This window comes from Lipophrys pholis (assembly GCF_963383615.2).
Source record: "Lipophrys pholis genome assembly, chromosome: 21".
NCBI lineage: Eukaryota > Metazoa > Chordata > Actinopteri > Blenniiformes > Blenniidae > Lipophrys > Lipophrys pholis.
The window spans coordinates 19853083-19997261 of NC_137649.1; the positions used below are offsets into that span (position 1 = coordinate 19853083).

General features: G+C 43.0%; 5 protein-coding genes across 10 annotated transcripts; 3 read left to right on the plus strand and 2 right to left on the minus strand.

The window, feature by feature from the left end:
* Positions 1–861: 861 nt before the first annotated feature.
* LOC308126602 (uncharacterized protein) lies at positions 862–20812 on the minus strand (the record flags this gene model as incomplete). Its single annotated transcript, XM_080491103.1, has 11 exons — positions 20714–20812; positions 18819–19723; positions 18542–18718; positions 16687–17101; positions 14883–14895; positions 12870–13499; positions 4706–4815; positions 3833–3958; positions 3160–3266; positions 2791–2972; positions 862–1026 (listed from the first exon to the last, which is right to left on the minus strand). Exons 2-11 carry the CDS (start codon positions 19696–19698, stop codon positions 862–864), a joined length of 2805 nt encoding a protein of 934 aa, XP_080347229.1. The 5' UTR covers positions 19699–19723; positions 20714–20812.
* A 6810-nt stretch (positions 20813–27622) lies between these two features.
* On the plus strand, positions 27623–36258 carry hmgn3 (high mobility group nucleosomal binding domain 3). Of its 5 annotated transcripts, XM_080491215.1 has the most exons (8): positions 27623–27655; positions 27756–27798; positions 29850–29900; positions 30154–30183; positions 32957–33007; positions 33120–33218; positions 33383–33482; positions 35094–36258. In XM_080491215.1, the coding sequence occupies exons 2-8, from the start codon at positions 27784–27786 to the stop codon at positions 35099–35101; spliced, it is 354 nt and encodes a 117-aa protein (XP_080347341.1). In that variant the 5' UTR covers positions 27623–27655; positions 27756–27783; the 3' UTR covers positions 35102–36258. The 5 variants fall into 5 exon arrangements, with proteins under 5 accessions (XP_080347341.1, XP_080347343.1, XP_080347342.1 ...); XM_080491217.1 differs by lacking the exon at positions 33383–33482 and having other exon boundaries at positions 27625–27655; XM_080491216.1 differs by having other exon boundaries at positions 27650–27798; positions 33123–33218.
* Positions 36259–42305: 6047 nt separating this feature from the next.
* On the plus strand, positions 42306–77054 carry phip (PHIP subunit of CUL4-Ring ligase complex; the record flags this gene model as incomplete). The annotated part of the gene is given in 41 exon segments (XM_080490627.1): positions 42306–42359; positions 42361–42448; positions 42564–42622; positions 42710–42739; positions 42897–42956; positions 45698–45848; positions 46209–46307; positions 46555–46715; positions 50602–50823; positions 52850–52950; positions 53230–53300; positions 53588–53688; positions 54348–54388; positions 54933–55031; positions 55920–56076; positions 56773–56907; positions 60225–60353; positions 60446–60671; positions 61814–61936; positions 63783–63966; positions 64084–64186; positions 64305–64442; positions 64587–64684; positions 64811–65018; positions 65137–65247; positions 65392–65499; positions 67294–67418; positions 68872–68954; positions 69059–69170; positions 70788–70849; positions 70969–71124; positions 71719–71839; positions 71919–72044; positions 73037–73112; positions 73306–73365; positions 73486–73638; positions 73980–74132; positions 74229–74440; positions 74553–74794; positions 74941–75084; positions 75174–77054. Coding segments are annotated over 41 exon segments (5583 nt in total). The 3' UTR covers positions 75875–77054.
* A 3819-nt stretch (positions 77055–80873) lies between these two features.
* LOC308126781 (uncharacterized protein) lies at positions 80874–85164 on the plus strand. Of its 2 annotated transcripts, XR_013936465.1 has the most exons (8): positions 80874–80981; positions 81104–81238; positions 82071–82160; positions 82265–82359; positions 83485–83639; positions 83735–83851; positions 83939–84229; positions 84886–85164. XR_013936465.1 is itself a non-coding variant. In XM_080491401.1 (7 exons), the coding sequence occupies exons 2-7, from the start codon at positions 81114–81116 to the stop codon at positions 84041–84043; spliced, it is 687 nt and encodes a 228-aa protein (XP_080347527.1). In that variant the 5' UTR covers positions 80874–80981; positions 81104–81113; the 3' UTR covers positions 84044–84760. The 2 variants fall into 2 exon arrangements, 1 of the variants encoding a protein (XP_080347527.1); XM_080491401.1 differs by lacking the exon at positions 84886–85164 and having other exon boundaries at positions 83939–84760.
* On the minus strand, positions 84052–86694 carry irak1bp1 (interleukin-1 receptor-associated kinase 1 binding protein 1). Its single transcript, XM_080491400.1, has 4 exons — positions 86412–86694; positions 85473–85554; positions 85248–85378; positions 84052–85150 (listed from the first exon to the last, which is right to left on the minus strand). The coding sequence occupies exons 1-4, from the start codon at positions 86666–86668 to the stop codon at positions 84880–84882; spliced, it is 741 nt and encodes a 246-aa protein (XP_080347526.1). The 5' UTR covers positions 86669–86694; the 3' UTR covers positions 84052–84879.
* Between the last annotated feature and the right edge of the window lie 57485 nt (positions 86695–144179).

Consider the following 144179-nt stretch of genomic DNA (forward strand, 5'->3'; position numbering starts at 1 on the left):
GTGACATTGGCATGGGTTTCTGATACTTCCAAATAAAGGCACATAGCTGAGGATTTTAAATATTTCATACAGTTTAAAACCACATGCAGGATATTGAAAAGAAAATGGTTGTTCTAATGCCTCCAGCTTACGTCCTTTGAATCAGCACATGAACTTATTTTTTAAATTAAATTCTCCTAAAAATCAAACGTGCAGGATTGGGAGAGGCTCTCAGGACACTTAAGGGCTCAAGGAAAAATGACATCCGTGGTAATGAGTGAAGCGAAACTACAGATCGGAACGGTCATATTCGGCAAACAATTAGCGTCAATCATCAATCTCAGATGAATCAAGGTGTCTCTCCGGGAGCCAGGGCTTGATCATAAACACTGGAGTCGGACTAGACTTCTGTGGGCTTGGGAATAAATAAAGTGAACGACCTTGACATCAGCAGCTAGTAAAATGTTTGGCTGTGCGCTGGAGAGCGTATGAAAGGGAGCTTTGTGTTATGATGAATAAATACAGACAGACACAATCGTGTTTGAGCGAAAGAGTTATGTCAGAAGTTTCGGGGCAGCAGAATTTTGAACCCGCTTCAATTTGAACGTGTTTGATTTATCTCTCCGCTCCACCTCTGTTTAGCCGTGTCTGCTCGCGCTGATTGAAATACCATGCACACTCTGGATTTCTCAAATCCATCAAATCTGAGGCGGCGTACGAGTTTAAACTGCCTCACAGGGGCAGACATCTGACCTGTTTTAATATGACGGACCAAAAAAAAAAATCTTGGGTTTCCTAAAAACGCCACAGAGGAGGACTCAGAAGACAGTCACGTGTGTGTTCATGAGTGGTTTGTTCTGTTTGGGCTCTGCACAGGCTCGGCTACTTGGCCAGTCTCCTTGCCACGTCTTTGTAGGCCGTCTCGATCTCCGTGTCGGCGGCGCAGGTGTTGGTGAACTCGTCCCGCGTGTAGGCGTTCTTGAGGTATCGCCACACGCCCGTCATCTCCGTGGCGATGTCGTAGTTGCGGTACTTCTTCGCGACGACCTGGGAAAGACGTCAAAGCTGTCACACCACGAGATCCAACCGTCCCGCCCTTCCTCCGACAAAAACTCTATCTGCTTTGTACTTTACCTTCCAGAAAGGTGCGGTTGGATAAATTGCTCTCCTCTTCCAGTTTTTCTAACCTTCGCTCCCCCGACCTGCCATATTTATAGCTTTTTTTTCAGCTCGTAAATATGAGTATTTGACTCGCCTTGTGACAATGCCCATGGGTGTCTGAGTGTTCACTCAGCAGGTGAGTTATTGCCAGTGGGCTGCTGAAGCATTAAGAGAGTTAGAAGGAGCTCCAGGCCGGCTGGCTGCTGACGCGGTGGGCACACAAACCGGAGTTTGCGTGCCCCCTCGCCCAGTGCAGGTTAAACTTACTGACTCCTTTAAATCCTCCCAGCCGTCTGTCTGCATTGTGCGCAGACTTTAGTGCTAATCCGTGTCCTCACACACGGTAACTTTCTGGAGTTTAATAAAGCACGTACTCATACGCACCAGTGTTGGACATGTCTCTCAATTAGTATTTGGGTGGAAAATTATTTTAGAAATTGCTATCGTTACATGTGGTAAATGTCCAATGTGAGACATAATTAAAACCGTCGCGATTGATATGCTTTGAGAGGACTAGAGACACAGCACAAGCTGGAATCACTGGAATTGCAGTTGTAAGGCTGGATGCAGGTGGCACCAGGGAAACACATCCATCAGGGACCAGTTTGGGCCGTACTGCCCGTGTCAGAGTGACCAACACATCTTTACTGGCCTAATTGTGACAAACGCTTGTTGAATACTGGTGACCACATGGAAATAAGATGAAAGACTATTTTTTTTTTTTTGCTATGATGGTTCATGCTGCCGAGACTCCAAATGAGGACATTTCTAACTTGCCAATATGTCTTGTTTGTTTAGGCTTTAATCCACCCAAACACCAAGCAAGAGTCAACAGCAGAGGAACAGCGTTTTGCAGTGGAAAAGAACATTTAATGGACATGAAATACACACTCTTCTCACACAAATGCACCTTCCTTACTAAAGTGTTATATTCTAAAGATCTAATATGTATTGCCAATAAGCTTTGTCCTATCAAAAGGAAAAACCTACCAAGCATAAATGTCCTCACTGTTTTATGTACAGCTCATGACAACAATTGAATTATCATTTTTAAGTAGAACTGCCAGTAAAGATAAAGGTCACCATACAGACAGGTGGCCTGCCACCGGCCTCACAGAGGATCCTGTTGATCAGACTCACCTATTGTTTACTGCCTTACTTTGTGGTATTCATTAGATGAAGGCTGGCAATCCTAATACGGTCTGGAAAGTTTTGAAATGAAAGTCCCGACATTTGGGATTCATAGACAAGATGGAGTGCATGCTGATGTGTGATAGTATGAAGCTTTAAAATCCGCGAGCCTGTTTTTGTGGCTTTTAATTGGTGCACATTATCTGACTTAACGTTGCAGGGGGCTGGACTGATCCGAGCTTATGGAGTATGAAGGAAAGACACACCTTCCTTCACACCTGCAAGGACATTTAGTCACTAGATAATCTCACATACGTCTTGGTCCAAGCAAGGAAACTAGGGGAACCTATGTGAAATGTCACATGTACAGGGAGAACATGCAAACTCCCCATGCCGAGACTCAATCCTACAATGTTATAATAGAGCATGTATTTTTCTATCAATATAACCTCAAATGCATGTTTGAGGGTTACAAATGACCTAAATGTGACAGTTCCTTTGCAGTTGCTTTCTGATTACCTTGACTATGTGCAGTTTCGGCAGCAGGTTGCAGTCTGCCAGAGTGAGTTCGTTCCCGTCCAGGAAGCAGCGGCTGGAGCCCTTTTCCTCCTCCATACTGTCTGCATCAATCTCCTCCGGCAGGGGGCTGTTCAGGTAGTCATCCAGCTTCTTCAGGGCTCTGGTTAAACCGTTCTCTAGAACTGAGCCCAGGAGCACACCAAAAATCATGATCACAGCAACGATGGGGCCACTAGGTGGCAGCACAGCAACGTGTCCGAGTCAGGCCGTCAGAGAACTGGACTGTGCTGCCACCTAGTGGGCGATTTACAATAACGACTGTCATGCAGTTTCTTTAAAACCTTTAAATGAACAAACTGAGCGGCCCACCGGCGTTGGCTTCTGGCTTGGTGTTCTTGATGTAGGCTGAGAACTTGGCAAAGATGTCATTTCCAGCTGTATTGGACTCTCTCTGCTTGGCAGCCAGCTTGGGATACCTGAGCAGACAGGAGGCAGGAGACACAGTCAGAGAGCAAAACATCTGGAGAGCATTAACACCTGGACTGGGACTGGGCTCACTTTTTTTTTTTTTTTTTTTTTTTTAAACATGTTACACCGAGTTGGCTGCATGCCCCTCTCACTCTCTCACACTAAGGTCCATTTATAATGTAAAAAACTTTACAGGCAATAAACGAAAGATTTAGTTAATCTGAGATTTTTCTCTGCAAATACTCAAACACACACAGACACACACACACCTGCTCTGATGTTTCTTTGGAATGACACTAACCTTTATTTTTTTAAGTTACACACAAGTTGTTTATGATCCTTTTTTTTTTTTTGAAGAATTAAATGACAATATGGGAGCCATAAACAACACACTTTAGCAATGAAATGTCAGTCTTCATCAAACACAGCAGTGTTTTACTGGACTTAAGAGTTTCCTGTTCTTTCAGCTGTGTTGGTGAAGGTAAATAAATCCAGGCAGGGGCAGGATGTGTGCAGTCTGCTGTATAATCTGATACCGTACACTAAAGGCCATAAACCCTTCCAGCTGAATTACTTTGGTGGACAGAGCGCTTCCTCGAGGAACTCTTCGATCTTGTTGATGTCTGTCTTGACCTCGCCGTTGAATGTCAGAAAAGGAGGGTGTGTCCCCGGAGCCAGGTTGTGCAGATCTGCCGGCTTTCTGCACAGAACACACACCGAGCAGGATGTCAGGGCCAAAGAAAGAGCACACATAGGTTTCTCTTTGCCAGGAACTCTCCCACTGTTTTTGTCATAATGCAATATTTCTGCAGCCTCCAGTCTGCATGTCCTCACAGTACAGTTTATATTCTCATGACACGCTGTCTAAGTAGCTTCAAAAAATCAACAACCAAATGTGAGCCGTTCTTTATAGTGTGAAATAATGGTGCATCATGGGAGTACTGGGCCAGGTTAAAAGCAGCACCGGTATTACAGGCCAAAGTAACCAGATTACAGTAAGGAAGAAAATTTTACTTTTTAAAATAACTTTGTTAAACACCATAAATAATACGATTAATCATATATACATATATTTCTAAACAATAGCAAAGTTGTTTTTTTTAATATGACAAAGCTGATGTATTAGGATATTAACCTTAAACGTTGTTATACATTTATCCTGATAGTACATTTTATTCTCTTTTTAGAAAATATCATAAATACGAGTTTTACATTTCTGGGGCGGGGGGAGAAAATGCTTAATAAAGCTCCATTTAACGTTATGCTTCAAATGACTGGTTGAGTCCAGGTCTGCGGCTCGTATTTAAAATGTGTGAACGACTGAGAAAACCTTAAATAAAAGAAAATAATTCCAGTGATTTAGATTACCGGATTGAACCCCTGGGCTGGTTTGATTTCGGCCCACGAGCCGTTAATCTACACATTTGTTCACGCCTGTGAGCCTGACCTCTTGAGGTCGACGGTGGTGACGTTGAACACGACTCCTTTGAGCCAGAGGATCATGAAGAGACGCTGGGAGAAGGGACAGTTTCCGATGCTTTCCCCGTCACTGCCAGCCTGCACACAAACGCAAATGAACAGGAAGTCAGTCGCAGCAATCAATTAGGACACGTCGAGCTGCATGTGGTGGAAACTGCAGGGAAGTGAAGAAAAGTAACACAGCCTCCAGACATTTAAAGTCTCATGCTTGTTTGCGCAAATCAGAAACAGAGTTTTTCAAGATAGAAGGGATTACGTGACCTTTTCGGGGAAGTATGACACGTAGGTTTCTTTTCGGGGATTATCGATAAAAGAGTCTATTTTCCTCTTCTCTGAGTCCTTCTCTCCTCTAATGTTACACCAACTTCTCCATGTTCTTCACTAAAATCCCTGAAGTCTCTTCCTGGACGCTGCAACTCCCTTTAAATCTTCCCTCGGCAAATGTCGAAATCATCTCTTCATCTCTAATCTGCAGCTTCATGGTGGAAACCGTTGCTGTCTCAACTCTTGAGAACATATTGGGATTAAGTGGTTATTTTGTAAGTAAAACAGCTGTGATGTGAGGTTCCTGCATGAATGGAAACATTACAGAACTCCTGATCAGTATATTTCCTCATGTTATTTAAGTAGAGGATCAAATCCAGTCTAGAACATCACATGATTCAAAAATGAAACTTAAGGCAAAATGTAGAATATTATATATAGTATTATATTTAACATATTAAAATGGGAAGAACTGGGTTGTTTTTTTTTAATGTTCTTCTTATAGTCCAACATGTAGGAAATGTAAAAGGAAGTGCCTCACTTTAGTCTTGCTGCAGGTCAAAAAGGTCAAAAGGGACACGAGCAAACTTCAGCATTATCTGACTGCATGATTAGTTCCCCAAATTCTACAGTTACAGTCTTTCATTCATGCAGTTTTTGTATAGTTTGTCGTCACTGATGTGATCATTATAGGCGAAACACTATTGGTTTTATAGGTGTAAGGACTTAAAACATCAAGGAAACAAACAGCCCAGTTTTGTCTGATATTTTGTGTTGAGATTCTGTGGTTTCTGTTGCTGTTTGGATTCTACGTCTTGATGAGGCCTTTAGTCAACGGATGTGTGAGTTTTATCTAACGGTCCCTGTAAGGCCTTCTCACTCTTTGGTCTCAAGATTGTGAGCCTCAGTTGATGTCCCCTGTCCAGATGTCCAACTGGATGGGTGAGTGTGTGAATGGGTGGAAGTGACCAACACTGTAAAGCGCTTAAGGCCCCCGAGTCGTTCAAAGTCTTGATTTCTGGGGTTTTATTCAGTCTCGTTCACTTAAACGTTGTGAGTCTTTCTGACTTGCAGAATCACTTCCTCCTCGCCGCGCGCGCCCTCGCATGCGTGCGCGGTGATATCGCGTGTCGGCATGTGCAGGTGAAACAGCTGAGCAACCACCGGCGTCACCTGACCCACCGGCGCAGCTGAATTATACATGGAGATTCCATCACTTGGTTCAGTGGCCTCTGGGGCGCCGTGCAGGATGACCTCCACTCACACTGGGGCCCACAGACCCAGGCTAATGAAGTGCACTGACCTGCCGGGCGGCGGCGGCGGCAACAGGAATCCACAAGTGGAGTCATTGAACCTCGTGCGTCGCTTTAATGATTTTTAATATCTGTTTTAAGATTAGAGCTGAGAGAGGACTTTTAAAAAGTGAGCGATTCCGCCGATACTGACTGAGTGCAGCACCAGAGAGAGAGAGAGACTGAAAGTAGCTGAGCCAACTGTATGTGCAGCAGCCATTGATGCTTTTCCGCGCTGTCATGCTTCACGCTGTGCTTCTGTCTCTGCATTGTTGCGGCCGGGCTCAGTCGCACGGCCGTAACACAATACACGGCCTGCGGATAATGAGCCAATCGGCATCTAGAACATGGAGGACAAAAGCTGTCACACACAACTGGACGTGTGGGCATGAGGGACGTGAGCATAGGGAGCTGCTGAGCGATGGTGGTGGTGGTGGAGGGGGGAGGGGGGGGGGGGTCTCCTGGAAACACAGACTCCATAAACTGCACCACTACTGAACAAAACAGTTACTAATATTATTTGATCATATTTAAGCTGAACAAAGTGACATTTGCTTTTCAAATGACCGGTATAAATGAGAAAGGTTGACAATTTGTGTTAAATGTTCAAGTTAGTTCGTTCCTTTTTGCCGTGGGGCCTTTAGAGGTGACCGAGGATCAAAGTCCCTGATAAGGGACAAAATCAAATCCAAAATATCGAGACAAGGGCCAGCGGATACTGACCTATATTTATTCTATTTCTGGATTGTTTATCCACCATAATGCAGCCCCCTGAACACGCTTTTTCGAGTGTCATACCCTCCCTTTGGCAATTCCTTGGTAAAATCCACGCAGGTTCCCTTTAATCCCCAGTTTGTCTTTTTAGGCCAAATCTGGTCATTTAAAAGAAAAATGGAATTTGCCGGAATTGTAAATTAGATCAAGCATTCATGACGCCATCTGAACTGGGATTATACCTGAAACAGCTACGAGTAAATTGGATTGATTTGGGAAAGATGAAAAATCACATAGTTTTAACTTAGAAGAAAATAAAAGTGAATCCTTTTGTCTTGTATAAATCCTCCAGGAGGCTCACTGGGAAAAAAAATAAAAGAGGTTCTGACTTGTTGTTCTGAAAATAAACCTCAATTATTGTGACCGAGACAATCAAAGTCTGTCTCATGTAGAATCTTTCTACTCTGTCTGTAGTTCTCCGTCGTCCATAAGGCAACGTGATGAGATTATATCTAATATTTGGAATGTCGCTATAGTAACCACTGTCTCTAAATATAAAGGGGTGAAGTTTTGTGGATTATATTTGGATTTAAAGCATAAAGACTTTTCGATTTGGTTTCCTTGGTCTTGGCTGAAGTCGGCTTCACATCCAACACACAGCACCCGCCTCTCCACCTGCCTCCACCTCACCTGCCTCAGGTAGAGTCAGAGTGTTTCTCAGGGGATCTGAAGTGCATCTTGTAGTAGTGAGCAAAATAACACATCAGATTCCTTCCAAAACAAATCAGCTTTAGATTTTTTTTTTTTTTTTTTTGATGGGTGGTATCTGAGCAAACATAATAGCAGGTATGTTTAGAAATGTAAGAATCAGAGTGAGTGACTTAAATGGGACAAATAAACCTCCACACCGAATTTAATCTAAAAATAGTTTTGTAGTCAGATGGGAGCAGAGTTTGACTGAAGCCTGATGGGAGCTTCCCACCATCAACAAGCAGCTTCAGTATCACTGTCACTACAGTCACTGCCGGTGCCACCGTAACTCGACCTTCGTTCTAAAGTTACACGAGCCTTCCATCGCACACGGCGACGCTCGGCTGAAACGTTCCGCTGATATTATCGTCCCGTCGCCATCATAGTTTGAGCTTACCTTGACAAAAAGTTCAATATCGGGATCTCTGTCTTGACCGTTTGTGGACATGGTGCGTGAGACTCGTGTCCTTCACTGTTTGACCTTCAGTGTCCCTGGAGGTCTACATCCTCCAGAGGAAAAGAAAAAGAAGTCTTCTCTGAGCTTATCCCCTCTGCTTGCTTTCAGCTCTACTCCCTGGTTTGAGGCTGTCGCCTCGTTTGTTGACCGAAGGAAGATTTCTGCCTTGTTTGCGTCTCCCAGGTGAGAGTCGGCCTCGGGGTGTGAGCCAAAGCCCTGTGCTCTGATTTAGACCCAGATGGGGAGCAGAGCGAGCGCTCACTGACACAAGGTGCAGAACAGGTGTCAGACTATAGCAGGGGAGAGGAGGGGGGGTGGGGGTGGGGGTGGGGGGGGGGGGGGGGGGGGGGGTGGAGCTCGTCCGTTCTCATCCCACCGCTGCAACCAAACCCCACTGCAGCTCCGGCCTCATCTGACCCGTCCTCCTCCCCACACCGCTCGCCTCACGGGTCCATCAGTACTTTCCATTGTTGCTTACAGTTTTCTTCATCTCTTACTTTGTGGTGAGAGGGAATTTGCAGAGGCGGTCACCCCCCGGGAGCATTCAATCTGGCAAACCTCTTTCAAAAACTAGGATGATGTGTTCATCTATTTTTTTTTTATTTTGTTGTTGCTTGTATTTCCTGTCGCTGTCACCCACCCCATCAGTTATTTTGAGCTTCGGAGCAGCGGCAGCAGCATTCATATTTAATTCATGTTCACATGTGTTTTTGACTCTGGCAGGTTATATTTGATCACCAGCAGCAGAGCTGCAGAAGATTTCCTCAGTGAATTATTGATGCTCGGATTTGGTTTTAAGGCAGGAATTAGCATTCATTTACAAAAAAAAAAGAAAGAAAGAAAGAAAAAAGAAAAAGCAATGTAGGGCAACCACTAAAAAAAAGAAGCAGAGGTGTTTGGTACATTTCAAGACAGCTGAGTGTTGTGTTTTCCTCACACTTCTCAGAAATATGTCCAAGAAAACAACTCATATGAAAGTGAGACGCTGTGGAGGGATCAGCTTTTTTTTTTTTTTTTTAACTGTTTCTATTTATAGAGCAGCTCCCTCTTCTGGCTGATGTATCAACAAGCAGCACAAACCAATTACTGTGTTGCTGCAGTGAAGGAGAATGTTCATTATCAGCGTCTGTGCTGCAGAGAAAGCGGAGACGTCTGTAAATGAGTTATTGTAAAAAAAAAAAAACAGAAAAAAACCCCGACTTCATTGGCCAATTGACAGACTCCGCATTCCCCTACATGACGAGAGCAATTCAAGATAATGAGCTGAACCTGAAGCCTTGGATCAAGTTCCTTGCTTCCAAATATGGCATCATTAAATACAAAGAGTAACGTGTCTTTACCTTTCAGCATTATTCCATGCAGGGCTCGAACTAATCAGATGCTTCTGTGGTTGTTAATGCAGCAGGTTGTTAATGCCACACAGCAGCATTATATCTCATGAATTCAATCGAGCACCTCTCTTCTTTTAATAAACACATCGACACACCGTCATTAAGAATAACAGCTGTTTTTCATTCATCCACATTCAAAGTCTGCTTTTTTTTTCTCTCTTTTCCACCAATCATGATTCTTCTCGAGCCACAAAACTTGTTTAATCATAAAAGATCGCACAGCTTATAAAGTTGTTTTTTTAAAATGTATTTTTACTAAATGTTTATTCACGATGCTTCATAACCACAATTTAGAAAGCCTATTTAGTCTAATTCAGCTAATTCGGTTGTTTTTTAAGTCTTTTAAGTTGTTTTTGAGTTCTGACTTTTCATTTTAGCTTTTTTACTCATTTGACCTTTTTTTTTCTCCATTCTTGACCGTTTGAAACGTTTCAGCTACTTTCTTTGTTTTTTATCTGGTGTTTTGTTTTTCTTTTAACACTTTTTTTTTCTTCATATTTAAGCAGTTTGACCCTTTTTTCCTAAACAGCTATTTGAGCACCATTTTAGCCAGTAGCACTTATATATACTTTCATACACTCTTGACAGATTAACAACTTAAACTTTGCTGTAATATACATATACATATACTAGTGTTTTTATATTATAATATATTATGTATATGTAAATAGCTCACTCATAAATATGCAATAGTTTTTGTTGTTGATTGTGTGTCTATTATTATTATTATTGGTATTTTTTTCATTACAGCTATTTCTGCTGGATGTGTCTCAACGTGTATGTTATATGATTAAGTGCAAGTGTCCTTGTCTATTCTTGATTTTAGATTATTACTGCCTAAAAGCCCCAAAACAATTCCTTGTATGCTGAACATACCTGGCGATAAAAAATCTCTCAGGCGTCCTCAAAAGTTTGAAAACTATACGGCGTAAATTACCAGACGTTTAATTTCTTCTAACGTGGATTCGGATGGTCAATAAGCTGCTGAAAATGGCTTTTGTCTTTTCACGGTCTTTGACACAAAAGGAAGTTGGGAGCACTGACTTGTTAATCATTCACCATCAACATCAAACAGTTACAGAGGTGTGTGTGTGTGTGTGTGTGTGTGTGTGTGTGTGTGTGTGTGTGTGTGTGTGTGTGTGTGTGTGTGTGTGTGTGTGTGTGTAGTGGGTGAACTCTTCTTGTCTGTTCACACACACACACACGCACAAAACGTGTTGACCGTAAGTTTTGTGAGCATAAACATTTTAAAATTGAAAGGAAAACTCCAATACAAGCGACTGTATTGCTCCATGAAGCTTCCCGAGCTCTTCATACAGCATCCAAGCGAACTTTTGTTAAATCCAGAGGCAGTCGTCCCGGGAAAATGTCTGACCTCGCTTCCTGCTTCGCTTGCAGAGAGGGCTTTAGTTTATGACCATCGTTGAAGATTAAACTGTTGGGAAACCCATTCACAGCAGATAGGAAGGCTGGATAAGGGAAGGCATGCAGGGAAGACACACACTATGGCCCATGTTTATCATCACTATGACATAACGGCATCAAGATAGCATATTTGGCTTATATTTATTATTATCGTTGACAGAGATGGACCTTTATTTGTGTAACATGTGTTGTGATCAACAAGTCCACTCACTAACGTTTTGAGAATTTAGTGATGAGGTTCCTGGCTTGCTCACTTTGCTCATATAATATAAACCATGCCAACTTATATGATTTAAAAGTCATTTATTACTGCATTTCTCTTCATCCTGAACAATATTAATAATCAAGTTCTCAATACAATATCTCTATAACTGAAAATCAAACAAATTTGGTTGTGTTTGTATGGAAGTACTGGTCAAATTACAAATTGTAAAATAAGAATAAGGCTCAGCTCCCCACGCAGCCTTAGGGATTTTCCCTTCCTGATTAGTTATTGAAAAGATGATTCATCCACCTCTCCATCTTTTATGCTCACTTAATCCGGATAAGGTCCTTGAGTACTCGACCATAAACCAGCTAATAATGGGTGAACGGCATAGTGATCCCAGACAGGTTTCACGCATCTTTCTATTTTCCACAAACATGCAGACATTTGAAGCGCTTGATTAATAAATGATGAGTAGCTACAACGAATCACAGGGACAATATATTCTGTGATACACAGTCAAATCTCACAGCAGTGCAATCAGCAAAGTGACCCCTGTATGAGCAGATAGTCCACAGGCCAGCTATCAGAAGAATAAGCAGAAAAGTCACACACATACACACATATACACACACACACACTTGTTCAAGCATGGAGGTCACCTCTTGTTTGTACACAGTTTGGTAAACAAGGTAATTGTTACATCAGAGTACCTGCAGGTTAAAGCCACAAACACATGATGTAAGTGATTAAAAAACTACTTTAAGTTTGTTGTTTTCAGCGAATATAAATTCCTGATTATAATCCTGTGTAATACTACAACTGATCTAACCCCGGCGGTCCATCAGGCCTGGGCAGTGAATCCCGAGGCTGTAAATGTGTTGATAAGACTTTTAATTGTGTGATTACTGAGTGTCATAACTCATCTTATATGATGTCTATAAAGTGATCAAACTACAACGTTTAGGGGTTTCTGGAAATAGAAGAAACTGGCCTGTCTCCTTACTGTACCATACTCATCTGATTTTACTGAGACAGTCATTTTAAGCATAATTTTTCCAGCCTAAAAGTGATAAAAGATCCTCTTTTGCTTCTTTTTTTTTTCAAATACATAAGATTGTTTGGTTTTCAGTTTTCCAAGGTATGTAAGACATGTTGAATAATTTACACAGAATACTACAGTACTACATAAGTTGAATAAACCTTGAATAATATTTATTGAAATGTATTTAATTATTTATTTGCAATATTTGATATTTGCTGAGCCAAATCTCCCTTTTTCCCCTGGTAATCAAAATATAGTCACTTAATATGATTAAGTGAGTGAAACATAAATCCTATTGTTTGGCGGCCTTGAAAGCATCGCACGAGTTTAATGCAGGACTTCCTGTGGTATCCTGAGAAATTTCAATATGAAAAGACACTGTTGTTGACAGAATTTGTCATCCAATTAAGTCCTCGGCTAGAATCAATCCGATTCACAGTTAAGGAGGATCTGAATGCAACAGTTATTGTTGGGTTTTATTAACAGCTCTGTCAAAGAGTGAGCAAACAGAAGAGTATTTAAACAGTGTGGATTTAATGTGTCATCAGCCGGAGGAGTGAAAAGCCAAAAGAAGCATGACACTTGTTACCTTTACAAACAGGGAGATGTCAGGCTGGCTGGGATCCACCGGTGCAGCACTGTTCTCCTCCAGAGTGACGTTCTCCAGGGTTTTCAGGCTGTGCTCGACCGACTCCACCGGCTCCGGGTCAGTATTGGAATGAGTGTACGCCATCAGCATCCCGTCCTCCGCATTGTCTCCTTCCCGGACCGTGGACTGAATCGGCGGGTCGTCACACGGGTCCCCAGGAGAGGCGGAGGATTCAGAGGAGCGCCTGGACCCTTCGTGACCTCCGCCGCTCACCTCCTCTACAGGCTCTGGCTCTTTCGCCACATCAGAGGAGGAGGAGGAGCGCCTGGACCCTTCGTGGCCTCCACCATTAACGTCTGCCGGCTCTGGCTCTTTCGCCACCTCTACACTCACCTCTACCACCTGCACCGCTTCACCCTGCCCCTCATCGTCGCTGGATGACGAGGACGAGCCGCTGTCCTTGTCCGCCGCCCTGATCTCCATGTAGTCGCTCGCTTCCTCCACCGAGGCGTGGACCTGCACCTCGCTGTGCGGCTGCTCCGGCTCCTCACGCCTCGACTCTTTGACTTGGCCGTCTTTCGTCACGAGCTCCTGATCTATCACCTCGGAGATGTCGTCCATGTCTGCTGTCTTTTATTTTCGATGTCCAATGCGGAGAGGTGGAGCGGTGGTGCACGGTCTGCCTGCCTCTGACTGACTGACTAACTGACTGACTGACTGACTGAGCGTCCCAGCAAATTCCAGCGATAACTCATAAAAGACCTTTGATCCTGCGAGTTAACGAGTGAATAATGCCAAAGCCCCGGGGCCCGAGCTTTCAAGGACATTGGAAAGTTGTGCAGCTTACTTCAGCCGCAGTCTGACACTTTGTACGTGCAGATAGCAGATAAACACTCAGCAGCAAGTTGACACATTTTTCACAAGAAAGCTCAACACACTCAGTTTCACATAAGTCCCTTTATTTTCAGAAGACTTTTTAATTGCATCAACATTGCAAAGATTGTTAGTAAATTATATTAAATCACCTCATTTCAATTCCAAGATAGTAATACTAAATCTGATCTAATATTCATTCTTCACTAATATTTTTCAAATAAATATAGGGTGGATATATTTCTACTTTTCTCTCTCTTAAATCAGGGCAAAATTATCAGACAACACTTTTTTCTCTCATAAAATAATACAATTATCAGAAAATTAACAATTTTTGTATAAATGTTCTGAGTTTTTATTAATTTAATTTCTGTAAAAAGTATATATCACAGTGATGTCTGTCGGCTTTTTTTGGGCACAGTTATCAGTAAATCCATCAAAAGCAAGAACAACAAGGAAACTCAATCATCTCTTTTTCAAGAGGCTGAAAAATAATTTGAATAAATTTAGTAACAGGTTTGGATTCTACATCTTCTATTTCTTTCTATGATCATGCTAATTAAAAAGCTTTTTGGCAAGAGGCACCTAAGTATTTTTTTTTTTTTTTTTTTTTTTTACATTTCAAATAGCAACTACAAGCTAGAAGTGCAAATTAAACATGACCTAAAATAATATTAATAAAAAAAAAAAAAAAAAGCATCCACCTACTGCCCCTTTCATTCTGTTTCATTTCGATTCGATTCTTTAGTGCAAATTAGGGGAACAGTTCTCGCAAGTCATGCCGAAATAGTCTTCTTGACCGAACAACAACAAAACCCTTTATATTCCCTAAGACGATAAACTGACCAATAGCAATTGCACTTCACATTTCACCAACAAATGGCTGTGAGGGTATGAAGAGGAGGGCAGAACACAGGCATTTGTACAGATAAGAACGCCCCCACGACACAAATGCTACAGAAAGACGGACTGACGCACAGACGGCTGCACACTTCTCTGTTAAAAGTCAAAAAGGCAAATGGTAACGGACGACTGAAGCGCAGGAGAGTGACGCGAGCGGCTCATGAAGTGACCAAAACGCATGAGCAGTAGCTTGGCACATTGAGTGAGTCTTTAGAAACATTCAAAAGTAACACCGACCACGGCCGCTCGTCTGAAACAGGCCGCGTTTTAAAACACTTCAGATGAATCACAGCATCAATATTTCAAAGGAACATCTAATTCAGTGCCACAAGTAGAACAAGTTGGAAAATAGGAAAGCAATATAGCAAGACTGAAGTCCCTCCTTCACTTTTGGACGTGCAAGTGTCGTTTGCATATATTTGAGAATTTCAAATAAAGCAAATCGACTGCCGGCTTGATCGACTTTCATGGCGTGAAGGTATCAGTATCAGTTTCGCGGTCGCAACCCTCCACACGGCGGCGTTTTAAATTCTCTCCGTGCGTCACTTCCTTTCGTTTCCCCGTGCGAGTACAACACTATGAATGCCATTAAGGTAAGATTGTCTGAAGGTGCCTGCAGTTATCCGCTTTTCCAACCATTATTGCTTCCCGCCAATCCCCGCGATGACAAACACTTTGTCCCGCCTTGAAGTGTGACGACAGGGAGCGACTGGAGACACTGTCAAGTAGCAGGGTTTCCATCAGAAATTTGTGAGGCCCGCAGTATTTTCTGGACATGGTTCAAAAATATCCACAGATAATTTTTTATGGGGGGGGGGGGTTCTTTGTTGTTTATCTTATTCATCCATCCTCCTAACGTGTTGGCTGTGGCCAATCCCAGCTGACCCTTGGACAAGTCACTAGTCCAACCACAGATCAGGAGGTTCCAGTATACGGTCAGATTTAACAGTCCTAAAGGTTCACTACCTGCTACATTGTGCAATGAGGGTTTTATAAAAAAGGTAAATTTGACTGCATCTTGCTCCCCACTGTATCTGTAGTTGCGACGGTAAATATGCGACCCCACACACACACACACACACACACACACACACACACACACACACACACACACACACACACACACACACACACACACACACACACACACACACACACACACACACACACACACACACACACACACACACACACACACACACACACACACACACGCCATACCGGCAAATTCTAAATAAATTAACCTAACAAACCTGTCTTTGGATTGTAGGAGGAAGCCGCAAAAGGGCAGAACCTGAAGGCGAACCTATTTGGTTTTGTTGTGAGGGGATAGTTCTAACCTCGAGCTAAATTAATGAGGGGCAGATACGAACATATGAGTCAGAGAAAGACCCTGAGGCAGAGGAACTGACTTTCAGGGAGTGCAATCGCAAACAGTTACCAACGGTAAAGGGAAAGAGCTGACCACCACATCTATTCATCCAGCATCCTCTGATCAAGTGTACGTGGGTGACCGTTGCAGTCCTGCTGGAATCGTCGCTGGCGAGTTTCTCAGCAGTCAAATCTCCTTCCTACGGACCCTCTCCTAGGTTCAGCTAAAGGCTGTGAGGCTGACGATGCACTGGTGGAAACCCTTCGTGACGAGCTCTTAGAGAGCGTACTGATACCTTCAAACCATCCAGAGTCATACTCTTGGTCACCGAATCACAGTTTGAATTTACACTTCATAAACTTCAGATCTATTAAGTGACAATGGGAATGTTTCAGATGCTTTTCAGTAAAAATTCACAGTCAAAGCAAAGCCACTAAAAAATAAAAACCCATGAAGGTTTACTCTTCTGATTGCGCCTGCAGCACCGCCCTACATCTCCCCTTACATTTGAGCGTGATATACGGCTACATGTGATTAGTTTTCCTTTAATTTCTCACCAATAACTACAACATGAAAATCGCATGTAGCGATGTAAGGGAGGTGTTTGGGGAACGCTTTCCAGACGGAGTGGGAGTACCTCTACTTCTTCTCCTCCATCTCTCGAGCTACAGATGCAGGTCCTCTTGCAGCAGCGGCTGCGACATCTCCCAGCTCCTGTGTTTCAGCGAGGGCCGCTGCTTGAACGTCACTAGTACAATGTAGACCACCAGGAAGCAGAGCACCATCACCACGCCGAGAAACGAGCCCACGACGGGGGCGTAGGAGTACCCGCTGACCTGGGGAGTGGCGGGCGAGTGCAGCGGGGCCGGTACGCTGGAAATCATCTCTGGAGACAGGAGGTCCTGAACATTCAGGAGCGAGCCGTTGTTCGGGAGAGGACGGAGGGACAGGATGTGGCACATGAGCGGGTAGAGGTCGACGGAGCGCATGGAGGTTTTGACGTAGTTGTGGCGAAAGGCCGGCCCCCGGGCCACGAACACGGGCTGCATGCTGCGTAAGGTGTTGTCGTAGCCGTGATTACCCACTGCAAAACAAAGGGAGACACAAAGCTCTGACAGTAGCTGCTCCTGCGTCGTCATTTTTCTGGATCGCCGACCAATCACATTGCTTGTTTATGGAATTTGGCACCGCAGCTCAATCTTGTGATTTACTACAGCAACCGCTGTTTGCCTCAGCTGAGTAGAGCTAAACCCGGCAAACAAATTGAAAATTAAATCAAAAGACATGAGACCAAAGGCCTTACATAGAAGCTTAGACAGGCTAACTGCAGCTCCTAAAATTCATCAGTGCCATTACAATCCCAAAGGACTGCCGTCAGTCTCTCTTTAACTGCGGGGGTAATCAATACAGTTTAACGGCGCTGCCTGTGACAGCAGCATCAGTGGCTGTAGAAAGCACTGACTCAGTGCCGGCGTGGCAGCTTCATTTCTTCAAGACATTGTGATCACCTGAAGTCCCATAGAGGAATTTCCCCTAAACACAAATTTGAAATCTTGTCGACATTGTGATCACGTACAAGCGTGAAAACTGTGTCATTCTACCAGAGTTTTATTGCGACTCTGATCGATAAGAGAGGGAACGAGCAAAGACGGTAAAGCAACTCACTACCAGAGGCGGAGAGAGAGAAAAAAAAAAAAAACCACCGCCGCATGTAGATCTGATAATAAAAAAAAATGTCTCCAAAGCTCTATCTCATAAAGGGGAATATGAAACTACACATCGTGTAAGATGTGAAACAGAAATATGCGTCTGCGTGTAATAAATACACAGTTTGCGTAACACAATTTTGGCTGGATGGGAATTAGAAAAGAGAATCAGTCTACAATACTATTTACATTTCTATCCATTCCCAAGTCGCTCGGTGTGATGCACTGAGAGGTGGAGGATTGCCTCAACAAAAACACGTTAACATGCACAGTGGCAGCATCATACCAAACATATGTAGCTGAGCGGCATCATTGTGACTGAAATCTTGCAGGTTTTTGGTTTTTTTCTTCTTCCAGCTGCAGAAACCATCTGGTCCTTGTACTTATTAGCACCACAGGCAATCAAATTAGCTGGCGGAGAAAAATCGGTGCCCACACGGTCAAAAATGAATTTAAAGAAGAGGTGCTTAAAGCATTTTTAGGGGGGGGGGGGGAACAAAAGATAAATGAATGTACGAAGAGCCAATGCAACAACAACGTCCAAACTCCCTCCCACACGTGTGCCGTGCATGTTCTTGCTGTTCCTGAGGGGAAAGCGAATCAGGCTCTCTTTGTTAATTACAGTTGGTATAACTTGAGCAAGCTTTGGTTCAGTGACTAAAATAAATCTCCTGTGAAGCTATTATTAGAGCAGACGAAAAGCTGCCGTTGAAACCGGCCGACAAAAACACATTTTTGTTAACGTTCGCAGCCATTAAACAGAATACTGTCTAAGCTTTGTCTTTTTAGTTTTTTTTCTTATGTGTCTGTTAACGTACGCATGAACGACCCGGTCCTGTTCTGCACGATGGTCCAGCCTTCTTTCGCCTCCAGCAGGATCGGCATGATCCTGGTGTTGTGCCGATAGTGCAGGTGCTCGGGAATGTTGTCCTTCCTGTACGCCACCATGTTGGGGTTTGCGTCCGCCAAGTCGTTATACACCTCGTCGAGCTTCCCTGCGAACACAGAGAAGCAGACGTTGCACGTTCAAGGCGAACGGGAAATTCAACACCGCAGATTTGGGGTTTTTTGTCGAAAAGGAACAGTCGGTGTTACCTTCTTTTGGCAGGATCCCCACCACTGGACTCTTGTCCACCCACGTGTACAGGTCTCTGCTCACGTACTCGTCGAGTTCTATGAGGTTGTCGGCAGAGAGCTGGGCCATCCCGTGGTCGCTGGTGACTATGAGGTTCACTTTCTCGTACAGACCGGCCTTCTTCAGCTCGTTCATGAGGAAGCCGAGCTTCTCGTCGATCCCGGCGATGACCACATCCATGAGGGGACTCTGAGGACCCAGCTGGTGCCCGCTCTCGTCCGGCTCCTCCCAGTACAGAACCCCGAAATCCACCGCTTCGTCTTTGGGCGCGGAGAACCATTCGATGATTCGTTCCACTCTGCTTTCGAAGGAGACCGAGGCGTTGTACTGCAGGTACCGAGTGGGGTACATGCCGTGGATCTTCACGTCCGACCCCGGCCACATCGCGGCCCCGCTCCGTCCACCGGCTTTCTGGATGGTCACCCAAAGCGGCACGGCCTCGTCCCACCACCGCGACTCGTAAACGCTGTCCGTTTCCATGGAGAAGGTCTGGTTCCAAGCCAGGTCGTACATCTCGTTGGCCACGATGCCGTGCGACTCGGCGTACAGCCCCGTCACCAAGCTGTAGTGGTTGGGGAAGGTTTTGGTGATGTAGGCGTTCTCAACGTACTCCACGTAGACGCCCTCGTCCATGATGCTGTGGAAGTTCGGCGTGGGGACGCGGTCGACGTAGTCCCATCGGAAGCCGTCGAAGGACACGAGCAGCACCTTGGGCCGGTCCAGCGCGTGGCGGTCCCGACGCTCGTGGTGGCTCAAGCGATGGAGGGAGACCAGGGGCAGAAGCAGAACCCACAAGCAGACCAGAGGATGGCAGCATCCTCGACGGAAATACCCCGGCATGGTGCAGTATTGAGGGTAAAACAACCTACAAACACAATTAACTCTTATCAGGAGGAATGAATTACGTAGCCTCCAGCCAGGGGAGCGACTGACTTATTAATAAGACAGTTAGCTTCTGACAAGAGAGATTAATTATTGTGTCTGTATAAAATCAGAAGATAGAAATATGAATTAATAATAAAATACAGTTCGCTTTTTGTTGGTGTTTTTTGCCAACATACATTGAGACATGCAATAGAGCTACAAAACAGACCGATATTGAATTAGTTGTAATTTGCTTTGTTCAATTCATTCACCCCTTTCCTTACTCAACATTTACCGAGTAGAATAAGCCTTCCTTTTTCACTGAAGTCTTTACTCCATAGTCTTTTTTTTCGTCATTGCATTTACATTCTATTCCAACTGAATTTCTTTCTTACACCGAGATCTTCTGAATATCATTTGGTGCTCAGACATTTTTGTCTGCATCTCATATTTTGATCCCCACATTTATCATTTTTAAAAACATGTTAGAAACAAAGCCCCATAGCTCCTGAAAGCCTATATTTACCGCTATTTATTTGGTTTGTTTGTTGGTTATGAACTGTTTGTAGAGCAAAACAAGCAAGTGACAGATGCCTCCGTGGGCTTTTGGGGGAGCTTGGTTAATCATTAATGAGAAAACTAATGAATAGCTGAATAAGTAATGGCGATAGTTGCTCATGTAAATGAGGAAAATGTCTCTGAATGATGATAATGATCAGGTATTAGTTTGTGAGCCCGCGGAGAGTTGCAGAGCAATTCATATGGACGCATGAAGACATTACAGGTCAAACTACAGCAGTGATGTCATTGAGGATTTAGGGGACAAAAAAATAAATAAATAACTGCAGTGCATCTCTAAACACCATTACAGAGGTTTAGGTTACAATCATCACGAGCTGCAGCGTTAACAGCGACAATACGCATTTGCAGCAATAAACACGTAGGAAGAAATGTGCGCACACACATAAAAACAAAAAAACGAGCAGCTTACCTTGTAATCTGACGACTCGACCCAGCGCTGCACACGCACTGATAAACAAGCCGGACCCGGAGGAAGTCCCGCCTATCGCAGCCCGGCAGTGGCGTCTCTCCCCCGGCTGCTGTTGCCGCTGCTGCCGCTGCTGCTGCTGCTGGAAGACAAAAGCAGGTCCGGTGTCTCGTGCAGGAGCATGCTCCGCCTCACGAGGAGCTGCTGCCTCCACTTCTCCTACTGGGGACTCGCTGGAGAGGCTCCGATGACGTAATGCAGGAGGGGAGGAGGGAGCAGGGGGTATTAATAGACACCACGGTGTCAGTCAGGTCAGGGAAAAAAAATAAAATAAATAATTGAATCTGCCTCTTTACTTCATGAGTGACAGAATCTAAAAGGGAGGCAACGTGGTCTGTCATTAAAAATATATAAAAAAATAAAGAGTATAAAAAGTAGTAGTAAATAAAACTATATTCAGATTATTATTATTATTATTATTATTATTATTATTATTATTATTATTATTATTATTATTATTATTATTATTATCATTATCTACGTCTGAATTCCAATGCATGTGTCAAAGCTGTGAACATAAGGCCTGTGGGCCAAAACTGGACCGCAAGAGGCTCCAATCCGGCCTAAATAACCAAGAAATTGTCAAAATGTCAAAGAAAACATTTTTGTTTGGGTTTTTTTTTTTTTACAAATTTCTTAAGGGTACAAGACACAACACAACACTGAGACCTGAGCTGAGGCATTGAGTCTCAACGCCATGCTGTCAGGGTGAGTTTGTAAAAATATGCATAATGCAACCATTATAGGAGACACTTTTTTGTATTTTCCACCAGAAGGTTTCAATAAAATTGGCTTTATGACGAGATGGTAAAACCTTTCCATAGCAGTTGTTTAGTTTTGTCAAGATATTGACATTTTCATCACATATACTCTGCAACACAACTAAGAAAAACTGTAAAATGTCAATTTAAAGGTTATTATTGCACTGCTTTACCGGTTGACACCCCTGGCTGAGATCCGCACCAGGTCCGAAATTGCTATACAAACTGTACTGGCTGTATCAACTGTATCTAAAAATCAAACTGTATCAGCAGGAGTGCACTTTTATTTCACATCTGTGATTTCTTTAAACTTATAGGAAAGTAAAGTGGTGTTTTGCACACTGCCCTCACGGTGAGAACATGCCCAGGTCAAGTCTGATTTTGAGGACCTTTCTGGTGCAGGGTTTACATATTCTCCCTGTGTGCTGGTTTTTCATTCTCTGGTTTCTCCCAACAGTGCAAACATGTCCATTCAATGTTAATTTGGAACTAATTTGCCTCTACAGCTGTAAAATAAAGTGTTACAAAGCCTCATGAAAACTATCCACAAGGTGTCAGTGTCGCCCTGTCCACAAGTATTTGGGTCAGAGTTCGAGTTCCCTCGTTATAATCAAGAAAAATGCATCTTGATGTTTCTGCATCGTGAGAGATTATTTCTGACCGTCTGACAGGTCGCGTCTGGCAGCTGGATCCACGATGCAGATGTTTCCTGCTTTGATTCAATGTCCCAAAACTGTGTCCTTCTAATTTTAATACTCAAAATAGACTGTTTTCATGGGAGGTCTGATATATTTGGCGGGTTAAACTTTTGTGTTGTTTTGATCTGGAGACATGAGCAGCGTCCATCCAATAAACACACAATTATAAACCACTTAAAAATTCTAACAAATTAGAAAAATGTGGTTGTCAATAACTGCAGACTGTGAAAATGTGCAGGATTGTTTGCAATAATGGAGTAATAATAAACCCCAATGTGTAAATAGTTTTTTGACCTGATATAATTGATATAATCTAATTTTTTCCATGGTCATTAACATTTATTTACTCAGTCATCAAGCATATTGGGTGCTACAATACAAATAAAGAAAATAAATGTGTGAAACAAAATCCCAGACCTCAATAACATAAACAATGATTATAAGTACACATTTGATCAATACTTTGTACCTCGAGTTAGATGCTTTATTGATTTAGAGCAGAAACATCCACAGGATTATTATGTAATTGTGTTTAATTCATTACATTAAAAGCCTGGACCTTTATTATCGGAATATATCGAGCCACTCAACCATCCCCTATCTCAGCTATAACACTGGTCAAAAGGAAGGACGCCACGTGAAAAGGATGAATTTAGATTCACAGCTCAGCCTAACAAGCATAGCGTTGAATTATCTGTCAAAAACCAAAGTATGCACAAATAGAACATACAAACTTTAAAAAAAAAGGGGGGGGGGGGGGGGGGGAGTGCAATGCTCAGCAATTAGCACAAGCCAGTGGTAATATTACAGCTCCATAATTCCCCAAAGTGTTATAATCTTTTTATTAAAGACCCAAAGAATACTTGTTACTATGAGTGTGTATTACCAATAAACACATTAAAATTCAATTTTGCTCATTTCTTTTGTTTGCTTTTTTGCAGCCATCAGATACTGATATATTGCTATATCATATTAGTAATATTGTAAAGATGCAAACTCAAACTAAACGCCCCCTTGATTCTGTTTTGCGCTTTCAATTTTCTCAAAGCTGTTAATGGATCATTTGGATGAGTTTCGTTCTGCATGAATGACATTTATAGTCGTGTGACTTATTTAGGTTGGATGTCGCACCATTATATAATTCTTACTTTTTAAAAAGTGTTTACGTGAGCTGTTTTACCTGGATCCACCATACGTTTCACATTTACATCTAAATAAATAAAGTATCTGGTGATGGCTGCTTTCTTTTTCATCAACGTTTCAAGATCTTAGATTAAAGATGTGGTGTGTACAATTTAAATAATGCTGCGTTTGTCCATGTGGTGGCAGCAGCGAGTCAATGTGTTGACTTAGTCTTCAGTTCAGCTCTTTTGAATCTCATATCAGTTTCATTCCAAGTGAGTTTTTACCAGGAGCTCAATTTTTTGGTTGTCGACTATTCAAGCTGCCATTTTCACCTAATTAGACTATATAGGATTTTCAGCACTACACAGGCTGAGACTAACGGGTTAAGCTTGCTCACTCCAGTCAGTAATACACAATGGGAACATACTTCTCTTTTTATGTTATGAATTTGTATATTTTTATTTCGTTTTTTTAAACAATGGCCTGCTGTGTAATGGGTGTCAAGCACATTTTAGTTCAGGGGGGCCACATTACAGCCCAATTTCATTTTGAGTCAGCCGGACTGATGAAGTAGTGCCATAATAACCTTTACATTCAAACTTTAAAGTTGTTTTTCTCTTTAGTTGCATGTGCAAAAACCAAACAGTTACTACTGAAAATGACTACAATCTCAACATAAAGCCAATTTTAATGAAACCTTCTGGTGCAAAATACAGTGGATCGAATTGGAGCCCCTCGCCGGGCCCCAGGCCTTACATTTGACACCTTCCTCTTTAAATGATTCTCATCAACATCATACCGTCATTTTATTTACTTTGAATTACAATCTAGTGGCCGTGAGAGAAATTATTAGAATTCCAAGAGGAGAAATTAGGTACATCTTAAGTTCTTACTATCAGAGATTAGCGGTTTGAATGATAAAAGAGACAAAAACACAACAAAATAATGATTTTGTCAGTGATTATATCAGCTCACAGTACAACCCAGCACTTTCTTATCAAGCTAAATAAACAGTATCCTGATATTTCGAGGCAAAACTGACTTGTCCTCTGTGAAGTCATTTATCACAACAAGTTGCACGATTGTATTTATCCATATTATTACAGTTTTATGTGTGTATACATGTATTTTTTTGATTGTGATTGATGCCTCAATATTGACAAACTGGAAATGATTATGTAATATTCTATTTAAAAAAAACAAATCCCCACAACTGAATCAGTCTGATTCAGTTAGATTTTTATTCATTGTATTGCTATTTCTCCATTTATTGGCCTTTTGTGTTTTTGTACAGATGTGCCTCATTGTTCTTTTCCCTCCATTCAGCTGACGCTGTGGATCTGTGTGGGAACAGTGCAGCAGCCGTCAAGCTACCTGCTCCTGTGTGTTCTGGGTCAGCGTCTAAAAAACAGTTATGTATTCACGTCTCTGTAGAAAAGCAGCGTTTTGTTTGTTTGAGCAGGAAAGCTCTCTCTATTGTGGCAGATGGAGCGCTCTCTCTCTTTCTCTGTCCATCGTGATGTTGCCTAAGAAAATGGAAGCTGCCTCTGTTGATTTGCCTTGATTGTTTTTGTGGCTATTGTCTGCCACAAAAGTACCCGTGTTATATTCAGTGTGTGAAGGGTGCTTGTAATTATTGCTGAACATAGTGAAAGTTTCTGGGGGTCATTTATTTAAAGCTTCAGCATTCGTGGACTTTCTGTACTGTAAGTAAAAAAAAAAAAGAGCAAATCGCAAAGCAGTTGTAATTAATTACATATAAGAATGTATTTTAAACCGTTATACAATCAACAAACACATCACAGGTGTGTGTTATAATTATGCTGTAAAACTTTCAAAGAATTTACTGGATCAGTCAATTAATGGATCAACTAAATAAGTAATTTCTAAACTTCAAGCAAAAACATCTATTAAACGTTCCCTTTGATTTGCTGTCTGTTCTTTGTCATGCAGGAAATTACAGTTGATATAGACGTCTGACCAAAATGTGGACGTCAATCCTTCTGTTCTTTTAAATAGTGCTCAATATTACACAAAAAGTATAGTGTCTTGGGTTAGAATAGAATAGAATGGAATAGAATAGAATAGCTTTACTTATCTCAGGGTAGGGATATTTTCAATGTTCTGCACAGACTACTATTAAAGTATAGTAAATATAAAGAAGAAGAATATAAAATTTTATTAAAAATGGAATCGAATATTAAATATTAAATACTAGTATGTACATGCTGAAGCTTGAAAGTAAATAAATACAATATTTACATAAAGATAGGTTTGACAGCGATTAAAAAAAAAGAGTTTTTACAAAGAAGACTTGCAGAGTTAGATGACCATAGGAAGAAAGGATCTCCTGTAACTCCGTACTGCACTTTGGTGGAACAAGTCTGCTACTGAAGCTGCTCCTGTTGACCAGGATGTCATGGAGGAGGTGAGAGACATGGTCCAGGATGGACCTCAGTTTGCTTTGTACAGAGTCCATCTCCACCTCCACCACGTCACTGGCCTTTCCAATGAGTTGAGCCTGGAGGTGTCAGCCACCCTCAGCCTCCCGCCCCAGCTGGTAGCAGCATAGCAGACGGCGCTCGTACCTTCATCTTTGTTCAGGAACCGCTAAAGGACCTCATCCTCATCCAGACACCCCTGGGCCTCCATGTAGATGATTGGTGTCTGTTTTCCTAGCCCACTTCAATTTGTTGTCATTCTCCACACCCAGATCTTTGTATGTCTCCCCACCAGCGTTTGAATCCCTACCTGTCTGTCTGCAACCACTAAAGCAAAATATCTTCGCCTCTCAGTCTGGTTCTACAGGTTTCTTCCTGAGTTTCTCCTTTCCATGGTCACTTGTGCTTGCTCGTGTGGAATCGTTGCCTTGAAATCATATAGAAAATAAAGTATAGAAATAAAGTTGAATTGAACTGGATTGTATTTAACAAAATTCATACTATCAGGTTGAATTTATCCATACAATAACCTCAACTGTGCGGCGGGTCCAGTGGATAGCACTCTCGCCACACAGAGACAGAACGCACGTTCAATTTCGGTGTGTCATTTGCATATTCTCCCAGTGCATGTGTGGATTTTCTTCGGGTACTCCTGTTTTCTCCTGTGGTTAAAAGAAAAACCAAACAGTTTCATATGAATTAGTGTAGTATTGCTTGTAGGTTTGAAGGTGATTTTGTCTGACTGTAGCTCCCGACCCCCAGAATCTGGATCAAGCTGAATGAACTACAGATCATCAAGTGAGAGGTGATATACTTTGCACTCGGGGTTGTATGGATTATACAAAAAAAAAAGCAATTTTGGGACCAAGTGGACCCCTTGCCTCTGTTTCTAACTTGAAAGGCACCAATAATTACAAAATCCCTCAAGGTCCCACGAGCTCACTTGTAGATCCATTTGAAGTGTACTCCTTTAAGCTCGACTGCAGAAAAAACAAAAAAATAATCAATCGTGGTTCTGTGCAGTCGGTTTCTGTAGGAGTTGAATGTTTCTGTGACCTTGTCAAGGTTGTCCACTAAGTTTCTATTTTGTCTCCTGGAGTATCACAGATTTCTTTCCACTATGCTTCCAAAACATACTCGTGTCATTATAATTGTACACAGATAGCAATAATGTGATATGGAAAAAAGATGAAGAAGATATTATTATCCTTTATTCACTGCAATGTAGTTCTTTGATTAATGATGTTTACAGTCTATAATAACAGGGACATAAATGACACATACAAAATTTAACCTTCACCTTGTTTTGTTTTGTTTTTACACCTGTTTGAAGAGGCTTCTTCAACAACCAGAAACCAGATTAAAATACCATCTGATTGGTCTATTTAGAGGCCTTATGTGTTGCTTTGTTTTCCACAGTATCATGTTCCATGAACTGTGGTATCATGTCATGGGGGTGCGATGACTCCAGTTCTTTACAGCAAAGGGAAACCCTACAAGACACAATGCCTGCCAGCTTTTCTGGAGCTCCTCTATAGCCGACATTCTGCCATTGTGCCAGGTTTTTTTTTTTTTTTCTGGTCCTTTGTATTTTATTTCCAACAATTTCTCATCCTACATTACCCAGATCCTCCGAGAGCGCTGGCCTCGCATTTATTGGCCCGCCTCCACTTTCTGCGCACAAGCAGCCCGCAGCCAATCACAGCGCGCCACTGACAACTCTCGGCCAATCGCCGCGAGTCTGTCATTTACATACAGCCAATCGGGAGTCAGCGCAGGCGAAGATTCGGACCACTCCGACCAATGGGAGCGCGAGGCACAGAGTTTTGGGGAGTGCATAAAATCAACATATTATCGAAGGTGCTTAGATATTGATCCCGTATTTCGAGGTAGTTCAAATTCACCTCTTTTGGCCCTTCGAGTTTCACCTCACATTTTTATTTTCACACCCTCCCTCCAGCTTGGTGGAGAATAATTCACGCGTAAAAATGCCGAAGAGAAAGGTGAGTGTGTTTCGTGCCGTCCGGCGCACTTCTCTGTAGTTTTTCCAGGCTCCTGCGTTCTGGAGGGGGAAAATAGTGGGTGCGCGGTTTGCGCGTCGAAGCAGGTGAGCTGATGCCAAAGTTTGAGCTTCGTCCGGGTGCATTACAACGCGTCGTCGTCGTTGCTTTTTTTTTTTTTTTTTGTTTGTTTCGTTTAGTTGGTTGTTTTTTTTCTTCTTTAACATTTCCCCTCCTCTCTAACGCCACGGAGCTCACTGTGTTTATAATAATGGCCGTGCTCGTGGTCGTTTTATTTGCCACTTCCCTGTGCGCGGTGCGCACCGGTGAATGTCAGACAGCCGCCGGATGGACGGCCGCGTAAAATCCCCGCAAAAGGACGCGCGCTTTAACGCGCCCCGATTTAGGAATGTTGAAGGAATGTTTGATTTTACATTTAGGGAGAGGAATGGGGAAAATAAATAAATAAATCACCACCTCTTCTTGTCTGATTTGGGCTCCGCTGCGAGGGTGAATGGCAGGCGCCGGGTGAGAAGAAAGGAATAAAGAAAGAGGGGCTCAGAGACAATTGCTGTATAGATGGGGAGGGGAAGAAGAAGGGGAAAAAAAAAAAAAAAGACCGTTGACACTATCCAAACAGAACTGCACGACGAGCTGCAGCGCATTGTATCGGTGCATGCACGGAAACTGGCCTTTTCTGCCACCTGAAAAAACTGCCATTGTCTGCGCAAATATCGCCTTTGAGGACAGAGAATGGGGGGCCTCCAGGGGCGGAGGTCGCCCACATGCAAATGATGCGAGTGCCAACCTGCAGGCTGAACCGACAACATTTCATGTGTGCACGGTTGGGGGGGGTGGTGGGGGTGGTGGTGGTGGTAGGGTCTCGCTGTGCGCCGTCCTCCGTCATGTGCGCCTACCTGCAGCCGGACTGCACCGCCTATTAATGAATTCATGTTTATAGTCTGTTGTTGCCCTGGGAGGGGTGTTTTTTTTTTAGTTTTTTTTTTAGCCTGTCAGCATTATGTCTGCATCAAAATGGAGCTTTCAGCATCATCATCATCATCCTCAGACACCATCTGATAATATTTACAGTGCAGGTTCATAACAGTAGAACTGTGACAGTGAAAGACAAATCCTACATAGACTAATTCAGTGGGCATTTGCTGAGAATTATGATTATCGGACACTATTTTCCATTTTTTTTTTACATCTAGATCTCATGTAATCATTTAAAAGGCTTTCAAATAATTGTTCTCTAGCCACCAGGTTGTGTCCTTGTTTCTTTAAACTATTGTGAGATGTAGTGTGGTTTTTTAATTAATCAATTAATCATTCTTGGATGGTGCAATTGATCATTTTGGTAATGGGTTCTGAAACAAGGCTATAGTGATAACAATAAATCTAGGTTTTAAGTAGTTTCCACAGTCGAAAACTATAAAATACTGTATTTATTACCGTAAATAAAGAGATAAACTTATCAATAGTCCCACTATGATATGTACAATAACATATTGAGAGTCAAAGTACCTTCCAGGTACCAGTCTTTTATCCGTTTTACACTTTGTATATTTATTTGTTCATTGATCAATGGAGAATCCTTCTTTCTCTCATAATGTCAGCCAGCGTTAGACGATATTAGCGTGTTGTTTACCTGTTGATTTTTTAAAAATGCATTGGCATCGAACAAAATAGCCGCCAAACAGTTTATCCTCAGTCTCTTCTGTCGTATTCCATAGACTTCTAGTTTTTTTAAAGATTTTAAAGGTCAGAATTGTCAGTACTTCTCATTGAATTATTGGTTTTGCACATCTCAGCATAATGTTTATTAGCTTCAACAGCTCCACAGAATTTTACATGATTCATATGATACAACCCGACTTTATTACCTTGAAGCGCCTCTGATTAACTTTGGAGAAACGTCACAGCAAAGATCGAGATTTTAGCGTCTTTACAAGTGGTTTTCTTTCCAAATCTGATGTGGCCGTGTAAAAGCAGGTAAAGCCACGGCCTGTTTTACCCGTTTTTCTTAAGACTTTGCCATTTATTTCCTGTAGTCTCCAGAGGGTGCTGAGGGCAAGGACGCCTCCAAAGTCACAAAGCAAGAGGTAAACACTGCGTTTCTTTGACTTGTGTGGTCGTGTCAGCGTGCCGTGTTTTGAAACTGTTTTGAGAAAGTGTGTGTGAGCGAGTGAACAGGCACACGACAGGTTAGCCATTAGGACATTTGTAGAGGCTGGAAAGTAGATCAGCCCACAAAGGTACAACTGATCTCTCTCTCTCTCTCTCTCTCTCTCTCTCTTTCTGTCACTGTCTCTCTCTCTCTCTCGCTGTCTTGTTGATCATGCCTTCCTCCTGCAGCCCACCAGAAGGTCGGACAGATTGTCAGCGGTAAGTTCCGTTCTCCGCTCTCTGTCTTCACCTCTGTCACTGTCCTTTCTTTTCCTCTCCTCGTATGAGAATAAGTGTCATATTACCAGAGTAAAGTCCTCTCCCAGTTTATGGTGATCTGCATCTCCATAAACATGGTCCTTCCGGGACCCGACTCTGGCTTGGTACGCTCGTCTTTTCTCTGTTGTCTTCGTCTGGGTTCTACGTGGTCTGTTGCGACACCTTGTTGATGTGCAGGGCTGCACGGTTAAAAATGAAAACCTTCTTTTGCTCAACGAGATGCAAGGAAACTTTTGAAATGTGATCGACTTGCATCAAAACCAAATGACATGGACGGTCACCACCACCAGTTGGTGGTAGTGCAGCCCTGCCAAACAGGTTGTGCATTTCTATGTGCTGTACTTTGCATGTTGAGCCCATCCGTGGCGCGTCTTTGCATGTGCTTGTGTATTTGCATGTTCACGTTCAAGAAACAGCTTGACTGTTGGGGGACTGTTTGAGCCTCCTAATAAACAAGCAGTAGATCAATGGGTAAAGTTTTGCATAATAGATATGAAGTTTTCAGACTGTTCACGTAACAATTACACCTTAAGAACAGTCTCACTTCACTTGGTTCCCAGCTGCTCCATTGATCATTAGGCTTTTTAAAATCCCACCCACCACTACAGCTTTGATGATAGGGTTAGATCGTTACTTACGCGGTTTAATTGGACTATTGTCTTTGTCCTGGTATACAGGACAGGCAACATTTCCAACTGAAGCCCAGCATGTTATGTATCATTTTATATCTGTAATAAATTGGTGAGTTTTATTTGCCCTCAGGCCAGGTTGACTGCATTTCACAATTCGGAAATCTCTGGTGTCACGTTACAAATTAAGGAGGAATTTTAAAAAAACAACTAATTAAGGCCCTGTTTACACGACAACACTTTCAAGTAAAAATGCAAAAGTTTTGTTGCGTTTTGGGTGTCTAGTTTACGCGACTGCGATGCTCGGAGTCACTGAGAACTATTTGAAAATGGCTCCCAAGGTGGAACTTTTTGAAAACACTCCAGGAGAAAACCTTTCTGGAACATGCGCACCGTAGCCTTAGTGAACAGTTTTTCTGCACATGCGTGAGTAGATGTACAATAACAACAATGTTTTCCTCCAGAGTGTCATGACTCCCCGTCCATATTCTTCTGGGACTTGGTAGTTTTATAGTTGATTCGCCCAGCGTAGCAAATCATTTTGGTCATCTGTCCATAGGAATGTCTGAGCACTCTCCATTGTTAATGTTTATAGTGTGTTGTTCTCTGCCAGCATGCGTGTGTGATTTCATTACAGAAACAAAACAGCGCCCACTAATGGTGCAACGTGTAAACTACATCATTTCTGCCGTTTCAGCGTTTTTCAAAACGTCGCATAAACGCAAAATCTTTCAGGAACAACAACACAAAAACGATGCTTTTCACTTGAAATGTTGTCGTGTAAATCGGTTCTATGTAAAGCAAAACATAAAATTACTAGTACTTTTAAACTTCCCCAGTTTACTCTGTGTAATAATGCCTTATTAGGTTACAGTTAAAACACGCACCTGGACAATTGTTAATTCGCAGAACATTAAAAGAAATGAGCAGAATAAGAATTAAATGGAAACTTTTCCTACTTTCTATGTTAGTTTATTCCCCACATACAAGCTGAATGAAGCGAAAGCAGGACTGACATCGTTTATATGTCATTTTGTAAACCTTTAGCATCAGTGAATGAACTGTCGGTTTTAAAAGTGCTCAGGTTTCAGTTCAAAGTGACTGTAAAAAGAAAGGAAATTTACTTTATCTGGAAACATTGCAGGTGTGGGGAAAGTATCCAATAAAATGGAGACTTTAGAAAGGCCAATACAGCTCAGCAACAGCCAAATGAATGTAGTGACTCTTGAAAAATTATATTTCTTGTCTTAATTAGATATCAGAAGATGTCTGAGCATTAATAATGCAATTTTCCATTCCATGTTGATTATTCATGCCAAACTAACTGTCTTTTATGTGTAACATATGTTTAATAAGACACTATTTAGGAAAGTTCTGCATGCAAAAAGAAAATCTTTCTGCATGTTTCATGCTCATCGTTTCATCATTGCATGATTTCACCACTCGGCTCAATTTAATTTAACTTTTTAGCAGATGCTAAGATAAATAATCTCTTTTTTTTACATTTGTGAGCTTATTGATTCTTTGCAGTTTAAATATAATGTACGCCTTTAGTTTTTAGGTGCGTTGCTCGAGATTTCTCAAGAAACACAAAGATATTCTGAGAAGCCGTCATGTGATATAATTTGATCACAGCGGTGTTACTGTAGCTCGTGGCTTGAGGGTAACGCGGTTCACACTCAGCCGTCTGGAAAATTTCTCCAGCAAACTTACGAGCGAGCAGCTCCGATTTTTTTTCCCCCCTCTACCCATCTGATAAAATCATCGCACGGTGGTCTGAGGTCGGCTCAGTTTTAGACAATTCTGATCTTTAAAGCTGCTAAGCATGACAACATTGTGATTGCCCATTATGTGGGAAATACAATAGTGAATAATGAATGAATATTCATCATTTGATCCGGGGAAGACGTTCAATCTTCCAAGGGCACCGCATTCATCCTAATACAAGTGCAAAGCTGTTTTGGCTTAAGAAACGTCACTTTAAAGAGTTCTAAATAAGAATTCATGGTAAAAGTCGTGCTTATCCACAAAAGCGTGCACTCTAGAAATGATGGATTCTCCTCAAATTTTTTTGTCATTTGCAGAAACCTGCTCCTCCCAAGCCAGAGGCCAAACCCAAGAAGGCCATCGTGAAGGTAAATCCTCAGTGTGGAAATATACAACAGATACAAACAGAATGGGACAAAAGATGAGACTGAGCGGTGTTGCGAAGGATACCCGAGTTTATATGTCACTTGTGTTGTGCAGAAGGTGGCAGATGATAAGGGTGCGAAGGCAAAGAAAGGCGGAGCCAAGGGCAAGAAGGACGACGGGCCCGCCCAGAACGGAGAGACCAAGACCAATGAGGTATGAGGAAAAGAGGAGTTCAAGGCATTTTTAACACAGGAAATGTATATTCAACAAATTAGTGACCTCTTGTTCCCCTGTTCTTCTGTTTTTCCGTAACCCAATACATACTTATTCCTTCCGACTAAACCTCTACACACACACGCATGCACACACACACACAGATCTATGTGTCTCGTCCGTCTGTCAGTGTGTCCTCCATCAGAACCATGACCCCCTCCATGATGTCTGTGAGAGGGCAGAGTGAGACAGTCAGAGTTAAGGGTACGACGGAACGCTTCTAATCCAACTTTGCCGTGCGTGTGGACACTAACACATGAACCTGATGATAAACAGAGCAGACGCTGTGCTTTCGCTGTGTCCATGTGTGCGTTTGAGCGACACAGAGCGAGCGAGGGAAACCGGGGCGACACTGTAAATAGGCAGTGTGCAGTGAATTGACTCAAGGACAACGTGGTTTTTTTTTGGGTTGTTTTTTTTACATTAGCAGGATGTGAGACGTGATTGGCTGGCTGTGAGAGGAGCAGAGGAGGCAGACAGGAGAGCTAGTAACTGGTAACGGGTGTCAAACTAATTTTAGTTCAGGGGCCACATACAGCTCAGTTTGATCTTGAGAGGGTCAGACCAGTTAAATAGTGCCATAATAACCTGCAACTTTAATTTGGTAAGTTTTTCCTTGTGGTGCAGAGTATTCTTGATGGAAATGTCTATATTTTCCCAGAACCAAACAATTGCTACAGAAAATGACTACAATCACAACATAAAGCCAATTTTATTGAAACCTTCTGTGGCAAAATAGGGTGAAATCCCAATAAACTTCTCCTGCCTTAAAGCATCACTGAAGATTGATATTCAGTTGATTCACTGAGGTGTCCTAATACCTAGACCCTCGTATGGAAAACAAACATTGTTGGTATTTTGTACACATGAAACTAACTAACTCAGTAGACTATTAGTTTATCTCTGCGTGGAAATTGGTGTGAGGAACGACTTTTCCACTATTTTAAAAGAGCTAAGCTGCGTTTTTCTTTCCTGATTTGAATACTAACAGAACTAACTTGTCTTCTTATAACTTTATATGTACCAAGCAAGCATAAAGGTGGGATGACTCTCAATGGTGGTTTGAGCCTCACACTTCTCGGTCTACATGCTGGAGTTTAATGGGAAACGATGGGAGACTATTTTGCTTTCCAGTGTTCAATTACAACGAAGTCGAAACTGTCCCCTCAGATCATGTTTGAATTTCCCAAAATGTGGATGAAATTAGGAATTTCTTCATACTCTTGTGAAGTAAGAAATACGGTTTTAAAAATTCTGTATTTTACTCATATTGCACTTTACATTTAAGATCTTAAAGTGCCACATTATTTCAAGGTTCGGCTGGTATTTATCAGACTTTATTATACTCATTTATTAATTTTTTTTTAACCACTATCAAATAGAAATGTTTTCTGTAATTGGGTCTTTTGAGTGGTCACATCCATTTTAATAATGAATAAAACTATTGGTGGGGGAAAGTGATGAATAAAAAAATAATCCTATAAATGTAAAAATTAACGACCTTTAATTAAAGTTAATATCTACTCCAAACCTCTGCTGCGTTACTTTTGACCTTAAAAACGTAATTATTTATTAAAGCCCAGGCAGGGTTGTTCAGATCACTTTCAGCAGGCTTTTCGACACTAAATCAAACAACCCGCCAGCTTAAATCACTTGGTTTTGTTTTGAACGTTAACAAGTTGAGCCTTTGCAGACTCGATGGCCTCAAGTCACAATAAAGTGTTTCTAAGCTGGTTGGCTGGATCCAAGTTCAGGTAAGTAATGGTGACACACCTCCATCTGTGTCTGAAGCGTCTCACCTCTTCTTGCTCGCAGGAAACTGAAGCGGCAGAGGAGGCGACCGAGGAGAAGGCGTAAAAACCACGGGCACGCCCGTCAACTCGCCCCCTCTGACTCCATGGCAGCAAAGCATCTTTTTTTACTGACGATTTTTGTACCATGCTGATTTTTTTTTTTTGATTTTTTTTTAGACTTATGATAGTAGAGACAGACAACCAGCAGCCCCACCAACACACCTCCCCTCCCCCCTTTGTATCTCTGTGCAGCAGACAGGGGCAACTTTCAATCACAATTGACGCAGCTCTTAATTACTAAATTACTGAATATATGTTCAGGGAAATTGACTGAGACGCAACCACCAGTTGGCCACACAGTGGTGTAGTGGTTGCCTCATTGGGCTTGGGACGGGGGAGGTGGGGGCTTCCTGTGTGGAGCTTGCATGTTCTCCCTGTGCATGTGTTGGGACGTGATGGACAATTGCAAAATCACATTCATACTGAAAACATACAGCTGTAGAAAAGATGGATGGATGGATGGACAAATCGACGTAATTCTCAAAAAGCATTACAACCTCACAGGAGGACGGCTTGGTCATCATGGCGTTGCCCCCCCCCCCCCCTCCCTCGGTTGTGAATTAAAAAAATCGTGTGTGTGCTTCACAAAGCTCAAAGTTGACCCATCTCTGCTGTACAGTGTGCCGCTTATACCCAGAAAGTCATTTCGGAGCGGTTTCATCAGACAGCTGCAGATGTTCTATATATTGCCTGACGGAGGCTGTAAACACGACTGTTATGATCTCTGGACGATTAAAGTTGAAGGCTTGTGGGTGTGAATCGACGGTTTGGATGCTACAACAACACTTCCACTGTCACCACGGGGAAGATCTGCGGCTCCATGGACATCTTTAGTTTTTAGATTCACCCTCACCGTGTTTCACATCGCTCCTTTTGTACATGTGTGCTGGAGTGAATGTGTTTGTTGGTCTCTTGTGTTTGACTTTGTTCCCCTCCTTTTCTTTCTTTTCTTTTTTCTTTTTTCCTTTTCCCCTCCACTTGAACGCCTTGTCCCGCAGCAGAGTGACATAGCAATAATGAGTGGTGCTTCTGTTCTCGACGGCTCTATTGGCTTTGGACCCTCTGGGCTTCTCTGACTTTCATCCTGTTGGGAGAATATTTTGAAATAAAAGAAAAAGTTGATGTCACATGAGAGTTTGTTCCCTTTTTTGCGTGTGTGTGTGTGTGTATGTGTGTTTCCTCACTTATTAACCTTTTGGCTAAGTATGCGTAATTGTTCATCTATCCTCGCACTGGTGTTTCCAGTGTGCACTCTATTCTCTGTCAGACTGCACATGTATGAGGCGAGGGTTTCTTTTCAATGCTTTTAGGTTTACCGGCACACAAAAGCCACTGTGTGTGTGCGCGTGTGAGTGTGTGTGTGTGACGGGTCGCCAGGGGCACGTGGTTGTGTTAAATACAACTGCTGTGTCAGGAAGTGAAAGGTCAGCAATTGCCAGTGTGTCGAGACCTGTGAAATGATATTCTCTCTTCATTACCGCACCAACTGTTGCTCACCACCAATAACCGTCTCTTACTGAGGATTCTTGATCAGCATTGTGATGCTTTTTAAAGTTACAACAACATATTTGACCTTTTAACCCTTTCACCAAACCACTGAGTTCATCCACTTAACGCACAGGCGTCGAACACATTTTAGTTCAGGGGCCACATATATAGTCAAATTTGATCTGGACTTGGTCACACCGGTTAAAGGATAAGGTATATGTGATGAAAATGTCTATATTTGCGGCACAGGTAAACAATTACTACTGAGAATTAGTACAGTCTCAACGTGAAGCCAGTTTTAATGATACCCTCGGGTGCAAAATACAGTGAAATGTCCAAATTGCTTTTCCTTACAGCTGTTGCATTATGTATGTTTTTATAAACTCACCCTGACAGCATGGGTTTGAGGCTAATGCTAGTTTGCTATCTTTCATGCCAGCATCGAGTCTTCAGTGTTGTGTTCTGTCGGCCGCTCTTAAGAAATCTGTGAAAAAAAATAAACGTTTACAGTTTGCTTGGTGGTTTGTCGGGATGGAAAGGAGCCTCTTGCAGGCTGGTTGCAGCCTACAGGCCTTACATTTGACACCCTTGACTTTATGCCAGTGTAAAATATATTTACAATATATGTTACAATTAAAAGAAGCAAAATCAGTGGCTTCTCACCAGAGTAGAGAGATGTACAGTCAAACTAAATTCCCACTTGTGTAGAGCTTCAGGAGTCATGTGGTGAAAACCAAAACTATTTGGTATAAAACATATAAATTCACATTAAAACTTGAAAAGGGCTTATTGACAAATAGTAACAACTGTGTCATGTGAGAGATTAGATCAAGGAATGTCAATGGACTTTCTGTTGTGGATTACTATTTACAGTGAATCTGATTACATTGTGCTCCTGACCTTTGACTCCACCATGGCCTCAGTGTCGGGCTGAGCGGGACAGAGTGAGGTTGCCTCCTTGTGGTTTGCCGGGGTTCAAGGCAACAAGTAAAAACAAAAACCAAGCTCAAGCAGGCTGGATCAATAAGACTAAATATTAACCTTTAAAAACTGAATGAATCCTTCTTTTTAGTGCCAAGAACTATTTTATTTCCGCAAAACCCAACCCAACCACTGTATATATATGACAATACGATACAGTACAGTACGATATGACATGATACTATATGATAGGATACAATATGACATGATATTGTACGATATGAGACGATAAGATATGACAAGATATTGTACGATATGAGACGATAAGATATGACAAGATATTGTACGATATGATATGATGTGATGCGATGCGATGCGATGTGATGCGATGCGATGCGATATGACATTATATGACACAGTACAATACAATACAATATATTACTAACTTCACTTGACATTCACTCTTCAGTGTCCTCAGTGTTGCATTCTATCTGTTACTAAAACCAATGACTGAATTAGGAACTCTATTGACTTTTTTGGAACATTTTTATACTATCTTTGTCATTTTTTCACTTTTGTTTTCAACTCTAAAATAAGTGCTTGACATTTCAAATGTATGTCTTTCCTGTAATGAAAGTGCTTGTCGCACCATTCATTTGCGTCAACTCTTCCAGTTAGTCAGAGAGCTATTCACCCTTATATGCCGTACACCTTTAGCCATTGACCTGAAACTGTGTGAGCGGGTGAGTAGTCAGTATAAACAAGTGGGAGTGAAGAAACTAGAGCAAAACCCGTGCTTCCTCCCAATGCAAAATAATACACCCACCTATCACAGGAAAGCAGTGGGCGGTACCTATTCTGTTGAAGACCTCACTGTTTTGTCAGTTTCTGTTCATCTGGTGTAATTTTCGAATGTTTGGCATTGGCCAAATTAATCCATGACTTCGAAATAAAGCAATGTAATTGAAAACACATTTGCAAAAAGGAAAAAACTAAAGTTTATGGACAAAAGTTCTCAGCTCTTATTGAAAAACAAATACAAATTCAGATATAATGCAGCTATAACATGTATATTTTGAACTGTTCTTGAAAAACACTGTTTTTTGCCCCCCTAAATGTAAAGAATTGGTTTCATTAAATTGACTAAAACAATAACGGCATGCTAATAGATGTTCACAGTACAACATCTGCTTAATATCAAAGGAATTAGAATGGAGTGCAATGTGTTATTTTGAATTTCATCCATCATTCGTGTTTCCCAGCAACAAATATGTTTAGCCCAATGTCTTCTGAACTGGTTGTTATATATGTCAAAACTGTTGTTTTTATACAAACTATTGCATTTCTTATGCAGTCAGATCAAGCATCAGAGTTATTTTTAGCCCAGAAAATGGAGTATACATCTCAGAAAAAAAACAAAAAAAAAAACAAGATTCAAAAGATGCCAAGTGGAGAAACACAAAATTACTCTTTATGTCTGAGTTGCCACTCCAGACTGGTACTCTTAATTTCTGTGTGAAAGCATTTTGATTTTTACACTGAACTCAAAATTACAGAGTATAACAGACAAAAAAAAAAAAAAAAAAAGCAAAATGAGCACAATGTGACTTAGGACAATGTTTAATAAAATGCAAATATTTCCAAGGATGTAAAGCATCAATAATGACCACAAATATAAAGAGTAGAATTAGTTGAAAGTGCAATTTCTAAACAGCCAGATATGCGGTACAAAACAGTCACAAAGAGATGAAATGGAACCAGTTGAATGGCGCAAAACATTTCTAAGTTACAGTCTGTAAGACTGGTTGGATTTGGTTGTATTTTGTTGTTTTCTGTTTCAGTTTGGCACAGAACTTCTGCCTGTCTACATTTATATCCAATTGTCTTAAAAACAGTCCATATACACAACAAAGAAATTCTAAAGTAATTGCTTCGCTACGTACTTATAGCAGAGGTTGTCAAAACAGGTGTTTTTGCTGTAGCCATCGCACTACTTTTATATGATTAAAGCCTTTTTACTTTGTTCTTGAATTGTGACAAATGTGTGAATAAACTCATTTGTGGGATGAGCAACTGAGATACGTATGCGGGTGACAAATGATGATTGAGGAACTGCAAATTATTTCACAGCACTATGAGAATAAGGTGCCAGGTTTTTGTGTTGTTGTTGTTCAACAAGTTAGTGTACATTAACTAGTATTATTTCAGAATAAGCCGTTTCGCATAGGCAGAGAATCCGATTTTAAGATAAACACAAACTTCCTTGTTCTTTGTGAATAATTTAGAAAAAGATAATGCTTAAAGATAAATTTCCCAAAAGGCCACATTAAAAACTAGCACAGCTATTCAGGGCCGAGACATAATTTAGTTTTACATGATTTTTTTGGACTACTGGTGCTCTGTGACACTTTTTCCGAGAGTCCCAGTCTGTCTGGAAAGCTTAATTACATTTTCTAAATTTCTAGTTCCATAAATAAGTAAATAAACACAAAATTTTCCCATTAACCTTTTTTTTTTCTTCTTCACTGTGAAACACAAATTCTTATGAGGTAACAAATGGTAGCCCTCCTGGCCAAGACACAACCAATAATCTCAAAATGGCTTATAACGTGGAAAAATTTGAACATTTTAGATTTAATAAAGCCAATAAAAACAGTAATTTTCATCTGATTCAGGATTTCCCAGTGACACCCTGAGGGCCGGTCAAGTAGAGCTGAAGATGGCCGCCGGGCGTTATGATGCTCAGGCCTACATTATCACCTAAACACCTGCACACATTCATGCTGATCCGGAAGAAAATAGTGAACAATAATTTTTAAGCTGCACCAGTTAGTGTGATATATTCTTTATTACTGTTCCATATAGATGTCACACTTTTATTTTTAAGTTGTTTGCTCCCTGAAGACAATCTCATCTTGTGGGTTCGTGGGCGCTTTTGACTAAAGAAGAAAGATTGCAAATCGTCTCATTTTAACCTAAACACCTGCACATATACATGCTGATCCTGAAGTGCAGAGGAAGAAAGTAGTATGTAATAAATAATGATATATACTTTTTTTTTTTTTTTTACTGTTCCACGTAGATGTGAAGATATCTCACTTTAATTTTAAGTTGTTGGCTCCCAGAGCGACTGTAACAAAACATAATATAGCCTCGGATAATTAATAAAGAAATCTCCGAACAATTCCAGAAGGAAGCTTATATCAGTAAGTAATGATTACTTATGTGTTTATTTGCTTTTAATAAAAAGGAAAAGGAGACATTTTATGTGGCTGGCTGTGCTGCATTTTTACAGCAGACCTGGTAAGGCCCGGGGGCCCTTCGTGGCCCTTGGCTGTGCTTGACTGGCCCTCAGGGTGTCACTGGAAAAAAACACATATGAAATGAAAGTTCGTGTGCTTGATGCATGCACCATTTCATTACATCTAGACGTTTTTGTTTTTTGCAGAAAACAACTGTTACCTTGCAAATTTGGTGGATCACAGTGAAAAGAAAACAGCTTTTATTTAAAGGTTTACTGAACAGGATTTTTTTTTATCATGATTACAAGACAAAGGCCTTGTTTACACGGCAACGTTTTGAAAACATCAAAGGCAGACACACTGAAAACGATGTAGTGACACAAAATGCCCTTTTATCAAGATAAATCTTGAGCAAAACTCAAGTCAACTTGTGTCTCGACCCTCACTAGTAGTGCTAATTTATCATGTGACCTCATGAAGAAAATGAGTTCCCCTGTTATAGAGGAGGTTATTACTAAATAACAGATTAGTTACATGGCCTTTACAAATAAGAAGATAATAAGAATTAAATGTCAAAATCAGCACAGACGTGCCTCGGATTTTATTTTCTTTCACACTACTGATGCTGGGATGAAAACAAGAGGAGGTGTGCTGTCATGTATTTTCTCCATTATCTTCCCTGATGGTCTGTGTTGCATCTTCACTGCCATTAAATGAGTGTAACTCAGAGGGTTTCATTCATTAAGCTGCATTCCCCTTCTTCTCCAACCCTTCCCCCATTTTACTGCCTGCCACTATTTGGAGGAGAAATGGACGACTTCCCCACCAAACGGCTCCGGGAGAGAGAGTGGGTGTGTTAGCTACACGTTTTATTACACTCGGAGACGCGACCGGGAGGAAATAGCTGTCAATTTGCAAGAAAATCGCCATTTTTATTTTGGGAAAGCAAAAGAAATACAAGCTGAAAGCGGCGAGAATGGCTGTAAATCACCCCCCCCGCCCCCCAACCCCCCCCCGCCGCCCCCTCTCTCATATTCTACATCCGCAAGCGGTAAATATAGAGCAACACAACGACAATTACAACGTGTTAATCCGCGGTTACGTTTGGGATGTTGTGCGATGAAGCAGTTCTTAATAAAAACGTAATAAAGTCGAAAGAAGCAGGCTTTCTGCGGCAGTGTGTCCTCTCCTTCAGCAGGCTGCCATTTCTACCTCCCCTCGACACTAACGCGCGTGAGACACTCCGCTGGTATCCTTCCGCAGAGGGCTTGCGCTTTTTTTTTTTTTTTTCTTTTTTTTTTTTTTTTTACCCTCCCCCGTTTGAGGGGGAGGGGGAATCCAACAAACACGCGCGTAAAACAGATTGACCGCAACTGAAATTCGCAGAGGGGGATAATGAACGTTTTCGAGGTTTGTTCTGCGCAAAGAGAAGAACTCGCCGCGTGAGGCGAGCCGCGCCGCGCGCACTACTTCGCCCGCGCGCGGAGGACTCCGGTGCCGAGCCGGGACTCGGTGTGAGCTGAATGGAGGCAGCCTCTTCCTGGTGGATAAACAGTGACAGCTACAGGGCAGCCACCTAGACCCACCACTCAGCTCTCTGCCGCTGCCCTGGCAAACAACACCAAAATGGCTTCAGACAGTACACACATCGCGCAGTTGACTTCTGGTGAGTAGAGGAGATCGGGGAACGTGTCACGGTTGTGTTAATATCCCCACAGTTTCCTTTCGGTGCCCTCTTCTAACGCAGCTCCCGTCCTCTTCTCCCCCTCCAACCACACCAGAACTGTACTTCCTAATAGCCCGGTTTCTACAAGCTGGACCGTGTCAGAAAGCAGCCGAGGTTGGTGTTTAATCATTTTAGGACAATTTATAATACGTGCGGGATCGTCACGAGGTGTGATTTTGTGTGTTTTTATGCCGTTTTCAGACCCTGATAAGGGAGGTGGAGGAGAAGGAGGTAAGCAGGCAGCAGTGGGAGAGAGATGCTTCTCTGCACTGTACTTTGTCATGTCGCTTTCACGCGGATTGATCATTTTCTCTTTTTTAAAACATCACCCCGCACATTTCACGAACCTGGATGATCACGGCCGACACTTGTTTTTTTCCAACCCCAGCTGCTGCCCAGAAGGCTGGACTGGACGGGGCAGGAACACCCCGGGACCTACGAAAATTTGGTAAGGGGGTGAAGCTCTATAACTGAGGAAAAAGTTTTTAGAGAGCAAAATAAAAATTGAATTTCCCGCAATTTTTAAATCAGGTGGTAGAGAAGAAGAAGAAGAAGAAAAAAAAAAAACAACCCAAAGGGGAGTTTGCAGGGCTGCAGGTTGAAGGCTGGTGTGGAGCACCCGGTGCCCGGGGTCGCAGCCTCCTGTGTGCAGGAGTTGGGTGCCATGCGTGTCCAAAAGGTTGCAATAGTTGTTGGGGAGGAAGAAAAAAAAAAATGTGTGTGAAATGTTGATACGTCATGAGTGTTGTGGTGTAGGAGCGCCAGGATCCGGAGGAGGGACTCCCTGCGCCACAAGCCACACGGCCATGGAGGCGCTCTTGTCCTGCAAGAAGCATAATTTGTGTGCATGGTGCTTGAAAACACACAAGGGGGCAAGAGTTAGAAGACAGGAGGGTTTTTTTTCCCCCCCCTCCAGAATATAAACAGTATATTCAGTAAAGTTGGGAGTCTCCAGTTTGAAGCTGCTGATCGGCTGTTGTGGAGGGTTCCGGATGGGTTTTTTTTTTTTTTGAAGGGGGGGACTTGATGCGAGCCTGGCTGGAAAGAGGAGAGGAGAAGAGCCCGCGTGAAGACGCGAGGTAACGCCGAGTTGACGTTTTATAATCGCGTTATTAATTTGAGCGCTAATTGTCATGTAAACAAACGGACGCTCGCCCGGACGCGCCGTTTACGCATGGGGGCGTGGATTGAATTCATCATGGCTCACATTTTTACGTCTTTACCCACCTCCACTGAAAGTGTGCGCCCGTGGATTTTTTGAGTTGTTGTTGCTGTTTTTGTGCCATTTTACAAGTTTGATTTCATTATTATTTTATACAAAAATAGTGATGCCCTATTTATTTCTCATGCGTTTTTACGCATGTCGATTTTTTTTTCTCCTCCCTCACCCACACGAACGGAAAAGGTTTACCCAAGGCGAGATTACATGAAGTGTGGATGTAAATGTATATTAAGAGATTATTGACAGCGTCCCTATGCCTGCATGTGTGTTTTTTTCCCCCCTCCTTCCCTCTCTTCCTGCTTGGCTCACTGGGCTCTCCGTGCCTCCTCCTCCTCCTCCCTTCCCCAGCCATTCAGCCTGCCTCCTGTCTTTTGTGCATAATTTTCCGTATTAAAAAAAAAATACTGCAGAGGGTTTTTAATTATTAGACCAAATAGAAAACGGGGGGTTGTAAGTGTCTGGGGCGTTTGTAGGTGGACGTCTGGGCTGCTGCTCTAGTAGGGGGGTTGGGCAGCAGAGATGGAATAGTTTCTATGATATTGTAATAATTAACAATAATTAAATGAGGCTAATTAATTAAGGCGGATTAATTAGAGCCGTCGTAATTTTTTATTTTGCATTTACTGATAACTCAAAGCAAAATGCGCATTTAACATTGGTGTGTTATAAAAGGAAAAAAAAAAAGATATTTGTTGCCTTAAATGTGTTTAAACGATTTGATTCATTTTTGAAGAAGGGCTCCTTTTTCAACATGGCGCTGCGTTTTGGCTTCTTATTAATCTCTGTCAGGGGGTGTTTTGATAAAGGTGAGATAGATTTGTAGTTGTGTTTGGGTTTTTTTTCCCGAGCCGTGTGTTTTGAAGAAAAGGTGATAGAGAAAGTGTCTGGTAGTGGTGTGCAGGACCATGTGCTTTTAGCTGCTGCTGCTGCTGCTGCAGTTGTGGCTGGGGGAGTGTTGTCTATTACAGCTGAGGAGCAAGGAAAATGGAGTAAATTGTTATTGCACATCACTCAGTCTATTTGTGTGCATGTATGTGCGGTACCTGAGAGGGGCTCTGATATGTGCTTAGAAACACTGATCACGTCTCTGAACCAGCAAGGATGTTGAAAGCAATTAAGGGGTCATTAATGGTGTGTGTGCGTGTGAGTGTGTGTGTGTGTGTGTGTGTGTGTGTGTGTGTGTGTGTGTGTGTGTGTGTGTGTGTGTGCAAAAAATGGAGGTACCATGTATGTGTGTGGCATAAATGGTTCATTTCAGGCTTATGTGACCTGGCTCATATAGTTAAATCAGATGTGTCTGAAACTAAGACGATTATTGCGTGACTGACTCAAATGAATACTTTAGAGAAAAAAAAAAAACACACGGCTGTTGCTTCTCTGCTGTGTCCTCTCATGTAGGCCACGCGGGAGTGTGTGTGTGTGTGTGTGTCCCATGTGTCAGTGGAATCACTGTGTTTATTGCTGCGTGGGCTTCACGTGCACGTTGCATGCCACGCCCCCTCCATTCCCTGCTGCTCCCAGCTGGATGTCTGTTCACATAAAAAGCATTTCCAACTAAATCACATCTTATTTTTTTTCATATTGTATGAATTGGTGCGGCATTATATATTTAGGTCCGGTTTAGTAAATGAGTATTGTCAATGTGTGGGCGACCTGTCTGAATGAATGTGTATTTGCGTATGAATTTATCAAAATTCGTAGGTCACATTTGTAAATCTTTCATTTTGCTTTTAAAGAGTGCCTCTCAGATTTGAATCTTTTCGCGTTTCTTGTAGTTGTGTTCATCTAGGCTTTTATTACTGCAGTCGGAGCAGTAAAAAAAATAAAGGTAGAACTAGTAAAGGGTTTGACATCTTGACAAGAACAGCCATGGGCTGTTATTTCAGTTTTCCTTCTCTTTCAGGTATGATGTTTGTGTGGTGATTCGGCGGCTTTACTGCGAGCTCACTGAAGTGTTTTGTGCACAGGTGAAGCTCTACAGGCACATCGCTCCAGACCACCTGCTGCAGGTCTGCTCCAGAATATGTCCACTGCTGGAGACCGAGGTCCCCGCCAGCGTGCCGGGACTCACCAGTCTGCTGGGGGCCGGCAGGCAGAATCTCCTCCGCACTGCCAAGAGTAAGAGGAAATGCAGTAATCGAACACGAGCCACTGTAATGTACAGACGCAGAGAAACAGCCTGTCTTCATAGTGCATGCATATCAATCTATATATACTTTATACACTCTTTATTAGGGTTTTATCGAAGCCGCTCTGGATAGTCGCCAGTCCATCAGACAACGAAATAGAGACCATCACCCATATACACTTACGGGCAATTTTTAAGTTACCAAATTACCTGACATGCATGTGTCTGGATTATGGGACGTACAGTAGCTGGAGTACCCAGAGAAAAACCCATGCATGCACAGGTGGAAAGAGTTTGTCAACGTACACACAATGTGAGTATTTATGTGTACTGCATCTGTTTTCTTCCAGGCTGCAAGCATGTTGTGTGGAAGGGCTCAGCGTTGGCTGCGCTGCATTGTGGACGACCACCAGAGCCACCTATTATTTATGGAAGTCCTCCCAATATTGGTAAAGCAAGCACTTGAGTTTTTCTGCATTTTAAACTCTCCCTCTGTTTCTCTCTTTAATATTCAGTCGATGAGTCATGTCAACACTGATGTTATTAATGATTAAGAATCAGAGGTATTTTTCTACACAAAGTAGAGTCAGGCAGTTTTAAAAAAAAAAAAAACATTCTTTCAGTGTGTATGTTTGATTTAATTGCTTATTTTGTTTACACGCTGCGCTTTAATTCATACATTTTCGTGACTTCCAGTGGAGACCGGCTTCGGCCGTCGACTGAACGGCTCCTACCGCCTCCGGCACCTCCTGCCCACCGCCGTGTACCAACACATGAAGATGCACAAGAGGATCCTGGGACACCTGTCGTCAGTGTACTGCGTCACGTTCGACAGGACGGGGCGGCGCATCTTCACCGTAAGGCGCTGCGCTTTCCTGCGTCTTTGTGTCGACCCGGCTACTCTGTTCCTACCTGCGATTGTTAGAACGTGTGTTTTGGCGAGCATCTGTATCCCACGTTGTAACGGTTCTGGTTGGAGTAATTTCTGTTTACTACTGGCTCTCTGCTTTATGCAGTTTAAAGGAGAAATTCACCGTTTCTTTTTTTTTTTCTTTTTCTTTTTTTTTTGGTGATAACGTTGCAAATGAGGAAATTCCCTCGGTTTCCAAAGTGAGGAGTTGACCTTTGCCCTCCCGGTGCTCGTTTTGTGGCTGCCTTATCAGCAAGTAAAACATTTGGCATTGTGTTAAATATTGAACGAGCAATGAGACAATGTTGATTTAATGTCGCCGTCCTTCTGTTTGGATCCTGGAGTCAAACACTGCCTGCTGCTATACACCATTTTCAGCTTTCACTTCTTAAATCTCTAAAAATGGCTGGCTGCTGAGAGGGAGGGCGGGGGGGGTTAGATTGACTCGCTCTCTCTTTTCCTGATATCTCTTGCTCGTTTTCTCTCCCCCATCCTCATCTTATGCTGCCCCTCCTTTGTTCCTTTCTCTCTGTCCCTCTCTCTTCTCTTCTCTTCCCTCTTCCCTCCTCCTCCTGCTATTTCTCATCATAACTGGAGAAAATGTTTCCTCTGAGGCGCTGGCTAAGTGCCAGAATTAAAATTCACTCTTGGTCTCCCTCACTTTCTCTCCCTTCTTTTCTCGCCACTCATTTTCTCTCTCACTCTCTCTTGCTGTCTCCTTTCATCACGAGATCATTTTTATTTATATATTTCCTTATTTTTGGTTCTCCTCTGTCTTTTTTACCCTGCTGCATTCACGGGCAGATTGATTGATTATTGTGTGTAGTAGCTTGTGATCATTGACTTTGCCGAGCGGCTGCGTGCAGGTTGGGTTAAACGATTGATCGGTAGACAGATTGATTGGTGTAATGTACATGTGGAGACGGCTCAGAGCTCATTATCGTGGACATTTGAAAGGACAATATAAGACTAGTGGCTCTGGTTTGTTTGCCCCTGTGACACCGGATGAGATTTCCTCTTCAGTGATAAGAGAGCTTCTCGTCAGGTCTCCTATCTGTCTTTTCGCGGTTGTATTTTGTCCTTTAGCCTTTTTGAAATCCCTCTTGGATTTGTTTGTGATCAGGTCACTGAGAATTACAGCTCCTCTCCGGTTTTTGTTCTGCTGGCTGTGCAGTGAGGGATTGTTGTTCGAGGCAGATATCACGTTTTTTCTTCTCAAACATTTTGCCGACATGGAATGATGTAATTTCAATGAGTGGGGTTGCAAGGTGTCGATGCAGTGGTGAGTACTCATGTCCAATAGCAAAAAAAGAATCTCAGTTTTGGAACCAGTTTCCTCCCTGAATATGTCCACTTGGACTGGCGACCTGTCCAGGGTCGACTGGGATCCTCTGCAGCCCACCATCTCCATGAGTTGGATAAAGTAGTTTAGAAGATGTACGGATCATCATTAGGTCTGAATATTCACACTTTATAAAATAGTTTTTTATCAAATTCTGACATTAAGTGTGTTCGCATTCTGACGATGGCTACTTGTTGGTTGTCAAACAAATTCTGAGATCCTAATCAAGGCGCAGAGACGTCTGGCACTGTGTTGAATCACCAAACATTTTAACCCCCAACAAGTTGGATCACAGCCAGGAATTTTTCAGCAGAGTCCCCGAAGGCTGTGTTCATTGTTACACTGCTTTGGTGGAGGTCTCGATGGTGCATTTTTAACACGGGCTAAAGACTTCGAAGGAATCGGCCTGGAGTCTTAACAAGTCCACTCACTGGATTATCATTAAGCCATTTTGTGATGCATTGTTACAGCTTCTATTTTGTTGCAACTTTAAAAACAAAACAAAACAAAAAAAACGTTTTGGCTCAACTGCTGTTTAGTTATAAGCCCTGCTTCAGCTCTTGTAAAATGAAACATCTCCTCACAACCAAGTGAGACCCTCGGCCAAGACATCTGTGTTACTCTATAGTCTGTGATTTGTTTGCTCTTCAATGCAGTACTACTTTATCTCAGCCGGACAGGTGAGCTTACGCACTACAAGTGGTGTCTATTTAATGGCTTTCTTCTTCTTATAATTCAGTATTTTATTAAGTCTCCATAAACAAAACAAACTGTGACTCATCAACAAGTCAAATGTCCCTCAGCAAAACGCTTGACAAACATTACAATCCGGCTAGTAAATCTTCCTATTATCACAACAATGTTGTTTGTGGAAAAGCAGCCAGAGTCATGCTGCCGATGTTACTGGGGACTGGAGTCAGTCGGGCCTGTTCACACCGGTCTTATAATGCCACATGTACACTTTTCCGTATCATGCATTTCACTACTTCTTCGTCACGTCCGCTAAAATGTTTATTTTTTCTGCTATGACACTGTCCTGGAACGCATTTGCAACGCAGGAAGTGGTCTGAGTGAAAGCTCTTTGCTACCTGTTTACATTTGGTCACTCGAAATGCATGTTAATAACGCCCGGTGTAAACTGGCCCACAGCTATATATTCACACTCGCATGCTTTTGGCCCGAGGCAGTAAACAACAGCATCTGGACAAAACCTGCGAGAGACCATGGAAACTCCACAGGAATATTTGTTCGTAACCAACACACCATCATGCGGAGCCGCAGCTGTGACCGTCCCTGATATTTTGGTGTACCGGTATTCTTTTTGGTGAAACTTATTTCAAATCTGCCTATTTGCATTATGTCAGGGGTGTCAAACACATTTTATTTGAGGTGCCACATACAGCTCAATTTGGCCGGACCGGTGAAATAGTTCCATAAGAAAATCCGTATTTAAGCCTTTAATTTTTACTTTGTTGTGGTGCAGAGTATATGTGCTGTATATGCTGATGTCTCAGCTTGGGCCTCAGTGTTGTGTTCTGTCCGCTACCCTTACAAAATATGTTAAGAAAATTAATGCTTTCTTTGAAATTTTCACAATTTGTTTGGTTGGCCTGATTGGAGCCTGTTGTGGGCCCTTTTTTTGCCCATGGGCCTTATGTTTGACCCCCCGGCATATGAGGGTTAATGTCTTTCCCCATAAAGACTGAAGATGCTTCTACTTTCAGATTCTGTGAGATTATGTTACTCTCTCTGTCTGACATTTCCAACTCCTGTTATTATCTAATCGGTCTTGTGAAGCTTGAAAGGAGTACAAGTATTGTCCTATTTTGTGTATCTAGTGTTAATGTTCATCTTCTTATTTCAAGTGACACAATAATGTAATGAAAGTCTGAGCTTGAAAATGACACAATTTCGCCTGAATGAATGTGTCTATCTGATACTATTGAACCAGATAATAAAAAGTGAATTGACAAATGTGAGTTAGTCTTAATGGACTCAGGTGTATTTTATGTCCTCTTTGTGTGTAAAAGAGCAGCTAAGACTCTTTACTGGTGCAAGCAAACACAATCTGACTGCGATATCCTCACACAATGGCAGCGTCTGCCCATTCTTTTGGCTGTGCTCTCATTTTATCCGTGTTGTAAATTCGATTTGCATATTATTTGGTAATAATAATCCTAATAGTGTGCATGTAAATACAACAACATTCTATTGCTGTGAAATGTTCACTGTCACGTTTTCTGTCACGGCGCAGCCTGATCGTTCGGCTATTTTTGCTTCTGAGGACTCCAAAGTCCCTCTTTTGTTTGTCTTCCAACTTTGCCAATCTGCCGACAGACTAGTGCTGCAGCGTGCCCAGATATATCTCAAAAAGTCTCTTTGAACTTGACAAGTTTAATTTGTCCTACTCGGGAAGTGCTGCCCAGAAACCAGATGCTTCGCAGGCTAACGTCTTGACGGTGGGGCTTTCTATTCTTCTTCTTCCTCTCAGGGCTCAGACGACTGCCTGGTGAAGATCTGGGGGACAGATCATGGGCGTCTGCTCGCGACCCTGCGCGGCCACGCTGCTGAGATATCCGACATGGCCGTCAGCTACGAGAATACCATGATTGCTGCGGGCTCCTGTGACAAGACCATCAGAGTGTGGTGCTTACAGACCTGCGCCCCGCTGGCAGTGCTGGAGGGACACGCAGCCTCCATCACCTCACTGCAGGTAGGAGCTTCATGTGTGTGTGTATTTGATTACCCTGAAGACTTTATTTAACTCGTGTGTGTGTGTGTGTGTGTGTGTGTGTGTGTGTGTGTGTGTGTGTGTGTGTGTGTGTGTGTGTGTGTGTGTGTGTGTGTGTGTGTGTGTGTGTGTGTGTGTGTGAGAGTGTGTGTGTTTGTAACAGTATCAAACAGGACAGAAAAACTGGTTAAACTGAAACAGATGTGTTTTGATCTTGAGCCACTATTGTAACCCGACACGGCAAGAAGTGCAGACTATTGATCTGTGCTGTGAGAACCAACTTTGACATTAATTTTGCACCACTGTTTTCCAGTAAGGCTGAAGAATATTTAAAATCGTCACCTTATCCACTTATTTCAGAATCACGACTCTTTTAACCCTTTAAACATTAGTCTTTTATTCTAGGATGTACTGGGGGATATTTAAAGACTTTCAAATTTTGTAAGCTGACGTGCAATTTGTATTAATTACAATTGAAAAGAATCAAACTAAAATGACATGTGAGTCAACATTTGACAATAAGTAATTGGGTTTTTTTTCCCAATCAATTTTAATGCATATATAGCTGCACAATTGTATTTGTAATATCACATTTTATGGTTAAAATTGCAAAGTGCTATCGTAGGTCATTAAATAGTCATTAAAACACTGATAAAAGTCAATCACCATTAAATCAACAAAAAATAGCTGTATAATTGTAAATACGATTTTCTACAATATATTTGTATGTATTTGAAAAAGGAAAAGTTGTGATATAGCTTTATTAGATCAAGCACACTTTTTTCTTTACTACACTCAATGATAATAATACATTATATTTTCAGCACCTTTCATAACACTCAATGTCACTACACAATGCAATTAAAAAGTAAAAATCAGTGGCACTAGAAACAAACACTATAAAATTTTTACATTCACGTTTGTAGCAAACCGACAAAGATTAAGATGGAAATGCTCGTTTAAAAAGGTAAATTTTTAGAAGAGATTTAAGCATCAATCAGATGCACTGACTAGAAGTCCTACGTTTACCGAAGAGACAGGCTGCAACACATAACAGCAGCACTTGTGTCAATGCATAATACATGTCATCGTGTTTTCCATGATTGTCATTTATTTATGGCTATTAGTTTTGAAACAAATCACCTTGACCATGAAAGGGTTAATGTAGTGCCTCCAGAGGGGTCAAAGGTCAGGAGCATCTCAGATTATCCTTCGGATTTGTTCCTGTGCACAGAGATGTCATGTTAATGTTGATTAATCTGACTTGTTGTAAGACGCTCGTTCAGCTATCTCCTTTCATTTTAGAGGTTGCTTCTGTTTCAATTCATTTCCAGTGTGTTGCTTCCATCAAGTTGACAATGAATGAACAATAAATAGTGTGCTTGTCATGATACTTTGGTGAATGAAATACACCTTTTTCCAACCGACCAACCATCCCAGGGAAGCGTTTTATGTTTTGTAACTCACTTTTGTCACTCTTGTGAGAGTGGCAGTGGAAGCAAATTTAAGCTGCCATTTAAATTAGGTTTAACATGTTAAAGTAGATCACATCGACATATAAGACAATATTAGACAGGGATATCTGGTATCCAAAATGTAATAAAAAGCTGTTTCTTTGTCTCACAGGCAGACAAATTCTTGCAGTCGGTAATTTCCATAACAGTATTTTAATATCACGTCTTCACTATTTTTAGAAGTAGGTAGAAGTAAATGTGATTTACTCAAAATAAAGAGAGAAACACACATCCACATCAGTCATGAGTTTTAAATGACGCATTAGGTTTTTAACATTTTCTAATGGAGGAAAACAAGCTTTATATGAGTTAAATGTGCAAAACACGTTTCTGTAACTTTGCTATGTGACGAACGTACTGTTTAGAATTTACTAATGTGTGCATGAGTGTATTTAAAGCCTTGATATCGTGATAGCTCATTTACATATGAGTTGATTGTGCTCAGTTTCTGCATCGCTATTCAACCGTGCCCTCTGATTTGGTTGCGTTTGCAGTTTTCTCCTCTGTGCTGCGGCTCCAAGCGCTACCTGTCCTCCACCGGCGCCGACGGCACCATCTGCTTCTGGCAGTGGGACGCACACACACTCAAGTTCGGGTGAGACACACCGAGCCAGTGTGTAGCAAGATATTTTGAGGGCGGGGGGGTCCTTTGGGGGTCTGTACGTTTCGAAGCAAAGGTTGATATGTCGCTGAAAGGCACAATTCAGAAATGTGTGAAGGAAACATAAAACCACACAGACCTGAAATGGATTGTTTCAGATTTAATATTTGCTTTGTTTTGTGTGTGTGTGTGTGTGTGTGTGTGTGTGTGTGTGTGTGTGTGTGTGTGTGTGTGTGTGTGTGTGTGTGTGTGTGTGTGTGTGTGTGTGTCCAGTCAGAGGCCCAGTAAATTCACAGAGCGCTCCAGACCTGGCGTCCAGATGATCTGCTCCTCCTTCAGCGCAGGTGAACACAGCTCGCTTTTGTCTTCCGCAGAAACCGTATTAAGAAAACACATGTGCACGATTAGGCCGAGTTCACACGCGAGTGCGACCGCTGCGTCTCACGCAAACGTGGGACAAGCGCGCTTCAGTTTCTCGGAGGCTTCCGAGATGCTGTTGACCTTGAAAATTAACTTGTGTTGACGCGTTTGAAAAACACCCGACTCTAAAACTCGTGAGGTTTTTGACCAAACTGTGAAGCATGACAAAGTCGACAATAGCACCGCTCTCACCTTTTGGTTTTGCATCCAGGTGGGATGTTCCTCGCCACAGGGAGCACCGATCACATCATCCGGGTTTACTACTTCGGGTCGGGTCAGCCAGAGAAGATCTCTGAACTGGAGTCGCATACAGTGAGTCAACACGGACCGCTCTGTTTGTTCAGGATACGTTTTACACAGAGAAGCTCTAAAATATGTTTTGCTTTGATGGAGAGCTCGCTGCTTGAGCCCGAACACAACCCAACTCATAGTTGAATTTCATTATATCAAACAGTTCTATTAAGAAGAATTGAGGTTGTCATAAAGACGTTTATTGTTATTCTCCAAGTGCAAATTGGGGGCTGTGCCATATCGTATTCTCTTTACGATTGTTATATATACATTAAAGAATTAGATCATTGTATTGGCATTATTCTCATTTGCTAATGTTGCTCAATATAAAAGTGCACACAGTAACATCAAGTTCGACTGCCTCAATCTCATAAAGAACATTTTAAGTAAAATTACAAACACTTAAGCTGAAATATGTCATTTTGTTAACAATAATAACGCATCTTTTCTTCCACACTGTTTTGGATATTGGTTTTCTTAGATGCACATGAAGTATTAGATCATTTTGAACCATGTTGCTCAAGCGTTTTGTAAAAATCTAGTAAATTGACTGGGATCAACATGTTGTTGCTAAAGAGATATTTTGATAGTAGAGATTTAATAGCAAATGTTAAAAACTGTAATGGTTGAGTTAACTGAGTAATGTGCATTCAATTTTCTATTCCTATTTTCTTTCCTAGGACAAAGTTGACAGCATCCAATTTTCACATTGCAGTGACAGGTGAGTGTTCTTGGGTTGTGTGTGTGTGTGTGTGTGTGTGTGTGTTGTCGCTCCATATTCAGTGTCGTTAATTCTTACATGTTTGTTTTTATGAAACCTCGGGGTGCTGCAATGTGGCTCGATGGTGTCAGCACAAACACTGTCTTTTCCGAGCGTCTCGATACATGCTCTAATTCACATTCTCGCGAGCGCGCACAGATAAACACACGCCTGCGCACACCGCACGGCGTTCGACGGTGTGTGTGTGTGCCTGGATGGAGTTTGCAGAAAAACAAGCTCAGCTGTAATTCCCCCGGGTGGCTGTAATCTAAGCAGAGCGGAAGGCAGACTCGTCTATGCAAAGAGAAGGGGTGGCAGAGGTGGAGATGGAAGGGGTACTTATAATTAGTGTATATTGATGTGTGGAGAAGGAGAGAAGCATTTTACTGCAGAATGCAAAAGTAGAACTTAGTGTAGCGTTTTAGAGCTGCATACATTTTTGCTCATAGATCCCTCCTGTGTGTGTGTGTGTGTGTGTGTGTGTGTGTGTGTGTTTATGTTGCAGGTTTGTGAGCGGCAGCAGAGACGGGACGGCTCGAATCTGGCAGCTACAGCCTCAGGGCTGGAGGAGCATACTGCTGGACATGCAGACCAAATTACCCGGGTACACATGTGTTACAACTTGTGTGTGTGTGTGTGTGTGTGTCAGTCTGTCCTTTCCATCAGCAATGTTGTGCTTGGAGCCAGGAGCCCTGAGCTGGAGTAATCTCATATTTTACGATCTCTGTATAAACAAAAAAAACCCAAAAAGAATCAATCATATGTTGTACATTGCTATTTAAAAAAAAGGAAATAAAGGAAAAACTACATTTGTTATTTAGAACAATCCCTTCCATCCTGGGATCTGAGACCCTTTTGGGTGGATTCCAGAAATCACATTGGGGGCTTGAGGGTTTTGAAAATGTTTTTTTCATATCAAATGAAACAATTTGTCTTGAATCTGGAGCGCACGTGAGTAATGGCACTGAGATTAGTGAGAGCGAGTGTCTATGGCAGTGTTTGGCAAAGGAAAGCTTGTGGAGTGTCCACAGCCTTTCGGGTAAACAAAATGTATGTACTGCCCCATGTGCAGCATGTAAATGATTAACTTCAGCAAAAAAGAAAAAAGAAAGTACACACCAGCGACATGAAGCGTGACATAGTGATGGATTTCTCGGCTGCTCCGAGACATTATGGATTTATTGCTGGCACTGGTGACGGTGTATGAATGGAGATGACACTGAGAGGCTCATTATGTCTTTATTGTCTAGATGAAAACAAAACTAAAGGAATAACCCTAGAACGACCCGTTTAACTTTTAAACTACAAAGATAATATTTTAATCAAATACAGATGTGCTCCTGCAGAAAGTACAGATGTGGACAGAAAAGTGTTGATATATTTAGGAAACAGCAACATCTGCAGTTCTGCATAATTATTTCAAGTTGTAGAGACGTAAACAGGCGATAATTGAATAGATGAAGCTTTCTCATCATCCACATCGTGTCTGCAGGAAGTACAACCCTCCCCCCCTGGAGGACAAGGTGACGAAGCTGAAGGTTACCATGGTCGCATGGGATCGTCATGACGGCACGGTGATCACGGCTGCCAACAACCTGACGCTGAAGGTGTGGAACTCCACCACCGGGAACCTGGTTCACGTGCTGATGGTGAGTGGTGCTCACTTTATGTTCCAAAAGCAAAACCCATATAAAGGGTCATTCTTCCTGCTCAAGATCTATTCAATGAGCCTTCTAAACACGGTCGATTCTTTTGCTTCTAGTTGTCCGTAGGAGTCCTCTCTCAGACTTTTAGAATAAAATTCCTGCAGCATCAGAAAACTGCAGGGTGACTCTTTCAAAAGTTTTTTTTTTAATTTTTTTATTCATTCACTTAAAAATGATTCTCAGCTTGGAGGACAAGATGAGCCATGAACCAACAACAAATAATGTGCACTTTTGTTCACAGCGGACTGGAGAGCTTAAAGTTACGGTTTATTTGTTAGACCTTGAAGTGACACAAATATATATTTCTCTTGATGAGCTGCACAAAGCCAATTCATTTATTAAATTTCCACAGCGATTCGGGGAATAAAGGATGTTTTTCTGATTTATTTACAGCGTGTTAAAGACAGTGTGAAAGGACGATCATTTCTGCATATTTATTGACGCTATAAACAAAGTTACCTCTACGACTTGTGAAGGTGCTGCACGTGCATTTCTATTGGATGTAGAATTGCTAAGATAGGCAAAAGAGGGAAATTGATGTTAGTCGGCTTTCATTTCCCGTACATTTGTGAGTAGACAAGAAAAACACTGGGTGAATGTGTCATTTCAAACAACATGCGTGTGCCGTTTGGTCCACAGGGTCACGAGGACGAGGTGTTCGTCCTGGAGCCACATCCCTTTGATCCCAGGATCCTTTTCTCAGCTGGACACGATGGAAACTGTATTGTGTGGGACCTCGCCAGAGGAGTCAAGATCCGCTCCTATTTCAACATGGTAGGACTCTTTGTGTTGGATGTCTGCATCCAGTTTAGCGTCATCCTGATGTTTATCCTCACATGTGATACAGATGTCAACACTCATGATTAAAAAACAAAAAGCATGTGTTTCTCATTCTGGGAAATTCGTTGGTATTTGCTGCACTCCCCGCTGCACACTCTTTTCATTAATTCACTCAGACATTTACACCTTTTTTTTCCTACTTTCACGTGCAATTGAAGTAGACTGAAGACACACATTCTTCTTTTATTGTATTCCTGGCTTTTGTGTCTGCTGTAACTATGAAGAGCAACATTCACACTGCACGTCTTAAAGTTCAGTTATGAATTTCCGCTGGGATACGATTTCTCTGCTTGTTTCTTCATTATATAATCAAAATACAACCACCATCCAAGTCCAGTGTCCACGGGCTTTTCTTATATCGGGGTCTCAAAGTCAGCTCCAGGTGTAATACGGTGTTTGGCAAAACTGCAAAAGAAACAAGACGCGATCCTGTGAGTGAGCCGGTCAGTTGTGAAGAGTGAACCGCACTTTGGTGATTATACTTTGTGGGAATGTCAAGCCAGCGACAGGTGCCGGACCATGTCGTTAACAAGCAATTCAAAGCTGGTGTGGAACAACCGAGGCAGAAGCTCTGTGACAAGGAAACGCCTGAGAGGTTTAGGAGTGTGTGTACATCCGTGTTTAAAAATGGTAATCCCAGCTGTTTTAGTTCATGTGTTTATAATTACCTTTATTTAATAAGATAAAATTCATGCCATCATTAAAATAGGATTTGGTCTTTAAAACTGAGATGTAAAAAGAAGAGCTGTCTTGTATTTGAACCAACACGGTAAATATTGGTGCTATACAAACGGACATATATTAAGTTTGACGTTGACAACAAAACCCAAATGATTAAGTTTAAAGATTCTTAAAAACTCATAATAGACTTTAATGATGGTATTTGTTTGACACAATATCCAACGCTTAAATGGGATCTTGCCTTCTCTGATGCAGAATTCAGTCATTTGAAAGCGGTCTGGGTCAGATTTGAAAAAAATCAGATTTTCATTGTCCAGACTGTTTAAAAAATTTAAATAAAAACTTCATTTGGGTAAAAAAAAAAATTGTGATTTGAGCCACTTTTCCCTGAAGTAAATTGGTCATGTGGCCACTGTGTGTCTTTAATCCTGTGTAATGCTACACCGGGATACTTAATTGATGAGCTGCATGCTGGTGTGTCGAACGAATGAAAGTCTCGAGTCTTAATTTACAATTAATCACCTTGTTCCTTTATTAATATCCCAAACTCACAGTGTCCAGGACAGTCGCGCTCATCTTTCCAATGCATATAGTTCACCTGCCAATTACCTTGTGACACTCAATACACCATGTACCATGGATAAATAAATGTACATTCCTACGGTGTTTTCTAGACAGTGAGTGTGTGATACAAATTTGCTGTTTTACTCGGAGAATTCATAGCTCATAGAATGATAGTGGATAAAAACTTGTGAGAGCGGCTTGCTGCTCCAGTGGTTAGCACTGTCGACTCTTTTTAACTCCCTCTATGAAGAGTTTACATATCCTTCCCGTGCCTGTGTAACGCTTTCTCCAAGTACTGCTCCTTCTTCCAACAAACAATCCATCCCACCGTCCCAGCCGATCCAGTCTGCTTGAGAAGTGGGTCTTGGTATGCTTCCAAATGACTCTGGTGCATTTCAATTAAAGTCTGATTTGAGTATGAATGCAGAAAGGAACCGATGCAATCCATCGCAGAGCCTATCTCGCAGTTTAGTCTAATTTATATGTACGTTAGAGGAATTCTGTTTTGACTACTTTAAACATTTTATAGGCTGTCGGTGGGTTCTTAGCCGGTGAAATTCCCACCACAATAATTCAAAAGCCATTACGTTACATTTAGTGCAGCACATTGCATTGTTGTGGGAATTATGTTGCAGAATATAGTTTAGAACAGCCGCTCGGCGGGTGTTTTGTTCACGTTTTGGCAAACCTTTCCGCAGAATCCTTTCATTACCTCCATGATGTACCTTTGTACACCTCGATGCAGGGGGACATTTCTTTAGAAGTTGTAAAGGTGTTAACACAAAGGCAACATTCACCTCTCAACTATGGTGACTTCCTGATGGAACAAACTGCTGCAAAATCCATTAAAATGCCACAAACACAACAGGCAATCATGACATGCAGAGGGAACCTCCTCGACCCAAATATTCCCCGTTTTTATTGGACAAATATGCGTTATTTCATGGGAAGAATGCGAGGGACGGCCTCCAGCTCAGACTCCAGCGTGGATAACACCGGCTCGAGTTCACAAATTCTCCAGTGGGACACTTGTGGATGTGGATGATTGATCATCTGTGAACACAAAGACTTCTTCAGCCATGTACATGTCCCCTTGGCTCATGAGCGCACATAACAAATCGAAGGTTCAATAGTTACAAACGTTTACAAAATAGAGGCTGTTGTAGGCCAAGTGCACTAAAGGTTCCCTGTTTCCACGGAAACAAAATATGAAAAAAAGCTTCTGGCGACACTGCCATTTCATTTATCTTTAAACAGTGGTATCTAGTACACCTTTTGCAACATTGAGGTCTATTTGAGGCTTTTGATTCATTCCTAATGTAGCAGTTTTTAATCGGGGTTTCCACCGAAGCTCAATTTCAGCATAAATTCTTGTGTTATCAAACCAAACGGTTCATTAAATCCTCTTGAAATGCTTCAGAGTGGGTTGTTGCACTCAATGTGGATATTTGTATTGTGTCAGCAGCTTTTTGCAGCTGTTTGTCATGCAGCTGTCTTCAATCCCAGAGTTGCACCTTGGTTGCACGTCCATTAGCAGAAAACAATTGAAGCTGACATTCAGGTTCATCTGGGGCTGACTCTGTGTGCGGCTCCAGTTCGCTGCTTTGCGACATGCTGGCTGAGACCTTTTTGTTTTTGCGAATGAAGGACAAAGAGTCAGAAGCTATGAAGAAATGTTTCGTCTTGTGATTGAACAGAGCCGGTGTGCGAAAGAAAGAATACCCACAGATCAAACCTAAAGCAACAGCTGCCTGATGGTCGGAGTTTTGTCTCATCGATTTTCCGTTGATGAAGTTTCAGTTTCTGCAGGTGGCTCTCCCTGTTGGAGGTCATTTTTCATAACCTGGCTGCTGCCCTGCTCGACCTGAATTTGTACTGTTTATTTTTTATTCGTCTCTGTCAGTCCGCCGGATTTTGTGAGCTGATTGTGTTCATAACATACAATGATCTCCCAATAGGAATTACTATATGCACTGATTTCCTTCTTTTATTCCTGTTTTCAATAGATCGAAGGCCAAGGGCATGGAGCGTTGTTTGACTGCAAATGTAGTCCAGATGGGCAGCACTTTGCAGCCACTGACTCCCACGGTCACCTGCTCATCTTCGGCTTTGGCTCCAGCAGCAAGTACGACAAGGTAGGCTATTGTTCTTAATGATTAAAAACAAATCCCACAGCCCGTGGAACTGAACATCATTAGCGGTAACAACTCTCCTCTACCTGCTGTAGATAGCGGACCAGATGTTTTATCACACTGACTACCGGCCCCTCATCCGCGATGCCAACAATTACGTGTTGGACGAGCAGACTCAGCAGGCGCCGCACCTCATGCCCCCTCCGTTCCTGGTGGATGTGGACGGGAACCCGCATCCTCCCAGATACCAGCGGCTGGTGCCCGGCAGAGAAGGCTGCAGGGACGAGCAGCTGATCCCACAGATGGGGGTCACTTCCTCAGGTACATGGGATGGAATCAGGCTCTCAACATTATCAACATTCATGGCCCCGGGGTGCAAACTTGGCTGTGGTTCTGCCCTGCCCTTGTCTGCTTGTACTCTTCAGATCAGCTCTTCGCCTGGAGCTGATGCTGTCGCCTTCTGTATCATCAGAGCTATCAAAGGCGCTCTTGTCAAGCCGATCATACAGCTCACAGATCTCATAAAAATGCCATCAAGCCTTAGATATGCTTGATGTGAGAGTTTATTGATATGTTGGTAGCATTCAAACCTGGATGAAGAACAACAAAAACAGTCAGTAGTAAATTAAATGCATTAGGAGAAGACTGTTGGAAGGGTGAAGGAGACAGTGCAGCTCTGATCATTGAGCTTTGTGCTAAATGTAGGAATACAGGGAAAATTCCTCAACAAAAACATAAATATATCAGGGGTCTGCAACTGTGTGTAATGGCTCCCTGAAGCTACCAGAAAATATCATGCTTGGTGTTTATCTTATTTTTTATTTTTTATTTGCACATTTCTTCATAATGACTCTTATTTTGTGGTTAGAAATGGCTGGAAAAAAGGTAGAGCAGCTAAACTGTCAAATCAGTACAAACAAAGGAAAGAACAGACTAGATTTCTAAAACAGTCAAAATGCCTAAAACAACTAAAAATGATAAAACACTTAAAATAGCTAAACAGCTTAGATAACTAAAGATAGCCTCAAATTAAACAGTGAAACAGTCAGAATAGGTCAAATTGCTATACAGAATAAATCACTTGAAAAAGTCATGAGAAATACAAATAAAAGTGGCTCATGCAGCTAAAACGACTACAAATGGCATAAAATGGAAAATATTAAAGATTAAACTGCTAAAACAACTGCAAACGAATATGTCCGGTCTTCTAAATTGTCGTCACGAAACAACAGACGTGCAGTAATTTCTTCTATGCTTATACCAGTCACTGTTGAGCCCTGTATATATTATTATTATTGAATATCAATTATGTAATTTTGATCCTGTCTTATTGATATTTTAATTCTAGCCTCTTTGTGTAGCTACAAAGAATTTCCCTCTGGGATGAATAAAGCTATTGTATTTGATCTGAAAAGTCTTTATTTCACCTTTTCTTCCTCTTTTTTCTCTCCCGTCGGTGTCAGGCCTGAACCAAGTGGTGAGCGAGCAGGTGGTGGACGGTTCGAGTCCTCTGGACACCATGATTCAGAGGCTGCAGCAGGAACAGGACCAAAGACTGGGAGGCAACGACAGTAGAGCCAGCAGAGGTAAAACCAAAGCATGACATAACAGCTCGTACTAGTGTAGTGTGGGCACATTACTTCACAAGCCATGTGGAAGCAGTCACTCAGAATGAAAGTGTTTATACTTAATACTTTAATTGAGGAAAAGGATAATTCATTCATAATTACGTGAGTGAAAATGACACCACTCCATGCTTTTGTATTGATTACATATTTATTCATGTTGTAATTATGCGAAACAGTGTTGATACTTGATACATGTATAATGTAGAGTTATGCAAAACAAGCCCTTTTTGTATCTTCGTGAGAATTGTTTTGCAAATGTAAAAAAACAAACAAGAGTTAATGTATACAGTGAAAAACTTTCCATAAAAAACAGTGACAATATGTATTTTATTTGATGTTGGTCCTCAGCTCTGCTGCTTTGTTCTGGTTTTGCTAAGTCAATACAAATATCTAACTAGATTATAAAATTGTCGGTTGGTAAAAACAAGCTGACTGAAATTATAATCTTGGGCTATAGGGAATTACAGGAAACAACATTAGTTTTAACATATTTCGCAAACTACTGATTTAGAATCTTCCCATCAGCTGATGATGAAAACAATTGTTACTGCACCTTCACTCCCGTTTTATATTTACTCACTCTTCACTCAGCGGGCTTGTTTTTCTTGCTTCAGCCTGTTTTTATTGGCGTCCCGATTTTCACAGAGAACAAAGTCTGAGAACAAAGTCTTTTTTTTTTTTTTAGCTTTGGAATTTCAAAAAAAAGTTTCAAACCACTAAGTTGTTTGAAGAAGAAATATCACAATCGCAGTGTTGAACCTGTTTATTATCATTAGATCATTCAATCTTCATATGATAATTAGACTTTTCACTTGTAAGTGAGGCTCATTTTTTGCCGGCGTTTTGAGAAAGATGGTGCGAAAAGGTAGCAGACTAATCCGTCGTCTGTCACGCCGCGCAAAAAAGCGACCCGCTTTCGTCTTTCCCCGATAAATTTTGTACCAAAAGAATGTTTCTTTGATGTTGCAGTTAAAAGACAAGAAGAAGAAGAAAAACAAGCAGTCCACACATAATCACTCTAGTTAATTCCTTTTTTGAAACTGGCGGGCTTCCGGGTAAAACCGGTTGTGGGATTCTGTGTGCATGTAACAGAGAGCGAACGTCACAGTGCAAAGCATTATGGGATTGATCCACTGTAATGTAACGGGTCACATCTTGATGCATATAAAGCGACACAACATTCCGATTTCTTTCTTCAGTGTTCATGTACGGGGACATAAATGCAGGTCGTGTTACGTTGTGTCCATCTCTCCTAAGAAATCTGTTGAAAAAAAATCTATGTTTTCTTTGAAGTTTCTACAATTTGCTTGGTGGTTTGACGGGACGGAATAAATCCTCTTGTGGCCTTATGCTGGACTCTCTTGACTTAGACAATGAGACAGATAAATCCGAAAGATTTGATAAAACCACCAACCATGTCCTCACTTATTCAATTTCTTGAATATATCCCATTGAAATAGTTAGATACTTAGAGAAGTGGTGTGTGTGCAGCCTTGCGATCAGAGATTTTCTAACTATCATGGCGAAACAATTTCATAAGCCAACCGTGCCTCATTTTAACTCGCTCATTAAATGGAAGGACTACAACGTCTCTTCCCTTTTTGTATAGTTAAAAGTAAGCAGAGAACATCATCATGTGTGTTCATGTAACCTGCTTTCAGTTGCCTTTTCACTGAAATGTCCTACACACAAAGTCACTTTGCCTCATCTTTTCCTAATTTATTTTTATTCCCTTTGTGTGGAAATAAAACCGAGCACATCAATAGTCTCCTCCCGATAATCCTGCCTGAATCTGCTCCTGTAGGATCGGTTGGTTCGCCCACGGAGGTGCACTCCCCGCCCAACGTTGGCCTGCGACGCAGTGGGCAGATCGAAGGCGTCCGCCAGATGCACAGCAATGCCCCCCGCAGCCAGATGGCCACGGAGGGAGACCTGGTGGCCTGGAGCCGCAGGGTGCTGGTCCCGGAGCTGGAGGACGCCGCGGTCAGGTAGATCACGTGCACGCAGGACGACACAGAATCCATTTGAAGCGGTACAGAGGCGATTTTCCCACACGTTTCAGAAATGATAGCTTTAACACTTTGAGCTTTGTGTTTGTTTTGCAGGAGACAGGTGAACTGGCGAGAGGCGAAGGGGGACGAGGAGATCAATATTTATCAGTCAGAAAGGAGGAGACGCACAATCCACTCCCTCCCCAAGGAGAGTCGGGTGAGTGAATTGGAATGACCGATTTACAACTCCGCATTGTTATTGTTCGTCTCCCTCCGAACTGTGCCCACACTTTGAAGGGAGCGCACACCCACTGCGGCACGCTTTGCTTTCGCAGGTTCACCCGACATCCGAGTGTGTGTCAGACGAGGCGAGGAAGAGCCAGGGGAACCACGGCTATCAAACCCGCGCCGCCATGGAGGAGACGAGCCGGCAGAGTGCTGAGGCTGCTGATGAAGATGATAGCACCTCGGAGGTAGATACACCACAGATAACCACGTTGTTTTGGATTGAAATTACAGCTTTACGAGCGGGGGACGGGGGACGGGGGACGGGGGGGGGGGGGGGGGGGGGTGCAACGTTAGAATAAAAATAGTAATGTAATCATGTGTGTGTTCAGGGAGAGGTGGAGGTTCGACAAATCAACGGACACTCCTCAGAGGAAGAGAAGGAGGAGGAGGGGAAGGAGCCCTGGCCAGATGACCACAGCAGTTCAAGGTAAGAAACATTTGATGCGTCGCACAGACTCACCGTGTGAGCTGGCTCCCACACAGAAACCAAACACCAGCAGCTATCTGGACGTTTCACCGCTGCCGTGTGTGTGTGTGTGTGACGCGTTCGCAGCGATTACTCCAGCGATTACTCCGACTGGACAGCGGATGCCGGGATCAACCTTGAGCCGCCCAAGAAGAGCGTCAAAGTGAAGAAGAAAAGCAGCGGCTCTGAGGAGGACGGAGAGAAGAAGCGGGAGAGCAAGAAGGAGAGGAAGAAAGAAAAAGTCGAAAAGGACGGGGCGTTACCAAAGAAGAAGCAGCCAAAGGAGAAGAGAAAGGTTCGTTATCAGCAACGGCTAAAATCTGAACTGAATGTATGAGTCAGATCATCTTTCATTTGAATCTGTTATTCCAGCTTTGTTAGTTATTGTTTCTCTAATCTTGTGTGAAATGTAGCGGACAGAGTTCCAGGAGCAAGGGTTAACTCTGGAGGAATGGCTTCCTTCTGCCTGGATCACAGACACGGTCCCCCGGAGATGTCCTTACATCCCCCAGATGGGAGACGAGGTACATGCTGACCCCTCCTCCACATGCGCCACATGTCAGCTCCCACCAAAGCATAAGATCGTGCTCTACATACGATATGTTTTTGTCTCTGTGTGTGTGTGTGTGTGTGTGTGTGTGTGTGTGTGTGTGTGTGTGTGTGTGCAGGTGTACTACTTCAGGCAGGGCCATGAAGCTTATGTGGAGATGGCCAAACAGAAAAAGATTTACAGCATCAATCCTAAGAAGCAGCCCTGGCACAAGATGGAGCTACGGGTAAGGCGCACGCTGACAAAGATGGATGTTATACACCTGGAATAGAGACGTCTCTCTCTTTAGAGCCCGTGCACAGTATCTGGAGAGCTGTGTTTGCCGTTCCCACAGTCACTTTCTGCTGAAAAAAAAAATCACTTCAGTCATTAGTTTAGGAAAGTGGTGATATTTTTAGTGACATTCTTGTCGTGAAAGGCTTCAATTATCTTGGAGATGGCCTTGTGTAAGCTCAAACTTCTCCTGAGATTTGATGCACGGCTGCAAGCGAAAACAATGTTAGCGTTGACGTATTCAAGATGCTCTTCTTGTAAATGTCTCCCTGCTCTATTTTCCTTTGTGATCATGCAGAGTAGCCCATAAAACAAGTGACAGTGAACACATTGGCGTCATGTTAACAATATTTTATTCAAGTGTTGGACAAACAAACAACCGAATGATGTATGGCATCTGGATTTTTGCAGTTTAGACGCATTTTTAAGACAACAATGTGATCAGTGTCACTGTCTATATGAATATATTAATACATTGATATAGTAGATTATGGCTTCACCATATATTGCAAATATATCGAAAGTGCCCCATCAACATGTCAAATGTTTTCACTCACTGTGCATCCGGTAACTTAACTGGAGGAAGCACAGTTATTTGAAGACAAAATTTCAAAGTGCAAATAAAGTAACATCATATATTTAAGTGTTTGTTTTTTTTAAACATAAAATAACAACACGCTAGTCATATTTTGATTGCAATACTCAACAAAATTATCAAGTACTGTATGGACTGTAGACCTCATATTGTGCAAGCTTAAAATCAATTTGGTGTTAATTTAAAGCGAAATTTGATGCTTTAAATACTTTTTAAACCAGGAGTATCAAACACATTTCAAGGGCGACTTGCAGCCCATTTTCATCCAGAGTGGACCGGACCGGTTCAAATAGTCCCATGATAACCTTTAAATTAAAATTATAAAGTTTTTCTTTGTGGCGCAGAGTATATGTAACGGAAACTATTACTACCATCTGGTAGTAATAGTTGCCGTACACGACCGGGGGGGAACGCACAAAGAGAGAGAGAAGAGAAGAGAGAGAAGAGAAGTTGAGGGGGGAGGGGGGAGGGGGGAAGGGGATAACATACAATATCCTTGTTGTGCTACATATATTATTTGCAGTTATCACACTGATCCAAATACTTTCCAACTGTTTTTGGATTAAACCAGCCTGAGCAGCTCTATCTTGGCAGTCAGATGATTTCTTAGATTAACCAGCCTGAGCAGCTCTATCTAGACAGTAACGTGAAGCAGGAACATGAATTAACAAAGAGGCAACAACAAAAGAGGAACATGATTTTTAAAGTTTGAGCAAATGATGACAGATTCCCCAATATCTGTTGCATTATGGGTGTTTTTGCAAATTCACCTTTTTCCACTTTTCCTGACGGAACAAAAACACCACCTATCAGACACCTCCCCACTATAAAGCAGCAGCTTATAGGATTGTGTTTTGCTTCGTACACAATTCTTTATTTTTCTTCCATGAGACGAGGCAGAGGAGCATTTTTGATGAAGACAGACCATAATACACCGTGACTTGCTGTTTGTAGTGTGTGAAATGTAGCTTTCTCATTCATATCTGTTATTTTTGTGTGCGTGTGTTTAAGTTAAATTTAAACAGTTAAACCACTTAAAGACCACTTGACTTCTGGGACAATTAAGGCATTATTAAAGTAGATAATAGATAGATAACAGTGACTTTTAATCTTTTCTCTGAAGAAGTGTTTTCTTCTTTTTCTGGTTTTTAGGAGCAGGAGTTGATGAAGATCGTTGGCATCAAGTATGAGGTGGGTCTCCCCACGCTGTGCTGTCTGAAGCTCTCGTTTTTGGACCCTGACACTGGCAAGCTGACCGGAGGATCCTTCTCTATGAAGTAAGTGTTTCCACTCAATAAGAAATGCTACTGGCAGCGTGGTCATCGAGACACAGCTGACTAAAGACTGGCGTTTGTATAAGTACCTACGACCACGTTAGTTTCTGACTCTCGTGCATCTCAAATAAAGGGCTGTCATCACGAGCAGTCAATATCACAATAACATTATTACTCCAATACACATCAGTAGTTTCCTTACATCTTTACTATAATACCAGCTTTTGCTGTTGGTGTGATGTTCCTCTGTTTGCAGATATTTTAACTTGACATTTTCAGTAAATGGACATCGCTCCCATCTGGAAATACTCTCGTAATGTCCCACTGTCATTGTCTCCTGTCCGGTTTTGACACGTTAAACTCGAGTCACCTGGTGGCCAAGTGGGCGTGTGAGAGAGGAGGAACGTATGAGTGACATTACACATCGTATTCAAATGACCTTTAGTGACGTGCCGTGACAGCCCTCAATGTAAATATAAGAGACACCTCCCCCAAACTACAAGACATGAAATCAAACTATTTAAATTTGGACTTCTGTGAGGGACTCGGACAAAACTGAGATCTGGCTGTACTGGACATTTCTTTACCTTGAAAGTGGGGTGATTTCAATACTGTAAGTGAATTAATATAAGCCAATATTGTCATTTAATTTGAGGAAAACTGATGGCGTCAAACCACCATATGCAGTTATCTAATATTTATTCTCCATAAAAAGAACAGTTGGATCCACATTTGCATTCATCACAGTCCCTGACAGTCCATTCTTATGCGATCTGAGCGAAAGAATCAAAACAATTGTCAGAAAGTCTTGCAATACACTCGGTTGTGTGACTATTTTCTCAGTCTTTGGCTTGTTAAACAATGTTCCTCTACACCATCACATCCTGTGTTTCAGTGCAGTTTTTTTTCTCGCGCTGTCACGTTTGCTCAGCAGTATACTGAAGTTCCGTGCCAACCAAGTGACAGACGCTTCTTGAAAGCTTTAAACATCTCATATTTTTAAGACAGCTTCCTTTTTCAAAATGAAGTCAGGTTTCAAAGCAGCTGAGCAGTTTGGCCGTCTCAAACAAACAAACAAAGAAAAAAAAAAAAGATCAATTGTGATTTCTCTTGAATTTTTGATCTTCATGAATCTTAGTTTGAAGGGGGATTATGAGTGTTTGACGACACTAGTCTGGCCACAGACCGCTTGAGATTATCTACAGACAAGTTTAACCTCTGCTGTAAGCTACTGCTGCCAAACGACCAGTAGAAATAGTAGAAACACGACAAACAAGGCAACAGTGACTCAATTCTTAGGTTTATTTCTGTTGTAGCAGTTGTTACGTCTGATTCAAAGAGAAGCAGAATAGACTTCAAGCTGACTGTTGCATTAAACAGTCGAGATCACACAGCATTGCAGCTGATAAACTCGCTGTCTGTTGAGCTGCTACTCATGTTTTTTCCCCTCTTGCAGGTACCACGACATGCCGGATGTGATCGACTTCCTGGTGTTGCGGCAGCAGTTTGATAACGCCAGAAAGAGGCAGTGGGCTATAGGTTGGACATTTTTACCGAAAAACATGCTTCCTGTCTGGATCAGATATGAAACCATCACACATTTTGTAGCTCGGTTTCTTATTAGTCCTGTGGTGTCCGTGTAGGTGACAGGTTTCGCTCTGTGATTGACGACGCCTGGTGGTTCGGGACTATCGAGAGTCAGGAGCCCTACCAGCCCCAGTATCCTGACAGCTTGTTCCAGTGCTACAATGTCTGGTATGAGGATGGATTACATTCGGATTATTTTTCGCAGATTCCTTTTTTATTTTACCCTCATTGTATCATGAATCCCCAGATAAAGACCCGATCAAGGTAGCGTCCAGTACAAAAATACATTATCCAAAACACAGCTCCGATAAACACAGCAGCAGATTAAAATCTGATCTTTGTTAAGAACTCCAGTCTGCAGGGTATAAAAAGGCAGTTTCACCTTAATTTATCCAGACTATTAGAACAATAAAGCAAAAATTATTTCCACAGGCGATGCACTGCATCAAAACAAATGTTCCAAATACATCCGAAGTATAAATACCTGTTGCTTCACTGGGAGAAACGGCCTGAGATGAGAACAGATACAAAGAAAGATCGACACGAACGAGACGTATCAGATCCCTAAGATCTCACCGCGGATGGTTTGGAAAAGGAAAGCGGGTGAATGAGAGTAAAGTGTCACGTTGTCTGTTTGCAGATTCAGAGGTGCTGATGACAGTCGTCACGTATTTGATGTGTTTTCCGGCATAATCTCAGCTCTGACGGGCAGAAATGTATTCAGCCCCTTTGGAAACAACACACCAGAGAGATAAATGACATGACTATAAATATCACATTACCAGTCAGAAAGTCTCTTTTTTTCAACCCAACAGCCAGAAAATCAAGGTACACTCAGCTTTTTATGGCACACACTTCATGCACTTATCGGCTCAGGAGAAGGAACTCAGTCGGAAAACTAAATTCTTCGCGAGGTAGTTGAGATCTCTTTTCTTACGCACACTGATGCAGCACTAATTCCTTCTACTGGATCAAAAAAAAAAAAAAAAGTGAGTCAGGGAAATCATCCAGGACTTTTCTTTCATTCTTTTAGAGATCACTGAAGTTTGCTGGGGCGTCAAACTTTGAGACAGCATCACACTGTCTCCTGATCATTCAGTTTTAATGACTGAAGCATAACTTTATGGGCTTGATTGAAATAGTTTACATGAAATAAGAATCAGATTTCAAACAAATGCCGACAAATACCTTCTTGTGATCATGTTTCCTGACACAACTCTCATGAAATAGGTGAGTTTTCAGCTTTGACCACTCATGAAAGACCAGTTGGTTTTTATTCTTATAATGTACTTAATAATAATACTTAATAATGTACAAGATGTAAGTAAAAGTACCATTGTCAAAAAAGGTAGATGTTCAAAAAACTATTTTCAAAAACATTCTGAAGTGTTTGTAATTATAGAGATGTAATTATAAAGCACTTATGTCGTCTATTAAAAAATAAACTAATATTTATTCAACTTTTGTGTACACTCAGTTGTAACTGTGGCTTTTAAAAATAGCAAGACTAGTTGTACATGTTTGAAGAAAAAAAAATGCTACTTTATTACAGGATTGTAATATATTTGAAATTTGTCCCCCCCCCCCCCCCCCCCGAATTTCAGCTGACGCTGGCTGGAGTTCCATTCATGATCAGCATTATTACACAGTCACACTTTATTTATTGAACAAAAATCATGTAACAGATCATAATATGCACTTTACCCAGCTGGAGAGGAGCAACACTATTTGGAAAATTACATAGGCAAACTGCGATCATTCATATTAACCTTGTTTCTCATTCAGCTGGGACAATGGCGACACGGAGAAGATGAGTCCTTGGGATATGGAGCCCATCCCCGATGACGGTAGGAGTCTGAAATGTACTTGTGCGCACACACACACACACGCAAAATCTGCGGTCTGATGTAACTTCTTGACAGCCAACGTTTGACAGTTGTTGCTTCTTCTGTGCGCCTCGCCGCAGCCACCTTCCCCGAGGAATTGGGCTTGAGTGTCCCGCTGACGGAAGACGAGCAGAAGGAGCTGCTGTACGTCCCCCTGGACGGAGAATGGGGCAGCGCCGCTCGCGCTGACGAGTGCGAGCGCATCATCAAAGCCATCGACCAGCTCTGCACGCTCGGTACGACGCCGTCGAGCTCCAACAAAAGCGACACCACATCCAAATCCCCTAAACGGGGATGATGTGAAGTTTCTCATAAAGGAGGAAGAGCAGCAGCTGCAACAGCATGACTCCTCACAACATGAGTCACCTCTGAGTTCATTGGTCCGAGCCCGCCCGGCCCACCGATCAGACGCTGAGAGGAATAAGTTGCTCACGCATTGAGCTAAGAATTGAGGCGCTAGTTTGAATTCTCATTAAGTGATGTAATGTCATAGCAGGATCAGATTCTGTGCTGCAGCAACCCTCCCCAAATGGTAGGAAGCTGGTTTCAAGGCTCCCTCTAGTGGCAGTTTGGGGATTAAACATGTAAGAGCTCCCACCGTCTGCACACTTAATCCTTTGAGATCTCTCGTTCTGTTACTCCTACGCTTCATGCTGTCGTTGGCTCACAAGACAGGCTTTTTATCAACTCCATTTGCTGCATTCTAAACATCTCATGTGAAACAAAGTTGAACACCTGATTAAAAACACATATTGCACAAGTCATCCAATCTTTTTCTCTAAAACGCTTACATTATATATTTATATATCTGTCATCCACTTTTCCTCTAGATGTTGCAGCACCTTTTGCCTTCCCAGTGGACCTCCAAGCATACCCCACGTACTGCACAGTGGTGGCCTACGTCACCGACATCAGCACCATCCGCAAGAGGCTGGTAAACCGCTTTTACAGGTACCTTCACTCAGCTTATGTTCCGGCAATGCGTGGGCACCTGAACAGGGGAGACATGAACGCTTGGTTTCCTTCTCAGGCGGCTGTCCTCCCTCATGTGGGAGGTCCGGTATATCGAGCACAACGCTCAGACCTTCAACGAGCCGGGGGCATTCATCGTCACCACCGCCAAGTTCGTCTCTGACCTCATGCTGCAGTTCATTAAGTGAGTATGTTCAATAGAGAGGGTGAATTGTTAAAGACAAACGATGCTCAACATGTGGCTCTTTAGTAGTGGCTCCTTGAAGCTTTAACAAAAAGGGTGTCAGTTTTATTTTCTCACCAGAATATTTTTTAAAAGGGAATAAGGACCTAAGAATGACATTGTTCTTTAACTTCAGAAACGGGCTGAAACAGATTAGAAAAAATGTCAAAACAGCTAAGAATAATGAGGTGGTACAAGAGCCAAAACCACCCAAAAATATTATAAAATAAATAGATGTTACTGAATGTCATGAAAGCAAGGTAAATACAGTATTTGTATGTGTTGCAAAACTTTCTGTAAAACTTTGAGCGGTATCTTTTGATCAAAAAGGTTGCAGACCTCTATCATATATCGTGTTAAGCATGTGCATTTTGAATTTAGAATAAGTGATGCTTTCCAGTATATAAAAGTTCACGCAGTCTTTTCATTTCAAATCATTATGAATGACCTGAAATCTCTTGAAAAATGCCAGAACATGCTCATGGTTTTTATGCTAATGCTATGTCGCTGGCAGTGAGGAAGACTGATCTCTCGTCTGCGAGCAGTGCTGCCATCTGGTGTTTAGATCTCAGTGTTTTCATCATGTATTTTATTCTTTCTAAAAGGCAATAATAGTAAACAGATTAGGAACAGCAGTTACTCTGCAGTTAATGTCTTTTTTGTTGTTTTAATACTTCCCAAGGTCGTCAGTCTGGCTGGGCTGGGTTGTATCTTTGACCCCCCGGCTTGTAGTTACATGTCACACTGTGCACAGCCATATTGAACCTGAAACAACTTTTATAGTTATTAGAATTATAGTAAATTCTGAAAAGAAAAGAAAAACTCCTGCTCAGAGTTATATGTTCTGTTGAGAAAGACCAATTTCTCTTGTTTATGGTGACAAAACTATTTTCACCCTTTCAATCCAGATCATGCAGTCATTTCTTTTCCTCTCTTCTCCGTGTCTTCCTCAGGGACCAAAGTCTGACCGACCTCATGCCCCTTTACAAAACCATGAAGAAGGCAACTTTCTCTGACTCCGAGGATGAGGTGCGCGTCTGTTTTCACCACATTTTCACAAAACGCTTTTTAAAGATGCATGAGATACGTGCAGTGCATCAACCAGGATGTGCTTCATTTAGGATTAAATGCATTTTCTGTGCCACTCATGGTGCTATAGATAGTGTTTATTAAAGACCGCATCACACAGGAAAGACAGTGACATTTTTCCCCGTATATGCAGGATGATGAGGAAGAGGATGAAGATACGAACACTCCTGGAACATCCACACGGAACCATAAGGTAACATATTAAGCTGTGTTTCCATCCGTCCCACCTCACACCTTTCGCCTACTGTAATCCCACATCTGATGAAGAAGAGGGCTGTTTCCCATCAGTTGTTGTTATTTTATTTCTGTGCAGGGCCGTAGACCCATTCAGCGCCGGCTGCGGACCCGCCCCCCCTCATACGACCCCCATGCATGGAGAGGACGCTGCAAGGAGCTGCTGGATCTCATCTTTCAGTGCGAGGACTCGGAGCCCTTCAGGGAACCTGTGGATCTACAAGAGTACTCGGTTAGTCTTCTTTTTACGTTCGGTGCGTGTAGGATCTGTACGTCCTGAGACACAAAGCGAAAATCTCCTGTAGCCCAGCACAGCGCAGCACATTGTAACGACACAGAGGGAGAGTCTTCACTCTGTGAGAAGGAGCCGGTGCAATAGAAGTGGATGTTGTGATGGAGTGTGAACAGACCGGCAGCCTCACTGCTTTTCAGGACTCTTCTTTGTTCTTGGTTCACTTTTTTTTTTTTCCGATGTCACTTCTTTGCTGCCTCTTTATTCTTTTCCCCACTTCTTGTTCCTCTCTTTTCATAAACCTTGAGTGAAACATCCCAACTTCTCTCTGCCTCTCCCAGGACTACCTGCAAATAGTCGAGTCGCCGATGGACTTCGGCACTGTCCTGAAAACGCTGACGGAGGGAAAGTACCAGTCTCCCATTGAGCTCTGCAAAGACGTCAGGCTCATTTTTAGCAACTCCAAAGCTTACACGCCAAGCAAGAAGTCCCGGGTGAGAGCCACACTCACACACACTCCTATCCCAGCCCCAATTCTCTCTAAACAACTCACTCGACTCACTGTGTTTTGTTTGTTATGGTGTCTCTAGATATACAGTATGAGTCTGAGGCTCTCTGCACTGTTTGAGGAGCACGTCAGCTCCATCCTGGCCGACTACAAAGCCATTCACGGCCTGACGGATAAACTGACCAGGCGGGGCACGGACAGGCAGACGCGACACACTACAGACAGACAGACACGGCATGCCATGAAGAGGAGGAGGAGGAAGAGCGAGTCTCCCGCCAGCAGCACAGCATCCAGGTGCAAAGACACTTCCAGAACCCGTTGGGACACGAATGTGGTTTTGATGGCTGTTTGAAAGCTTCACAGCGAACTCTCCTCACAGCCTGTTACCTCTCGTGTCTCTTCGCAGCCCGGAAAGGAAGAGGCGCGTGTCATCCCGGGTGACTGGGAAGAGGGAGCCCTCCCCCGCCCCCTCTCGGCCGCCTTCACTCAGGCAGACCGTCGCCCCCAAGCAGCCCCCTCAGCTGGTCAACGGGAAGGCCGACACGCTGACTCTGGCGCGCACGCGTAGCGGCGCACGCCACTCCGCGCACTCACCGCCGTCCTCATCCGCCTCACATAACATCACCAACAACACAGCGAGCACAGCTGGTAGGATGACTGATGAACTCACCACTACAGTAATAATGACAGTGATTGATATCAATCCTGTAATCACATGTGTGCATTTTCCCAAATTACAAGTTTATTGTGTAAAACTTCCCAATTGGATATTATTATTTTATTTTTGTCTTCAGAGTCAACTCGCTCATCACGGGCTCAGAACTCGTTGTCAGCTTCCACACCAACAGCCTCTGAAAAGGCGGTTCCGCCCCAACCGTCAGAAAGCGGCGGGGGAAGCACCCGTCGGAAACTCAGGACGCCAGTCCGACTCACGCCTGGTAAGTGACGATTTCACCAACATGCGACGGAGTCATTATTATTTTTATTTTCTTTATTAAACTTTCTTATCTCTCTCTCTCTCTCTCAGGGTCTCCTGTCAGACCCTCGTCTCAGAACACGGTCCACCTGAATGGCCACAGCAGTCACGTCACCCTCGGCGTGGGGCGACGGGGCCGCAAGTCCAGGACCGACTTACCACAGAGTCCTCCAGAAGTCATAACGCCATCCAGCCCCTCCAGACCCCGAGGTCGACCGCCCGGGAAGAAGAGAGGCAGGAAGAGCAAGCAGGAGCTGGAGGAGATGAGGAGACGGAGCTCCACCCCGGATGAGGACCTTGACCAATCCACTGGCGACGAAGGCGGCGCGACTTCGGCGCAGGAAACCGCCGCGTTGTCGGACTCGACGCCCAGACGGCGCGGGAGGCCCCGAATGGTAAGAACTGAGGAGACGCCTCCGCCCGCCGAGTCTCCGGAGCCCGCCGCTCTGAGGAGGAGCAGCAGGAGAACCAACGAGGAGGTCACGCCTCCCCCGCAGACTGTGGCTCCTCATCGGTCCAGCCAGAAGGAGCCTCCTTCCAAGGACGAGGGAGCAGGCGACGAGGCGGCGGCGGCGGCCTCCATGCGCACACGGAACCAGGGGCGACGCTCGGCCTGGTACATGGAGGAGGACTCCGAGGAGGAGCAGAGGCAGCTGCTATTCGAGGACTCGTCTATAACGTTCGGCACCTCCTCAAAGGGCCGCGTCCGCAAACTGACAGAAAAGGCCAAAGCCAATCTGATCGGCTGGTAACCGACGGAGGAGGAACCGGACGGAGAGCTCAGAGTTCGCCGCTGGAGGAATGTCGGGGGCCCGATCGTGCTCGGATGTCGCATGGGTTCCACGTGCGGACGCCTGTAGGAAACCGCCGGCCACTGCCGGCCGAAACGTGAGACGCACGTCAAACTACGATCCCTCGTCCCGGCTCCTCCACATTATTGATCCATGTTGGATCCCGCAGGAGCGCACAGAGTCGCTGGCGTGAGTCACTCCAGTCCAGCGGAATCACTCCCAGCCTCGACCTCCCAGCGAGGCGCGGCGTCAAAAAAATTGGAAGCAAACAAACAAACAAAAACGTTTAAACTGAGCAGACTTTTTAGTACTTGAAGAAATCACAAAGCGACCGGATGTATCTTATTTCACTCTGGCTATTTTTGAGAAAACCTTCGGAGTGTCTCTGCCGGGCGAGTTCACGGTGCCTGCAGAGCCTCAGTCGTTGGGTCAGTGACGGGACCGCTGACCAAACAGACACCCTTTTGCCCCCCCAACACCTTCATTGTTCCCACTCTTTTTTTATACAACCCCCCGCTCTCTGCTTTTCTAAGATTTGTACGTCGTGATCGGCTCTGCGTTTTTTTTGGAAGTCTTACACATCGGCTGACCTGAGCGTGTCTGTCTGCGCTAAAATACCAAATGGTGTACCTTTTTAAAGGTACTGTAGATCTGTAGGTTTTGTTTACTATCGATGTGTGTGTGTGTGTTTTATTCTTTTTTTTTTCTTTGCATGTAATTGGAATTTTTTTTTTTTTTTTTTTTTCCACCTGAAGCTGTTTTTACTGTGAGGAAGATGGGGGGGGGGAAAAAACAAACAAAGAAAAGGATGCATGGGTGAAAGGTGTCATTAGTGTCCACACAGATCGTGTCTCGATGCGTCCTCAACATTAGCAATACCTTGTGCCTTTCTGTCTTCAGTGTGTGTGTGTGTGTGCGTGTGTGTATAAATGAGTGCTTGGCCTCCGCCATGCAAAGTACATGTGCCTGTTTGTGGACAAACTCCCGTAAATGGAAAGTATGCGATTGTGTGTGTGTGTGTGTTTGGGTTTTTTCTTTTTCTAACACAACCGAGTGTGTCGTTCACTTTCAGCGTGCAAACAGTGGCATACGGTCCGATCCTTGTGGAAAACCTCCAGAGAAATGTATTTATAGCAGCTGGAAAAAAAAGAAAAAAAAAAAAGAATTTACCGTTGTTGTAAACATACCATTATCCATTGTTGATCTATTATCCTATAACCAACCCGGATCAGCGGTTTTATACCTAAGGTACGGAGGGCGGAGCTCTCGGCGACTAGCTTTGCATTTGATGCACATACCACCGGCCGTTTTCGACGCAGTCTTATAGGGAGGAAGCACGTGTTACTATGAAGAGGTTCTTTTCTTTTCTTTTTTCCCTCTGGTGACACACCCATCAGACACACACGGTTCAGTCCCGCATGTTCTCGCACTTCCTCAATGCCTCAAGCAAACAAAACGGACTGGGCTCAAACCACGTAGGACTGAATGACCACGGAACCAGGAAGAGAGAAAACTGCTCTTATATTCTTCTTTCTGATTGTGTGCCTTCGCTACTCTCGGCATATTGAACCCTCGGTTATTCATTCTGGGGCCTTTTTTAGTTTTGTTTTGTTTTTCTTGTCAGCTTTCACGGAGCCCTACAGACTACAAACATCACTCTTTGTTCCCGCAGCATCATGGACTGATTTGGTGATTTCATTTTTACTTTTTTTCTTTTTCTTTTTGACCGCAGCACAGAGCAAAGTGAATGCCAAAATCTGAAAGTCTCCACATGAGATGTTGGTGAGAAACTGGACGGTAGCATCTATATACACTCTTCTCATTTCACATATTACTGAACATATATCTCATCTGTTTTGTCGTCGTTCCTTTATGTTTTTGTGAATGCCAAAATTCTGTCTGGGGGCACTGAAGTTTTCGAACACGGCTTATGAATGTTGTTTTTCTTTTTTCGAAAGAGGGTTTATCGTCTCCGCAGTGAGTTTTTACTTGTAAAGTGTCAAAGTGTTTGCTTTTTTTTTTTTTTCTTTCTTTTTGTCCGTGTCCCTGCCATACAAGATGATTTATCAGTAGGGGGATGAGTGAAGATGGAAACGGTATTTTTAGTGACTCTGCCACGCTGAAACCCAGGTTTTAAACCGCTTCGCAAATGCTTATGAAGAGTTTCTGTAATTCAAAGTGACTTACATGCTTTATTTTCATTCTTTTTTCTCCACCTCCGCTAGTGCATTTCATTAACAATTTACTTATATGGACATTTATTAACTCGCAATTGCTTGTAATTTGACACCAGCCTCTTTAAAGGTGCTCAGCCTGAACAAGCAACATGGATGTTTCTAAGAGTCAAACTGACTGAACCCCATTCAGTGCAATATTATATATTAAAAAAAAACCAACATCTCTTTTAAATGTTTGGATCTGTCCAGAGAACATTAGTTCTTGTGCCTGTCTCTTTAAGAGGCAAAATCGCAACGATTACAATGCTAGGCGCCCGTTTCTATTGAGGGATTTTCTTTTTGCGGAAAATTTGGGAATAGCATGCTATGACTTTTGTTGACGATTCAGCAAAAAGTTTCTGGGGGAAAAAAAAAAAACCTCGGAAAAATTGTAAAGTCAAAGCGGATGGGAGTTTGGTGGAAACAGGAGCGCAAACACAAAAAGCACATAAAAAAAACGTGCGGGGAATTTGAGAAAATAGCGTGCTCTAACTTTTTTCTTTTTTGATTTGGCAAGCCATTTCCACAAAAAAGAAAGTGATTTGGGATTTTAGTGAAAAACACGGCAGCATACGGCAGGTACACACACAATTCCATCAGATTTTTCTACCTTTATTTCCTCGTTTTAGACATTTTAATGAACAAAACTCTTCAAATGGCACGTGCTAATGGTTTCTTCTTCTTTTTTTTTTTTTTGTATTTTAACAACAGATATCGACTGATTGTCATGTGTGGCAACTAAATTGCTGAGCCGAGAAGCTGCGGGTGTAAAAACACGTCTTCATTTCAAGGCATCGTGTTGAATAAATAACCATGAGCTTCATATTCGATTTCTGTAGATCTTCCCAACACACCGACGCTTTAAACACGATTGACCCCCCCCCCCCCCCCCCCCCCCCCCCCCCCCCCCCCCCGTCCCAATTTTAAAAACGAAAGTGACGAACAGCCTGACGCTCTGTAGCAACATGAAATGGTCACTTTGTCGCCATCTACTGTTAGAAAAACAGAATTTCATCTGGAGTCACCAGACATGCTCCACATCACCCCGACACCCGAGCCCACGAAAACGTTTATTCAACATGGGTCCGACGTGTGGCAGAGTCGTGCGCTTCTCTGTGGCCTCTGACCGAGCATCAGCGCTGTTTGATGAGAGGTTAAAGGTCACAGTGTGTATGTATGTGTGTGTGTGTGTATGTGTATGTGTGTGTGTGTGTGTGAGGTGGCTGCATGTGAGCCACCAGGAAGCGTTTTGAGTTTTCAAGAGGACGGGAAAGAAAGAGAACGGGTCTGCAAATGGGCGTGGGGGGGGAAGAGCGGTCTGTTTAAACTGATTGACAAGGTTGTCTTTGTTAGTTTGGATACTTTTTATATATAAAAGGAATTAATGCAAAAAAGAAGCATAACGCTAGAATGTATGTGTAGGGGAGTACTGCTGTTCTGTTAGTTCATACCAATATTTTAAGTAAATAAACAGTTGTGTTTCCATATTCACTCCCTACCTTTTGTTGTGTATTTTTGTGGCAGAGAATTAAACAGATTTAGAGGAAAGAAGGTTAAAAAATGGAGGGTTGCTTAAATTATATACAACCGAACTTCGGCAGCTCTCACTACTTTTCCTGCTTCAAAATGTTTACACAATGTCATGATTGGAAAATACGGAGTTGAGAGTCGAAAATTATGAATTTCTTCCAAATCAGATAAAAGTACACATTTCTAATCTTAGGTCAATTCTTCCATTTAGCAGATAATCTACTTTTAAAGTCAGAGGTGCCTTTTGACTTGGCCCATTAATCTTTTAAACGCAGTCAGAACGTGATGCCTCTTAAACGTTTTGAGAAAATACGTTGCACTTTTTCTTGCAAGTGATTAGTGAATAGACTAGAGATACTTTATTAATCCCAGAGAGAAATTATTTAAAATCCCTGGCATGTCCCAGTCCCATCAGCCTCTCTCTGCAGAGTTTGCACGTTTCTCCCTCAACATGTGTAGGGACTGACTGCAGCGCGCTGCAGCTCTGAATGTTGATAGATGAATAGAAGGATTATCTCCTCTTGAAAATTTCTGATGAAGCTGTAGGTGAAGCGAATTTTTATTTTTTTTTAAAGTCAAGACAAATTTATTTCTATAGCACCTCTCAGACACAAGACAATTCACAGTGCTATAGAAATAAAAAAGAAAATAAACACATTAAAACAAAGGCAAATAGATTATGAAATATATTATAATAAAGTCATTAAGAAAGGCATGAAAAGGAGACCAACTGAAATTAAAAATGTATTAAGAAGTAATGAATATCTATAGTTTATTAGAAATACTCAGCAAATTCTATTTTAAGGCCTGATTTAAAAGAAGTGAATGAGGTGAAATATAGTTACATTTGTCATACAGCAACTTCCCTATTTTTTGCATTCCAATGTCTAATTATATTTCATTATGAACTTATTTATTTCTCACTGAGTTGCAAAACAGTCCCACCTGGCGTTCAAAGAGCGGTACTGCGAGGAGTCGCCTCGGCAAAGGCGCCGGGGCGCAGCTCGGCTGGGTTCGGCTCTTTTCGGCTCTCCTCGGCTCAGCGCTCCTGGGTTCGGCTCTTCCGCTTTCCTCGGCTCTCCTCGGCTCAGCGCTCCCCAGCTCGGCTCTCCCTGACGTGGCGCGCCGCTAAAGGTCGGCCCGTCCTTCCGTGGTCGGCGCTGATTGGCCGCCAAACCTGTTTGTTAAATATGCAAATACACAGGTGGCGGATTGCGGCTTAAGTAAATAAAACAGAAAGTCAAAGCGCGTCTCTTTTTCCGGCGCAACTCTGAAAGGCTCAGTGAGACATCTGGAAAGGAATCTCTACGTTTTAACAGCAGGTAAGACTCCCAACTTTTAGATTAACATGTAACAACACCCCTTGGTTGACATTCATTCTCTAAAGTATTGATTTTACTTCTTTTGTTTAGTTTGTATGTATGTTTGGGTTTGTACGCGACAGGTGCGCGCTCATGCCCCGGCTCAGCCCCGCCGCCGCGCTGCAGCTCGCGCTGCTGCTGTCCGCCGTGCCCGCGCAGTACTTCATCAGCAGGTGGAACGGCGCCACGGCGGTGCAGCGCTACCACGCCACCTCCCGGTAAAAACACGACTCTGCACCCCCGGACAGGGGGCTGCACGGAGGATTAGGACCAACCGCCGAAAGAAACAAGAGTCTGACAAATCTTTTTTTGTTTTTAGACAGTTTTCTTTAGTGGTCCTAATCCTCTTCTGTAGGTCTGCGCATATATATATATTTTTTTTAATTGTCGCATCATCTATAATAAACTACAGAAAGCCACATTACTGAAATTAAGTAGTATTTATGGGTGGTTTTGAGTAATTTCACTCATATTTATCTCTTTAATGGGCATGAACAAAACGTTTTTCCTGTTTATTCCAATAAGTTAATTGCACATTATTAAAAAACTCTGGTAAACTTTGATTAAAACACACAAAAAAAAACCCACTTCAGCGTCAAACTGGACCGACAGGTTCAACTGACTGACTTATTTAGCATAAATCACAACACCACACTAGATCACGCTGTGAACAGTCACATTAGGGTACTTTTATTCTTTAGTAATCCCACATCGTGTTATATTAGATTCAGATATGAAAGCATATGTTTCCAAAAATCTGGTGGGACATTTTTTTTGGTCAATTTAACATTTTACAAACCGATTTAAAGCCTGTGTTATAAAGTACGATGGTGTTTATTTTAACTGACTTTAAATAAAAAGCGATATTTAAAAAAAGTTGCCTAAAATACATGTCCAACTCAAGATTCCCAAGAAAGTACAAATACTCTCCTCTTCTGTTAAAAGGGAAATAGTACTCTGAGTATTGTATGAGAACTTTGTAATGACGACCTTTCATAGCAGTCGTATGAAGTAGAACTACGGTGTTTGTTTCCCACCGTGTGATTTCAGGTTGCTGCGGCTCTGGAGGGAGTGGACGTCCTCCTATCTGAATGCCACAGCGTGGATGGACTGGTCGGGTCAGCAGGTGGCCAGAATCAAGTGAGTGAATGGACTCGGGACACACTTTTGTGATGTCCAGCCACGTCAATCAGTGGTTCTGAGAGTGGCGACAAACTCCATGACGGGCTGTTTGCTTGTTGAAGGTCTCTGGTTGGTCTGGGACACGAGGACGACGAGGCCTTGCGGTCATTTTCCCTCGAGATGATGATTCACGATAATGACCAAGGATTCTTTGGAGGTCCGTGTACAAGATCTGCATAGTTTGGTCATCATGTTGAAGTGTGTTGATTGTGTTTGAGCGGTTCCACTTTCTATTAAGGTCGAGAACACTTTTGATCAATACTTACATTTTAAACTGAAAAAATAATAAATAAATCTAATAACGCACAGAAAAACCTTGATCGTTCACAAAAAAACTGTAATTCAACTTACAGGATAATTTTTCAAACGAGTCGTTGTAACATTTGTTCGTTAAAACTTCTTGGTTTGTTTGTTTGCAGACGAGAAGTGGGACGACTTGTGCTCGTAATCCACCGCAATGATCAAATAATCCCCCTCCACTACCACGCAGAACTTTAGGGAACTGTTTAGCGAGAAAAACAAGTGCACGTTGTTGAATCTCTACAATTTCTACATGCTCGACTTTTAAATTCTCCCTTTTGTACTGATCGGGCGTCGCCACTGAGACGTGTTTCAGTAGCCATGAGCCAACATGTACTTGTAATTTGACACCAGCCTCATAATCTTCTTAGCCGCAAATAGCGTTTGTGCTTTTCTGCATGTTGAAAATTTAAACTTCTATTTATTCTGTGGTCCTTTCTGCAACACATTCCCCCCTGGGATTAACAACGTATTTCTATTCTATTCTATCTGATGCTCGCCTGTCATGAGCTGATGAGACTTTATTCACATTAATAATCGTCGATCATGCTCAAACTATATTTGATAACTTCTGCCTTTCCTTTGACAGGCAAGTAGATAAATAGTTGTGACTGAATAGTGTTGAATAAACACACAAACATACACGCTCATTATTCACTTCTACGGTTTAGTAAGTATATTAACGATCCCCTTTTAACTCGATCATACATCGGCTGTATGGTCTAACTAGTCCAAACTCGTTAATCCGCCGATCAACTCCATGAAGTTTCTGCAGACAGACAGGGTGAAGATGAGCTGCTGAAGATCCAAATGAGGCACGAGAACGAGGAATGAAGGCGTTACAAGTTACTTTGAGCTCGTTGTTCGATCGGTGGCGGCAGCAGCCAGGCGGATCCGGGCATCCCGCACACAAGCGCACCTGAAACTACCTGCAAGTTTGATTTGTGAATATAAAGACATAAGTCTGCGTTCGTCCATCCAGCCTCCAAGGCGGTGCGCAGCCCTCGCCCCCCCTACGTCTTCCTGCGGGTGGGGGAGGTGGTGATGGAGAGGAGGGGTCACATGATCGGGGTGGTGGTCAGCTGGGACACCGAGCTGAGGGCTCCTGCGGAGTGGATCAACAGGATGTACTCTGAGGTCAGCAGCCTTTATACGATTGAGCTTTTATTTATTTATTTATTTATTCTAATGCTGGGAGGCGAAAAGTGAAACGTGCGTTCTTTTCTCCGCAGGACACCAAGGCGGAAAACACGCCGCACTACAAGGTGCTGTTCGGCGGGCCCGAACCTTCGTCTTTCTTAGTGGCGTATTTACCTCAGACACAACTGGAACGCGTCACCGGGGTGAAGGTGAGCAGCACAACTGACAAAACTCCTCCTGCGTTTTAACGTCCGCGCGCTCCATTCACGGGGTCTTTTTTTTTTTTCCCCCCCCAGCCGGACATCCCGACCCTGGAGAATTACTTCACACAATTTGACGGGGAGCGGTTCGTCATGCAGCCCTGGCTCAGAGAGCTCTTCCCAGAGGACGAGGACGCCTGACCGCCCAGCGAAAAGAGACAGTTTTATCTTTATTTGTGTTTTGTTTGTCTGGTTTCTACTGCGGCGCCTCGTCCCACATCATTTGGGATGTGTGATGTACTGGAATCGGAGTGGATTCAAAGTGCCGACCAAAGATGACTGTTAAATCTCTTCTTTCTGGACATCAAGAACATTTTGACAATAAAGGTGTGTAGCGCCGCGTTATGTAATAACAGGTTATTACTCAATGAGCTGAAAATGAATTCTAATAACTAAATCAACTTTATTTGAATGTGTGATTCTATGTTTAATAATGACAAAAAAAACTATTATACTCACGTCCTGCCAACATAGCAACGGGGCTCTAGATCCTGTTTAACTGTTTAGATTAAAGTTAAAGTCAATCTGTATTTCCACCGGCTATTTCTATTTTCTTAAAGAAAAGAAACCAGATTTGTAAAAGCCACTGAGTGCATTTAATCATTTAACCCACATTTTGTAATAACTGTTGCATATGTAACAAGTTATTACAAAATACGTCAGATTGTTACATAATGAGGTGAAAATGTATTACAGACTTACATATTGCACCGTTATTACATAATGCGGTGCAACAAGGTGAAAAAGGATCATCTGTTGTCTTTTATTTTTTTAAAAAGGGTTAAAAAAAATATACAGTATTTTATCTTGATATGTGAAAAAAAACCTCAAATAAAAAGCAACTTGTTTCTTAAAGCCAGTAGCAGTTCTCTTCTTTGCTGAATTTAAATAAATCTGTCTCGTCAGCACTTTTCTTCAAGTCCAGTCGCGACGCATCAAAAACAATAAAGTCTCTTTATTGTCTCTCTGCGACGGCTTCACAGTTTTTTCCTGCTCGGGCCGCGAAGGCCGAAGGTGACGGACACCTGCGAGGAGGCGGTGATCGTCGGGAGGTGAGGGAGGCGCGCAGGAGTCGGCCCCTGGCCTCCGTCCTCCTCCTCCTCCTCCTCCTCCTCCCCCCCGTTCTTCCTCTCCTTGGTCGCCTGCTCGGTCACCAGCAGGGGACAGCCCAGGCTCTGTCCCAGGACCTGGCAGGCATTGTGGGCCTTCCGCTGAGCGTTTTCCACCGCGGACGCGCACGAGCGCTGCCTGGAGCACAGAGCAAAAAAAAAGAAAAAAGAACAGGCTCGTTACAACCGGCCGTGTTCGGCGGGGCTCAGGGTGAGGCGCGTCGGTTCCACTTCACCTCATCTCGCTCAGACATTCGGGGCTGTGGAAGAACCGCGGCGTCCCGACGCAGACGCTCTTGTCCAGCTTCTCCAGCAGGACGCCGCAAACACGCTCCATCTCGTCAAAATCGCCGAACGTGACCACGACCTGCGGGAGAAGGTCTGCGTCAGCGTCGCGTGTAATTCATCACGTGACCTCCCGTCATGAGCTCGTTAGTTGTGTTTGGTTGAAAGTGCCGCACCTCCACATCCAAGCCGTACCCGTCCTCATCCCGGTGGAGAAACCTCCTCACCGACACGTCCTCCTCTCCGACGCCGTGCTGCCTGAACAGAGTGGAGACAAAACGATTTCAGAGTATCAGAGTATTCTGAAACTTCAATAAAGTGCTGAAACTACAAGGGAGAAAACATCTTCCCCTCACGAGCCAGAACACTCACGTTCGTTTCTTCAAATACAGTTCTGACCAAGCTGGTGTTTGACTGAATAAATGGTCCCGCACAGAATTAGAGACACTTAGTGCGACTTTATTCTGGTTCTGGACAAGAGCCTGAGCATGTGACAATTAACAAGACTTCGGAGGATCATTGCACATAGATATGGAAATTTAAATATTAATTTGCAACCAAAGACACCAGAATTCACAACACAGTGAACAAACAACCTGGAGCCTCTTCAACAGGGAAATTGTACATATTCACAGTATTTCCAATGGAGTACTGGAGAAAGTGTCTTATAACGTTGGGCCGGCAGCAAACGGCTTTTTTTTTTTTTTGCAACAGGTACAGTGTGAATTGAAAACTACAGACCAGGAGCTTAGATTAACACTAGATGGAGGCCAGAACCACTTATATTGCCAGTCCAGAAAATGTCCTTGATACAGAAAGACTCTGGTCTGGAATCAAACATGGATCTTCTTGTTTTGACATAACATTTTGAATATTAATAATAAGAAAAGTATAAGCATGGTATGCTTGTTTAAAAAGATGTCATGTATTTATTAATATATTTCATTTACAGTCATTATGGCCAAAGGAATGAGCGAGATAATGAAGATGATGGGACCCAGGACAGAGCCCAGGAGGACACCGGGATGTGAAACACTCCATCTGGATGAACTGAGTAGTCACGATCTCCATCTCGTTTGTAAATATCAATATATCTAAACCGCGGTTCTTCTCACCGGAGAGCCTGCAGAATGTATTCGAGCCGCCGGGAGACGCTGCTGGTCACCTCGCTGACGGACTCCTTGCTGCTGCTCACACGGACCCGCAGCGACGCCTTGTCCGCCGGGCAGCGCACCTCCGCGGTGCCCGTGACCCGCAGCTCCCTCACCCGGTGACTGTGAGCCGCTTCCAGCCCCGGATCGTCGTCTTTACCGGACGGCCCCGCGCCGGCATGCGGCACTAAGGCAGCGTAAACCCGGCTGGGAGACTCCATGATGGAGGCGGAAACCAACGTCCAACGGCTATGGCGACGAGCCGCAATGCATGTCGGGATTTGTAGTTTTTCCGCCAAAGAACTACAAGGGAAAACAACCCGCAGATTTTGAAATTACAAATACTCCCATAAACATCACATTCATTGGTGTTGTATAGTTTAAAAATTGAGAAATTAATCGGAGAATAGAAAAAGTTTTTTTTAATGAACATTTATCTCAGCTATTATCAATTGAAATTCGTATAATACTAAATTAAATCCAAACTACATATCTATCCATTCATCCATCCATCCAGTGTCTCCTGCCCTCGCCCATTGTACTCTGGGATTGCCTCCAACTTAATGTGTTTTTCATCAACCTGGTTTTAACATGTGTTCCCCTCTTATATAGTTCTAAATACTATGTGCACTTAGATCAAATTATTCAGTAAAAAACCCCAACTATGATATACATATACATTGTTTCATCAAAACAATGATCTTTTAATAGAAAGCCTTGGAAATTCAGCAATCAACTATTCACTATTTGTGCAGCATGGATTGATTAAAGGCATTTCTTTCTTTCTTTTTCTTTCTTTCTTTACCAACTGCTGTTGAACCCAAGTGGAGAAGAAGAAGAAGGGCAACAGTCATCAGGGACGAAAAGCCGCTGATAAGAGAGAGAAGGAAATGGTCACCAGGGACTACGAGAGCGGGGAAACAATGTAGATAGATAGAACCAGCAGATGGCGGTAATGTGACTTTATGGATTCGAACTGCCTTTAAACCAAGAAGAAGAAGAACATGAATGTTAACATTAAGAAATCTAATCAATTGGTCCTTGGATGATGACAAATCAACTTTCCTTGGTGGAGGTAATCATAAGTTAATACAACGCTATAATGAGATGTCCACAATCAAAACCTTTGACCTGCATTTTTGTACCCCATCTTTTATTGACTTTCATAAAAACATATCTTAATTTGTTTACCAAACAAATGGTCACCATTAATACTTTAATATAGGCTCCTGAAATGTTTACACTCGCATTGAAATAACAGATGTACCCTGCCTTTTACTTAATATCAGCTGGTAAACATCGGTTTAGGATGACTGATGATGTAAAGAGAATACTGATTGCTCACAAAAGAAGATTGCGAATTTTAAAAGCAATTCAAGTTAATTCACATTCTAACTCATGGACACACGTCACACCAAACATCTGGAAATTTAAATCCATAAAACAATAGATTCACTTTATAATTTTCCCTTTCAAAGGAATTTTCCCGTTTGGCCAAGTGGGGATCTTATGTGGAATATAAAGCTGCAAGATAAGATGTTTTATGATAATCATGTCAAACTACTTGATTGATGTGTGTTTCTGTACTTTTCGTAGTTTTTGGATTTTTAAAAATGGCATTTCTTATATTTTTAAGGATCATTTGCAAAGAATTATGTCTATCAATTCGTCAAAACTAAGTACTACAAACTATTATATCTTTTATTATTAATTTGAACACTTATTGACGTTTTATGGCACATTCCTAACAGATGTTGAAAATATTGAATCATTATTGAAAACATTGGATATGTTTGAAAGATAATAAATGATAAGACAACAAATATGTTTGTTGACATTTTTATGAGTGTCTGTTTTTGTTCTATTGATCACGTTCTTCGCAGGGGAAAACAATAAAATACTGAAACTTGATTTGACCAGCAGGTGGCAGCAAAAATAAAGCCATAAACTCTGGAGAGCCCGTAAGAGCTGGTATTAAATCAAAAAGGCTCGTTCTTGTAATTACAATGCAAGATGTAATGTTATAGTGCATTTTACGATTTCTGTTTGTTTTATTCAGAACATGTAATTACGTAAGTTGTTCAAATTTAAAGAAGAAGCACATTTTAACAGTCTGGTGACTATTAGTAGTGTTGTTTACTATATATTTTAACTATTTGCCCCAAACCAAGATGCTCTCCAAGTGAATTTATCATGCATTTATTTGAAAGTTGTGTTTTACGATTAATGAGTGAGACCCAAATGGTCTATTTTATTTATTCTCTGTATTAATCCGTCTATTGACTGTAAAGGTGTCGAATTTGATATTACAAATGAGTTCATCTCATACAGACAGGTTGTTCTGGTTCACAGCTTCCTGCAGGCTGCATGTACAGTATGCCAGTCCTGGGTTTTCCCATCTTGAACGCTTCGAGGCGGCGTCTGGGAAAACCGGATCGGTTTCTGGACGCTGGTTTCTTTATACAGCGGAGTTTGCTTGGTTTCCCTCGAGTATTAAACTGTGAAATGAGCTTTATAATCACAGCCTAAAAATACAAGGCCGTATTTGTTGTTGTTGTCTCTGGTTTCGCCGGTCCCCCGGTACGCCCCGGTGGAGGCCGACATCTGACGTGGAGCTCCAGCCAAGACAGATGCAGCACTGTATAATGAGGCTTTAAAAAAAATAATAATAGTAATAATAATTTACTGATGGGAGAGAATGAGAAAAGGAAAGGAGTGCTGTTTTGTTAAATCGCCGCAGAAGCTCAGATATTTCCCCTCTTTGTGTGTCTCTCAGTTATCTGGTGCTTCAAATCACAACACCTTCATTGTTCAGGGCGGCATATTTGTATTTGTTCAGCTGGCAATCATCACAAAGTTAAAAAAAACCACTTACATAAACAACAATGTACTTTTTTTTTTTCTTTTTTTTTTTAACAATCGAGAGCACGCATTCTTCTCCTCTCCTCTCACTGTTTATTTAACTACCATCACTTAAACAGCACTTGCTGTGATGCCTGCCATGAAATGATGTTGTTAAGATTTATTGAGATGAAAACTGCACACTGCTTTTAAGGAGGATCTGCTTTTTCCCTGCACCCCCCCCCCCCCCCCCCCCCCCCCCCCCAAAAAACCTCTTTGCTCTCTGGGGGTCATTAGATGGAGACTGTGGGCACTCAAAAGGGAAAAAGATTTGACCGTGATGGTCTCTGAATATGTTGATGTGCGTCTGCGTTTCTCCCGCTCGCTCAGATGAAGTAATAAAGTTTGCTGCGCTGGAGTCCCTCCACGTCTCTCCATAAGACCGCAATCAAGGCCCGTGCAGTTTTATTGCAGTTTTATTTTCATATTGTCCAAGAAATCTCCAGACTCCCCCCTGTGCCGCTGCCATAAATTGTAGTGTTTGACTGTATTTCTTCCACGCTGCCTCCCCCCCACCCCACACCACCACCACCACAGTTTTGTATTTATGGATGAAGGCGATAAAACATGCAGCTCGCACTCTGTGTGTCCACAGCTGTCATCTGTCTAGGACTTTATTTCAAGTTTCATTTTTATTTCCCTTCACTAATCCACCCCCCCTCCCCCCCTGCTAAAAAACAGATGCTGATAGAATGAGAAAACACAATAAATGGAGGGTTTCATTGTTTGCGTCTCTTTTATTTGGTTTTAAACGCAGCAGCGTTCAGATCTGTTGGTTCAGGAGACGTTCAGCAGGAGGGGATCTTTACCTGTTGGCTGTTAACGTGAGTCCAAAATGCAATGAGGGGTCGTTGGGATGATGGTTTTACTAATATAGTGCATTGTGGGATCTGCAGAAAAACAACAAACGGATGACAAGATTTGAGCTCGTGCCGTTTCCCTGCATATATCAATCAAGGTTGAAATATTACAACATGCTGTGAAACATTTCCCCAAAATCCTCCGTCCATGCATCTAGTCTTCTAACATCCTTTAAGTCTAAACACCTAAAATGACCATTTTAGTAAACTCCTGTCTGCAGGAGGGTGAATGAACTCAGATGAAACGAGCTGCTAAGATGCAGCAGCAGAAAAAGTCACGTGGAGGTAAGATAATATGAGAAAAAAGACTGTTTAATTAGACTCCTCCACACAATGTTACAGCAACACCATTATAATAATATTAAAAACATTTTTTTAAATTTGAATATATGCTTTATATACTTATTAAGTAATTAGTTACTCTTTAGGCACATTAACGAACTCGTGAAGCCACTTTTCTTCTTTTTAAGACGTCATCATTAATCTTGCCCAACAATGGCTCCATCGTCCTAAAAGGTATTAAATGATTTTCACTCTAAATGTTTCTGGTTTTCCTGTTTCTGCTGCTTTGTGAACGATCCTGTCTGGTCCTTTAATCCTTGTATCAGACCTGAGAGAGTTTTAAGAGAATCTCACAGCACAATAAGGAGGTGTGTGACAGCCAATAACTTAGATATTATATGGCAGTAATGTAATAAAATAGTGTCATTTTGTTTAACCAATCAATCAATGTATGCAGAGTATGTTTCCTTAATAAATGAATATAGACTATATTATATAAAATATGGAACATTATACTTATTTTTGATAAGCAAACTGTGCAAGACCAGGATTTATACCCAAGAAGAGCTGCTGTAATTTTGTATTATTATGTGTTTGGCCACAGTATTTAATTATTAAGGATTGCTTTTAATTGCACTACAATCTTGACATTATTGGCAAAATGTTACAGTGATAACGGATCGAATAACGGTTAAACTATTGGTAAGTTATCATATTATGGGCTTTATTAAATAGAAAGAATTCAAAAATATTACCTTATTGACTGCAGTTATTGATTCTTAAGGACTTTTTTTTAATGCCACTTCAATCCTGTAATAAGTTATTACATTAGTGGAACAATGTTATTACCATAAAGGCTCAAATATCCTATTACATGATTGAGACGTCATTATAAAATGGGCTTTATTACATTAAAAAAGGCAAACATTATCACGTTATTGCCATGTATTATGTTACTGGCTATAGTTACATCACTGGTTTGACGCTCACCTGGAAGAAAATCACTAGAAATCAAAAGCAAATAGCCGCTGCTTGTGGACAGATCTCACCAAAAATACGAGACTGACAGTTTTGAGTCATGCTCGTAGGTCCTGGGATCCGGGCAGGGAGCTCTCGACATGTCAGTATATTATCAGAGGCCCTTTCTCATGCCGTCACTCGGCTCCGCGGCGTTCATCTCTGTAAACAGCTCGCAGTCAAATAAACCTCCATGGCAGCACAGATCTTGACCCGCGATGGCGAGGAAAGCACACGTGCGGCCGATTACACTCGGAATGGGAATCGTGCCGCGGCCATGTTGGCACGGTGACGTGACACGCTGGGAGGCTTGAATGCATCAGAGCCATTATTAATGTTTCCCAGTGACACCTGCACCTCGACTCAACGACTCAGCGTATTAATCAGAAGGGGGGGGGGGGGGGGGGGGCGAGAAGAAGAAAAATACAGAGAGTCGCTGCCAGAGAATTCTCTGTGATTACTTTCAACTGTTGTTGTGCATGACTGAGAAATGTCATCAACTATGGCAACTGGTAAGATTATTTATTTGTTTATTCATTTGAATATAATGGCTCACTGATGAGTGGTTTCCATGTGAGGCCTGTACACACACACACACACACACACACACACACACACACACACACACACACACACACACACACACACACACACACACACACACACACACACACACACACACACACACACACACACACACACACACACTAAGCTGAACCTGTTGTAAAGACCTCATAAAGACTCAACATCTGTTTATTGCGATGCGTGCCAGCAGACTGTGCAACGCAAACACCCACCAAGGGTAAACACCCTCCGACTGAAAATACCCGCACGGAGAGGCCTGCGTGTTTTTAATTAACCGTGTGCCGGCGTGGACGGGCTACAGGTGCCCACGCCGCGGCTCGGTCTCGCCGTGCGGGTCTGCTAATGACGTTAATGATGTGTGCTAAAGAAACAAGGGGATTTCGAGATACCTGATATGCCTGTAATATGTTGGCATGTGTCCGAGATCTTTTAATAAGTGTCTATCAGGCGGGTCAACAGGTGTGTGTGTGTGTGTGTGTGTTTAAATAGTATGTAGTGCTTCATTAGAGTTAACAGGCCACTTCCAATGATTTGTGACTACCACATTGTCAGGTTTGTTAGTCACTATTTAATATCTACCTGTTAATATAGAGTTTTACCACACCTTTTCACTTGACTCTCTCTAAGTTGATCTTGTGTTGCCTTTTTTTTTTCCCCTCTCTCTCTCTCTCTCTCTCCTTTTTCTCGTCTTTTCCCCTACAGATCTGTGCTTTTTAAGGCCTTGTTGGGTTTCAGGGCTCTATTAAAAGTTCAAAGGCAGCGTTTACTACTGTAACTGGAGCTAGTCTGCACCGAGGCTTTTCACTAATGAGTGCGCAGCATACACACCCACACACTAGCAGAACAAAACAGGCCTACACACACACACACACACACACGCACACACACACAAAAACACACACATTCACAAATGCACACAGAGCTGCAACACATGTTCCCCTCATGGAGGCTGCGGCGAGATTGCCCATTGTTAGTCCGTCGTTATTGCAGTCATGTTGTCTTTTGGAGTGCCAAAAGCTCGATCAGAACCTTAAGCGACTTAACGACCCTTTCAGCACCACGCGCCCTCCGTTCTTCTTCTCCAAACAACGAGTCAGGGAGACTTTCTCACACATGGAGCGTGATCCCGAGTGACTGCTGCTTTTGTGTGGCGTGAAATCTTTTAATCAGACTGAGCATGTCCAGAGTAACTGGCTCCTGATGATACTTTGCCTCATATAATTATTCCAAATCTTCCAGTCGCTTGCTACTTTCACATCCGTCCCGATCACTCCCAGTAATCACATTTCCTGCTGTATTTGTCGTCTTACACTTTACAGTGGACGTGCTCCCACAGGGCGTGGAAGCCGGTTAATGGTTCTCACTCCACTGCTCTCCACAAACCTTTTACAACAAATTAGAATTTAATAATGTTTGTTGAGCCATTCGGAGCCTCGGCGGCTTTGACCCCCGTCTCTGCCGTGTCCTCGGATGTCTGACATTCCCGTGTAAACACAAAAACAAACAGGCCAGATGGAGAGGCCTGGGATTACACGCCTGCTCCGCGGACGCACCGAGTGCAGGGGTCGTTTGAGTTTAACCCTTTTTTACTGTAACATGTTCTCCAACAATTTGAGTTATTTGTGGGACACATGATGTTCAAGTAAATCGCTGCTGTGCAGTGAAAATGAGTAAATCAGTACATCATGAATTTTAAAGTTCATAAATGAGTTGGACTGGAATGAAGAGGGATTTTTTTTATATTTGTTTATTAAATTTAAGCTCCACAAACAGTTTATGTTGGTAATAACAACTGATTCCAGGTCTGTAACATTTTGCAATGAGCTGATAATTTGCATCCATCAGCTTGTAGTAAAGTTAAAGTGAATGCCAACCCTTTGCTTTGAGTGTGTGTGTGTGTGTGTGTGTGTGTGTGTGTGTGTGTGTGTGTGTGTGTGTGTGTGTGTGTGTATCGGGGGGGGGGGGGGTTCCAGAAACTCAAAACGCCAAACGTTTATTATTACCACGGTTTGCAGCGGGCCTGCCTCGAGGGGAGGCTGCTGCGGTGACCCCTGACCCCGGCGCTTGGACCCCCACCATGCTTCACTCCCCCCGCCGGCCCTCTTTCCTCCTCCTGTTTGCCGTCTGAAATGTTGAAAGGAGAATAAAAGAATACGTCGGAACGATATCTGAGGTCATGCGCCTTTCCGGGAACGGCGGAGGTTTCTGAGGCAATACTCTTTTATTCTTTCATTACGAGGGACGAGTGAAAAACATACTTCACAGCTTCTTTCGTCCAACCGCGGCTCCGGGGTGATAAAAATGGACGCTCCTCCAAAGTTTTACGGCTTACCACTCGCTCTCTTTCCCTCTTTCTTGTTCTTTTTTTTTCTCCACTTCCCTTTCTCCATTCATCCCCCCCCACCACCCCCTTCTCTCCTTTCCTTTCCTCTCTGTTCTGGGGGAGCAGCAGGAATCTGCAGCCCGTTGGCACCGCAGATAATAAACACCCGTCCACGCCGCAGCGCCCGCACCTTTGGGGCAGGAAACCCCATGCACACGCACCTGCATGAGCTGCGACGACAACGAGGACCATCTGTCCATCAGGCCAGCGTATGAAAGAACCTGCTCTGAGGATAAACACTCGTACACACCCACAGACAAACAGTGGATGGGGGGGTCAGAGGTTAAAGGACCCCCTTTCCTGTCCAGACAGACGAGGCCTCCTCAGTTCCACCCTTTCATTTTTTCCTCCACCCCCCCCCCCCCCCCCATTTGGTATGAGATTGATGACGTGTTGGTAACGGCAGGCTGGACTTAACCAACCTCAGCTCATCCTGATAATTATTAACTCACCAGTTCTTCTTCCAGGTGCCCCCTTAACGCAGCCCAAAAGCTGATTTAATAAAAAAAAGCAGTGGAGGAAGTTCTTCTCTGAAAGCTTTTTGGACTGCCCTCCAGAGCTTCATTAATAGGGCATGATCTTATGTTACACAGATTTAAAAAAGCTTTGGCGAAAGATTCTCGTTAGTCACTATTGAAACCAGCTCCTAAAAAAAAAAATAATAATCAGCTGAGTTTTAAATCAGCGTCTACAATAATAAAAAAAAGAGCTCTTAAATGAGTCTTTCTGAGGACTTCACAAATAGCTCTAGATATTGTTTCATGCATTTGAACTGCTTGAGGTAATTCATCCTCCGGAACTGGACACGCGTTCCCTCACGAGACAAACCCCAAAACGTGTGTTTTTCACGTATCCACAATATGTTCGACTACCATTTTGCCCCGCGTCTGCCTCGGAGCGAGCCTCTGCGGTGCAGGCCTGGTCTGGTAATAGCCTGGGCGCTCTGGTCTCGCCGAGATTAATGTGAAGACTTATTGATGTAATGATGGAGCCATGAAAGAGCACTCTGGGCCGTGGTTTGGGCCCAACACATGAGCCTAATGGACTCTGTGTGTATGTTTGTGGGCATGTGTTACATCTACGTGTGTGTGTGTGTGTGTGTGTGTGTGTGTGTGTGTGTGTGTGTGTGTGTGTGTGTGTGTGTGTGTGTGTGTGTGTGTGTGTGTGTGTGTGTGTGGACCAAAACAGATGAAACTAATTGGTGGGGGTTTGCATTCACAAAAAGAGAAGAGTCTGTGTTTCTGCGAGATTTCACCGCTCATAGAAGTCTCACCGAATATGTTTGTGTGTCCTACACGTTCCTGTGACCTCAGACTTCTCTGTGCCTCGCCGTCCTTTCCTGTACATGTCAATTTCTTTTTTCTTTTCAATTCCTTTTTTTTTTTTCTTCTCTGCTCTGGGCTAACCGGCGGCTTTCTCCAAGTTAAAGGGCAGAGCGGCTCATGCTGACATTGTGGGACAGCAGGGTTGGAGGCAACACGAGAGGGAGGTTGTGTAAATACGACCAAAATTAAAGTACTACCTTTTCAACTAGTGCCCTGCGGTGCGTATGTGCTCGTGGGCGTTTCCGCGGATTCTCCGGTGAGGCCCAGCAGGTGCTGACAGGACCCCCCCCTCCCCACCATTCCTCATCCCCCCCCCCCCACACACACTCTAAATCCTTATGTGTGTGTGTTTGCATGCGTTTGAATGCCAGCAGGCTTGAGCTCCCCTGCGTGGGTCTGATGTGGAGGTGATTGACAGCCGAGCAGTCACAAGGGGTGATTGAGAGCAGTTGTGGGAAGAGAGGGACCTTACAGCCTCGCTGCTTTCCGCCCCCGAGGGCGGAGAAAGGAAGACAAAGACAGAGACAGTCTAAACAGATTAATACGACACACGGGGAGGGAGACAGCATAACTAAGTGAGCATTAAAAAGGAGTTGCGAGTTTTCTCCCACAGGAATCTGTTGGTCAGACAAGATAAAGCTGAAGGTCCGTCTGATAAAAGGCAGCGTCTTCTTCCTCATAATCGCCCCGACTGTTCCCTGATCTCATGGGTGGGGAACCCTGGGGACCACGGAGGTTTGTGGGAAATGGCTCACGTTGTGCGAGTGATGTCATCACAATGTAGGAGACAGACGACGCTTTCCGCGGATGATACGGGGAAGGGGGGGGGGGGCAAACGCCCGGCCGCAAAATCTGACGTAGCAAAGACTCCTTGGTGAAGCTGATTTGTCATTCCAGCCCATTCCTTGTCCTCTTGGAGGAATATAAATCTACTGCGGTCTTAGAAACATGAAAAAAAAACAAAGCCAAGAGCTGTATGTTCGCCTATGTACACTTGTACCCACGTGTACAATAGGGGTACGTATACAAACAAGGTAGATTTCTAGATACGAACATTCAAACGTTAAGCAATTAGTTGTACGTCCACATATCCATCCACCAGTGCTCGGAGCATTTTTGAAAACGTTCAGATTCCATCGTCGCGTGGATGGGAGAAAACGCAACTTTTAGAAAACGCAACTCGGGCTCCGTCTCTGTGTTGACGGCGGAAACGCTGATACTGCGCACCGCGGTAACAAATAGTTCTTCTGCACACGGCGCTCTTACAACTGACGGTTCCACTTTTGTGGAAGTGAAAAAAGTTCTTTGTTTTTTTTCTGTGTTGGTCTAGATTAGCGATCTCCACCTCCAGGCGTTGTGTGAACACTGGTTTAGATTTCCTCTTTTCATTTCCTTCATTGTTCTTGTCATATTCACTCTGGTCAACAGGACCTCCTTCACTGTTCGTGAGAGCAACTCTTACTTGTTTCATATAAATGGTTTTCTATTATAAAGTGAAAACACATCAGGGTTTTCTTTGGTTGTTTGTCATATAAACGCAAAACTTTTCTGTTGAAAAAGATGTATGTTTCCATGGAAACGGCAGACATGGTCATGTCATTTTCATGTAGGGCCACTGTTGATGACGATGAAGTTGGATTGCTATTCCAGGTGACTCAACTATAAAACTACCGAGTCCCGGGAGAATATTGACTGGGAGTCGTCTACTGAGCATGTGCAGAAGAACTTTTTACTAGAACTGTGGTTCACATGCACAGTAGCAGTGTTTCCCCCCATCTACACGGAGACCGGACCCAAGTGTTTTTTTAAAAAAAGAAGTGTGTTTTCGCCTGTTTCCATGGAGACGAAGCATTTCAAAAAGTTCAAATTTGCTTTTTCAGCGGCTCTGAGGTTGTCATGGAAACAGACGCATCAGCGTCAGTGTAAACAGGGTCTATATGTGTCGTGTCTACTGACACAAAAAAAGTCTCGCCACATGCTTATTTTTTTTAAAAATCTTCACTTGAAATCCTTCTGTGTGACGCCAACGCGACCTCCTCGCGTGCTTCCAGGGAGGCGTGAATAAACCAGACGTGAAGTAACGGGCTGTCACGCATCGCTACACACCTGGGAGGATGTATCCGCACAGGTGAGTGAATAACATGTCATTTCCGAGACATTTTCTGCCGTGTTTATGTGAATAACCGTGCAGGAGAGACGACCGCAGTGTCCCTGCCTGGAGAGAGAGAGAGAGAGAGAGAGAGAGAGAGACGGAGAGAGAGGGAGAGAGAGAGAGACCATCTGGGTTTAGAGGTGTCTTAAACTGCAGAGGTGTAAATCTACTGCCCATGTGCTGGAGGGGACGTCCGTTTCTCCCTGGCCCGCAGACCCACTCACAGATCAATAAAGTTAACTCAAAACATTCACACTCTGCCATCTGAAATCAACCATTTAATGGGTTGCTGTTCCTGTAAAAGTGGAAAAGGCCCCTTCAGATTTATTAGAACAGAGAGAGAGAGAGAGTAAAATTCCAGAGAGGAAGACGAGGAAAGGAGGCAGAACTGTAGTGTTTTTGTTTGGACTCATTTTAGGAGCCGCGGCCTGTATCTCGACGGAGCGCACAAATAAACAAGCAAAACAGCTTCTTGATCCAGATGTTTATGAGGCAGCAAACGCCAATCGAGATGACTGGATACCTTTTTTGAAATTTTTTTTATAGTGGTAAGCATGGACTGTGTCCAGACTATAAAACAACGCAAGTTAATGTCATTTCACTCAGGATGCTGAATGTGATCCAAATGTGGGCCTGTTTTCAGAATAAAAACAATTCCAGCAACAAAATCGCTCTTCAACATGCTTCGGCTAATGATCGTAAACTTTTTTTTTTTTTTTTTTTTTGCTGCAAACAAGAACAAATGTAGAATGAGGCAGCTGCAGGCCTCTGTTTCCACTGGCAATAATTTAAAGTCCTTATGAAGTGAGGAAGACGTTTTGGCAAAGCGTCAATACATTTACAGAGACCTAGAGAGACGAGTCTTCCTGCGTCTATCAGTTTGTTGAGGAGGACGAGTGTGGAAAACAAAGACTCCCGATGCCTTTTCTATCAAGTTCGATTGAGTGAATCGCTTCATGTCGACGCCATTGAGCAGAAAAGTCGGGGTCGGAGATGCGTGCAGCTTGTGGGGAGCATCGGCCGCGTCGCTTAATGATGCGTGCTCAGTTATTGGAGCTTTTGTTGGGTTGTTTTTTTTGGGAGTCAAAAGATTTGGCAAAAGATATCTCCGCTCGCTCCGGGGCTTCCCTGAACCGCCTCCCCTTATCCGCTCCCCAGGACAAGCCCCATAAACACATGTCCACACAAACACTGGTGTCTACCTGAAAATCATCTGACGACTGGTTTATGCTGATGGAGTGCATATTAAGTGTACCATTTACTCTCTATCCCCCCCCACCACCACCCCCACCACCAGCCAGGCCTGCCCTGGGGGGCCGCACAGGAAGACGAATGGAGACAAATGAAATCGTCCTTTTTACGTCGATGTCTTACTTTGGGGGTTTACGTTACTACATTACGGGGCAAATCCCTCTAGCAGCTGTCAGGCGCGGCCACGTTTCACGAGATTGTGTTACCTGCACACACCGCTTTATGGCGGCTGCAAAAGAAAATCCTACATGTTAACAAGCGCGCATGGAAAGAATTAGGAGCGCCGGACTCCACGCTGCGCCGCCGTGTCTCATCAGGTGTGACGTTACGGGCCCAAAGCCGCGGCGCTTCCGCACGACAGGCGCTGACAGTCCGAGGCACGGGTCAGGAGCTCACGCTGAATTTTACCTGGCTGTCGTACACATGTCTGGTTTGTTGGATTATTTGAAGAGGCTCCGACAATACCCGGAGCAGGACGGGGGTCAAGTCCACCATGTGTGAGGCACCGGCATGTTTGTGCTGGTAATGGGGTTGTTTGCGCGAGTGTGTGTGTGTGTGTGAGCCTGTGTGTTTATGCTGCTAATGGGGGTTTAATTTGATAAGCGGTTGGTGGATTTGTTGGCGCTCGGCCGCGATGGAGAGAATCGGGCTCTGTATATTTTGGGTAAACATGAAGAAATTCACTCCAGGTTTCCTCTCTTTCTTTTACTCGTTTGTATACAGGAATCCTGTTGACAAGACAAAGATGTTACCGTCTACCTGAAGGTACTTTTTCATCCAAACATTTTGGTAATTTCAGTTTATCTGGGAAAAGATTAGTTTTACTTCATGGAAATGCAAATAATGGCCTTTTCTTCGTTAAATGCTGTGAAACTGCCGAGTTTGACAGCAACGATATCCGAGCTTCTAAATCAGAAATCCAAGGACTTTGATTGTCTCCTATATTCAGTTCAGGTTTACTCCAAAGACTAACATAATTCAACTTCAAGAACTTGAAAATCTCTTCAGGATCACAACGGGGACACGTCGAAATAAATATTTTCGCTTTACTTTTTCAAATCTAATTTTCCTTTTTATGCCAGAATCAGAGTTTTGCATAAAGTCTTTTTTAGATTACATACACTAGAATATGTCTTTTCCTCCAATCTAAACTATATAACCAATAAAAATCATCATAATATTTCTTTGTTTTCATGGTCGTCAGTTTCATGATGCTCCTCCTACATTTACTTTTGAATTCTCAGCTGTTTGTTTTCAGAGATGACTTGAATATTGTCTTTAACCTTTTTTTGGAGGCATAATCAAAAACTCACTGATCAGTACTGGACTTAAACACTTTATACACAGGCAAATACATTTAACCTTCACAAAACAAGCTGCTTGCACTATGCTGAAGCACAAAAGTATTCAGTGAAGAGCTCCTTTATTTAATTTGGCTGTGAAGAAAACATCCCTTTTTAATTTATTTTTGCCTCTGTCATTTTATGTAATTGTATAAAGAAACTGCTATTAAACTGTTTGCAGTAGATCTATAATGTGATTTTGTCTGATCAGTGTATGTTGCCAAAGCTTTAATATTGGGTGTAGTGAATCAATGAGTCAAAAGCTGAAGACTGAATATATGTATGTGCTCTGCTCAAATAATAATAACTTTGAATATTGAAAATATCTTCCAAAGCAATGATATGATATGAAAGTGAACCCTCCGACCATAATGTGTCTGATTGGAAGTCTCAAACTGGAGCTGAAGTGTTTCAGCCCATGTGATGTTTGGTCCTGTGAGGAAGGTTTAATATGGGAGACATATGGAGTTGGGGGCTGTAATGTAGTCACAACAGAGGGTTCAGAGCCAGAGGAAGCAGGGGTCTCCTTCTTTTCCTAAACAGGATGAGAGTGCAAGACCACACGCATGGCACACTGTATACTGTATATGTATCTGACTAGATCAAACAGTCTGTTGGATTTTTCTACCTATTCTATTTATATTTTTTTTTTTTGCTGAATTTTCTTTTCTTTCTGGGACACACACACACACACACACACACACACACACACACACACACACACACACACACACACACTGTTCCTCCTCATGCAAAGATACACATTCTCCAATGGTCCATGAATGGCTCCACTGTTCTTTCTCTTATCTTCTTCTTTAACTCCTCTTCCTCCTCCTCCTCGTCCTCCTCCTTACCAGGAAGTGGCCGAAGACGGACCTTATCTCCACAGATATACTCACGCTCTTGCTTATACATGCAGGAACCACAGACGGCAAACATTCAGATGCAGATGGACGTTCTCTACATCACACTGCAGATCTTCTGTACACACACACTTTATTTTTCCTCCAAACTTTTTCACTTGATCCGCTGCGTCCTCCGGCTCAGATCGTCCTGTCAAGCTTTGCGTCTCACGTTTGGAAAAGGAGAGAAGTCATGTTAGTAGCTGAGTTCACATGAATGTTGTGAGCGAAGTCGAACATTTTATTCGGCAATTCACACTTTCCTTTTTCCTGTGTGTGTGTGTGTGTGTGTGTGTGTGTGTGTGTGTAAGGTGTTATTCCAGGTGCTTGGTCAAGAATGGTGTGTGTAAATCAGCTGGAGACCGGAGAGAGGAGAGTTACCATCCTTCATCACCATGCATGGCCGTGTGTGTGTGTGTGTGTGTGTGTGTGTGTGTGTGTGTGTGTGTGTGTGTGTGTGAGTGAGCTAAAGAGAGTGTCGGTTCAGGAAGTGAGGGCGTTTTTTCTGACATCCATAGACACCCAGAGATGCTTTGATATATAATATGAAGAAGCTAAAGGAGACAGGAGCCAGACCAGTCTGTGTCTGTGTCTGTGTGTGTGTGTGTGTGTGTGTGTGTTATGTGGTGTTGGTGCAAGTGTGTAAACACTCCCCTATTCCCCACTGTGCCAGGAGGTACCCTCACGCTGTCATAACCACAATACCCAGCAGGAAATATTCTTTTTTTCTGTGTGTTTCTGCATGTATGTGTGTGTGCAATAACAAAATCCAACATTGGCAAATCGCCTTATTTTAAAAAAATATATATATATTTTTTTTTTCTTCCAACCCTAACTCCAACTGAATGTGATGACTCAAAATCAGATCCGGAAAATGAGTCTGTTCATTTAAAATACGAACTTCTCAAATGTGCATCTTTCTGTTTTAACCATTTACTAATAACATTTTCCCACCTTTTGCATTCGAGAGACGTACGCTGAGCAGGGATGCAATGTCTGCGCCATCATCTCAACATATACGACCATTTAGGGTCGGTCAAGCAGCGTTGATCTACGAAAACCTGCGGATATTTTCTCGACGGCGGGATGAGCGCTGCAGCGTTACAGTGACATCAGCAGACGGCGTAATTGTGTAGTAAGGGAGTCGCAGTGGTGCATCAACGTGTATAATTTGTAGACCGATTCACAAAGGCTTCAGGAAATTCATCTTTAATGTTTATGAGAATGAAAAGATGAAAGAAACCTTCAGGAGTAAGTAAACCTCCCCTACAACCGTTTACGTCGGGTTGTTAGTCCTTGTTCGGTACGTCTCTGTCACCCCTGGAGGTTTTTATACTGCTTTGTTAGAAACACATTGGAAAAGCTGCGTTATTGCATTTCATAGAAATATGATCCAAGACGAGCTCAAACTTGAACCTCAGGTCAGTGCTGAATCTTTCTAAAGTATCAAAGAAATGCTGGATTGGGTCTTTTGTGATGACATTTTTAGAACACTTTAAAAAAAGTTAAGTTTTTTTATGTTTATGTTGTAGGTCTTGGTTTGAGTCGCGACAGAAAGAGGATCTGTTGAAATGACCTGCTGTGGTGAACCCTGTAAAAAGTAATCAGCCACTTGTTATTTATGTTCATGAAAATAGTATACGATAGTATCTACATAGTATTGAGAGTAACCAACATCTACATTTAATAATAATTAGACAAACAATCTCATTAAATTGAATAAATGGTATTTTTATTGTTCAAAAGCGAAACCGTAGGTATTTGTAATGAGATGTATTTTGCCTTTATTCTCTCTTCTGCAGCAGGATTAAATGAATCATTTGGAATTCGTACTAATTTAAATCCTCCATCCATCTTCTGATGGCCGTATCCCGTTGAGGGACACAGTGGGCATGTCGACCAGTCCACCACAGAGAGACAGACGACGACGTCCGCCCACATTCACACTTTAATTTAAGGTCATTAAATAACTTCACATGTATGCTTTTTTTTTTTTTTTTAAAGAGGAAACCGGAGTCTGCACGGGGAGAAGATGCAAACTTCTCCTGGATTTCAACCTTGTCGCTATGAGGCAGGCTCACTAACCCCACCACCATCTAATCTATTTATTTTGATGTGAATATTCAGAGTGATACAGATCTCCATCTTCTATGAATAAAACCGCCGCCTCGCAAATAGAGAAGGATTGAATTCAGTGATTAAACCAGTTTTGTAGCACATTCTTCCACTTCTACACTGTACAGAGCAAAAGCTAAGCAAGTAGAGTCAGAAAAATCTAAATCTTATGAGTTCACTCACCTTCCCTCTGATTCCTGAAGCAGCAGACAGTTTTGATTTGTGGGATAAAAGGATAGACTGAGGGGCAATCTGATGGTCAAAAGAAGAACAATGTGATCTCACTTGTGCCACATCACAAATGAACCCCCCCCTCCAAGCACCCGCAATAAATCTGATCAGTTGAGTAGCGTGCCTCCATCTTTTACGAGCACGCCCATATGTTGAGTGTGTATGGTATATGTGGCTTTGGGTGTGTCGCGGTTCAGTGCACACACAGAATCACCATGAGTCTGCCTCTCATACTTCAGAGAAAAGAATGTATCTGACAATAAAGAAACTCTTTGTTGGGACTTTGAATCCGTTCTTCGAAGGCTTTCATTTGGACGTGATTGGAGAGGACTGGCAACCGTGACCACGGCGGTAAATCTCTTGCCGGAGTAGGAATGTTGCTGCAGTGCAGTCCAGAAGTCCAGTGTGGCTTACCTTTGACCTCTAATCTGCCGTTAAGGGAAATGACACCATTTGCCACTTGTCCTTTAGCTCCCGGTGACCTACCGGGACCCCCCGCCGCCACCACACACGGAGGCTCGACGAGGTGATCCGAAAAACAGTCGCGGTGCCTTAAAAAGCCCAACAGCATCCACAATAACCTAAAGTCCCTGTTTTAAAATCAGTCACACATGTTCCCCCCGCGAGGCTGTTTTAATAAAGGGTGCTATACGGTCTAATGCAACAATTCAAACTGTGATCTGAAATACATACAGGCCGGAGATCCCACACTGATAGCTCAGCTCTTGAAAACGAGTGAAAACACACACGGGCACTGGCAGCAGGCAGCGGTTTCTGCAGAGGATATGGAGCGCTGTATCTCGCTGTGACTCCAGGAAACCCTGCATTCACTTCCACCTTCACTAGGATGAAAGAAGTTCAGGCAGCTAGAGTTGCACTCCCTACAGTGTGTGTGTGTGTGTGTGTGTGTGCGCGCGGGAGTACAACACACAGCTTTGCAGCCCCTATCTCCTGTCTTTGCGGTTCCAGCATAAGCACATTACAAATTCACACATGCCCCCGCCGACGCCCCCATACTTCAAAACCCCTCTATCGCTCCACATCTGATACAATCACAACACGGCTACAAAGAGGCTGCCAGACAGGGGGTACCGGTGTCTGTGTGTGACTCTCTCTCTCTCTCTCTCTCTCTCTTTTTTCCTTTTTCTGAGTCTCCAGTTCTATTCAAGGGGCAGGATGCGGGTTTTTGGCGCTTGCTGTAAAATGGTGAGAATTTCCCTCGACCTCAAAGACTCTTCACACACACACACACTTCAGTCACTTTTCTTCATCTCTATTTGAGGCTATTTTAAACACAGAAATCTTAAACCCTCACGGGTGGGGTGGGGTGGTGGGGTGGGGGTGGGGGGGTAGGACATTTGACCATCATTTCCTCTCTTAAGTTAAAAAACAAAGAGTCAAAAGGATTTTGAATCCCTGCTTCATTCCGTCGGTGCTCACACTGCGATTCAAGATCAAGCTTTGGCTCCAGAGGAAATTGTGTGAAAGGGATTTAATTCTCACTACAATTCATTTGATCTATTTGTACAGTTGCGGAGCTGCTGTCTCTCGTTCTGTCCTGCTCCTTGTATTTTTACCCATGTGAAGTATCTGTGATGCATCTTGCAGTTGATGATCCAACTTTACAGAGAATGTGTGCACATCAATAACACATAAGTGACAATTAATTACAAATTCAATTTTATTTGCATTAACTAGTTAAGATACCCAACTACTTTAACTGGTCATCACATTAAGCAAGGATCTTATTGTTAACCAGCATATTAATGTGCGCCCTCTCAATGCTGCAGGGAATTTAATGCAAAACTGATCCTGAACCAAACCATGATCCTGTTCGCTTTGCTCTGTATTAGTTTATATATCTGAAGGTCTTTAGTATAAAATCAGTCATAAAAAGTAAATTTTTATCCAATTTATATCTTTAACACTCAGAGTTATGATACTTTTTTGGACAAAACAATATTCTCATTTCATAAAAGAAAAATTACTGATTGTCACACAATAATCCTGTTTATTTTTTATTTTATTTACTTGCATAAAATAAATTTTGAGCTTCCTTCCACTCAAAAGCAAATAACGTTTGGTTGATTTCCAGTTAAAACGCACACATGCACCCGCGAGACCGACACACAGTTCACATATTAACACAGAAGCGGACGGGTTTGCTGCACACCCGCCGGTTCACACCCGCCCACGGACCCGCTTGCTGCACAAACCCACCCGCCCACACCTACGGGCTGCGTCTGTGATTGTGCGAGATTGACACACAGTAAAGTTTTACAGGTGCGCCGAAGCGGATAATTTGCCTGTTAGCTGTGACTAATGAAATCTCCACTGCTGTGCCCTCGACTGCTGCAGGGGCAGAGGCCACCTTCCTGTTTGGATAGGCAGCGCTTTAAAGCAGAGCGGAGGGGAGGCCGCAGCATGCGGGCGGGTACCGTGGCCCGGCGGAGAGCGAGCGTTGGACGTGTGCGCTCAAACCAGGAAAGCAGGAAAAGTGAAATCAACTGAGTTTATATTCAGAGGAAATACACTTTTCTTTTTTGGCCATTCACTCACAGTCACATGCTGAGAGTGAGACTCGCATAGGAACTAATGGAAACAGTCGCGCCACACCTGAGATCACATGAGGGACTTGAGTTCTTCCCCGCTCGCGGGTCGACAACATTAGGTTTGTACGCATCAGATTAAAGTTCAAAGATCAAAACGCAGGCAGAATCGCAGCCTATGATGGATGTGAGGCGACACATGAACGCAGCCCTCGCCCTTCTGGCAAATATGGAGAGAAATCCCTGCGTTCTGCCATTGAAGCCATTTAGCATGTATTGGGGTTTCGCACCGGCGTCACGTTGATCAGTACGTCGGCCAGAATTTCTGACACGGTCAGAATCTTTCCGCAGGTCGTCTTTGGTTTAAAGACCATGACAATGGCCGTCCTCGAACCCGTCTGACCCGAGACCAAGTTTATTAAAATCTATGAAAGAGCCGAGGATATAATTTACAAGAGTTCACCAAAACAATAGAATACAAACAACATGGGGCTGAAATAAAACTGCTCGGTTTTGTGTTTCAGGTACTATTGTCAAAGTATTGATCCATTTCAGTATATATATCATCTATAGCAGTAGTTTCTACTGCAGTTCTAGTGTAACTCAGGACAGACAAATTACGATGCAAAGAAGATCCATTAAAGACATTTAAACATTTTCACTTGCATCCTGTAACACTAAATGCGTTTCAAGGTGGAAATGATAAAATCTTTGTGTTTTGATTCCGGAAGGTGAGTTTAATGCTCTTAAAGCATCAATCAATGTGGCCGTGTAGTTTCAGGAGGATCACTTCCTGTTTCACGAAGCCGTGATTCTGACGTCAAATACGTGGGAGGGATTTCTGCTGTCATGTAACCTGTAAACATACATTTGGATTATAATCTGTTAATGTTAAATTTAGTATATAAGCAGAGCTTTACAGTGAAATGTGAGAATAAATATGTTTTTAAAGTAATTCCTATAAATATATATATATATACATATGAATAATACTGTCACACTCATACCATCTTAACTAAGAACATTTAGAAATGTTTAACTACATAAAAAAAACTCAGATTATGAATTATTGTAATATTTTCTTAAATAATTGTAGATTTTTCTGATTTAAACTGACTGAAAACCCTGGAGTATTGCATTGCCTGTTTATTACATGTAAAATCATTAAAGGCTTTAATCTAATTATAAAGACAAACCAGGCAGCACATTGGTCGAGTGGTTTTTGTTTAGGAACTCTAGTGTCCCGAAATAGTCCAAAAACATGTTTTTAAATTAATTATTGACTCAAATGTTACAGAAGTTACATGATAAATGAACTCCCCCCCCCCCCCCCCCGGAGTGAGTTTAATTCCTCTCGAGAGACACCTGCACAGAGAAACACATTACACCAGCTTACGTTGTGTCTCTATTACGAGGTGAATTCTTTACAAGAGGCCATCACTTCATTCCACTTACTGGTGTCGCCTGCATAGAGTGAGTGGTCATCGACAAGTGTGCATCTGCTGGTGTGCGTTACTGCCCCCCCCCCCCCCCTCACCAGGAGAGCCGATGAGGGGCAGCATGCGGCTCACCTCCGACCCTCGCACCACTTCAGGAGCTGGAATGTACACACACATGCACACACTAAGTGCTTTCCTTTGCCCTTCAGCCGGCCGCTGACAGAGCCGGCCGCTGCAGTTACGCGGCCCGACAGTGGATGCTGATTGATGATTGGCTGAGGGAGCAGTCAGCAGAGTGTCAGCGGACCCTTGCCCCGGCCCGCTACCTCTGACCCCGTGACTCAGGACGGCGGCGTGTTAACCATGTCCTGCAGAAGGCCTTGGGATGCCGATGGCGTCATCTTATTTTAGTTAGTTCTCAGCAGTTTAATGAGCTCCGAAGAAAACTGTTTTTTGTCTTCTTGAGGGTAGAGCTGCTCATATTCCAGTTGGATCATGTTTGATGGTTCGATCGACGTGCTGAAATCTCTTCAGGTAAAAATCCTGAACCCTATAAGTGCGAGCACCTTGCACGGCAAGGTCACGTGAACCGCCTCAACAACCAATAACGTAATAATTTTGTCCTTTTAAAACGTAATGAAGCCGATAATGTAACTTTCCAAAGTTTATATATTGAGTAGATTTAAAAGAAAACATCTTTCAACATATAATAACAGAGGCCAAAACTGTAATCATACATACATAGGATTGCATTTCTTAAAATAAATGCTTTTTTTTTGGCAGGTTTGTCTATCAAACGAGGAAACACAGCTTTCTGTCACAATTATCATTTTGGCATTATTGTTATTACACACTTGAGGAACAGGGGTTACAGGGTCCTCCCTGTGTGCAGTTTGCATGTTCTTCCTGTGTTGGTTTCGTTCCGTTTCCTCAAACCAAAAGAGGTCATAATGTTGTGGCTGCACACCGACGCCAACAAAGAAATTAAATTTTATAAGTAAAGTCAGTCACCATTAGGAACAAATGCGACTTCAGTGATGTTTCATAATCACATCACACATTAGAAATCCAAACAAACACTGACTGAACTCCCAAGTTTTGTCTTTCATGTGGAAACCGGCCTCCTAACCCTCACCCTCCTCCGTCGCGGCTCCTCCGAGGTGACTTGTCAGATATTCGTTTTGTGTGACGCGAAGTTTCAGAGTGGGAGGTCTGCGCAGCTCTCTAGGTGGCGTTGGGTGTTAAAGGCCACTGTCCAAGTGAATGTAACGAGCCGGCAAGATGTCGTCCCCCCCCCCCGAGGGAGGCTTGTTTCTTGCACGTGTGTCACCAAATGATGGGACTTCTGCTGCAGTCGTCACTGCCGTCGCCTCCTCTGCACTTTTAACGCAAATTCAACAAACTTCCCCGAGTACTGCCGGGATTGTAGTTTTTTTTCAGCAGCTTACATACTTATTTTTGTCCATTTCAGCAAATTGACAGTAACCATTGCAGCGATGACACAGAGAGGCCGAGAGATCGTCGACCAAATTTCAAATGAAACAATGACGGTTATTATAGTCTGTGTCCAACTGTGTATATTTCCATTGGTTTTCTAAGCCGCTATCAAACGCAGCACTGCGTGGATCATTTAACAAGCGTTGCATGCTGAAGAGGAAGACTTTTTCCCCCTATAGAGAGCCGTAGTTAAGGCCACAGAAAATTCTCCCATTGTGTTTGGACTAGAGCGAGGCCCAAACAAGTTTTTATTGCAATGGAGAGTAAACACTTTTCTCTTTCTGTTTAATAAATAGAGTAAGAGAATAGTGGGTGACCCACGGGTGAAGGAATGGAGGGCAAGGCAGAAGAACAAAGGGGGAAAACCAAAGAGAGCCCGCGAAGATGATGATGATGATGATGACGACGACGATGATGGGGCTTTACGATGTAAAAGTTCTGATGGGAATTTCAGCTGCTGGACTTGAGGAACAAAGCAGATGTAAAAGTGTGTGTGTATGTGTGTGTGTGTATGTGTGTGTATGTAGGCTTTCAGGTCCCTTTCTGCTGTTCTCCCTCTGAGGAACAGTAATTGTGATCCATGCTCTGTTAAAATCCTCGGCCCACTGGGATCAGCATGAAGACATCACACGCACGCACGCACACACACACACTCACACACACACGCACCGTCACTTTACCTATACACCTCTTTTACTCTGCTCCCTCACATCTGCTTCTTCTGTATCTATAGATGCATCTGTATGTAAAAGGAAATTGGGTGCAATGCTGATTTTGTCCTCAGGGGGGAGCTCTTTCTCACATTGTGCAGAATGGAAGCACACGCACGTTTGGCCCCTTCTTTTTTCTAATCATGTGGTCTGGAGCACTGAAACTGTGAATATTAAAAGATTTGCATAAACATCCCTCTAAGATGTATTTCATCTTCCAAAGCATCTCCAGATTGAACGGATTCTTTTTTTTTTTTGGTATCAAATGTGTTTCAGCTGTTGCTGCTTGTCGTAGCTAAATAAACCATTTAAAATCTGCTGGATAATCAGAAAGAAATGGATTCATACAAAGCAGCAGCTTATAAATATTTGAGAAACACACATCTTTACAGGACATATTAGGGTTTGTTTTATCCTGTATACATTATTTGCTGTTATTGTTCTTAAAAGTGTTACATTAGAGCAGTGTTGTGTGTAAATGTCCTCATTATCTTCTTAATGTAGGTGCTTAAAAACAGCAGGCTTTGACTCGGGTGTGAATGTCTGCAGCCAAGTCAAGCATGTCTCGGGGTTGTCCCACTATGTTTATAAAGACTTCTCCCATTTTAGCCTAATTTTGTGCTTAAATAAACCGGGGTGGCGATTCGCAGACTTGATGACTGCTAAGTGTGGTTTTCTATGTTTCAGTTTAAAAAAGCACAGTAAAAAAAAAAAAAAAAAAAAAAAAAGCCGAGCTATTCAGGGCCAATCTCAATTCTGTCTGTTAATTAAATTCAACAGAGGAGCTGACTCCCTTTGATGAGGCGGCCGTTAAAATGTTTGGGATATTTCCTCCGCGTTTGCTTTCGAAAATAACCAAAACCCCGAGACCACAGTAGACATAAAGGTTCAGCTCCTCCAGAAACATGAAGACTTCTGAAGCGACGTGGAAGGAAACAATCAAGATAAATCTGAGAGGGCCGCAAGGGGTGGACCCGACACACAAACACACACACACACACACACACATCTTGGCAGGGTTTTGAGGTTTGGTGCCATGAGTTGCATTTCATTCGTTTTATGTTGATGCGTACAGGGCAACCATGAGGAGAGAAAATAAACCAAATGCCATTTCGATTGTCAGCACATTTCAGCCGCGGCCCTACCGAGCGAGGAAAACCATTAACAGACTCAACATATTACGGACTTTAAGAGGGCAGCGGAATGACTTAATAGTTATCGTTTCATGTGGCCCGGCCGATGTGATGATTTCCACTTTGTAGTCGTGTCAACTTTAAATCTGTTTATTTTGTGCACTTTCCGTTCCCAACAGTTACACAAAATGTCTTGTGTCGCATTCCTCTGCATGCATCATCACCACCTTGAACACAGCCGGGCGCTTTGTTTTTACTGTGCCAGCAAATGGAAACGGAATAGTTCACCATTTTGGTTTTATTTTAGCGTTGCATAAGGAGATTGGTGCCAGTTTTTACAACTCTGAGACACTTTGACTTCAGAAGGGGACTAGAAACAGGGAAACTGTCGATTTTAATACGATAGATTAAAGTATTTCTATTCTATTTGCTAACTATTCCTTGCTGTTGCTGAAGTAAGGCATGTTCAAGAAACTACGTGACCCGTAACATTAATAGGCCAATTCACAATTCTTAATGACTTAAATTCAATGGAACCTGATTTTTAGAGGAAATGAAAATGCAGAGACAATACATCAGGGACACAGAGATTACAACCTCTATTGGAGACGTTTGACTGAATCTTAAATTTTTCAAGAGTCATTAAAAAAAAAAAAAAAAAGGTGATTGAAACCACTTTTGTCTCGTTTTCCAATCATTCATTAGTTTTTTTCATTCAGAATGCAGCTGAGGCGATGTGTTGTTACTCCCGTCTCCCCCTCTCCCTCCTGTGTGTTTTAATGCTTAAGGACAGGCACTTATTGGTACGGCAGGGCTTGTGGTTCGTGTGTGTGTGTGTGTATGAGAGGAAACGGGAGAAAGTGTGTGTCTTGTTCTCGTGTGCCACTCCTGATCAGCTTCATGATGGAAAAGCCAGGAGGCTCTTAAGAGGTAGGAAAAAATGAATTTTCACCTTCGGTTTTATATTCATTCGGTGTGCTATGATTCAGAGAGCTCATAAGATACCTGTCACACACACACACACACACACACACACACACACACACACACACACACACACACACACACACACACACACACACACACACACACACACACACACACACACACACACACACACACACACACACACACACACACACACACACACACACACACACGTTAGGATTTAATAACTAATGCAAGAGCACTTAACCCTTACATAGTTTAAAGGTTTGTAGCTGTAACAGCCTCTAATGGAAAGACTTTTGAGGAACCATCCAAATATTATTACTACATACCGATAGAACTTGTTGTTAATTCCATTATAAATAATAAAGTCCTATTCAACTGTTCTTCTGTGCAAAACCAGTAAAAAAATAAAAATAAAATAAAAAAACCATCCTGAAAAAGATATTTTATGGACTCAACGCACGTCAATATTACAACATTACAGTGTTGTGGTGGTGTAGTGGTTTAGCACTCTCTCCTCACTATGGAGGAGTCCTCGGGTTCAAATCTGGGCTTAAGAGCCGCACGTTCAATGTTTACACAGTCCAAAAATAACCTTACAATTTAAATCCCAATATATTGAGTAACATAATGGAAGGAATTATTACAACCCCTGTTGATTTATCAAAATGTCATTTTTTTTTCATCAGATATGGTGAAAGAGAAATAGTATTGTGTATTACCATCACTGAAAACCAAGTAGAAATACTCAGCATGGCCCATCTGGCACCAACAACAAATTAAAAACCCATGTGGATCATCTTTCTTTCCCGTTTGGATGCTCAGTCAGATCACCACTTGGTAGAGACGTGTTGGATTGTTGTTATATGGTTTGGTGTTTGATGAGCAGGTGAACTGCCGTAATCTAGTGACAATAACGACCATTTAGAATAGAAAGAAAGGAAGGATGAACTAATCCATCTATCCATATTGCCTATGGGTGAAGGCAGTATGGACAGTATGACAGTCCACCAAAGACTCAAACTCACAGTAATCTAGAGACGCCAATGCACGTGTCTGGACTTTGAAAGGAAAGTGGAAAACATCCAGACAAAGCGAGGCCTTCACGCTGAAACCGGTCTGAATATCAAATGTTTTTTAATGAGTCTCTGTGTCCCATGAGCGGCAGGAGCAGGCTTTCGCAGATAGTGACGTGGTTTTCAGAGGTATTCATTGATAATCCTCGGTTATCTGGCAAGCGGACAGCTCAGCTCCTTCAGAATGTGTCTGCGCTGTGTTTCGGCTGACTGGAGCCGTGACCTCAGCGGCACTGCGCTTCCACTCCCATCGGTGCAGCTTCCACATATGTCAGTACCAGAGACGGTCAGCTCTCCCCTCATTTGCCATTTATTCTCCCGACAATATCAGTGGTCATTCCAGTGAACCTTCAACGCGATCAATAGGTTGGCGATTGCTCGCGGCACTGGTGCCAACTCCGAACAGACAGACTGGAAGCTAAAGACAGGGACTCATATCTTTTAAAGTAGTTTCTGACCACCACAAGACAGCAAGGACCTAAAAAGACCAATTCAGATGCTACCGGATGAGTAACTGTACAATGATGTATTAAATATAACAAAAAGGCAGCGTCTCCTCTAGAAGACCGTTAACTGAAGTTTCAAACAACACATTCACTGAACAAGAGTGGCAAACCTGAAGCAAACAAAACACCAAATTAATTCAAAACAAAACAGCAGGTACCTTCACCAAACTGTTGGACAATTACTAAGTTTAACTAAGATTCACACGCTCAAAGTTCGGAGTGGAGGCGGGTTCAACAGTTCACGCAAACTAGTTTTCTCGAGGCAGACTGAGCGGACACTTTCCGCATCAGCCGCCCTGAGGAGTCTGCTGGAGCTGATAAATGGCGTCAGCTGGTGGGCGGAGCTGAGCCAATCAGCAGTCATCCTCCAATCAGAGCGCGCCACATCGGGAGAGGAGGAGGAGGAAGTCAGTGAGGGTACTTCCTGTCGAACAACAACCACACGCACACAGGCAGAGGCGAGGCCATACAGCCTGTGGGCTGTAACTACATATATATATATACATACATATATATATATATATATATATATATATATATATATATATATATATATATATATATATATCTCAACTTGTTCATCAATCAATAAATGAATGGTGAAATAATTGGTGATAAAACAGGGGAAATTGGGGGGGAAAAAAAAGAGGCTTTGTTCTGTTTGTTATGGTGTCGTGCCACTTCAAGGATGTCGTTTCATTTATTCAGTGATTTCTGCACACTCACCAAAACCTACCTGGCGCCTGCGATAACTGTTGAGTCGTGATTGGCGAGTGAGTTAGTAAGTAAGTAATCAACTGTGATATCATTCCGAGTTTTCTGACCCTAAAACCAGGCTCACGTTCAAGAACGGACGCATGCAGTCATGTTCTCCGCTGTCGTCACTCATAAAAATATCACAAGCTTCCCTTTGTCTCACCAGTCTGGTGTTTTTTTTTTTTGTTTTTTTTTTGCAAGCAGAAATATATTTATCTGTGAAAATCCAGTTGAAATTCTATATTAAAAAAAAAAAAAAAAATCTCTCAGAAAAGGTCATTTGAAAACGTCTTCATGGAGAGTGGTGACGGCAGTTTGTGGGGTCTTGAACGTGTATTATAATTTAAAAATGTCTCGTTTGATCTGAAGTGATTTGTCATGCTGAGGATAGGGGGGAAAGAAAAAAATAAAAAAAATAAAACAAGCATACTATTACATAGCATTATGAAGGTTTATGGTGATTCATAATACCAATACCCATTTTCTCTCTCACACACACAGAACTGGTAACAGAATCCTTTGAATTTAAGATTTATGTGAACAGAAGTAGTGTATTAAAGAGTCTGACCCCTCATCAAAAGTTCTGCACTCTAAAACGGTTGGATGCAACTTCAACCGATGACTATTTTCCTGGCCCTAAACCCGCAATCTGTTTGCAATGGGGCAGTGAAAATTGAGCCACTAAAACAGTTGGAAATAGACTTATTGAATGCTGTCAATGACAGTGGTTACTTAGGCCATGGCTCAGCCCCCAAAGTAAGTCACAGGGCCATTTTTTATTTTTTATTTTTTCACTGGTTGGTCTCCATTTGACATTTGCAGCCAAGGCCTCATTTGGTGTCCTACGCAGAAAAAACCTTGAAATGAAGTCTTTATGTCATCTGCAAGTCATTAAATACGGTCAGTATAGTCCTGCAAATGTGCGAGCGGCAAGTTGCCGGCGCGGGACTGAAGGGAACGTCACGTCATGAAGGGAGAAGAGGCCAGATCAACGCCACGCTTTCGCTGATGGTAAAACTATCAGCCAACTGTGACACAACGCAGGTCGCCTCTGTGGGTCTCGCCGAGCACTGATTCAATCTCGTTCAAGCTGTTTTTCTGAACGCGCTCATCAATAAAAAAAAACTTATAACAGACCAGGCTTTCTTTTTTTTTTTTACTTGTCATACCAGCAAATCTCACAGAGTCCTTTTTACATTGAATCGAAAAAGAAGCATCACCTCCTTTGAAATGTTGTTTTTTGTATCCAAACTGCTGTTTGTACTGTAATATTCCATGTACTATCGCACATACAACTTGTATTTTTCTGCACAGGCTTAACACAGATGGATAATTTAGCCCTTTACAGGATGCTTTCAAAACCAAAATTTGTAAATGTTAGTCTGAGAACTTGATTTGAGGAAATAAATAAAGTCTCTATTGTGCCGTTTATATAGTAAAAATCTATTTGAAAATTATTAAACTCATCACAAAACACTCACATTTCTTCAGGTCTACACTGAAAACTCTCTGAGGCCTAAACTCTGAAGATGTTTGAGTGAAAACACAAAACTTTCATTGTGTTTTCAGAGATTGTTCACAACACTCTGTACTCTTAGAAGCAAGGGGTGTGCTTTGAGTCAACTACAATCATTAATTGGGAGGGGAAAAAAAGGAAATTCAGGCATTAACCATTTTCCTGATAAAGGGATAAATGTGCCATGATTTTATCCTAAAGATAACTGCATTGTATTGGTGCCCAAACCCCAAACAAATTGTGATTGTTCAACTACTTCAACTAGAAGTTTCTACTGAAACCAGCTGATGTTTGTGAACCAAATCTGACCTATAAGGATGAGGACCTCTTAACCCTGCAGAGGATCTTTAATGTTTAGCTGGGCCTCCCCTGGGGACAACATAGAGCCACATTTATTGGAGATTATTTCAAAACATTAAAAACAAATTAAAAAAGTTTTGATACTGAACCAAACTCATACTGGCTACATATAAAACCTGTCTGGCTCCCAAAATAGAAAGTTTTGCTTAGAATTCTTGGTAAGGAGAGTGCTCATCCTCCCACACTGCAAACAATCAACATAAAACCAATTTCAATGATGCAAAATTCAGTGAAATGTTCAAAAATCTTCTTTTGCATGCAGGTTTTTACAAAGTCACCCTGACAGCGTGGCTTTGAGGCGACTGCTGTGTGTCTTTGCAATCGTTCCCAGTTCGCATGGTGAGTTCATGGAACGGATTGGAGCTTCTTGCGGGCCGATTTTGGCCCACGAGCCTCATGTTTGTTTGACACCCCTGATATGCAAGACATTTAAGATGCAGATATTTAAAGTTATCTTAAATGGATTAGAAGCACTAACGCCTGTGTCTGTATAGCCATAAAACCAGAATATGATGAAATGTCCAAAACGTGGGGCCCGCTGAAGATAATGTCCATATGCTGGTCACCAGTGAGCAGCTCCTCCAACGTGTCACTGTCCCCGTACAACTTTCCACGGAGGCGTTTTTCCTCCAAAACATTTGAAGGATGATGATTTGTGCCCGGGGCCTTTAAGAGGCTGACCAACTTTTGGCCTGCACACAGACAGAATGTGAATCAGAGAGGTCCTGCAGCAAGATTGGGCCATACAGAGAGCAAAATTAGAGGGCAACAAGCTTATTGTATTAAGTAATATTATAAATAACTCATTTATTTTATTTTATTTATAACCCTCCTGGAAAGGCTTCACCCAACAATCTGAAAAAAAAAGAAAGTTAGCTCATATTGTTCCATCACAAGTGAAAAAAATAGTACACTGAGAAATTTTATTTTATTTTTTTTTAATTATTGCTTTGCATTTCCAACATGTCTTCGCATCACCTCACTTTCTCTTCAGTTATTTTAGTGCTCGGGGTTCATGCGCTGCAGCTTTTCCCTGTGGGTGTAATTAACACACGCGCACTCGTAATCACACACTCTCGGGGCCACGCCATGTAGAAGGCATGTCTCCTCCTGGTGTTGCTGAGAATAACCAGATTATTTTATCTGGAGATACCAGCTCCTGCAGCGACCTCCCCACTTCTCCGTCTCCATCAGCCTGTCTCACTCTGACTCTGTCCTACAATCTGTCTCTGTTTCCCCTCTCACGTTCAATAAAAAAAAACTAACGAGACATCTTAAAGTTTGTAAAAAAAAAAAAAACACGGCGCGCACATGTTGAGCGGGTGCAGTTGTAGTGAGGTACGTCTTTGTGCTCATTAATGCTCAAATGGTACAAAAATGTGGTCTTATGGTGTCATCATCAGAGTTCGCACATGCTGCCTGTCTAAACTTTTATGGACAGTCTTCTGGGATGATGTGGAGGTTAAAGGTCTGGGGGTCTTGGTGGGGACGGGCTCGGTGAGTGTCAGTATGGAGAATATTCGTTCTCTGATTGCATACGTTGGCGTAGAACAAAAGGTTCACTCTTTTCTTTTTTTATTCACACTTTTTGGAATATTCGACCCTGGCATCCTGTCCAGGGTGTGCTCTGCCCTCGACCATAGTAAGCTGCGATCGGCGACCCCAAACGGGATAAAGCTGTATAGAAGACGGATTGATAGGCGGGTGGAAATATTAACACTATTACTTTTTTACTCTGAGGTTTTCCTGCGTTTCAATATTGTTCCTGTTTGATGGCGGATCAAACCGCACACACAGTGTGCACACTTTATACAGCATCGACTGCATGATTTCTACAGGACAAACAAAATGAATGGATAAAGTGTGGGTTGTTAATAGTTCCATATACTGTATATATGGAGTAGTAGGGGCCTCTCTCACCTCCTAGTTTCCTCTTACCACCGACATAACCTATCTGCCGCTGGTGTACCTACTTTCCTCATCACGGTATGAAAAAAGCTGAAGAAACGAGTTGTACTGATGACGCTGCTGATTTTTGAGATGCAGGAACGAAGAATTACTTGATTTGCATGAGCCCAAAGTTAACATTTACCTAAAGTTACTCTACCAGAATCCACAGGGGAAAAATGAAAACATTTAGGACCCAGGTTTAGTTGATCTACATCTCTAATACCTTGTCAGTGCCTTTCTGAAGGAAATTCGTCATTATACTCAATATATTTCCAGCATCCAAATCTTGCGGATGATAGCTGGTTTGTTTGCGACGGCATCGTCGATGTCCCAGAAACCCTTGCGCACAGATTTCCAGAGATGACGTCAGTTCGCAAAACATAAACACATTTTGATGGCTGCAAATTCCGGTTTGTTTGGAAACACGGCGACTTTGGTGTGATCGATTTTGGCAACTCCGGTTTGGAAATCAGTGGAAATTAATGGAAACTTTAATTATCCAACATAACACAACTTTAACAAGACTTTTGGTTTCACACGAAACTCAAAACAAAACTGGAGTCGTCTCATCATTCATCCTCCACCTCCTGCCTTTCGACACTGCTTCTGTCATAAGTCTCCAGTTATCTGTGGGGCTGATAATAACGGATTGCTGCTAAACAATGGGCCTGATAAGATGCGACTTCATGATAGATTGAATTTCAGAGAAAGGTAATCAACTCCGGTATACTAATTTACAATCTATAACCCATCGGGGAAAACACCCCCATACTTTCAATGTTGGTTGGTTTGTCTTTTCTTGCTTTTCGAGTTCTCTTTTCTTCCTCCAGCTATGAGTTATATCATTGTCTCGTACAGCGTGCCGTCTACATTGCTGCCCCTCCTGCTGATTCCTGTGTATGTAATCTATTTTCTCTGAGCTTTTTCGTCTATGAAGAAGATAAGGGTGAAGACAGGGGAAACGCACACCAGAGGAATACTCCGACACACATGAAACCGAAGGTGGGAGGAGCAATGGCTTCACATTAATGAAAAGTTCATTATCAAATTTATGAGTGCTGGAGTCACCAGGGCCCATCATTCTGCTGCTATGAGACAAGTAGTGAAAGAACTGCTGACGGAGAGATTGAGAGCGGCAGGAGAAGGATGAAGGGAGGGCCGGGAGAAGATGAAGGCAAAGGGGGGGGACCTCAGTGATAAAGAAGTTATTAATGGTTTCATCTATTGCTCTTGCTTTGTTTTTCCTCTTTCCGCTCCCTCTCACCCACAAACACACAGCCGGCCGCCCTTTCCTCCGTCTGTTTGCTTTAGACACTGATACTCCCCACTTCAAAGAGCAAAAATGAACTTTTGCCACACACACACACACACACACACACACACACACACACACACACACACACACACACACACACACACACACACACACACACACACACACACACACACACACACACACACACACACACACACACACACGCGCACACAAACACACACTTTCGCTCTTCCTTTTCTCCTCCTCTGTGGTGTTTCATCCTGCCTTTACGTCTCCATGCCTCAGAGGAACTGCTTCTAAAATAATCTCGTCTCGCTTATAATTATTCACACACACACACATTTCCGCACAGAAATACAAACACCTAAAAAACACTCGACTTTTGTATCTGAGCTGAAGCCACAAAAATTTTTTTTTAATAAAAACAGCACAAGAAATTTCCTCAATAGTTTGGGATTTTGAGGAATAATTGGCTGGAGCTTCCAACCCACAACTGCCGCTTCCTGGGAGGAAGGAAAAAAAAAAAAAGCTCCTGCATATGGATGATAGAGAAACTTCCCCACAAGATCTGTTTGGTTGGCTCATACATACAACATCACAGATAAAAGTTTGAATTGATGTCAAATCCTGCAGTCTTTGGCCTGTTTTTTTTTTTTTTTTTGGTGAAAAACCTGAACCTGCTCCAGCATCTCAAGTATTTGAAAGAACTTATCATGCAGAGACAAACCTACGTTTCCACATAGAGCGGAAACCTTTGATCACATTATGAGGACAAACACTGACCGACTGTTTTAAATCGTTTGAAATAAATTAGGTATATTAATTTATTCCGCGCAGATCTGTGATTTGTGCATCGTTGAAAGACACCTGCTTTATAAATACGGGCCTCTATCTGTGGTATGTGTGCACGTCAACTGCCACTTACGCATGTACGAAGTGACAAATGACTCTCTTGACTGCTATCAGACCAGATCCTGAACCCAGAGGCTGTGACAAAGACGCCTGACAGAGGGAGACCCTGTTTGTCTTTTCTCACCCACTCCAACACTTTGAGTATCGATAAGAGCACGCAGGCCCACCGCTTAGCGGGGCGAGATATGACAAGCACACATTTAACTTTAGCACTTTCCCAGTCCGAGGTTAGGGGGGACGCGGCGGTGCGGCCTCTTCACGTGTGACAGGGGTCCCACACGGCCGACACCGGCATGTCACCCGGAGGTTATAAGTATTAAATAAACTTTATTCAGATAGCACTTGAGCAGTTTTATCGTGCTATAAATGATCTATCACAATGATCTACTAATTTACACTATTACATACACATTGGGACAAGTGGTGACGGCAAACAGCGCTTCAGTGCCTCCTCCGGGTACAGATACTCGTTGCAACTTATAGTTTTGTAAAAGTATCAAGTCAACATCTTTACTTCTGTAAAAGTACAAAAAAACAACAAACAACAGGAAGTCTGGGCATTCGACTATCATTGATTATTGATAAAATTATTGTTAAACTTCAGTATATCTAAAGTCCTCTTTACACGCCAACATTTTTAAGTAAAATCAGAAAACGTTTGTTGAGTTTTTGCCGTCCGTTTACACAGTAATGGTGTTCGGTGCCGCTGAAAATACAATTTTTGGTAACGATTTCCAAGGTGGACGCTGTTTTTATAAAAATGCTCCAATTTCGCCTCCGTGTAAACAAGAGAAAACACAACGTATTGTTCTGTGTGGTTTCACGACAAAAACAAACAGCAGCACCCACTAGTGGCCATCCATGAAAACTACGTTGTGTTAAGTGTGGACACCGTTTTCACAGCTGTGCTGTGTAAACGCAGAACTTTTCAGAAATGAAAATGCAAAAACTGTGTTTTCACTTGAAATGCTGTCATGTGAATGTCACGTTGTCCTAAATGCACTCGCAGTCATCCGAAGAGATGGAACCAAGGTGTCAGGTCCCCTCCTGTGCACTGCAAAAAGGGCAGCGCGGTTATAAGATCTCAACACTAAATTCAAGAAGAAAACTACTCAAAGCTAGTGAAATTATCTGCCCATGCATCAAGTACATTTACAGACAGAAGGAATGATGCAATGTTTGTGTTCAGATGCAGAGGGTGGAAGTGAAAAGTCCTCAGAAAAATTAACACTCAAATTCCCCCAAAGAATCTAGAGTAGTATTGCACTGCAATGACATTCAAGTACTTTGCCCACAGTCAGGGCAGAAAGAAGGACTGAGCAGCCAGTTTAGATTGGAAACCCGCCTTCTCTACCAGCGGGGGCCACAGCCGGCTCCTTCTAAAATCTTTCTCTGGACAAAGAAGAGAAATGTCCTCATGCCATAACAACTGAATGCCTCCATTTTCACCAGCTTCCAAAAAGCACACTGTATGAGTGTTTTCAGTACATGTGGCCAACATCCACTCCACTCGGGGAGAATATTTTCGTTTTATTATTCTTGGTGACTTTTTGATGTATTTTGGAAGAAGGGACTGGATTCTCACACTCCCACACTCGGTAACAACTGTTGCGGTAGCAAATTCAGTTTTCCTGCTCAAAACCTCACGGATGTTCGATCCAGTGTGAGGTCATTTACAAGGTTCAAAATGTACAATTTGCCGGCACCCTGAGGCACCACTGCAACGCAAATAACATGATTTCCAACCAAATTCACATAAACGTCCTACGGGACTCTTATGGTCGTGCCAGTTTTGGATATTGGGGCCTGTGTTCACGCACAAGAAAATCCCTACATTCAGCCTGCGCAGTTGGGTTTGTGAAGGACTGGAGCCCATCCCAGAAAAGCAGGTTGCACTCTGGACAGGTTGGTCATAAGATTTTGTATTTAACCAAGTCTCTGATTACCATTTAAACATATAATCAGTGGCGTTTAATTGGTCTAATTACTTCCATTGTATGTGGAAACAGTTGAGCTCTAGAGCTGCTGTCTCTGTTAAGTGTCCGCCATTAAAGAGCATATCTCTTCCTGGTTGATTATTTATTGAAGGAGGGTCATCTAATTAATCCTCTTTGATTAACCACTAAATATCAAATATCATTAGTTCAGAATTCCTCACTGATAAGATGAACTTGTTAACTGAGACCCTGTTTACCCTCAATCGTTTCAAAGTGAAAACGCAAAAAATTTCATTGCGTTTTGGGGGTTCCCTTACTTAACAATCATTTGGAGCCACTTAAACCGCAAATTTTGGAAAATGGCTCACCAGGTGGAACTTTTAGAAACCGCTCTGACTCCGTCCACGTGAAAAATTGCTACCGCTGATGCACACCACTGCGATAGCAGATAGTTCTTCTGCACATGAGCAAGTCGCTGGACAAAAACAACAATGGTGGCCTTCGGAGTGTCTTGACCCCCAGTCCATATTCATAAGTCCATATTTTATAGTTTTATAGTCGGGAGTCCCCGGAATAACCATTGAACTTCTGGTCATCTGTCCAAACAAATGTCTGCGTACTCATGTAGTTTGTAGTGTATTGTTCTCTGTGTGCATGTGAGTGTGGTTTCATCATAAAGACAAGGAACAGCCCCCACTAGTGGCCCTCCGTGATAACACCGTTGTTCTCAGAGCAACCTTTGTAAAACGAAAACCTTTTAGAGAGATGGGGCTTAAGTCTGTCACGAGCGTGACCCACACAGAGCAACACTGGACTAATAAGCCATGATAAAAACAAAAAAAAAAAATAGAACAAATAAAGAAAATAATTGTTACATTTAAAGTCAGTCAGTTTTGATCTTAACTGAATGCTGTTAACTGATGTGGTCAGATTCACAGGACATTTTATGAGGAAAAGAGAAAAAGACAACCTCAATGGTCGAAGGTCACTCTGGTCCACATTTTGAACCCGGTGGGGAAATTGGCATGTTTCCGTCATGGCTTGACGTGTGCATATGTGCGTCTCTTTGAGGTCCTGTACTCGGACCATGTACCGGTCTGGCCATGTGGGTGTTATCTGATGAACAGCTGATGGTGCTTATAGCAGAGTTACCCCCCTTGAGAGTCTTTCCTGCACACTGTAAATCTCACTAATAAGGCCTGGGCGCCTGGCAAGCCCCCTCCACTTTACCGTAGGGTGATAAATAACCGAACGGACAGCAACCGGACAAAGCCAACTACAAAGAGCAATCCAAGAAGTTAAAGCTAATAACTTAGGATATCAAGGACTCTGGATACACTCTGTGATATCGGTGAGAGGAAAGTCACGAGGAAGATAAATGCGTGTATTTGTCTCTGTAATTGCGTGTAATTAAAAGGTCAGAGATATGGGTAGATGCTGGAATAAGGAGGGTTTGCTGCCTCTCTGCCTCTGTGGAAGTCTGTGTGTGTTGCTGCAACCAAAATCTGTTTCTTTTCTGCGAGTTCCTAACGTAACGACTGATTGCGCATGGAGACAGCCGTCTGACGGTACGTCCTCACCCACGCAGGCTCATTAATTACACTCGTAAACACGCATGAGAGCACGCTTATCACTTATTTTCCTTAGCGTATGAAGGTTGAAGTTATACACACAGCCCCTGCAGGATTGGGAGGAGGAGAGAGGTGATAGGGAGGTTGAGGGGGACGAGATAGAAGGAGAGGAGATAGGGGGAAAGCGGGGCGGGGCCTGGTGAGAAGAGGAGGAGTGAAACTATTGGAGAGGAGAACAGTTGAGCTGTTATAGCTTGTGTTTCAAGGTGAATGGTATGACACCCAGTTATATTCAAGGTCAGATGTAGGTGTGTGTGTGTGTGGGGGGGGGGTTTTCTCCAGGACTTTCTTCCACAATCCAAACACCCTTCATGCATTTTGAGCTGGAAAGGTGTCGAAAGACACGTGACACAAATAGATGGTCTGAACTGGCTGGTCACTTTCATAAAACATTTCCAGTTTCCAGTGGCTCCGAGCACTGCTGTCGTGTAAACGGACAAAAGTTTTCTGTTTCCTCTTGAAAATGTGTAAATGAGGCCTCTACACTATGACATCTAAATCAAATGATCAGTAAAGGTTGTTTCCTTTAGGCTACTACAAGTTTGCACGTCTTGCACGGACAATATCCGCTCTGAGATGCAGATCGTACAGACGAGCTCTACCACTGAGAGAGGAAGGTGAATCCACGGTCCATCTCCCGTTTCCCGGTTTGCTCGCTAGCCATGCAGAGTCGCTATGCCCCATAAAGAATGCATTAGACCTTTCCGTGTGCCCCCCCCCCTCCGCCGACACGCTGAGAAGGAAAAGTTTTTTATTAAATTACATATGATTCCTGTGTTTTTGTTCCCACGCTCCATAAACTGACTGCAAACGGGGAAACGTGGTGAGGAACGTTGCGCGTATTGGAAATGAACCGCGTGAAGCGACCAAAGCGTCGCATCCAGTTCGACCTTCACTGGATTTACTTAAACGCACCAAGACAATAGTCTTTTTACTGAGTGTCACAAAGCCGTGAGCCTGCCTCTGGATGTGCACACCGACACACAGTGTGTGAATAATAAGGTGTTAATTCAGGAGGTGTTGCCAACATGCTGTCCCCCCCCCCCCCCCCCCCCCCCCCCCCCACACACACACACACACAAACAGCTCTTGTTAAACCCTTACGCTCATTTCCTCTTCTATTCTTTCCCTCACAGTCTTTTAAATATGTAAGTGATCTGGCCTTTTCCTGCCTTCACCTCTCACTGCTTCATATGAGACAGTCGCATCCTGTTGCTCCCCTGTACACTCACAAGACGTGCTCAGAGCGCCGAGCGCACTGTGTTTGCATGTTTACATCCGTCACCTCTGCGCCTCACTGACACGCTCCCTGCAACAAACTCCCAGCGTCTGCCCCGGCTGGTGCCCCTTTCTTTTCATTTTGCTTGGTTGGGACTTCACTTTTTTCCCCTGTGTCAATGTGTGTTTCCGGCTCTCTCAGATACGGATGTCTCACTTTTGCGGCTTTCTCCTTTCAACACCTTCTCTCTCCAGCTGATGGCCGCAGATAACACTTGACTCATTATGGTTTTGCCCCTCTCTTTCATCCTGCCCGCCCTCGTACGCTCCACGTCTTTTTGATAAGCGATACGCTGATGTTTACCCTGAGATAACGTTATTTTGACTGCTTGTGTGCCCCCGTGTGTGTGTGTGTGTGTGTGTGTGTGTGTGTGTGTGTGTGCGTGTGTGTGTGTATAAGGGAGGCTGTTGACAGACACGGGCAACAGGAGCACAAAGCGAGCTGATCTGTAGGGTAAGAGGTACTTGAAGGTGTGTGTGTGAGTGTGTGTGTGTGTGTGTGTGTGTGTGTGTGTGTGTGTGTGTGCGTGCGTGTGTAAGGCGGTAATGGCGCTGCTCTGCTGTGACCTCTTTTGATCCCTCCACACCACCTCAGTTAGCACCTCAGCATGCGAGGAAGTGTTGTGCAATAAGACATCTGCTCTCTAAACTTGATAATGAGACGCCTCGGACCGCTGGTCAAAATTGATTTGGGCTGTTGCCCGGGCACAAATAAGAGATGGCGACACTGTTTTAAAAAAAAAAAAAGCATGTATTTTAGGGATCTTGTTTAGCTTCATGATGATTTTTTGAACATTCTGTGCAAGAACAACTTTACGGGAAACATATATAGCGCAGCGACGTTGCCCACACAGCTTCCACTCCATGTGCGCGTGCCTTTTGGGTGGACGCGAATGTGTTCCACATCAATGCAGATTTATGCACACACTTGGCAAAGAAGCCTTCAACATTTTATTAGTTTCTGTCTTTGCATCTGTTAGATGTTTGCCGTGTTATATTTAGCATTTACGTCCCTGAGTCCTAAATTAGCCCGGCCACTGAGGAGCTAATTCTAGGAAGTATATGCTAAAATAAGGTCCACATAAAACACATTCTCTGGTTTCCGCTCGCCTGGCGCTCTCTGATCACTCTGCTGTAACCTGCTAATCACAAGCAGCACTGCAAAAAGCTGGTCGCAGCCCCCTATGTTTAGTGTTTACAAGGCCTGAGCATGGTCCCGTTTAGACATGCTGCGCTCGTATAGGGCGAAGACACAACAGATGCGAACACATTTTCTGTAGCCTATGTATCCATGCATGCAACCCACATGCACGCAACACACCAAGCGCTCAGTTATTGCAACCGAATTTGACATGAGATGCGACATCCACAAACTGCAACGCGAGGAGGTTAACACTGACTTATAATAAGCCGGGGGTGTAATTTTATAGTTCTGACCACAGGGTCTAAAAACCATCGTTGTGTCCAAAAAGCTTGCGTAACGTAGTGCCGGTGTAGGGCAAAGAGCAAAAGCCGGAGCCCGACAAGTCGCTGTGTCATCACTTTGGAAGGCGGTTTGTTCTTGTTGTGCCCTCTGCTTCTCAGTTCAGCATATCGGGAGGTGATCAATGACGCCGGAGGTCAGAACACATGGATTAGGTTAATCTGTGGCTCCGTAGCTGCTCACTGATGAATCTGCTTTATTAGTCTGGACTCTTAAAATTCCCATACAGTCAGTCAGGATCACTGTCTTTGGAAATACATTTTCTAGTCTGTTCTTAAGCTTAAGTAAGTTTAAGTCAATTCTTCCGTCCATCTATTTATTCAAACTCCTTGCATACAGGAAACAAAAGAGACATTTGTGATCTTGAGAACCTTCAAGGCAGTGAAAATCTTTTTGTCAAGTTGACGACACAATCATCCGCCTGAATTCTGCAGGAGGTTCTTTTGACCTTTTGCTTTAAAAGTTTATTCTTTTCATGACCAGTCAATTAAAACTCATAACTGAATACACAGCGTGTAACGTCTGAAGATAAAATTGACCATAATAAAAGATAAAAACTACAGAAAGTGCTTAGACTTTCACTCTGTCGTACATTAATAATCACAGAAAATGACCAAATGTAAGAAGGTCTGCTTGGTCTTCAGCCCCGGACCTCTGCTAATGGGCGCATGTTCCTCCTTTCCTCGGTGGGCCCCAGTGGTGTTACAGAGCGTGACGCCTACAGCAGCCAAGGGAGTCGTAGCTGTGCCCCTAAATTAAATACAACTCTCAGAGGGGAGAGCGATCCTGGCCACACACACACACACACACACGCACACACACCCACACACACACACAAAACTGTTTGTAAACGTGTGAGCGCTGCTCGCCTTGTTTATGTTGGTGAAAGTTGACTGGATTTATCTGTTGGCGCTCAGAGGCCAGTGCGTGTGGGATCCAAACACAGTGGGAATTATGGGAGATGCGGTCAAAGGTCAAGGCCAGGAACACAATACAGTGTGTATTGCGCGCGAGGACCTGTGTGTGTGTTGGAGGAGTGATGAAACGGTCTCGCCAGGGAGGGTGTGCTGCACGGATCATCGGGCACGTGATGGAAGGTGTTCACGAGGAATTTAGATTAGCACTGAGAGAAAACAAATGGGACGAGGGGACGAGAAGAAGGAGTGAGGAGGAGGCGGAGGCGGAGTCTGCTCATTCAGTCTGCTTCAGAGACTACCGTCCAGAAGCCCTTTACAAGCTGCTCGACGCGTTTTCCTCAACAGAGTCTTGGATATGTTTTCATTATATTTATGGTTAAAGAAGGCCAAGGGAGAGAAATAAATAGTGTGTTCTGTCTGCCATGTTCAGCGGGAGCAGCAAGAAATTGAACAGTAGCTCATATTTTGGATTTTTCCAGCTTTTGTGTTGTTATGGACTTGCAGTTTCTACATTAACAGGCAATACTTTACAAATCTTTACATTTATTTGTGCATGGGTGATATTTTTGCACAAAATATTACAGCCAGGCGTCACAAAACTAAATAAAAAGTAGAAACTCGTAATCTTTAAGGTTTTAAAGTCTATGTTTCTGTGAGCGTCGGTCTGATTTTCGTATTATTTAAGCTTCTGAAGGCAATCGTATCAATCAAAACTCGCAAATACATTATTGTTAGCGTCATTTCTTTAATGGGCAGAAAGTTGATTCGTCTTTACTGAACAGCCTAAACTATAAGTCATACTGAAAGACACCTATGCAGCAGAGTGTCTTCTCAGCTTTCCACACTGACTAATCTTCCTGCTCCAACTGGTCTCATGCAGCCAGGGTCAAGACTTTCACCACCAGGGAAGACATATATCTGTATAATATGCATGTACAATGCGGCCCTTCCTGGTGGATACAACATTGTGAAATACTGTCGGAGTAATTGTTCATATTGCACAGCCAGCTAACCATTACAGTTACATTACATTGGCGCGGCGGCCGGAGTGATGACAGCCTTTCTCTTAGAGCAGTTATTATTTTGACCCCCACGCTGCTGTCACTCTGCAGCTCAACACACTAATGCCGCAAGTGAGGAGAGAGGAATTTCCAGGGTTCATGACGAGTCCAGCAACATTTTGCACACAGAGAGCGATATTTTCATTAGATGCTAAATATACTCTGACGACAAGTCAGAGATGTGAATTCATGTATGAAGAGGTGTATGAAGGGCGGTGGGAATGTGAGGGAGAGGGAGACTGTAACTCTTCTGCTTGAGCAGAGTTAATAGCACATCAGCAGAAACCCAGCAGGTCATAACCTTTGCTCACCCTGGCTTATGTTTTTTTTTTTTTTTTTTTCAATTACAGACACAAGGCCCTGCACCTCTACATACAGTGTGCGTATGTGTGGGCTGAGACGGAGTGTGAAGGGTGTTTATTTGGTCATGGGTCTAAACCGGATGGAAAGGTGCAGGTAATGGCAGCGAGGGGAGATGATGTCACTGGTACATATACACACATGCAGCGTGTGCGATTGTCAGAAGTAGGTTCTTGCAGGGCGAGGGGCTCATGCTACATTGGTGTCCGAATGCCGTGTCCTTCCCAGCAGCGTCTCCCGCGGCGGGCCGGTCGTGGGAACGAATCGCGCTTAACATGAGGTATCGCTGACAGGGAGGCGGTGATGGGATATTTAATAGAGTTTTTTTCCTGATGAGGTGCTGTTGACTTGTTTCAGTTCTTTTCTCTCTTTTATTAACTTTTCTTTAAGGTCCGTGGTTATAAAACGTTTTTTTGTTTTTTTTCCCCTTTCGTTTCTTATTGTGTTTAATGAGGAGCAAGTGCACGCTCTCAGCCTCGAAAAGTAGCACGGCAGCTTCCCGTCTGAGTGCTTTGTGTCATCGCGGCGTTTCTTTCAGGCCGCCTGAAGAAGATCAGACGGGCTCTTCCTGCTGGTAAACAAGAAAACGGGGGAGAACTTGTTCGTCGCTGTGGACGTCAACCTGCAGCTTTATCAATCTTCGTTCCACAGAAATAATCTCGACAGAGATAGAAAATCTCTCCTTGTGGCATTCAGACAGTGAATTTTACTCTCAAACAAATGGGAACTTTTTGGACAATTCAAACAGGAAACAGTAGTTTTCTTTTTTATGATAACTTAATATCATGATTATATCAGAGCCGCAAGGATGACTTCTTGTTAGTGGGGCCTTTCCATACATGTACAAAAGCATGCGTTTCAGGTACATCGATGGCTTTACTCATATGTTTGTGTTTGTGATTGTCTGGTTCTGTGTTTGTACTGTGATGGACTGACCCGTATACTAAATGTCAGCTGGGGTTGGCTTCAACTGCCCACAACCTTAAAAGTTATAATAAGACGTTGAAGATAAATAGCCATCAAATACAAACATAAAATCTACGCGACTCAGAAGGTATAGTTGATTATCTTCTAGTTGTTGGTTTGATCCCCGGGCATGTCTCCCCAGCGCGACACCTCAAACCCAAAAATTGCTCCCTCGGGTGAATGTTGTCCTTTGAGACTTTGTCTACACTTTTTCTGTCTTCATATTTGGACAAATGATATTTAATTGTGTCTGAAACCGTGTTTAATTATATAGGTCAATCTATTTTGGCAACCTCTGTGCACCAGGACTGTAGTTGTTTTCAGTGCTACCTGTCGATCCTGAAATGACATTAAATTAGTTTTGGGTACTTCTTCAGTCTGCTTTTGACGTAAAATTGCGGGAGCAGTTAGCTTGTGAGTGTAAAAATGGGTGCAAACTTGATATTATATTGAAACACATGGGATGCAGTGAGAATGGCATTGGGGCAAAAAAAAAACATAAAATCATCCAATTCATGACTATGAGGAGGTAGAACACAAAGGGAAATAGGATGTAGAAAGCTATCATTTCATACTTGTAAACAAATCGTTTATTCATTTTCATCAAGCTCTTTATTATTGTGTGCCACGAAAAATCATGTCAAAAATCGGCTAAAATCATAAAACAAACAATTGAAGGATTGTTGCATCCTGACCGAAGAATCACCCCCGCTGCCCTCATTACAGATGCCACCTGCATAATATCAGAGATGGAAGTTGTTGACTCATTGCGGGTGCTGTTTCGTGGGCCCTGATAATAACACATAACTGGCATCACACAAACATCCCCCCCGTCTGCAAGCAAACGGAGACGTGTCCAAACAGATCACAAGCAGAGACCAGCAGTGACCATCAACAGGCTCAACTGGCTACAGATGAAAAAGATGGAGCTTCCCCTCCTCAGCCGTCCTCATCTCTTCCCCGTGCCTCCGGGAAGATGGCGACTGGGATAGTCTCGCCTCGCTGCAGGTGTAAGTGTAAGCTCTGGCGTGACTGGAGAGAACCCAGAGAGAAGGGAACCAGCAGAGGCCGACACACCAAAGCAGAGAGAGATGTGCGAGCAGATTAGACTCGTCCTTGGCGCCTGTCTGTGGCTCCAGTGAATTGATGTGTCACCCGGATCCTGAGGGCGCTGACAGCCGAGCCGGGGAAGGAGAACTTGTTGATGCTACTTGAAGTTATTTCTCTCCGTTGAGGATCTGGGACGCTTGCAGATGTTTTGTCCCCATGAGACTGATTCAGGAAAAGCAAGCGAGGGAAAAAAAAAAAAAAAAAAAAGCTGGGAAGGTTTTACTTATTTAAGTAAGCGCAAAAAAAAAACTGATAGAGCGAGCAAACGTGCACACATTCCTCTTTTAAGTAGAAGCACAGATCCGTGCATGAAACGAAGTAAACATAGAAAAGAAGCTTCTGGATAACATTTTCTCGGGGTAATTTCTGTTGTTTCAGCCAAAAGCTTTAGGATTTTCTCCTGTGAAGGAGAAACACTAAATCAGCTGTTTCAACTAAGTCGGATGTATTATCAGTAATGTGGCTTCTCGTTGTCACAGACACAAGGCTCAGCTTTCTCTGTGGTTGATGAGCCGTCTCTCGTGTGGTTTGTCTTTTTCAAGTAATTTCACATGTTACAAGATATAAGAGAAAATGACTGGAACGATGGTCATCACTAGTTTTGCTCTCCCGTCCCCGCAATATGTTAATATAACACTGAGAAAACTTGACGCTATTGTTATCGGTTGATGAGATCTTTTTCTACATACTGGGTTTGCTGTAATCCAGGGGTGTCGAACACATTTTAGTTTAATGGCCACATACAGCCTAATTTCATTCTGAGTGGGCGGGATCAGTAAAATAGTGGCATAATAACCTTTGAATTTAAACTTTAAAAGTTTTTCTGTGTTGTGGCGCAGAGTATATGTAATGAACATTTTTTTTTCACAAAAGCAAACGATTAATACCAAAAATGACTCTTGAGAAATATGTTGGGTTTTTTTTTTATCTGTTTTCTTTGAAATTCTTATGGTTTGCTTGGTTTAGCGGCCCATATTGGAGCCTCTTGCAGGCCAGTCTTGGCAAACGGGGCCTTATGTTTTGACACTTCACCAATTCCCTTTCTTAAAATTAGGATTTCTTTTTAATAATTAATAGGAAAGAAAAAAAGTCAACTTTTATTCCAATCACCCTCCAGTTCATCCTGGCACCCCCCCCATTGAAGTCTTTAAACTACTGGTTCAGGGATACGCTTTCCTTTATGTCCTAAAAATCATCAAACTCTTCTATATCCGTTCTGTCTGACTGGATTGGTTTCACACTGTGGTGCCTTTCCATTCCCTGAATCGCAAAAAAAAATCTTATAAAAGGTGCAAGAGCCTCGGGCCTGTTTGCATAAGTGAACAATCCAGAAGAATTTCCATTTCTGGAAGTGGATGTGTTTCTCCTCTTGCTCGCAGGTCCTTCCTTTCATCACGTACGAAATGCGCAAGTGTAAGAGTGCATGTGTGTGCGCAACTGTGTGAGATTGTGCGTGCATTCCAAGGTGACACACACACACACACACACACACACACACACACACACACACACACACACACACACACACACACACACACACACACACCACACACACACACACACACACACACACACACATGGTTTTCTCATATCTGTTTTACAGCCTTTTGCTCTGTAACCCTGACCAGTGTCTAACCATCTGTCCTGCTCTCTAGATGCCTGTAACAACCCCCCCCTACACACACACACACACACACACACACACACACACACACACACACACACCCAACCTCAACAACTCCTATCCTCTATGGCCTCCGATCCACTCTCCGATCATCTCAGTTTCTTATCGTTCAAGAACAAAAAAACCCCCCCCAAAAAACAAACCTCCAGCAATCAAACAAAGGTGTTACACGAATGCCGTGGAACACGTGATTGTATTTACCGTATTTGTCGGACGATGTTGTGAGAGAGCGAGAGCTTCAGCACTGCGGCCACAGACGCGCCGGTGGGGTCACACACGCCGAAGCGTTTGGAGGCGGTTTATTCCATTTCCTTCACACCTTCACACCTGTGCGCCTGACACCGGCTTCGCTGCGATGGCTTACGCAAACACAGACGCGCGCTCATATGCTTTCCATACCGGGCTGAGTGGACAAAGCCGCGCATTCACAACCACTCACTTATCAAAATGATACAGCTGGGAAAAGTTGTGGCGGGGGTGGGAGGTGCCCATAAGTCTCTGTGAGAAGATGATAACACGTACATATATATACAGTGAAGCTGATGTGTGAAGGACAAGGCTGATTTCCTGTGTGTGTTTTTTTTCCGATGTTGGTTTCCTGACTTCTCTTTGATAATTTTCCCCACGTAATGTCTTTTTTCCATGTTGCATTTCTTATATATTTTAAGCATTTTAAAGGCTCCAGCTCTCATGGATTTCTCTTGTGATCTCACAGGGGATTTCTTTTTTTTTTTTTTTTTTTTTTCAACTGTACCAACTTGCAAAACTTGCGAGCAACGACGCTGAGACGCATGTGCACGCATATATATCCACGTAAGCAGGAGCTAAGGAGGTGCGAACAGGATGGGAGTTAGTTAAGAGTTAGTATATGTCACATAAATCTAAAGCGAAATTGTATCCTAAGCCAACTAAATATAACGTCCGCCCATTAGGCAGCCTATTAAAAATCAAAGCTGGCAGATATGTTGCTTAGTAACCTGCAAATAGAGTGTCTGGTTCTGTGCAACTGTTTCATAGTCGGTGTCAAATTGCGCGGTGTGAGCCGAACCCGGGATACTTTACATAGTGTACTGTACGTGTGGATGTGTGCGACTGTGATTATAAACTCAAGACTCTGTGTGAGTGTTTTCGCCGGCTCAGGGATTCCTCCTCACCTAAATTTGATGACAAAGCGGATATTGGGTGTCGGCAAACACAAACAGTCCAGTGGCGAGTGAGTTGAAAACATGGCTATGTCGACGTTTCGGTGACAGTTTACCAGTATACAACATCTCAACAGTCTCGAAACGAGACCGTTGTTTCACAAATCTCTTCACAAAATTCCCGTATTGCTATTGAACCTGTCATAGAGGTTTCAGAAGCAAATACTGTAGCTCTGAGTGACAGTTTAGGATTTAATAAAAACTACTAAAAACTAGAATCTTCCTACTTATTTAATTATCTAACACACTACTGGGTAAAAACAAGAAAGGTTTATGACCTTGAACCACAATTATTCACTGTATAAAAACTAAAAACTATGCCAACATTGATTGTTTAAGCTTAACATATAGTTAAAATAAAACAAATAATGTCGGCATCAGTGTGAACTTTGCTCACCTGGGTTTCTCTGCTGGAACATTGTGGCTGTGTTCAAAAAGGGGGAGCACTCTTTACACGGATTAAAAGGAACAATTCATCCCTCTCTTCTGGGAAAATCTACAAAATACACTGGGATCTGTCAATTAAATATGGCGCTTGGTCCAAACTTAGTTTTACTCATACTCTGGCAATGTCAATTATTCTCAGTATAACTCATTCTTCACTAAGTGTTTAACTTGTTTTGTGACGTAAATAGTTGAATTTTTTTCCCCTCTACCAGATGAATTCAGTAAATTCTGATTAGTCATCCTTTTTTTTTTTTTTCTCAACCGCAGTGTGTGTTATGCTAACGGGCTCATTTCCGGAGATTTCACTTGTGGATGTTTTTGTCGGTTTTAAACTCTTGGAAATCCAACCTCTGTTTCCTCCCTGCAAACCCTGCAGTCAAAATACGCTTGTTTAGGCTTGGTAAGGATTACGGAGGGGTTAGCTGGGGCCAGAGAAGTGTGAGAGGATGGGTCAAGGTGGATAGGGTGTCCTCAAATGAAGAAGCAGATTTGCGGTAGATTTCAGCGTGACGTTCTTTCAGCGGGACAATTCTCCAAGTTTGGGCTCAGATTTTCATTTCTACTTCTTTGAGCTTGACCGATGAATTTGAAATCCACTGAACCCAAACGAAACAAAAAGAAATGAGTGTGAACGTAGCAGGGACAGGGTGTCATAGTGGGGATGAGTGTCTGCCGCTCTAGTCACGGTGTGCTATGGGGGGGGGTTAATTAGGCGTATCAGGGACTAATCCCTCTCCAGGGTCATCTGCAGGGGTCACGCCTAAAAAGAGAGAGGTCATAGCAACATCCGGCCCAACGCATTAATGACGGCTTCTTACTGTAGACCTGTGTGTGTGTGTGTGTGTGTGTGTGTGTGTGTGTGTGTGTGTGCGTGCGTGCGTGCGTGCGTGTGTGTGTCGTCTGCTATATCGGAGGTTTGCTGCTTCGCTGTTACTGAATATCAGAGCAGCTGCCACCGTGTCCTTAAACCGCGCTTTGGCATGCGGCGTTTATTTGCTTCGACAGATGGAACGGTATTGATGATCGGGCTGTGATCGCTAGTATTGATCAGTGATTACAGTGAGGGGGCTTTACTGTAGTCACACAAACACGGCGACGGCGCTACTGTAGCCCGCAGGGAACAAAGTGCTCCGGGTGTGTACACTGGAGCGTGTGACCGCTGAGCAAGGACAGGGATTAGCACACACGCACACACATATACGCACACACACAGAAACATGCACGGGTTGTGCACACACACATTGTATGGGCATTTTAGAAAACCCAGCAGATAAAGGCTTATTGTCAAAGACAAGCCTGGTCACTGTGCAGAGTCTCAGCTGGTTAAACCTGCGATCTGTTATCGATGACTCGTGATGAGGTCGCCATCACAGTACGACCCCTTCGATAGCTCAGTTGGTAGAGCGGAGGACTGTAGGGCAGTAAAAGCAGACATCCTTAGGTCACTGGTTCAACTCCGGCTCGAAGGAGGCCTCATTTTCAACATTTGGAGTAAACTGCAATCTCATAGTTCATCGAGAACCAGACTCTGTTAAGGACTTATGGACGTATTTCTATGCAAATAGTCCTCCTCAAAAGTAAAACATTTGCAGTAATTTATTAGCATCCATGTTCTTGTCTCTTTCTTTTAGCTTCTCTAAACACATGTGTGTTCTCGTCTATTTTTGCGAGCATGTGACTGTCCCGGTTGTGTGACATTGCTCCGCGAGACCCTGACTTCTATATTGTGTTACATCTGCTTTTCATCGCCTTCAGATACGCCTCAACTCCAAAATAGAAAAGGCTCCATTCTTAGCTTTTATGACCCTTCCTATTATTTGTCACAGCAGCAGGATCACTTTTGTAGAAAACTTCAAAGTGTAACGAGTTTGGGTGGAGGCATAAATCATAATTGTTTTTAAACTCAGCTGATATGAAGGACTTTTCAATATTAATAAAACATGATTCCATCAGATAATCAATGTATAATGTACCTGTCAGTCTATGGTGGAATTTGAGCTAATATATATATATATTCTAGGTATAATAGGCCATAAATTGTGAATTTGCACGTCCATCCAACTTTTAAACTGCTTTATGATACTTGTCGAGGGAGTCTGGAGCCGATTCCAGCGTACACCCTGCAAAAGTCACCATCTATCACAGGGCAAACGCAGAGACGCGGTTGAACACATTCTTATGGTGAAATGTACGATTTACACAACGTTTTCACAACTCCCCCGATACGGCTCCCAAGGTGGGACTTTTCGAACATGCTCCAACTCTGTCTCCGTGTAAATGGGGGTAAGATGGAACCTTGTACACAGCAGAAACGCTGCTATTGCTCAGGCACACCCCGGGCGCAGTAAAAAGTTCTTCTGCACATGTGTAAGTCAGTGGACAATAACAACAATGGCGGCCTCCAGAGTGTCATGACTCCCAGGACTTGGTAGTTTTATAGTTGACAGTCACCTGCAATAGCAGTCTAACTTTGTCGTCTGTCCATGTGAATGTCTGTGTACTGTCATTGTTATTGCTTATAGTGTGTTGTTCTCTGCTCAAGTTCTTTGTGGTTTCATTACAAACACAAACCCACTAATGGTCCAAAATGGGAATTCATTTTCAAAACGTTGCTGTGTAAGAGCAATGTTTTTCAGAAAACAAAACCACCAAAAATTATGCCTTTTTAATTTGAAAAAGCTGTTGGGTAAATGGGACCTTAAGACACAGATTCATTGAAAACATTTTTTGGATTGCGGAAGAAGATTAAAAGTATGAGGAGAAAACCCATGCATGCACAGGTAGAATATGTAAACTCCACACAGACGGCCTAGAGTATATATATATATATATATATATATATATATATATATATATATCAACGTTAGTGCGAACCACCACACCACCCATTAGCACATCTATGTTATTCGAACTACAATTGACAGGCCGTCTCATTTACGACACAGAATACTGTGACTATTGAAATGTACGTCTTGCAAAATCACTTCCAAGTGAGTGACTGACACAACGAGACCAAAAATTCCCATTAAAATTCTAGAAAAAGAGACTCAAGCTGTCATCAAATCACTGGCTTGTTCCTTCAACTAAATGGAGACTTTGCATTGCAGAACCCCCCCCCCAGAATGTATTTTCCGTTCCTCCTGGTTTTATGGTTTTTAATTTATTATGTTGAGTTTGATTGCCTTTCAGCTGTAACGCGTGAAAGGTTTGATTGGTTGCAGAGGGGTCTGCATGCGGTTGGCTGCCTGCCCGAGTGATTGACAGCTCTACCTGGGTGGTAGGAGGCAGTGACAGCTCTGTCGCTGTGGAAACAAACACCGCAGACCGACCGGCCAATCAGAATCCGGCGAGAACCCCGGGGATCCATCTCAAGACATGCTGAAGATTTCCTCAAGACCAAAACACATATAAACACACACACATACACACACACACACACACATATCCCACATAGCACATAGAAGATACACGCTAAAGTTTATTTGTGTACATGCATGTGTGTGCGTGCGCGTCTGTGTGTGTGTGTGTATGTTTTCTCCTTCTCCTTGTGCGGTGTGGTCTTCTTTCGACGCCGTCTCCGGTTCGTTGACGTAGTTGTCATGGGAGACTGCTCCTCGGACCACACACACACACACACACACACACACACACACACACACACACACACACACACACACACACACACACACACACTCGCGAGGGGACAGGGGTCAGCTTGTATTAAAAGTCCAAATAAACGAAATGTTCACACCAGCAAACCCACCACAGACAAGACAAGCAGAGGGGAGGGGGGGGGAGGGGAGGGGAGGGGAGGAGAGGAGAGGGGAGGTGTGATCGTGTGGAGCTGTGGAGGGAAGTGTCTTTCAGGCAGCAGCTTCGCGCTTCACCTGGACGGGATGAGATCGAGCACACCTGCAGCGATGGTGCACAACTCCGTCTGATCACTCAGCTTAACTTCAGGGAACTTTCCACTTTTCAGTAAAAAGGGCCGGTCATTTCGCGGGCGGCCATGTTTGTTCGCACCCACGTTGATTGATCACTGGTCAAAGTGTGATCTTGAAGCCATTTTGCAAGTGAGGGCAGTTTTATGTGCCCCCCATCCCCCCCCCCCCCCCCCCCCCTTTCAAATCATGTGTAACTGTAGTGTGTTGATGTCTTTTAATAGACTTTAAAGCTCCTGCCACGTCTCCTCTTTACTTAGTTTCCTCGTCAGCCATCTGTCCCTCTCAGCGTGTCTCACTCCCATGGCGTCTCCTCTTTCCCGCATATTGCTTCCCTTTATCGCATCCCCTTTCAACTCCACGTATTCTCCTCTGTGTTTATTTCATTCTTTCTCCTCCGTTCTCTCTGTTTATGTCTCCTTCTCCCCTGTCTGTCCTCGTTTTGTTTTTTTTTCACCATCTCTTTTTCTCCCTCTCTCTGGCCGTCATAAATCGCTCTCTTGTTGGCTGTTGAAGTGTGAGGAATGGCAGATCTGATGGTTTCTCACAGCTGTTGCAGGCGTTCCCAGGTTCACCTCACCGCACTGCCCTCTGTGGTCCTGGCGTTCAGACCAAAAGGCAAAATATACAAGACATGAATAGGATTTTAAATATTTGAACTGCTTTGATGTGCGCTTGATTTATCTTGCCAAATAGTCCAACAAGTGAACACATTTCATCCAAAATAAAGATAAATCAAGTGCTACTTTCTTCAGCAATCAGACCAGGCTGTTGTTTTAATTTTAGATGGAGAGTCTAGAATCTTGTTTTTTGTAATTCGAATTTCATCAGTTGATCAATAAAGTGTTACATAAGTTCATTAAATATTGAGAGAAAGTTGCCTAATTGCATAAAATTAAGTCTTATTAACCCAAACTAAGACTGATTCAGTCTATTTTATCAGTTATATTAGTTTTTTGTAAATATAGTACTATATATTACTGTGAAAAGCCCTCATTAATATGTTGGCCTGATCTTGTAAGTATGTTTGCATAAAAATAGGTGCAAACTTGATATTGTGTTTACAGAATTTGATCTATGCTCTGGATCGGGCAAATTAACATTCACAACCGCAATAGCTTTCATGAAGACAAAAATATTGGGCACCGGGTTCCAGATCGCCAGATCGTGCAGTAAATGCATTTAGATTCATCTCAGATACAATGTGATTTAAAAAGTCTGAAACTATTTGCATTATTTATGATTGAGATTGTTTGTAAAAAGTTTAAAATGAGGTGCTGTGATGTGTCGCTTTTTCCTCAGCTGGCTCCCCACAACTTGTATTTGTGGAGTTTATGAGATATTTTTTCTCAGATTTGGTTTTTTCTGAATCTCTTCTTTTAAGTCTTCGACATATCATGTAAAATATTATTAATTTTCTGTAATGCGCCGATGTTTTTGAGGGCTTGGCGCGCCATCCAATCACACTGAGGCTGCCGCTGTCAGTCCATTGGGAGCAATGTTGGGTTCAGTGTATTGCTCAAGGAGACTCCAGCATGTGTACAGGTGGAGATGGGAATTGAACCTGCGACATTCCGACTGAGCGACAACCGTTCTCCCAACCGAGCCAAAATGTAGGCAAGATGTGTGCAAAATGTGTGAACTATGTATGCAATATGTGGGCAAAATTTATGGAAAAATTTACAAAATATGTTCACAACATGTATATAAAATGTACACATAGAATTACAGAAGTCTAATTGTGTCTGCATGCAATTTAGCCCACTAAATTCAGGCTCTATATCTATGGATATATAATGGATAATGAACATCGGTCAATGCTACTACTCTTACTCTGTCTTTCAAAAATCTTGCTTTGTGACTCTGAAGTGTTTGTGATTTATGTTATTGGTGACTGATAAAAACTCCTCCATGACACTGTTTACACACTGTCTTGGACACAACGTGTGTTGTTGCAGCTATACTCAATGTTTTCATTATATTCCTATGCGCTGCCTTGCTGGAATTTCTTCCCCCTGTACTGTTGGGTAATGTGACCCGGCCTGTGTTAAACAGTGAACACAGCAGACTTAGCGAATCCCTTTTGCACCTTGTGCCTGGCAGAGCGATCGCTCTGTTGTTGTATGAAGACGCAGTGTCCTGTGTCAGCACAGTCTCGCAGCCTCGCAGCACATTGCCAAATATCCTCTTACCCGTCCCCACCTCTCAGCAGTGTTCCTACACACACACACACACACACGCCGCTCCATTCCAGGACCGGGTCTCCGAGCACAGTGTGATCCGACGCCCAGCATGTGACCCTTCCAGCTCCGCCGGTGATACGGCATGTGCTCGTCAGCCTTTCCACCAGAACACTTCCAGAACTTTTGGAACTTTGATTATAGGAAAACCAGCCTGCACTAACTGTGATTTTGTACGGGAGGCGTTATGAGACACGTGTTCTCACACACTCTGCTGCTGCTGCTCGGCCCGCCGCCGCTCGCAGAGAGTAAATCAGGCCAAAGCACGAGTATCAGATCATTATTATCACAAACAAGGATAAACAAGTTGCGACCTCTCTCTTTCTCACCCCATCCTTCTTCCCCTCCCTCACTCCCTCCCTCCTCACTTTCACTCCCTTCGTGCTCCCTCGCCCTGCCACCCCCCCTCCCCCCTCCACCTTCCTCCCATTTTGCTCCTCCCTCTCTCCTTGCCCTCATAGAGTGAATAGTGATCATGTCTGGCGTTTCATCGGCTCTTTGCACTTCTCTCCTCTATTAAGATTGATGGGCTGCTTGGCTATAAATGAGCATGCTAAGACTTGGACGGGGCCACGGTCAGGCAAGGGCTACGTCCACATAAACACACACACACACACACACACACACACACACACACACACACACACACACACACACACACACACACACACACACACACACACACACACACACACACACACGTACGTATATTCGTATATAAGTACGGACACTCACTCCTACTAGCAGCAGAATGTCTGAGCGGGGGCCCAGGAAGGACATGGAACCACACACACACGCACACACACACAAACATTCAACATATACTGAACTTTACATACAGGCACACCCACGTGTGACCGGGTCGGTCACCTCCAGGACCGTCAATCTTCTTGTTCATAGACAGAAAAAAATTATAAAACAGCTCCAATTAAATACAGGTACACAAAACGTCACTGCTTACTTAAGCTTCGCTTTGATCAGATGCATGTTTTTCTAGTGTAATACTTTTATCAGTGCATGCAATCCATCCATTGGGATCAGTTTGGTGTTGAGCATCTTGCTCAAGGACACTTTGACATGTGGAACCAACCAACCCACAGCTGCCCTGTGTGTACATTTTAGGTTTTTACAGTATATTTCACTACATATTTTTTCTTGGTGAGTTTTGCCGTCGCATTTGTACTATTCTTGTAAACATTGCATCTTGAGAAGTTGGGAAAATCCTCAATTTGAGGTCTCCAGTCTTTTTGCTATGTTATGGCTTAAATTTGATAAAGGGCATTTCATCCGCTCTACATGAGAATATTTATTGTCATACTAGAAGTGGAACTGCTACGTAATATAATATAGATTAGAATTGAATAGCTGTAAATTCATCTTAGTGGGTCAGAATGCATTATTTACACATTTTAATGTACAAAATTACTGCCTTCTATCAATAATTTGGGAAATTATCTCTCAGGCCACGAAGAGGTTATAGAATTTTGCAGGCACATGATATATTTTCACAAAAATTGTTGAATTAAAAAAAGAAAAGAAAACGGTCTAGTTGTAAATTCTCTATCAGTCATCTTTTCTCCTCCCAACAAGAAAACAGCAAGTTTTCTACAAAGGACATCCTAACAATGAAGTGACAATCACTATGTAGAGTTTATAAGATCTGAACTGACGCTGGGGTCAACTGAAACTCCTCTGTTGGTGGAAACAGAGTGAAACGAATTTTAATCTTTGTGGCCTTGTAATTGTTGCTGCCATGTCTGGAGCAACCATTTTATTTTCCTAATTGTGGCGACGCGCAGAGTTCGAGGGTCAAACCCTTTTGTCAGACGGGACCCTCGATATTGGATGCTTCCGCGAAACCCCAGAAAATACGAGAAGGTAATGATTTCTTTACGTTCAGCTGCAGGCTTTTTAAATCTCTCTCCAACCGATTAGGGAAAGACTGTATTAAAGGTTTGGTTGAAGTTGGAGGAAGCAGGGAAAAGATTGAGGTAACAGCTAATAAAAAGGCAAATGTTCATTTCAGGTCTGTGGTGGGACAAAAAAACTCTGCATGAAAATCCAACGCGCCAAACTGCATACCGCCGCGTACCGCCTCGCTACATAACTGACATAACGCTTCCTGTTCTGGCGCCAACTGATGACAGTGGAATTAAATTGTGAGGTGTAGAATCACTCAGCCTCCAAGAAACAGTGAGAGCTAATGGGCCCGGGGCTCGCGGGATACATTGTTAAAGGGCACTGAAAACAGACTTATTGAATATCACATAATGCTTTAAAAACATTGCTGATTAAACTGCAGGCAGTAATGAAGAGGAAGGTTAAGTTCCACGGTTTGATTTGAGCCATTTGCATCATTGCAAATGTCAGTGGGATTTAAATTGAGGTTTTCTGGAGCAGAACCCAGAAGTTTCTGTTTCTTTGTGGCTCCCGGGATGAAAACGGGCCATCTTCTGAACCCAGCGGGGCCGATCCGGCATTTCTGGTGGTGGTGGGGCATTCATCCGTTCTGGGACTTGTCTTTTGATGACATCATCGTGGCAGTTTGTCCCTCTGCCCCTTCGAGTTTGAGGCCGCTCACGTATTTTACCGGAGCGGTGCAGAAGCAGTTTGCATCTGTGCTTTTTCCTCTGGTCTGCTGCTTTACAAGTGCTCAGGTCAAGTGTTCATTTAAGTTCCCAAAAAGTCCTCGGCCGTTAAAACTGTCCACTAAGGCAGCTGTGAATAACTGTCCTGCTTTCGGTTATGTGCTGGCCGGCGCGTTCACGAGGGGCAGAGCCACAGATCACATGCTTAAAGAACTGATAGACATTTACAAGACATTGCAGAGCCTCTCCTTTCTTTTTGGCTCGACACTCAGTCTATCAGTCGGTCGCCGTGTCTCACGCAAGCATGAAGTGTTACATGCTAACTATGAAGCCTACACGTGTATGCGCATGCAAGGGAGAGTGTTTTCTGTGAATGCCTGCGCGTTGATGCGGAGTCGGACAAGCGAGTCCGAGGAGGCGATCGTGCCCTCTTTGTTGACATGGAAAGATTACAGGAAAAACATTGTGTCATAATTATTTCTCAACGCCCCGTCATAGATCAGAGTTCATGTGGTGTCTAATGGGGGAAGGGGGGGGGGGGTACCGAGAAACACGCCATGCAGAGCTCGCTGTAAATCAGCTCGGGCTCGGCAGATTTGATGACAAAGATTTAACGTCTGTAAAGGACACCCTGAGCCTCGGATTCTTGCAACTGTCATCAAATACCCACAAGGCCATTAACGGGTCACGTAGGCGTAGCTGAGCTGAGCCTGCAACATCATCAGCACGGCCACCGTCGTCTCCCCGAAGCCCTTTCAAACACAGGTGCACTTCCTAGAAGAGTAGCCGGGGCTTGAATCGTCTCCTCTGGCCGCTCCTTTCACCCACTTGTCTCTTTAAGAAGAGAAACGATGAGGCACAAAATCCTGATTTGAGACATTATTAATTCTCTAGAGCAACTTTCTTTAC

What these genes read in the sequence shown, in the direction of transcription:
- hmgn3 (XM_080491213.1), top strand. An exon ending in GGTCGGACAGATTGTCAGCG is followed by an intron (nt 30,184 to 32,956) that starts GTAAGTTCCGTT and finishes TGTCATTTGCAG; the next exon opens with AAACCTGCTCCTCCCAAGCC. An exon ending in CCAAGAAGGCCATCGTGAAG is followed by an intron (nt 33,008 to 33,119) that starts GTAAATCCTCAG and finishes TGTGTTGTGCAG; the next exon opens with AAGGTGGCAGATGATAAGGG.
- LOC308126781 (XM_080491401.1), top strand. Translation starts at nt 81,114, where the DNA reads ATGCCCCGGCTCAGCCCCGCCGCCGCGCTGCAGCTCGCGCTGCTGCTG. An exon ending in CGCTACCACGCCACCTCCCG is followed by an intron (nt 81,239 to 82,070) that starts GTAAAAACACGA and finishes GTGTGATTTCAG; the next exon opens with GTTGCTGCGGCTCTGGAGGG. An exon ending in TGACCAAGGATTCTTTGGAG is followed by an intron (nt 82,360 to 83,484) that starts GTCCGTGTACAA and finishes TCGTCCATCCAG; the next exon opens with CCTCCAAGGCGGTGCGCAGC.
- irak1bp1 (XM_080491400.1), bottom strand. Translation starts at nt 86,668, where the DNA reads ATGGAGTCTCCCAGCCGGGTTTACGCTGCCTTAGTGCCGCATGCCGGC. An exon ending in TACATTCTGCAGGCTCTCCG is followed by an intron (nt 85,555 to 86,411) that starts GTGAGAAGAACC and finishes CACTCTGTTCAG; the next exon opens with GCAGCACGGCGTCGGAGAGG. An exon ending in GAATGTCTGAGCGAGATGAG is followed by an intron (nt 85,151 to 85,247) that starts GTGAAGTGGAAC and finishes TCTGTGCTCCAG; the next exon opens with GCAGCGCTCGTGCGCGTCCG.